This window comes from Seriola dumerili, unplaced genomic scaffold, assembly GCF_002260705.1.
Source record: "Seriola dumerili isolate Sdu_G_001 unplaced genomic scaffold, Sdu_1.0 BDQW01000191.1, whole genome shotgun sequence".
NCBI lineage: Eukaryota > Metazoa > Chordata > Actinopteri > Carangiformes > Carangidae > Seriola > Seriola dumerili.
The window spans coordinates 4,093,058-4,237,236 of NW_019174446.1; the positions used below are offsets into that span (position 1 = coordinate 4,093,058).

Below are 144,179 nucleotides of genomic sequence, written 5' to 3' on the forward strand. Positions count from 1 at the left end.
AGGATGCCACGCAATTCTCACGAAAAACAAAGTCACTTTTTCATGTAGGCTACCCTGTAAGGCTCATAAATCATGCATGAACCACTAGAATTCCACCGTATTTGCATATATCCATATACACACAGCCGAACACTGCATTCTGCAAGACACGTGCTAATGATTCTTATGCAGTGTCAGTCTGTTACCTTGGTTTCTTGTCCTTTCATTTCCCAGGGCTGTGTGACCCTATTTCAAAGCTTACATTCAAAACGACATGAGTCAGCCTGTCTTAATGAGATGCGTAGGCTGATTACTCTATGGTAAACAGCTCCAGGCAACACCGTTGCTGCGCTTTCATTCAGTTGCATTGCCTCCGTGTGTGTACTGTCACTGCATGTACATGTAGTGAGTGGCAGTCAGTCAGTGCACAGACAGATGAGCCAGGGTGTTTCAAGTGAAAAGACCGGATCGCTGGAGTCTGATAAGGTACTCATTCAAAAATCATTTGCTGCAGCAATGAACTAATGCACGTCTGAGTCACTACAGCTTTTCATTTTATCTGCTTGTGACCACAGAGCTGACAGGCATGTGTACATCCCTGAAAAACAACCATTACATTTCGAAATGGCAGTAAAATGCCAAATGAAGAGATTTCCAGGAAGGGTAATAAAAATTAATGATCCAAATGAGGCTATGTTGTGCTGTTCTCTTCACAGAAGCTGTAAATCCACAACCAGTATTACAGATGTGAAAGCCATATTTCATTTAGCGAGCTCTCCTGGTGTTGTTGGCTGTGGAAACATGGTGCGACGCCCAAGTTCATTTCTTCCCACTTCCTCTTTCTTTCCCTCTAACCAATATACTCATGTAAAATTAAACTCCAGGGCAACCAACAACAATAGTGCCAATGCCAAAAATTATGAATGATAATATTGAACAGTAAATTCAAACTTCAGCAATGCAGTGGCTACATTACACATGCAGTCTGTCAGTACTTTGCCTTCATTGTCAAAGTCATATTCAGAGGTGGCATCATCTATGAGAATGTCAGTCTTGCAATACACAGAGGAGGATCATGAATGCCGGAGGGAAGCCATTAACATTGCAGACTTCAAACAGACTCATCCACAGCATGTAATGTACTACTACGCTGTAGGTTTTTAGACATATACAATTCCTCCCCCTCTCCTTCTCCTATTCCTTCTTTATCCTCCCCCCTTCTTCTTTCTGTCCTCCTCCATGGTTGGCACCGTGCCTCATAGCCAACACCAGGCTTCCCCTCATACAGCCAACTAAACGTGTTTTGGGGATTTAATCAGGGATTTGCTTGAAGCGACAGCATTTTACACGCCAAGCTCAAGTGTATTTCCAGAGGTTTCATGCATAAGCTCTTTATCCTTGAGCAGTGCACAGCTAAATCACCCCTTATTGATATTTGGTTGGCTGCTCCGTAAGTCGATCCCTTCAGGTAAGGCCTAGGAGCAGCTGAGCTGCTGCCATCAGCTAATTTCCCAAAGGTGTTATTACACTCCCCAACTTGTCAATGCTAATACTCCATGTGTGTGCGTGAGTATGTGTATATTCACATGTCTTTGCTCAGGTGTTGTGTATCACCTTAGATTAAAAAGCTGCTGACCTAAAAATTCCTTTTCAAACTGTTTGTGTGGAGACATTTCATGTCCAACGATGGTCTAAATAAGACTTTCCACCCTGGGAAGAATAGAGGTCTCTGGAAAATGCAACCAGACAGAGTAAGAGGGGAACAAATGTGGAAATACTATATATGGAGTGGATTTAAAGGAAGAGTTCAACATTATACATTATGTAATTATGTACTTTTTTGACAAGGGTTAGACCAAAAGATTGACACTCCCATTCCTGTATGCTGAATGTGAAGCTACAGCCATCATCTTAGGTTAGATTAGCTTAACTCAAAGACCAACAACAGCTAGCCTAGCTCTGTGCGACGGTAACAAAATCCACCTGCCGGTACCTCTAAAGCTGAGGAATCATGAACTGCTGGTTCCAGAACTTAAAGTCTCATTCATTTTTCTCCTGGACAATGTTATGTGATTAAAAGTCGGAGCAGTTCAATGGCTGGGATCAGCATGAAGCATCTGGTTACGTCATCAGCACAAAAAGTTAAAAGCTTGATGTAAATGTTAAATAAGAATCCCAAAGTTCATTTCAGCAAGGAACATCCATCACCAAACCAAAGTCCTGGTGTGTGCGTTGCTAATGGCAGGTGTAAGCTACAGTGCTGAGAAATCTGAAAACACGATTTGTATCTTAAATCAATTTCATTTTGAAATTCTTGATCAGTTTTGGTTGGATTCAGCAACTTTGGCATTTGGTGCATTTTCAGCAGCACAAGTATTGTAGTACTAAGGCCCGTCCGCCATGACAAGATGACAGATAAAACATAATTTCCCAGAAAATATCTTGAAAATTATTGAAACAGGTGACCATAACATAAACGTTATGTTATCATCCGGGATAGTCGCATGATTCTGTGTTAAGTAATGTTGAGGATATGGTTTAAAAAAAAAAGTGAAATGGGAATACAGAAGAGGGAAAAACACTTCTGGAACCAGTGGCAACCCTTTTCATAGTTTGACTTTTTTTTTACAAGGGGTTATGTGTAGGACTAACTGTTGGCTGGTGCAGTGGGGTCCTGTAATGTAATGTAATGCCTGGAAATCTAACGGTGACAACAAGACTCCTGGGGGGTCACTATGTCTGCCCACGAGATTGTTCCGCACATAAAACTGCAACTAATCAAGATAGAACATGTTACTTATTGAGCTTTGGAGGTGCTAGTAAACAGATTTTGTTACCTTTGGACAGAGCCAGGGTAGCTGTTTCCTTGTTTCCAGTCTTTTTGCTGAGCTAACCTATTTGGCTAAGCAGATTTCCCAAACTGTCATAATATATGTGCAGAGTGTATGCGCCTATGTGGTGTGTGCACTCATGCTTTAAGACAAAAGTAAAAAGAACAGCCTTTCTTTTGTCATACATATTCGATATATTCATATCTGCGGTGAGCTTGCCCTCCATCTATCAGTGGATAGTGAAGCCAAAAAAAAAAAAAAAGTTTCCACTCAGATTGATTGCTTTGGAGGGGAAGACTAAAGCCAAACTCCTCAGGGAAATGATTTCATTCTTGGTTGCTCCCACCATCGCCTTACTCAGACAGGATATTTTTAGTCAATGTGGATTTTTGGAAAGCTCATTGTATTGTAAATGTAGTCCACAAAGCTCATTGCTCAGGATGCACTTAGATAGGCTGTTTTACATTTAGCCTGCAAGAACATCCTTGTTTAGTCTCATCCAAGCCCTTTCCTGTGGTTTCATTTTTACATGGCATTAAAGCTCATGAAAAACAAGTTTATTCTGCCTGTGTGTGTGTTCTCTTTAAGTCAGTTTATTATTAGATACCCCCTCCTCATCGGTACTTGTCCTGTCCTTTTTTCTTGTGTCATATTATTTTGCAACCCTCAACGACTCAGCAGTTTCCTACATATGCTGCAAAGTAAGATTGAACAAAACCCTATTCTTACAAGAAAAGACCACAACTAGTGCTCCGTGTCAAATCGATTTATGTCTCTGGTCGACACTAAAACTGTCCTCAGAAGCGCTTTGTCACCCACTCGCTGGTCAACCTCACTGATGCTTCTTTAGCTGCCTCATCCCGCAGCCGGCAATCAGGCCTGCCATAACCCCATATGAGAACGACTGCAGAGCCATTTCCTGTGTTGTACTTGGCACCTTAAAATCACTTTCTCAGACGGATAAACCATCAGCGCTTTGGCTGCTATGGTAGATCAGAGAGGAAATGAGGTGACCGGTTGGATCAATCTTACAGTAAAACCACTCAACTGCTCCAGGGCGGCAATACAGGTTACATCTCTCTGACTCTCTCAGCCTCCCTGATCATCCACTACAGCGAAATTTAAATGGGTCTTTTGCAATGGCAATGATGTGGTTACAGTGGATGCTTTAACAATAACATTACCATTATATTTTCAATGAGCTAAATGCTTCCTCGGCTTAGCAGATACGGTTAATGTAGACATATTGCTCAAACAAATCACAAGCTCAGTTCACCTCTTGATCACCTCGCTGTTAAGCTCCTTCTGTTGTAAATCACACAGCCGTGCTGGGCTGCATTGATTTAATTTGTATCAAATTGCTAATGCAGTTATTCGTCATGCATGGCCTCCCGTGTATGCATGTTTCCCCCATTATGCTTATGCATTTACCTCTAATTACAGCAAATAATGATTGCTTGCTAGTTTGCTGCAGTAAATACTGTAAGTGGGCTAGCGTGTGGCCTCTAGACCGACATGAGTGAGCCAAGAAAGCAGCTTGTTTATCTACATTTGAACAACAACACAATGGAAAGGCATGCTGCCCAATCTAACACATTTGTGCCTAAATATAAAGTGTCTTAGTGTTTTGCTTTCTACAGATGCTTCTTCTACCTTACAGGTTGAGTCAAATCTCAATGGAACCAAGACTTAATAAACATGACTAAGACTCTGCAGCAGTGGTTCCCAACCTTTTTCAACTCATGGCCCACATCCAACCCCATAACAATACGGGGGCCATATAATGCATTCTCAGCGCACTTTCTATTTGAATGGTAACGATCGAACATTCAGGATTTAACTGAAAGCAGTGGAAGCTTGATTTTTTCAAGGGGGGGGGTCACTTGTCGATTCACCATCTTTCTCTTGACTCTCTTTCCTTTTAACTCTTCCTGTTACATTTTGATACTCCAGTTTTTGCCATGGATTTAATCCTTTGGCGCGCAATCAGACTGAGAAAGCAGACATAAAATAGACACACACACATACACACACATCTATATATATATATATATAAGTAGGTATAATGCTTAGCACAATCACCATCTTAATTTCTTATGTTAGCATGTTAACATTTGTTAAGTAGTACAAAACACAAAGTAGGCTACTTGTTTTGTAGGCAACTGAACTATTTTAGAACTTTTGACCTGATGATGGCGCTAGAGAAAAAGTTAATGGATCACCAAAAATGAATCAAGATAAACTGCATGAAAACCATGAATGTCTGTAAAATGTTATGCCAGTCCATCTAATAAATGTTGAGATATTTTACTGAAAAGTGAAAACATTTAACTGCTGGTAGTGCATCAAGTAAAGTCAGCTAATCAGCAAAGTCTATAAGATTTACCCTCTGGGGCCCATGAGCATCTGTACAAAGGATGATAGATCCAGTGGTTGTGGAGATATTTCAGTCTGGACCAAAGCTGTCACCAGGCTGACCAACAGACTGACACTGCTGTCCTAAAAGCCATGCTACTAGCATAGCTAAAAACAGCAAGAGGCTGACGTTCCAAGTTTGAATACTGGCCTAGCTGGTACTGACCTTTACACGCTCATGAATGCCATGGTCATAAAGGAATGGGAAAAATGCCTCTGTCATCATAATTTCATATATACCTCAACCAAAGTTGTTTGGCATTTAAGATTGCCATTTATCCAGCTTGTGTTCAGACAGAAACTGTGGCTTGTTGACCCCACCCTCAGAGGTTTAACTCAACCAATGAGATTATTTCTGCTCCCAAGACATGTATTTAGAACTACATGTCCAATCTGCTTGTGCACACTAACATATGTCTATTTGTGGCTACCAGCACCTCCAATGTGCTGTAGCCCTCAGCGTGAAGAGGAGAAATAGGCTCCACACAATCAGCTCTGTTTAGACTTCGAGACGGGCAGCAGATAGAGGAGAGGCAGCAGACCAAAAGCAGGTGCTGCAGAGCTGGTTGTCTGCGCTGCATTTCATTTGCCTCCAGTGTTGTGTTACCAGAGAGCATCGGACTGCTGAGAAATGATACAGGCTGGTGGAGAGAGCCAGCAGGATGTGGAGACGGAGGACGCTGACATCGTGAACACACACATGTTGGGAACGCACACTTACACACACTTTCACACATGCATATACACACACACACACACACACACACAGACATCTGTGTGTGGACTTTGACATACTACCTTTCAGTTACACTCTGCTATGGAGAGGCCAAGACAAGATACGAGTCATTTCATTGATCACTATGAAAAAAAACAGTGTTATATTACTGTATTACCAGATTAATACCTATACTATATTTCAGTGAAGTAGAAGTACAAGAAAATTGCATTTAAGTATATTACATTTAATATTGCATAAGCACTATATGATAGGTGGTGAAACACAAACAATGAGTGTAGAATAAAAAAGACATGCAGTTATGTAGGAAAGATAATGATAATTTAAACTGTCAAAATGTTATAATACATTTAAAAAGAGGGGATGATAACATATTATCAAAAGTAAAAGAAAGTGGGATACATAAGATCATAGAATAAAATTAATTTTAAATAGAAAAGAAAAAACATAGTGATTCCAGAAAAAGCAACAGTTATGATCATCATAATCATGCCCACCAACATCAGCTAAATAATCATAGTCCTCTAAGATTGAACAGTAGTGTGCAGAGTCATAAAATAGCAGGAGAATCGTAATAACAGGTTTTAGGTAGCAGTAAGATTAAAAAGTTGAACTGTTTATTAAAAGCCTTGATCACTGTCCTGAGATTAAGACACTGAAAGAATTTTAACGGTTTGGGTCCAGAAACAGAAAGCAGCTTCGCTGTAGGTCATGGGCATACAGTATCTTTGCAGTAGTTACTGTAAATGGTCATGTATAAGTCCAAAAATAGCAAATCTTAAAATGTAGAGACTTCAGAAACAGGAGTGACGTCTTTTAGTAGTGGCCTTCGGATTGTGCTGTAATGACACCTGTGAACACTAAAACCTTGTCTGACCTGTAAGAATACACTACTCTGTTCCTCTTAGTGAATAGATTAATCTGCATATGATGGAGAAATAATTGCAGTCATTTAACAATACTCGTCAGTGTACTTGTTGTAGATGATGATGAGAGATGGCAAGAGCCAGCTGTAGCAGAAAGAACATTCATCTTCACGAATAATCACTTTTATTCATTTTATTCATTTGTACCAGCAACTGCATGCCTCACAGTCCTCAGAGCAATATCAGTTACATATGCAGTGGTACTAATCTCTGGACTTGGATTACAATCACCCATACACAGCACTTTTGCTGTCGTCTGCACTGTGTTATTCCATCTTAATGGCTGAAGGCAACCTGAAGATGGCAGCATTGGACCTCACAATGCAACCTGCAGTCTGAACCCAAAGCGTTGCACTTACTGCCCTGTCAGCATCGAGAGTCTGATGCTCTGAGAATAGGCTGTGTGAAATCCCTGGATTACAGCGCTGAGCTCTGTAAATCACTGTGGTTCTGTAAAAATGTACACGGTTAAAAAAAAAAGAAAAAGAAAAAGAAAAAGAAATGACGTGAAAGTTTCAAGCAAGCCACTCTACCCTCTCTCGTCAATGTATTCATTCCATGAGTACATTTATAAATGCAGGCACACAACTTCCTCTGGAGGTTTCCTCTCAGAACCCTTCCTTCCCCAGTGTGGTATTGTGCAACATCTGGCTACGACTGTGTATTGATCTTGGCTGAGGTCAAGAAGGGGGTTGGGATGGGGTTGGGTGGGGGTGTAGACTGAGTTAAGTGCACAGGTCTTTTTTAAGGACCTCTTGTTTGTCCCAGTGAGCATTTACCGTCAAGTGGTGCTCTAACATTGGAGGAGAGCGAGCGTCGGTCCCAGAGGAGATCAAACAGCCAGAAACTGAATAATTCATCTGAGCCTGTGGTGCCTCCTCACAGCACCAGGAGTCTGGGATGATGAGAGGTTATAAAACACTCCTTTACCTCCAAAGATCTTCCATTTTCGTCTTGACTTTCTCTTCTTCTAACTTGTGTCTTCTTGCTGTTACTTTTCAATCACCGTGACCCTTTTTCTTCCTGCATGTCCACAGTTTTATCCATCGCTTTTCTCCTTTGTCTCTCATTTATCAATCTCACAGTTTGTCGTCTACCTTTCTGTGTTGGCACTGAAAGTGTTATGCAATTGATATACAGATGATGATGCCCTGGATCTGATGTCTTAATGCAATAATACCTCCACCCTGCTAACCTCCCTCCCCCGCCTCCCTCCGATGCTCCGCCGTGAGGGGGGCTCTTTGCGGGAAACTCTAGCACACAATCGTATCTGCTCACATCTCAAGTTTCCCAGTGGCACAGCGCACCGACGCAAGGCAGTGCTTTCTCATCATCCTAACCTTCAAATTTGCTTTCCACCACCACTACCTCATCCTCCCCCTCTTTCTGCAACTCTTCTCTCCCTTTCTCTCATATTTCCCTCTCCTATACTGACCCACCTCATGCTCCACCTTGCAATGATGCAGGGGAAAATCAGGTACGGAAAGTCCCAGCATGGAATTGAAATAACGTACGCGTGCGTAATTACTTGACCTATAGGGCCTCCATGTGGCCACTAAATCTGTCAGACATGTCAAGCATGTAATTGTAGGGATGTCTCTGTTCTGCTAATGATTTTGGAATTTTGCTTTGATAAAACTTTCCTCCTCTGCTAATTGATGCTATATCCTCCTCCTTCCCCTCTGACAATGCAAAACATGTGGGTCTGCTCAGCAACAGCTGTTAGGCTTCTTTTACAGAAAAGACAATGTCTCACTGCCAAGGTTTCATACTGAATGTCTAAACATCCAAATGTTACAGTTCATTTTAGATGCAGCGACAAGAAGCAATGTCATTATGTCTTAGTTTACTAACATTATATTAATGGTGCTAAAATGAAATTTTGCTAATCGCCATGAACAGTTACTTACACATTATACATATAACATTACTTACACAACAGTGGAAATAATGGGTGTGGAAAAAAGATAGTGTGGCCTCCAACAACTCTGAATCCTCCACATATCACCACCAGATAATATTTTAATAGAGGAGGCCTAAAATTTGGAAGTATTTCACAACATTCAACGGCTAGTTTAGCCCTGGATACTGCTAGCAGCATTCTAAAAGTCCTTCCCTTTAACTTGAAGCTGTGGGTTCACACACTTTCCCAACTCTGATCTAAATCCAGGTGATTCCTGAGTGTACCACTGACTAGCTTGCAACACAAAACATACATAACGTTAGTCACTTTAAGTCGTATTCCTCCTCTTTTGACTAAGGCTAGCTGCCTCCTCCTCCCGCCTCCTGGCCCTGCACCATGCCAAAGGCTGGGGTGTGCTTGAAACAAACTAATTCATACAAAGTGTGCATTCTCCTCCTGCTGTTACCTTAGTCATAGTGGAGAGGCTTGTGTGTCTCAAAGACCCTGAAAGCTATGCCGGAGGACGTTTTAGGTCCCAGCAGGTTCAGCCAATTAGGACTGGAGTCAGGCGAGGTTCCTGACGAAAGACAGCACGCTGGCCCTCCAGGTTTTGGGGATGGGTGTAGCACAATTCCATCCAAGCCGATCCCTAAAATGTCGACTAACAGAGCATTACAGGGATGAACTGAATTCCCAGTTATCATCCACTACGATTATTCTTGGGGAAAACATTATTTACAGACGCTGCTTTACAGTGTTGATTCATTAATACACTGATCACCTTCAGTCAGTGTAAACTTCAATCCCAAATTCTGCAAAGTAAGCCTGCTGTAACCCCGTCTGCAGACAAAAAAGTTTTTTGTTTTATTACTTTTATGCTAAAGACAGACTGTAGATGATGTAATGAAGTCTTTGGAGTCAACAATGCACTGACTGGCCAATATGGATTAAAAGTCTAAATTCAGTGGCTCAACATAGTGCCGATACATTACGTCACCCCTTGTGTGCTGTTATTCATTTCTTGCAGCGTAATTGAAGCAGTCACAGATGATGTCATCTAAACACAGGACTTCCATTCAGAAGTTGTTTTGTTGCTTCCGTACATGACCAGGCGGACCGGCCCCATCACCATAACTCTAATAAATGGACTGGATATGGCGAGCTGAGAGCATACTTGGCCTCCGCCGAGGAGATTGGCAGGTGTTTGATATTCACTGAAGGCTACCCCCCTTGGGTCTCTGTTCCCCAGTCCCCCAAAAAGGCACGTCTGAGTCTAAATTATAGACTACGAGACTTGGAACCTGTTGGGAACAACGGATGAGTCATCTTGGACAGACAGTGACGGAGGTGACTACCTCTAACCCATCCGCTCATGAGATTAATGACCTATCAGCCTGTTTATTGACACAAACAAAATGACTCCTCTTTACTTATGCCAAGGGTCCCTCTCGCTTTCTCTTTTCATCTCTGTGTAATGTCTTTCGCTCTGTCACTCTGTCCCCCTCTCTCTCTGGTGTGGTGGCCAAGGTTAGAGAGGCGCAACGAGAAAGGGCGGGGAGTCGGAAAAGAGAGGGAGAGGGGGGTCTAAACAAATCTCTGTCCTGCCAGGACGTCCTCCTGCCAAGGTTTGTCTAGGGCTGGAAGGGATGGAAGGAAGGCGGGGCTGCCGGGTGGGGAGGGTGGTGTGGAGGTGGGAGGTGATGGGGAATGACGTGATCCCCTTTATCCTGGCCAATAAAACAGAGTGGCCGGTGAGATCCGGATCCGTACGTGCCGTCAAATTCAATAAGGTAGTGCTTTAATGTTTTCTTTTAATCAACCAAATTGCATTACACACTGCCTCCCCCATGAGGCTCCACGGTGTAGAGGAAGGGGGGACAGGAGAGTCGGAACTGCAGGGATGGCGTTGGGGGAAGCTGAAAGCACCGAGGGGGGCATTTCCCAATATCGAGAGGAATTTTGGACAGAACCTTAAGTTGCATGTATGTTAAGGAATTTCTACTGTAAGGGCCCACTCCAAATTTCTCCTCTCTCGGCTCCCCCTCAGTGAGAGGAAGCATGGGCCAGTGTGAATTCAGGGTCAAACTGGGGATAGACAAGGTGTACAGACAGACTACGTCATTCCGGTAATGAATGCCAGCTCAACTTTGAGAGCGTCGGCCACTTTAAAGGCAGAGCACTCTCCCGCCTGGACGATGGTGTCTCCTATCATGAGCAATGCCCTCGGCAGCGCTTTTCCTCCACTCCTCCTCCTCTTCCTCCTTTCCTTCCTCCAGCAACTTCCTCCTCATCATTCTCTCCTCCTCACCCTCACTGACCTCACTCCTCCCTCCCTCCCTCCCTCCCTCGTCTCTCCCCAACCGATATGACTCACCCGTTAGTGAAGGTACATCAGGAATGCTCCTCTAAACACTTCATCATCAAAACCCCCTTTTCTTCTCCAAGGCTGGAGGGGAGAACGCAGCACCCAGCCGAACGGAGAGGAATTGTATATCTGCGTCATGTACCATAGTAATCACCAGCCGCCGGATCAGCTTGCTGCCCCAGTCCACCAGAGTTACTGGGATTTTAATTCTGATTGGGGTTTTACAGTTGGATGTTTCATTCCACCTTGGATCAGGCACTGCTGTTGTGGCCTGAAGGATTACAGCCTGCTGCCGCTGTCGGCCATTCATCCGTGGACAGATGAAACTTCACAGAGAGCAGTAATCCACCGAAGAAGGGTGGCTTTGCTACTCAGCTGCCTCAGCCACAACTTTAAAGCCAGCTGACATTTAGCATAATGATCAGTCAGAGTGGCCGAGCGTTTACACACAGGAAAGGTTTCCCGGACACAATTAGACCACAGTCCTCGCATGGGCTAAAAATGAATCACAATACACAATACCATAGTGTAGTCCCTCTATCCATCTAATGGTAAACTGTGAGTGGAGTGACTGGAAGAAAAGCCTCAGTCTCAGCTGTGATATTACGGTGGTTTATCCGCAAAGCTAGAAAAGATGACCACAGTTACAATCTACTGCACAGTGTATAGTCTAGGATACAGGCTGCCTTTTGCTTTTAGCAATCCATCCTAGTATGAGTCATTTACGGTATGCTATTAGACAAAGGGGTTACCCAAGTTTTCCAATGCTGAAACAACACAGTGATTGCAAGAATGTGATTCCTCACTCCATCTTATCAACATTCAAAAAAACTGTTTTAACATTTTATGGTATTTTTTGTTTTATACTCAGCGTCCATCACTAAAACTGAAATACAAATGTAGGTATTCACTAATATGCTCAATATGCCCCTAACACGTAATTTTCAACAATGACTTACAGCTGACTTGAACATCAAGTTGGATGCAGTCTACTTCCTGTAGGGCGAGCGAGCTCAATACATCTGTGTCACAGAAGCCTGTTTGTTTACTCAGCCAAACATATATTGTCTTGTCTTTTAACACACATGAAATTAAATCTAAGTAATGTTTTATGAAAACAAAATTGTGCAGTGGGTTAAGATTTATGAGAGAAAGGTCACACATGAAATACCTGCTAGAGCAACACTTTTAGAGAGATAAGACTTTTTATTTGTTTCTGAGAACCATGGACTTGAGAATATTGTAAAAAAAAAAATAAAAAAATAAGGGGCGCCATGTTGACAGGAGGGTGAAATGAACATTGCTTTGCTTAAAATAACAAACTTCTGAACTAAACTGTTTTTACAGCTTTCTTGCTGGAAATGAAAATGACATACTTGGCCAGTCAGATCTCTCTCTCTCTCTCTCTCTCTCTCTCTCTCTCTCTCTCTCTCTGTCTCCCTTTAGTGTTGGTGCCCATATGTAAAAATTAGCTGCCAGGAGGAGATCAAATAAACTGTATCCCCTCTGGGAGAGATGACCATAAAAGAGATCTGCAATTCTTAGAATAAAGACATGAAGTGCCAGGACAAAGTGCTGTCGTCACTCAGGTGGCTCCCAGTCGCTGCAGCCGGGGGAGAGCACCTGCAGCTCCCGACTCGGAAAAATGCAGGTGACACGGTGATGCTGTGCAGCGCCGGCAACAGTCTCTCAAAATTTCTAACTAGCATGCATTATGCCAAGTCGGTGCTGCGCAGCGAAGCATAAATTTGAATGTACCTATTGGTGAATTAATTGCCTTTCCACAATGCTGTCATGCATGCCTTCTGGTCATTGATTGGCCAGGATGTGTGCTTGGTGTAAGGGTAGCCAATGGGTAAGCTCTGACAATCAGAGGGAGCAATCCATTTAAAAATATTTAACTGATGTACTGAACAGTCATGACTTGTAGGGTGGAGTTCAAAGACTGGAAAAATTCCCATGAACATTCACGTCACTGGTCATCTCAGGACAGTTTGGCTGTGTGAGAGTATTTACATTTTTTCATTTGGTAAATGCTTCTATCCAAAATGACTTACATGTGAGGGACAACACCAAAGCCTCAGTACAGTAGGAGACCTTAGTAGTACTAAGCACTAGAGAACATACTGTAGCTCTATGTACATAAAATTTGTGTTTTCATTAGGCATCAATGTTTCTTTGGTTTTCAAGCATGTCTGTATTATTAAGTTGAACATATTGAAGCTTTCGGGAATATGTGAGTTTCCTTGTTAAGATTGCAAATTGCATGATGTGTGCTCTTTACAAATCAGAAACTTGGAGTTCTACTAGAGTAGATGTATGAAAGATTTTGTGGAACGTTTTGATTCTATCAAACCTTGAATTTAGAAATTTCATTTCAGTTTTTATGTATGTAAATGAACTGTGAGTATGAAGTAGAAATAGATTTAAATAAAATTCAAATTACACTGTGTATGTAATCTACAATAAGCTTTAACAACCATGAAGCTATGCTCCAACTTTCACCATGATTGCATGCGATCAATGCAACTGGCAGATCTACATGTCAGGAATGCTGCTCAACAACGAAAAGACCAGAAGAATGCAAACTGAAACAACAACAACAACATGCTGCATGGTTCATGTTGAACTCGCCCCCGAGGTCCCTGATGGGTGGATGACTTCAGCTGCAAAGTCACTTTGACTCAGTGAATCAGGAATCAGGTAACGGGATCAGGCTTCATTAGGTGACTTCAGCCGAGCTGGCAGACGGCCAGGTGAGCTGGACGCACAAATGGACATTGATTTTTCAATAAGGGCCCTGAAGCTGTCAGCCAACCAGGCCATGGTGATATCTTCTCTCTTGGGGATGGCGTTCTCCCGATGATGGCCTGACTGGCACCCGACCACAGGCCACCACACTGGCATCCACTTCATCTCCAGCTCCAAACACCTCCCCACCCCTCCCCCCGGCCCTGCCCCATGCCCCCACTCTAGTGTTAATGGATATTATCCTAAAGTGCCACTAAAGCTATAAAGCTAAAACATGAGCATCAGAGGGACTGGCTGGTATGTTAATGTAAATGTTAGACTTGTCTGTATGTTGACAGGAGTGTGTACATGCTTTGCAGGTTGTTTTATCTGTATCTACATTGTTGTAATTGACTTGTATTCCACTGAAAAGGCAATGAGTTTACACAATGGCCTATGGTCTCAGTGGGGTGAAAGAGGTTACATCATGTTTTCCTGTCAGGTCATCCTTATTTATCTAGTTTGCTTCTCTGATGGCCCTCTTTGACCCAGGCCTGAAGGGGCCCTACACCCGTAATGGTTTCCATCCATCAGGCCTCCCTCTGGTTTGCCCTTGGCCTCAGCTATCAGTACCTCTACGAGTGCAACCATCACTTGGTTGCCCTCATTGTGAACCCCACAGCCAGCATGGTATCCTGCAGAGAAGGCCCAGGCTCCACCTACTGTATGACCCTCCAGAATGCAAATGTTAGATGTAAGCCAGCATTAATGCGAGGAGGCAGCAGGAATGAAGGGGAGAGCAGAGAGAAAATTAGAAAGTCACCGTCAGCAATAAAGATAGAAAGAGGAGCTCATTTTGAAACGATCATAACTCTTCTGCTAGAGAGTTACACATAAGGTTAGTGATTATATACAATGATGTGACATGGTTTCTTTACAAAGAAAAGCCAGAGTCATCAAACGATCAAATTATCCAACAAAGGTTTCTCTTTGTGCAAAGCACGACAAAGTCCTGTTTGGTCAGACCATGTAGTAGTTCCAGTCCCATTCTGGTATCCTCAGATTCACCCCGCTGAAGTGTCTTTGAGCTACCAGCTAAATCCCAAATAAAATACTGAACTGCTTGAACTTTGCAGAAAAAAAGGAAAGAAAAGCTATTCAGAAATGTTTGCAACTAACCACTTTGGATACATGAATCTAGAATAAGTAACTGTTTCAATTTCCTCAAAAGCACATGTCAGTGTCCATTGTTGGTATTCAGTATGTATGAATGACTCAGTCTCAAATAACAATATTGTGTCTGTTAAATTCATTATAAAATGCAGCCAAAAAAAAAACAGCCAAAAATATGACCCTGCTTGTTGGGCTCATTTTCCTCAAATTATCCATGTTTTAACAAAGAATACGGAGTTCTAATTAAATATCCAGCAGTTTGAAATGTTGAACCAGGAGAGTATAAATCTTCCTCTCTGACAGGCACATTCAGGTGAGCAGCACTTCATTTAGGAAATGAGCGTCCCTGTATCAACAATCGGCCGCTAATAAAACCTCCAGTTTGAATTGGATATCGTGCCTGTAAAAGAATCACCTGCAGGCTTTTGGAACTACTTCACCCTCACACATCAATCAAGTCACAGTTTAGTGCCCACCCTAGCCAGATTTTAATTTTTCTTTGAGCTTTATTGGAATTTGATTTGCCAAGATAAAGTTAAAGCCATTAATCTTGTTCTCCCAGCGCGTCCCTTCCAATAAACTCACTGAAATGGGCGTAAATGTCTCCTCGCTCCAAACCTCTCCAAAATGAATGAGTGTGTAGGTATTTGATGACACAATTTTGTGCTTTATTCAAATACTTTCTGTCCGAATCAAACACTGAATGAAACAGCTACAGACGATTGAAATGCAGACAGAAACCACAGCGGTAATCACTTTCACAGCTCTCAGCATAAGCCCAAACCATTGGGGCTGAAGCCGCTTTCTGCACAAATTCATAGGAAATACTAATTGCTACTGAATGAATAATTCTTCCAAGATCAACAATTTTCCAAATATTTTAAAATAAAACCAAACTCCAAGTATGCTACGCCGAGCTCTAAAAGAGTTACGTCGCACTTTTGCATATATAAAAGAAAAATAAATCATACTTCCGAGTGTTATTAGCAGGCCATGGTGTGTTGACTTCATGTCTTTGGGAGCTGGCTCTGCTCAGTCATCTTTCCTCAATTGTTTCCCTTTGCATCTTGGACACATAGACCCCTTCCACAACTGTCAACATCAATTACCCATGGCTTTCCCCTGCATCTACATAACCACCACCAACCCCATTGCTGCGACAAACACACGCTTATAATTGCTCTGATTCTCCACCGTTGTCCCAGCGTGGCCTGGGCCCAGCAGAACAGCCTCTGCCACACAAGTCGCAAGTGGAAGTGCAACAAATCCGAGTCCGCTGGATAACACTGCCACTTTTCACCTCGCCTCTGTCTTATTACCCGCACATTTCTCAACCAAATTTTCCCAAACTGTCTAGATTCTTGCAGCAATTAAAGCATTTCTCTCATTCCCTCTTCCTTTCTTCTCCATCCTTTTGGCAAGAGGCACGACCATGTTGGTCAGGTCGTCTCAGTGTTCCTGGGCCAAAGCTGACACAACCAATTGGAGGAGGCAACCATGATCTGACGAATAAAAGGAACAGAGGATTACAGCAAGGAGGACGTCTGGGGTTCGAGGAGCAGTGAGAATCACACAGGGCGTGCCATTGTTTCTCAACCACCGATGGTTTTTGGCAGCTGTTGGGCCTTTTCTTTCCTAAACCCAAAGAGCCGTCCTGCTCTGGCAAAACCCTCATAAAAGAGACATAGAGAGGTTGCAGTGAAAATAAGAAGCATTTGTGTGGCTTGAGGGCTGTTGGCGTATTGCACTGAACTGAAATATACACCCTCCTCTGGGGTGAAAGGGTGATGGTGAGGGGAGGAGAGCTCTGACGTGTGCTGGGGATGCTCCCTGTGAAAATGATGAGTCACTCATGTTCCCTGCAAATGTACTTGATAAAGAGAAAGTGTAACATTATCTGAAGATGATAGGTTAGTCAGTTGCCGTTTCGGCCTGTTTTATTTCGAGAAGTGCAGCAATATTGAGATCTCAGGGAGTCCGGAGTAGCACTTGTTTCCATTGGCTTCGTATTTTAAAAAACTGGCCAGACAGGAATGAGAAAATGATACCAAATGACAGCACATTTTCCACTGTGTCTCTGCTTTGTTTCTTTGTGTGACTCTGTGTTGTGTTAGAGTGGTCAGTGGAATGGTGTTTCTTTATTTCACCTTTTTAATTTTTTTCTCAAGTGTTGTTGCTTCTTCATGTCACCTCCCACTGATAATCTACTACTTCTTGTTTAACATGGCTCAGCCACATGTCTGAACCTCAGTGAGGAGTTTATTGTGCACCACAAAAGGCAACTAGAAGATGTATCAGAATTATTTGTTCATAATCTTATTAACCTCCGCTAATCCGCAGAGTGAGTGGGTGGGCCATAAAAATGGATGGATGGAATGATATAATGAGGAACATAGTGATCACATTCTCTATAATTTTTTTTTTTTCTATGTTTTGTTGGCATGCAAATTATATAGGCACTGGTAGTTTATTCAAGAACCAGATTTTATTTGACTACCTTTTCATCTGACTACTTGTAAGGTTATATTATGGGGATGACCATTGGGGCTTTCATAAAATATTTACACAATGAGACTTTTGATAAAAAATCATCAGTAATGTCTATATAATGACTAAGTGGGTAAAGGCAAATAATAGAACAGCTAGAGAAGTCTGAAAAGTTCAGAAAATGATATCACTTTACTGCAATGCAGCCAGAAACAAAAGACAACACTTATGACATATCACAATATTACCATATCCAAAATATCCCACACCCCATTTAGTCTCATATGATGATATCCCTATAATATCCATATATTGCCCAGCCCTAAGCTGACACTACTGGTTTTTATTTTAAGTATTTTAGTGCTGTGGAATACTGTTTACCGTTATGGTCAAAAATTCTAGAAAATATTGTGATATACATTTTTAAAAATATTTCTCACCACAACTTTAGTGACAACTAGTGACAACAACTTTTGATCATATAATAATTGTTATCTCTGCTCTCTCCCTGATGCTGGTGTTAGGTCCATTGCTGCAACTCAGTCCATCCAACCTGGCAAAACCCTTGATGTCTGCATACTGTAACATTTGCTGCTCCCTTGCTGCTCCCTGACGTCAACAGCTACAGGATGGGACAGGAGGAGGAAGCACCTTGGAAACATCTTGACTAATTAAGGACACTTTTACGCCAATGGACTTTTCAAAACCCTGGACTTCTTATCTTATAGTAAGCCAGGGTATACCTGGTAATTCTATTCAAGCACATTGTATAACCCAAACTGCCAGTTCAACTTCAGTAATCTTAACCATCAAGATGATCTGTAAGTATCGTACTGAGCACTCATGTATTTTTTTTTTTTTTAAACTTGTGTAATGTTCATGATCTTTTTGGTCATTAACAACTTTTGCCTTGTATGTATTTTTCATTGACATTTTTAGTAGTCTAAGATAGTGTTATATAACCAAGGTCTTTGAGTTTTTACCAAAACAGGCTAAGATACTGTCAATAAAATACAAGATAATATACAAGAAACCTATGTAAAAATGACATGTAAAAACTAATATGAAATATGAATTAATATACAAGTTATGTAAAATTATATCATAAAAACCAACTAACAGTAACTTTCTGCAATTGTGAGCCTTATTTGTATTATAACAATATTAATAGGTAATTTCACTGTTTTTACAAATGTAAATATTCTTTATTAAACATTAAAAGCAAAAAAAAGAGTAAAATCTCATATAAAATTAAAGCTATAAACTATATTTTAATTATGGAAATTTTTTTGTATTTTTATGAGATAGTTATCTTCCGTTTTTTTACAGTATTTTTTTTGCACCCCAGCTGCCAGAATAGTACCGTTTTGTTTGTTTTTTAAAGTTTTTAAAAAAATTTTTACAGTGTGTGCTAATGCAAGCTCTCGGTCTTTGTACTGGCAAGGTTTCGGTGACCAGTGAAAGAACAGTGTGTATCAAGATGGTTAGCATTAGAGGAAACATTGAGAGACTCAGCCACATGTTTGATCTGTTTTTTATGACACTGTCATTGGTTCACTGCAGTTCCAAGGTGGAAATACGATGTCATTGCATTGACTGCTTATTTTGCTCATGATATACAGTATATCTTGTATTATATTAAAAAAAACATCATATGGATGTTAACAAGATTAAAAACTTGATTTTCATCCGAGGGAGGTCCTTAAATATGATGGCAATGTATCATGTTGGTCATAAAAGTCACAATGGAAATCTTACTAGACTGGACCTGGTAATATTTCTTCCAACACACAAGTCTCAAATTAATGTTGAAACATGCAGAGAGGGAAATTAAAGACAGGTCATGTTTGTCTTATTAAGATCAGTCTATTAATTTAATCATTCAATTTCAATCTCCTTTAAAAAAAGAGAATTAAATCACTTTAAATTGATAGTTTGTAATTTTGGGAAATGCACATATTTGCTTTCTTGTCTAGAGTTAGATGAATAGTTGTATTAGTCAGATCTACACCAGTCTTATGTCTGTAGCCTACATCAGATGTGAAGCTACAGCTAGCAGCCAGTTAGCTTAGCACAATACTAAGTGATCCTTACAGTCACGGGGGGAAATGGCTCCTGGTCAAAAATAGTTCATTATGTAACCTGTAAAACCACACTGTAGTGTTAAACACTTTATTAATCAAATCAAAATGATATAATATGAGCATTAGAAGTGCTTGTACATGGATTTGAACAGATCCAGCCTAGCTGCTTCAATCTGTTTCTAGTGTTTGTGCTCAGTTCAGCTAACTGGCTGCTGGTGGTACAAGAAGATGATTCATGTTTAGCAAAATGTTGAACTATGCCCTTAATGAATCACAAAACACCATGAAAATGTAATTTCTATCCATCCCAACTCCCTGGTGGCATTTTCTGTAAAGGTCCCATGTCTGAATAAATACAATTCTTAGATCTACTATCTATTTCAACTCATCAAAATATATAAACGCATCACTTCCTGTGCAGCAGAGGATTTGTCTTAGAAAAAACAAACAGGACGTAAGTTGAATCACTGAATCACTCCTTTGCTACAGCAGCAAAACAGACATTTTTTTAAAGTGTCATATGTGCCTTCGACACTGATGAAAACAAATGATGGAACATGGACGAGGCTGTTCTCTGGCCTTTACAGTGAAAGCGGCGGTGTAATTGGTAAAACAACCCACTTTATCATTGAAACCAAGGGACAGGACAGAAGGAGACAGAGGTATAGGGGCAATGGAGACAGCCAGTGTTGGACTCCTTTTAATATCGTTAACTGCATGTCCATTTTCATTTGTTGCCAGGCTGGGACAGCACTCTGCGTGTGTGCATGTACTATGTGTAAGAGAGAAGAGGTAGAGGGAGGAGACAGAGGACAAACACAAATATATCTGACAGCTCTGGACAATGTCAGATCCATCCACACGAGAGAGAGCACATACTTTGGATGAGATCCACTCCTTATTTATTACTTTACTACTGCTTTCATGACCTATACCAAGCTTCCAAACATCATTAACAAACCAAGCACAAATCCTGTCTTGTTTATACAGCCAGGTGCACCAAAGGCACAGCAGGACAAATATAAAATATCCTGGCAATCAAGGGCTGAGAGGCTTTGATGATGTCCAGGTCGGAAAGTCCTAAAATATTCCCACCTCTGCTTCAGGTCAATAAAGTTAATCATTAAAAGTTATTTATTTTAGGGTTTCGATGTTTGGTTTCCATTTCTGTTTCTCATGGGAAAAGTTTATGCTCAAAAAATGAAAACACATTGCTTTCATTTGATACTCAAATGTAAATTGTGTAAATGATGTTGTTGAAGGGGCCTTTTAATGGACCTTCAGAGAATACTCAAACACACCTACATTAGGTCTGAGAGGGGTACGCGGTGGCTGGTGAGTCTTACGGCAGTGCGGGTCCTGAGAGGGATTTGTGCAAATCGACACTGAGAGAGTATGAGCTTATTGTGACTAATTAGGGAGAGATGAAATTGAATGCGATTCCTACAGCAGCACAGCATGCTGCGCTAATGTAACAGAGCACTCATCAACTCCACGCCACAAAGCCAATATGAAAAACATCTGTTTCAACATCTCCCACTTCCCATAGCAATGTGCTTGAGTGGATTGTGGCACTGTGACCTTGACGGTGTTCCGTTTTTATTCAACTTCAGTGGCTGCGTTCGTGCCAGAGCCTCTGTTGCCTTTGAGGCAGAGTTGTGACTGCGGAGGTTTGCTATTGTTCTTTTATGGCTGCTAACCATGACTGTTTTCACAGTCAGACAGTCAGAAATGTGGTAATTCCCATTATGTGATTACTTGGTGGGGGTTGAGGTCGATCTACTGTGTTGTGGTGTTTTGTAAAATCAGTGAAATCAGGACCATGTTTCGGGAATTGTTTTGCAATGAATAAGCAAGCGCTAATTGACAGAAAATTGATATGTAAAATTATTCTGGAGCTTCGTCTCCAGCAAAGGGTGCAACTGCTCTCCAGTGACTGGAGTTCAGTTTTACTGTAGTATTTAATATGAAGTTATTGAGAACTGGAATGATTTGCATAGTTCCATCGTTTTCTTGACAGTTTTAAACTTAATGGTTGGCATTTCTGTCACAAACTGAAATTACAGTGGAAGGGAAACAAGCGCGGACATCTGGTTCAGCTGTGGTGACAGGGTTGCTGACAGTCTACCAGTAGGGAACTGTGACTGGGCCATTTCCCCTGCAGTCATTTTGACTTAGCAGTAAAAACGCAGGTGTCACTGTGTCACTAACTAAAACAAAGGCTTCTTAACAGTAGGTTTAAGTGACAATGAGCCAGCATCAAAAGTGAACTGGATACAGTGACCACCATTATAAAAGAGATATCTGTTGACAGGTCACCCAACTGCAAATGAGATCAATTACTACTCTTTGTATTAAGGATTTATATATTTGCAAAACGTTGCCAGAGCCTAGAAGAGTGAAGGAGAAACACTAATGCACACATGGCCAGCATGAACAACACCCAGACCCTCAAACTGAAGCAGCTAAATGGAATTCCGCCATCATCAATTTATTATTTACACCTTTTCTGTGACAAGTCAAAATGTTTTCTATGAAAGAGCTTAGCTCTACAATACTGATAATGGCTCGAGTGATGTCTGAAATCACTCACTACTCACCATATAGTAAGTTCGCCATTTTGTAGTGCTGTCCAAATGTAGAGTGACAATGATTATACCCTATATAGTGGACTCATAGTATCCCATAATGCAACAACCAATGGTCACTAACCAAGCAATGCATACCATCATGCTTTCCACTCATGGTAAAAGAAAGAAAAACAACGGACACAAGAGAGAGAGAGAGCAGCATCACAACCATGGATGTATTATAAGAACTGGATACGATGCCACTGCTCTGCCTTGCAGCCAATTTTTCCCAGTGGCCATTCGTGGTATTGCAGCGAAATAGATCACAATAGTAAAAGAGACACCTGTAAAACTGTTGACAGGGAACCTGTAAACACAATCAATTATTAATCGTTATATTGTATATTTTTAAGCCATGGACTTTTAATCTTTGTAAAAAAATTTTCCAAATCCAACAAAAAGCCCAGAAAAGTGTTTTTTTCTGGATGACGTCACCCCTGTGTATGTGCACTCTCTGCGCGGTCGAGCTGTGTCTCAGGAACGAGGATGCTTGCTAGGTTGATGCAAACGCCAAACGGCTGTATAAAAGTTAGTTGGAAAACTGAATTAATGACATAAAGTTGAGTCTTTGTTTTCACACATCAAGAGATTTTGTGATTTTGTGTGGCAGTTATTGGTCACTTGTCAGCCTTTGTTCTCGAATGTAATTGTTTTTTAAATCTATGTATTAGCCGATATATTAGCTGCGTGATGACTGGATTCACTGATATGACACTGTAAGTGATTTTTCACAACTACCCCGTAACACTTTTCTTCAGTGAAAGTCATTTACCTGATAGATGATAGTGTCTGTGATCCGTGTGCCAGCAGTGTCTCATCCTGACTGAAGTTCACCAGCCTGTCTTCCGCTCACAACAACCACATTCATTTAGTTAATGGCTTAAACCGTCTCAGTGTGTTCAAATTATAACTCTGACTTCACGTCGACTGGCTTGGCGGTGGTGGCCTGAGATGGTACAACCTGCTCCCCTTCTCCCACCGGTCCCTGAGGGGAAGAACCGCCCTGGACGTCCTCATCGTCGTCTCTCTTACTCCTCACGTCGTCATTGTGTGCTCAGAATACAGTATGCTAAATGTTCAATGGCATTCATTATCATTTAAATTAAATCTTTAAAAAAAAAAATCCTTTTGATTTATTTTATATTTTTCAAATCAAATATCTGGGATAGTAATGTACTTAATGAAAATACCTCTGTTCTGTGACAGCTACATTTGTTGACAATGAAATTGTAATTAAGCAAGTAAGTAATGTAAGTATATAAGTGATTTTGCCTTATGTTATTTGTACAAATGTGACTCCTGGAACTTGCGTTTAAACAGCAAGATAACATCAAATTGAAGCAGATTAGAAAACAGATAGGCCTCTCACAGGGTGAATTAGGTAAGTCCTCAGTCCAGCCTAAGGCCTGGTTCCTTTGGGTCAAATAAAGCCTGGTCTCTTGTTTGAGAATTTACTATACTGCCTCAACTGAAGATTACTTCAGCAGCAGCATCAACAACTTGACATTTCTCTCAAGATTTGTGCATGGGAATTTAAAAAAAAAATGTTTTAGGGCCAATCTTTCTGCTCTCAGCTGCTGAAGTGACTACAAGTTACTGAAGAGTGACCCTGGGGTGTGCTCTGTAGTTTCTTGGAAGCTAAAAAGGTAGAGAGGCACACACACTCCAGACAACATGTCCCTCATCCTTCCTCCATCCAATAAGTGTGGAGAAGCTGTAAGGCGAGATGTGAATTGCCGGATCACATCTGTAACAGACTTACAGCAGAGCACCTCTTCCATTACGCCTCGGCCTCAGAGGAAGACTCCTCATAGCCTCCTCATCGCCTTTATTGCCTTGCTTACACTTTCTCTCCTCATAAACAATTCTTAAAGGAAGGAGGACAAGAGGCTTACACAATAGTAGTCGCACTGCCAAAATGTAGATCACACGTACAGACATATGTTGTTCCCAAGCAACTTCTTATGAAAGTAATTTATAATTTTCTGGCATGGTTTATTTCACTAAGAGAAAACAAAGAATTATTTTCTGACTGTCACTTCAGAACCAATTTCAGATAAAACAAACTGTCAGGCTGCAAAAGAAACACAGCGGATGAAATAGAAGGAAACACAAGTTTAGCCTCTGGGTATTGTTACACATTCTCTTTGGTTTTGAGGGGCTATCTTTAATATTTTCACATGCTTCTCCTGGGTTTTGGGGCCAAGCAAACAGTCTGGACCAAATGCTGGGCAGGAGGAGTCACTGGGAAACCCAAATATTATTTCACAGAAATCCAATATGTGGGTACAAGTATGACAGCTAATAAGTTGGCCCCCGTCCTCGCTGTGCACCACCCACCAAGCGACGGCCGCTAGCGTGTAAAAATCCCACCCTCTGTCTGGATGACCTCACAGCTCGGACCTCTGCTGAGGCCAAGGTCTCCAACCAGAGTCCAATAAGCCACCCCATAACTCGCTAACACTCTTTTCATTTGTCCTCCTTGCTCTTTCAGTATACGAGCACCGCATAGTTGCAGTAATTCGGAGTAGGGTGCTGAGCGTCAGTTGAACGCTGCACTAGGTGTGTCCAGATTAGCGTGGGCTGCGGCCTGGCGCCTCCATTGTTCTTCCTTGTTATTTCAGAACCTAAAAAAAAACACACACACACACACACATACACGCAGGATGGTTTTCACTGGCCGAGCCATCAGCGAGGGTCGTGTGAGCTCTGGTACAGAGGTCTTTCTTGCAGCCATGTGGCCCCAGACTTCCAGGAGAAGTTTTTACACAGGCCGCATGAAGATAGCCACACCGCTTTTTGCTGTGTCATAGCCCTTTGCCAGACATAATTACAAAGTCAGTCTGTTTAAAAAAGCAGTCTTACGGGAATGTGAGGGCCCCATTACTGCATCGAGACCGTGCGCTAGGGGCCATGGGGCCATAAAACACTCATCTGTGACCAGCAGTAAAAGAAGCAGCAGAGCAAAAAAAATGGCACTAGGACAACATAGTATTTAGTGCAATAATAATCGCACCCCCCTTTTTTGCTTTTATTGCATGTAAGCTTGATTGATTCATTGCCTCGAGTGCAGAACACATGGAAATGTTCTTGTCACAGTGTGTGTGACCATGGCAACACAGTTTCCAAGGACTAACCTAACTCATTTAGTGCCAATTGTGTGTCTAAAGTTTGGAAACATGGAAGATAAGAGGTGGTTTTGCAGTATCAGCCATATACATAGACTCATGTTGTTTGTATTCTGCTCACTTTGGATAAGATGCAACTTATTTCAATGCAGTTAATACTGACTGAGCACGTAGGTGTACAATGTGTCTCTAGGGGACATTCATAACATGGCAGTGGACACCTGTGTGAATAAATCTTGCAGCTTTCCAATTACAGCAGGATCAGCTCTGACCAGGCACCCTGCCACTTGTCTTTCATTGTGATTTGTCTTCATTTCACTGTGATATTCTGTTTAATATCTGACATTATTAATACAAAAAGCCCATGGGTACAGTATAAATGTTCTTTTCTGTTCCAGCAGTCTTTGTAAAGGCCAAAAAAGACTGACGCCGAAGCAAATGAAAAGAAAAAGGTGTTTTAATGACATGAGCCTGAATGCACTGAAGTCATGTGAACTGATACTGAACAACTAGCATCATTAGAGAAAGGTTGATTCAGGTAACTAATTACACATCATGCTGCACTTCACCGGGTTGAAAGGGTTCATTTATCCTCTCTGCATTAGAAACAGGTAACATGGAAATAAATGGACATGAGCATTAGTTGAGACACATTTGCCATGAATAACAAAGAGAAGAAGTGAGGTGGCTCCACACGCATTCTCATCACAAAAAAATCACACATGGATCTATTTGGAGGAGAACCTGAGAGACTGGCCTTTTACAATATTGGCTGGTTTAATTAGCAACATGCACATTTGGTCAAATCAGCCACACAAATACATTAAGTTAGTTTGAATGAAATCAAACATGAAAAAAACTTTTAATATACCTGCATTTTTGTTTTACACAAAATGCTACAAACACAGCATAATATTGTTATCAACTTATAAAGCTGTGTGGTGAGAGTGTTAGCAAATTTACACACTGAGCAGAGACATGAACGGTAACATTATTTTGAGTCATGTTTGTAATCACCTGATGAATGTGAGTCCAACATTCATTGTCCTTCTATCTCTGTTTTGGTCTCCACCAAGTCCTGAGAGAAGCTGCTAAACGCTCCACTATGCGATTGTGATGCCCACCAATGTGTGATCACATTTGTGTGAATATAAGTATCTCAATTATTGAGAGTTATAATTTGTAATCTGTATCTTTCTTTTTGAAGAGGATTTCTCTTACTTTTCCTAAGGGTAATCTGGTTTGAAACCAAGATAATTAACATGCTAAAATGTTTTTTTTTCACAGTAGATGACAGTGTGAGACCATGGTTTAGAGACTGTAGCCAAGTTGGTTTGTCTTCCGCGAAGGCAAGCCACATCTTCTTGTCTCACCGATGTTTTCCTGTTATTCAGGACACATATAATTGTGCTTATGGGTGCTCCAGCCCATAACTTGTAACACTAGTTTGCCGTTGACTTTGTTTGGGTGCTCGGCAGGTTGTGCATAGTGGGTTAATTAGAGCTTTTTCACTGAAAACAGCTGCCTGCTGCTGCTGTAAGCAACGCTGATAAGAAGGGTTAGTCTGAACTGAAACAAGAAAGTTACAGGCCGTAAAACCAAAACAACATGTTAAAATATGCTAAAAAGCTCTGTAGTGCTCAAGGGAACTTTAGAGGTGATAATCCTCTCTGGGTACGTCACTACAGAGAGATTCCTTTCAAAGTAGACATAGTCATTTGATTGATTGTTTGTATGAAAATATTGATTATAGCAGCTTTAAGGTAAAATAATATCAGGCTTAGAAAACAAAAATTATATTAAGGATAAACATCTAATGATTTGGTAAAGGTTATGCAGCTAAAAATAGTTTTCAGCAGTTATGTAAAAAAAATTTTTTCTTTTAAATTACAAAAATTAATGACAATAACAACCACTTACAGTTGAACCCTCTTGTAATGAGTTGTGAATTGAACCTGGGTCACTGCCATTAAAGGCAGAAGTACATAGCCCTCCACCAACCCAACCACAACAGCCTTACTTTCCACTGTGCTATTTCTATGTCAAACCACTGCCTGTTTCTAGTCATGTAATCCTTTTGTGGTGGGAAAATGTATTTCTCACTTGTACAGTTTAAGATCTCTTTCCGCCAAATTTTAGGACACCACACTCACAGGATTGTCATAGGATTTATTGCTCATTGGAAATGATAACAGTGCGTTTGACGGTGTTGATGCCATTTGAAATGGACAGAAAGAGACTGGGATTCTCCCATGATATAAATAACTATAATGTTAAATTTATCATTTAACATTTGTTCACTCAGAGACAGGTATAGAATTGTTTGTCAATCATCCGAATGAGAGGAAAAGCACAAAGCGTATCTTCGTGAGTAACCACATGGAATTGCATTCAAAACACAGGCTCTTCGTTATGATTGAAATGGATGTGAATGGAGACACAGTGCTATTGTGTCTCCATTTGCTCCATTCATGTCATTTTCAATCATTGGGAAGAGCCAGAGCTGTGCAAAGATATGACTGTGTGGTTTCAGTGTAAGCATCAGAGTCTGTAGCAGTAAGGCAATAATAATGGGCAGAAGTAACAGTCAATAATGAAACTCATGCAGGACTTCAAATTGACAAGTTAAATATATAATTTCTATTGTCCAATCTGATAGAACATTGCATTTAAATTAAATAATGATAGCTAATGCAGAAGTTATTACTTACTGAAATATAATATTCTGAGAACTTTATAGAGTTCATTCTCCTGTTCAATGTTAAAATCATAAAACTGAGCGGGTTAGCCAAGATGGCTGTCAATATCCATATTCACCTCAGTCAGAATAACAACATACCTTCAATACAAGCGTACTGAACAAAGATTTCTATCAAAGACTAACACACATGGCAAACACCACATGGAGTGCTCTGAAATATCTGACCTCATGTGATCCTTGGTTCACACGAAAACTTGAAAGTTTGATGCTGTGATCAAGGCAAGAGCCCAAAGGGCCTGAACCAATAAAAGACAATGGAAGGTATCCAAATTTTCTGGACTGTTGTAGAATAAGAAGTGCTTGGCTCAGTTTGCTCCCTCCATCCAAGCAAAGGTTTGGGCTGGAGGCCTGTCTTCAGAGTCTTGACTGGATGCCAAGAGAGCAGGCCGCAGCAGAAAAACAGGTCAATACTGACTGTTAATGCCACGATTGGATGGTTTGTGGTCTGACCATTTGGAAGACTGAACAAAATAACATTTTACTGGGGTTCATAAACCTCTCGTGGATGTTAGAATGGCTCCTCCATAAATCCTAATGTGTTGAAGGCAGAACGTTAAAGTCAAAACTACAGGAACGACAAAATGTATAGAACGGCATAATGTCAGAAGAGTCTCCAGAACATGTCAGAGAATTAAACTATAGTGCTTCTGGTGTTATACAGGCAATATAAACAGCCAGTAAAGATCAATGAGTGGTAAATGATAATCACTCAGAGAGGATACAGTGTGCCACAGTCCAGCGTGGATGAATGTAAGACTCCTCTTTCAACAATATCTTTTACATGGAACCCCTTCAGCCATACAAAACAATCTCACCTTATTACTTGTAATAATTAAAGGCAAACTCAAATAAAAAAATTTCACTATGGAATCTGTGTATTTTGGTCAAAAATTGTACAAACAAAAAAGTACATTACCTTGGTCTTCTCCATGAAATGTGAATTTTTTTTTCTCCAACTGACAACTGTCTGGTATTTTGATTGGTGCAATATCTGTGTGGACGAGCACAAAAATTGTTTATAATATCACTTTAGTTCCAACAGACCAGCAGTTAACCAGCTGATATTGTTAGCCATTGGATTTGTACCATCTGTGATTTCAGCACCCCTCTCCATGTTGGTTCTTGATTTGACTCACAGAGAAGCGTTCAGCGTGCCATGGTAACAGGATTGTCTGTCGCAGGCAGTTTTGACCATCTGGTCATTTGCTGTCACCACAAATGGACCCATGAAATAGAGACAGCTACTAATGCTAGCTAGACGCCTCCTTTGTACAATAAGAAGTGAGCACAGGACTGAGCAAGTGCAGGAGCTGCCGATGACTCAGCAGGTGTAAAAACATGAACTTCCACAGTGGGAAACAAACATAACAGCACGGGGGGTCCTCTCCAGTGTTGAATGTTGTAAACAGGACAGGTGTAAATTGCTAACCGCAAATAACCAATAATACGTGTGCTTGAAAAAAAGTTGATATGGTCACTTTATACAGGACTATGATATACTCCAGTTAATAGTGCATCATGAAAGTTCAATCAGGACCGCCTAATAAGAGGAACAAAAGAGAATGAGAAATTTGATTAAAATGGAATTTATTGTGAACAGTAAGAATAGTCTTTGAGCTTAAGGAAGTGGATCACCATGGGAAGCGGTCCACAGGAGTAATGTGCTTCCTATTAGAGGAAACTTGACACTGGTGGTGGTGATGAGGGTTGGAGCTCGAGGATGGGAACATCTTCATGAGAGGGAAACTTCTGATCGGATGGTTTGATTGGAGATAGGCACACCTGAGTTGGTGAAGGGGTGGAGGTGGGTCACAAATTCTTTGCGGTGCTGAAATGAAAACTGAATGACAGCCGAGAGAGAAAATACTTTTAAAGTTTGACAGCTTTCAAGTCAGGTTGTGATTGGATGAAGACGAGATAGAGCTGACGGAGCTCAGAGACAGCGGGAAATGTGCTTGTGACTAGAAGGCACGATAGTCTTAGGACATTTTCACACCTAAAGTTGTTTTGCTCTGGTCCGATTCAGTTGATGAGTTTGTAAACTTGCAGCATTTTCCCCTTGGTTCGGTTTGCTTTCACACAGAGAAATTATCAAGCGAACCAAAGTACATCATTACAAACCACGTGAGAACGTTCACTCCGCTTACTGGTCAGGTCGTCTGGCTGGAGCAGGAAAGTCAACAAAGGAAGAACGTTGCGGGAACCTTCTAGCTCAAACTGGTGAGCTCACCTGCTGGTGGGGTCGGATCGAGTTCAGAACTCTTTCACACCTCAAAACGGACCGCTCCAGAGTACGTTTGGGACTGGACCGAGACCACCTCCTCGAAAGGGTCTGTTTTCACACCTGCCGAAATGAATCATACCAAGGGAGAAACGAACCAGTGTTAACCGAAGTAAAAAGCGTAGGTGTGAAAACACCCTTGGAGAATCGTAGTTTTCCTGACTGAACTTTCGCTAAGCTTCATTTGGCTGTATGCCTCCTGGCAACGCCGGACAAATGCCCAACAGCAGCAGGTATGATAAACTCCCCTCCAGAGGTTTAAATCTTCAATGCTCTTTCTTAAAACAGTTTTATCTCCCCTTTTGAAAAAAAATGGAAGAAATATGCACAATAGCTGCACTTTAAATGCTCATAAAAATGTGTTGGCATACTGATGCCAGTATGAAAATGAAGATGTCATTGATGTTATTGAAAAGTGACTCATCCGTTGAGTTGCACACTCATCTGATAGGGGAGCCAGCAGACTAAAACACATCTGTATTACATCCAGTAAGTGGTGTATCATCTGACTTGACGTGATTTAAACAAGCGCCTCCCCTTGAGAGGACAGAGATTATACTTATGTCTTGTATACTAACAATGAAGTAATGTGAGGTTGAACTCAAGAGTGGATGTTCTGAAGTCAGATTGATAATAAATTAAACCCAGGAGGATATTCTTCAGTTATAGTTATCATTATATGTACAAGGAGAATTAGGTTTGATATAGAAGCACCAAGGAAAACATAATAACAGCTATGAGTGTCCCCAGGGTTATTAAAGTTCACAGCATGCATCTATATAAAATCATCTTCTCTATCTCTGCGAGCACATGTACCAGCCCAGACTTGTTTATTTTCTAAGTTCTGCCCTGGTCAGTTCATTCTTTTTGCCCTAAACCATTTATCTGTCTCATGTTGTGAGGGAAAGGCATCTTCATTTTTAGGTAACAGATAACACCTGCCGGTCAATCTCCACTCTACCCCCTGCTTTAGGTAAAAGTAGCACAAGTTAACACGCACATGTGGAATGTAGCCCTATGGTGGTTGGAAAGACGATACTCTGAGAAGTGTGGCGAACTCCAGAACGGGAGCCCAGCTGTGACCAATATATAACCCAGCATGAGTCATCCTGCCAAGACCCCACAGATATGATGACCCCCCCACCCCCATTGTACTGTAGCTGCATCAGTTGGGCCCCTGACAAGGTTTGTATCTACCCTCTTTGTGATCCTCTTCAGATGTTCCTCCTCTCCCTTGGGTACAGCGAGAGGGAAGAGCAAGGGTGGAGTAGAGAAAAAGAAACTAGGAGAATCAGTCATCTCCCGAAGGCCCTGGGTGTTTCATTTTATACACTGCTTCCTGAACTAATGCCACTGATTTGATTTGTCCAAGTTAGAGAGACACTTCAGCACTGCTTTATTCACTCAGCAACTTTGAATTATTGTAAGAGTGTGTGTGTGTGTGTGCGTAAGCGGCGTGCGTGCAGGAATATGAGTAAATGGTTGGACTATCATCATGAGATGACAATGAACAATCAGGAAGACTGATGTAATGACAAAATCAATCAGGATGTGATACATGGCACCATCTCGCTGCTCACCGCAGCCATTATTCCTAAGATATCACCGTTTCAACGAGCCAGGAATTATACAGACCCACAGCCTGAATCCCCCCCCCAAGTGTGGCTAAAGTGAGCCACAGGGGTGATGAGGACAGTCTGGCTGACCCTTACCTCAAAGAAAACCCCTGGCAGGTGCCAGAAGCTCCCCAAGCACATTAAAAGGAAGGGAGCTGTTGAAAGTAAACAAATTAGCAGTTGGCTTTTTATGTTGCCCTTAGGTTTGTGGGATTTCATTATAGTTGGAAGTACATACAACCACAGGTAAAAAACCTCCTGGATGCAAAAAGCAGTGGTGTGTGTTTGAAATGGTAACCGCCGGGCCTCTCCAAGACGAGTTCAGAATCTGTCTAGACCCTCGGCTCATACACAGAAAGGACACGAGAAGGGGAAGGCCCACTGGTGTTAAGAGACTCCACAGTGTCAATGGGCCTTTAAGGTTCAAACATGCACTCTTGGAGTTCACACTTGGCAAGATGAAGTCGGGGGTCCAAACTCCTGAGAACGCAAGTACATCTTACACTCAATTTGCAAATGGGACGACAGCGTTCTTGCTGAACATGAACTTGTTTTTTTTGTTTTTTTCCAGTCATGTTGGCCATGTGACGTATATTTACAAAATGTAATATAAGTCACACTGCCTCTGCAGTTGTTCAGTTATGTAGTGAAGCCTTTGAGCTTGTTCAGGCAGTCAACTAGAGTCTGCTTCAACACTCATATAACAAACTCCTGTCACTGCAACATCCTGTACATCTAATGCACCCTTTCAATCATGGCGATGTGCTTCATTCTCATTCTTTTGCTGCATGCCTGCTGCCACACCACTCACCTGGAAGCTCTGCTGCCACTGCTGCTGCTGTTCATACAGCATTTCATGAAACCAAACATCCACCTGTCTGGCTCCCTGCTGCTTATGGGGGAGTGATGAGGCCAGAGCCTGCCAAATATCAACACTGTGCATATTCTACGTCCACATAATTTATTTTACAGGAGATAAATGTCTGAAGTATAATCTATTATCTGACTTAACATATTATCATTACCTTCCAGACATCAGTGCCACTAGTAACACCTTGCCAAGATTAGACTTAATGGATTTCCAGCCAGTTACATTGTTTTTTTCCGCTGCACACTTATAGTTTATGTGAAATTCTTGCAATAATACAACTTTAATTGGACTTTATTACATACTACTAAGATCAGAAAAAAACTCATGCAACTGTAACTGTAATAGAGTTTTAACTAATTGCCTCAGAACGAATAAAATTTCAAAGGCCACAGCACTGAGATGATAACAACTGGAAATGGTTCAGTTCTGAAATGAAATGTATTTTTGACTCTTTTTCCCAATGTTCAGCCAAAGTCGGTGGTCACAAGTTCACAAAGTCAGAGACTAAAAACAATGATGAAATACATTTTTCTGCTGACATTCAATAGCAGTCGAGCTATTTTCAGAAGAGGCTCTACAATGTTATAACACTCAGATCAACAGGAGATGATGGTGTCCTGACCTGTGTTCTGTGCTTGATGTATTCAGTGAATGACACAATTGTTCTCACATGTTCTGGATGATACACAATACATAGTGTACCTTCAGTATAAATCCCCCATTCTTATTTCTCCTCTACTCTAGGGAAAACATTTGAAGAGAAAGCAAAAAGGAGAGGATGAAATAACATTTGCATACTATGCAAAAACGATCCCCAGGTTATGCTTGTTCGGAGACTTCTGATGGAAGATAGATAGTGAGATTCAGTGTCTTCTGTGGTCTCTAAATGTGATGAATCCAAAATATCCACATATTTTCCCAGACACCCTATCTCTCCCGTACTCCAGTCCAGCCAGCAGGCCATGTGTATTGGGCTTCACGCTTCCCAAGCCCCTTGCCTGCCTTCTACAGACCACGACTTCCTACCACAGGACCCCTGCCGCTAAGTGAGGCCCTCAGGCCAGACCACTCGTCTACTCAACACTAATGGCTCTGTTTAGTAACTCGGAGCTTTTCGCAGTTGAGCCAAGCACTCTCCAGGAGTCAAATTTGACATGGAGAGCTGGAGCACATTCTCACAGATTCCACATAACTAGAACAGGTCGTATCACTCCAGCATCTCTGTCCACCACGGCCTGTTTATTCAACAGCTAGCTAATTGTTATGTTGGCTTTCAGGTTGAAGTGTGTCCTTAATCAAAGATTTTAGTTTAGTTTTGTGTGTTTTGACAGTGGAACTGAGGTTTAAAGGGTTGAGGGTTAAGTTACATTTAAACAAAACTAGGTCAAAACCTTGTATGTAGCTGGACTGCATCTAGTCAATTTGCAAAAGCTGTTCTCATTGACATCTTTTTCTGTTTCTGTTGTCAGACAACAGAAGAAGTATGAAATAGAGACTGAAATGTGGCCCATTTAAACTACATGTCAACTTCCAAGCAAGTTCCAAGCCGCTGCTAAAACCCTGATTTTACAAAACCACGACGACGTCTGACAAAATCACCAAACATACAAGTTAAAGACAATGATTTGGTGAGTCCAGGAGGGAGGGGCTTGGGGCATGGCTGAGAGCAGTGTCTGCTTTGTTGTGACATCAAAAATTACAAAAAGTAGGCTCAGTGTCTGAATACAGGCTGTGTGCATTTCTCTGTGGACTGAGCACTTTGATAATTTCACAGTAACAATATAGAACCTAGACCTGCTTTATAATCAAACAACACATGGACATCTACTTTTATACTATATGGGACCTTTAAAAACAAATGTGTTGAAATAATAAAAAGATGGGAGAGGGGATAAGAAGGGGTGACAGGGGTAAAGACGATAAAGGGGTGTAGGGAGGTGGGTGAGGGAGAGGGTTGAGGAAGAGGAAGGATGGGAGAGGGGATAGGGAGGGTGAGCGGGGTTAAGAGGATAGAGGGGTAAAGGGGGAGTGTTGGGAGGTGGGTGAGGGAGAGGGTTGGAGGGGTTAAAAGGGAAAAGAATGTCACATCTCTGCTCTCCTTACTTTCTTTCTCCTTTTCCTTCTTGTCTCTCTTCTTCCTCTCCATCCTCTCTTCTCCTTCATCTCCCTCTTCAGCCTCTTTTCATCATTCTTTCTCATCTTTGCCTTGCCTTCGTCAAGGAGCTCCTTGAGACACAGCACATGTTGCAGTATTTTCTCTTTCAAAGGCTAAATCTGGAAGAAACTTACAATCCAACAAGGTGGAATTCAAGTCAAAGTGTTGGGTTGATGATGCTTACCTGCAGCTCCACATTCTGCAAGATGAGGAGCTGAATCTCCTCCTCCATGCCGCTGGCCTTCTTCATCCAGTCCTCCTTCCTGGTGAGCCACCTCTCCTCTGTTTGTCTGTTCTGCTCCTGCAGCTGCTCCTCCTTTCTTGCCAGCTCACACCTGAGCTTCTCCTCCAGGGCCCTGATGTCATTCTGCCACTCAGTCTCTTTGACCTGGATCTCAGCCTCAGCGGTTTTGATGGTGGCCAGGTACTTCAGATTTTTATCTACCAGGACCATGTTTTCGGCCCTGGCACTGCCGATGGCCTCCTCTCGTTCCTCAGTAATGTGCGTCACCCTCTCTTCGCAGCTGTCCTGCAGCACTTTGAGCTCGGCGACTGCCCCATCCTCCCCAGCAGTCAGCCGGCTCTCCCACGCTGCAGTGAACTAGACAATGCTTTTGTCAAAGGTGGCCTCCATTTCCTTGACTCTAGCCCACTCTGCCATCCACTGGACTTTGATCTTCTCTGTCTCTGCCTGTTGTACACACAGGTGTTCCTTCAAGGAGTGGACTTCTAACCTCCCACTCTCTCTCTTGTGTTTGCCCATCTCTTTGAGCTCCTCATCCGACTTTTTCTTTGCCGTTCTTACAGACTCAGCAATCTTAATCAGGCTGACCATGTCATTTCTGGCCATGAGCGGGGTTGACTGTAAAGACTCCTTCTCATCCAGCAGCCTCTTCCTCTCTGCCTCCCAGCTGACGTCCTTGCTCGCTGCCTCATCTTTCAGAGCTGCGTTTTCTGCTGCCAGCTCTGTGTTTTGCCTCTTAGCATTGAGGAGGACCCGTCTGAGGGCCTGCAGCATTTTACTTGTAGGATGGGCTTCTTTTTGGGCAGCATCCCCAGGCTGCTCTTGTCCAGGTGACTGAAAGACACAAACTTTGGATACACACAAAAAGACAGGAGGTCTTTCATCTTTAAACTTATTAGCTGAATGAATTTTAGCCATTTACGTAGATCTGCTTTTAAAGACACTGTAAAACTATTTTTATTCAGTGGCTTTAACCAATAATAAATTACATAATTTGTATGAAATAAAATGAATCATCATTACATCTTCCCCCTGTTAAAAAATTCTCAAAACATTGAGTGTAATCACATAAATAATATTGTGCAACACAATAGTTCGTTTGACCTGCAAAAGGCCATATCTCACTGAAAACATTTAATACATGTGTCAAAATTAAAAGTTCATCAACCAGAACGTCACTACCAACAAAATTAACTTTCCCATTTACATTTAAATACTGTTTCAGTATTTGACTTAAATACAGTCTTAATAGTAAAGTGAAATATCCTCAATATCTTATCCAAGAAAACTATCTAACTACCGACCAAAAATGATCTATTGTCTACTGTTTTTCTACGTAGAAAGAAACATCTCGAAGCTTTAATTTAAAGGACCCTTGAGGGTACACCACTATGAGCAAGAGTCTTGCTTTCAGCACCTGACTGAAAATGGTTTAATACAGCTGATTGCACATCTTAAGGCTTTGTAGCCATGGTAGTAGTAGCATGACTGGCATGGCATGACTGAGAGATGGCAATGTCAGTCTGTAGTTCAGTCTTAATTGTCCGCTTTGGTCCAGACTAAAATCTTTAAACAACTATTGGATAGATCTGTGCAGACATTTGTGGTCCTCAGAACATGAAGCTTGACTTTGGGGATCCTGTGATTTTTCCTGTAGCGTCACCATGAGGTCACCTGACATTGTTAGTTTTTAGAGAAATATCCTGAAAACTTATGGATGGATTCCTGTGACATTTGAAAGAGGTATGACTTTGGAGACACCCTGACTTTTACTGTAGCATCACCAAAAAAATATTTCAACATTTAGAAGATGGATTGGCACATTTTTTGTTCAGACATTCATGACTCCCAGAGGATGAAGTGTGGTGCCTTTGGTGATCCCCTGAATTTTCCTCTACTACCACCATGATGATGACATTTAGGGTTTAAATTTCATCATCATTTTGGTACAGACAGCAGTGTTCCCCACAGGATGAACTGTAATGATTGTGGCTATCTTCTAGCTTTCCACCTAGCGCAATCATCGGGTCAAACTTTCAGATCAATTTAGTGGTAATTAGCAAATGTTAGCATGCTAACGTGCTAAACTACAATGGTGACGAAGGTCAGAATTTGTTTTTGTTTTCTGGAGTTATATTTTTGGGCTTTTTTGCCTTTATTTTTGATAGTACAATGAGAGAGAGACAGGAAAGTCTGACATGCAACACGAGGCCTTGAGTCTGGCTTGAACCCCTGGCCGCTGCAGTTGGGACTAAGTCCATGTGGTACGCGCTCTACCAGGTGAGCCACCAGAGCACCTGAGGTCACAATTGGTAATCAACTCACCACAAATAGAATCTGATTCTGTTTGAAACACTGCACCATTATAATAACAATCTGCCAAGGTGCAAGCACGCCTGGCTTTTAAAGGGAACAGGAGATGGCACTCTGATTGGTTTATTGCATGTTACGTCCAACACACACATGATTAATTAAGAGACTAAGTACAACCCGGGGCACCCTGGTGGCTCACCTGGTAGCGCATGTAACTTAAAGGCGTAGTCCTAACCCCTCCCACCTGTTCAAGTCTGACCTGCGGCCCTTTGCTGCATGTCATCCCCTCTACAATAAATAGTAAAAAAAATACTTTTAAAAAATCAACTAAGTACAACCCCTTTTAACCATGGATCTGGTGCAGCAACCTTTTTTTCTGCCGTTAAAATAGTAAAAGTGGATATAAAATGCATTTGCGTCATGTGCTTTAGACCAGGCGCTTCAGATTGTTAAAACAGAGCCCCAAGTCTTGTTGAATTGTAACCGAAATAAATAAACTTTCTTGCATAGCATAGTATGGTCATGAACATTTTATCTACTGCTAATCTTTGGTGCCAAGTAATAACACTCACACGGACACAAACACCAAATACCAGCCAATAGCAGACGGACAGCGCAACACCACATATTCACAGTTAGATGTCCTGCCTTACACAGATTTGGGTTTGGGATTTGTTTATTCTTAAAATCTGGATTCACATTTACACCATAACTGTCACATCTCACTTTATCCAGCTTGGATATTTCATTTCGAAGGACCACCATGATCAGACTGTGTTCAGTACATGTGTGACACGACTGCCAAGCCTCAGCAAAGAAAGCGTGACGAAAGTGTCTGGATCCAAGGGTGCATGAGTTTAATAGTGGACTATGGTTTTGTCAGCTCATCAGCTCATGGTCATTTATTCTAAGTAAAAGGAAAAACAAACTACAGGAATAACACTGTGCTCATATGGTCCAAAAAGTGACTCCAGTTGTTGATTCTCAGAAATGTTATTCAGAGAATCTATGAATACAGTGTCCTCCGGTTAGACTGGTGTTGACTCAAAGTGTTAAGACCGGGTCAACAGATCAGCAGAAAAATCTCGTTGGATCCTCAGACAGCACTTTGACACTTCCTGTATTGAGCCATTGGATTTATTGAAGGAGCCATGACGGCTGTTGAATTGATTTCTCTGTGCGGTCAGGAACGTACACACAGTTCCAGGAAACCAAAATCCCAATAGCTTCTCACTAATTCTGCGTCTGACATGACAGTTTTTATTTATTTTGATGATAAACACAATTTAGATATTTATTTTCTGAAAGCAGTGAGCTCCACCAGCCAGCAAAAGCTCCACAGGATGATGGCACAGTTGTACAAGCATGTGTTGAAATGTGCTGTTTATTTGAGTCTTGTAAAATCTGCCAATGAGCAGTACTGTTGGGCTTATGCTTGATTTCAGTGTGTGAAAATACAAACATGGTGTGAAATATGCTACTGCCGGCACACTGGCTCTGATATGGGCAGACTTTATTTATACTGTTAATGACAAAGAAATCCTCACAAGCAAAATATGGATAACTAATGTATAAGAGATTATTTTATTTATAGAAAACTGTAAATACCTTCCTTTTTAACTAATAAAAGAAATGATATGAGATTAGCTAAATTTGCCAGAATCAAAATACACCAGCAAAAAGGATTATTATTAGTAGAGGTAGCAGTTGCAGTATCTGTTACTCAAACATCATTGCTGCCGCTGCCACCACCACCACCACCACCACCACTACTACTGCTGTGCACTTTTTGCTACAACTAAAAATAACAGTACCAGCAGCTGGGGATTCGCAGCCGCTGGCTTGTTGTCATTCTAACCCTCTCCACTTCGGCATCCATATAAAGCTCTGGCTTCCCACTTGACTGGCCGACGATGAGTGACAGCATCCCTGATTCCCAGACTCCAGAGCCAGCCAGCAAGGAGAGAGGAGCGTGGGCTGAGATGCCAGTGAGCTGGATCAGGGCATCTGTTCTGGATGATTTGGTACAGGCTGGACTGGACAGCCATGAGCAAATCACTGCTTTTCTGCCTCCTGATGATGGACCATTTGCTTTCCTTATTTTACTGTTAACAGACAAGGAACATTCGATCCAACCCTAAAAAAAGAGTCTTGGTAATATTTAACCCTTATAGCTCTTATTGTGGCTGCAGGAGTGGGTGATGGCGGCTATGACGTCTGTAGCAGCAGTGAGGAAAAGTAATGAGATGGAATGTCTCACCAGGGAGAGTTATTTATTCCAGTGAAATATACCTAAGTGCCAACCCTTGATCTGTCAGTTTGAATTATGGTGGTGTCTGTGGGAGAGTGTCTGTAGGATTGAGCCTGTATCATTAATCTCCAGGGACTAGCTCCCAGCCAAAAGGGACCAGCACGGGTCCTTCTACCCTTCAGATGTGTAGCATATGAGTTCAGCTGATCTGTGGGAGGAAGAGGTCAACCCTGCTCTTACTCATTTCCCCCGTACCAATTAAGTTCAACCCATTCCCCCATTTTTTACAAACACAACAAGTCAAATTCAGCTTTTCAGATGTAGATATACCACAACCCAAGTTTATGTTACCATCTGTTCTAATTGTGATTTAGAGAGAGAAAAGGCATTTTGTCTTTCCTGCTTCAAGTGTGCCCACCAAGCATTCAGGTAGACTTGCAGACTCTACTCCTTTAAGGGCTTGATAACACTCCAACAATGTATCAAAAGAAAATAAGAACCATAAGAGTGTTGACGCACGAGGGCAAAACAGTAATGCTCTCAGTCAAGGAACTTAATAGTTTTGGTTTTTTAATCCCACTCGCTGAGACCTCTCGGAGGAAAAATAGCCCAATTTGGGCTGCAAGGAAACCGGACCGGTCTCGATCTTGGACTGAATCATAGCCTCCACAACAAAACAAATTTGCATCAATGATTATTTTCCAAGGAGGGAGAAAATTCTTGCAGAAAGTTTCCAGAGGTATAAACAGTGTAATTATTGACAAACAGTCACCACAAAGGTAACCCTACCCTTCTGACGAGTATGCATCATTCAGCATATGATATGCATTACTTACCCAGATCTTTACAAGTGTTGCACTAGTGTATGATGCAGCGGTCTTAATGTGAGCAGGCAGTGGCAATTGAGATTATTGAGCTCTGCTAAAGTGTCTCAGTCGCCAAAGAGAAGGTAAACTTCATTGGACCTTGCAGAATTTGATCACTTTAAGTAGAACCTGATCTCTTCTTTCTGTTCGCTGTGGTGTTGTTGATGCTCCTCTGGATGTGCTGATACGTAGCTGAGATATCCAGACTGGTGTCATGTAAGTGATTCTGCCTAAAGCCTGTGTGATAATATTACTTGAAAGGACATACTAAGAAATACCAACACAGTGATGTAAGAATACTCCACTACAAGTAAAAGTCCTGCATTGATAATCCTAAAAATCCTACTTAAATAAAAGCACAGAAGTATTATCAGCAAAGTGTAATAAATGCATCAAAAATAAAAGTACTCATTCTGTACAAACATTGATATATTATTATATTTTACATTATTTGATTGTTAATGCAGAGGCATTAATGCATTAGCAGCATTTTAATGTAGCCAGTCAAGGTAGCAGTAATTCATCTACTTTCTATACAGTTAGGTGCTTTAATCCAGTGGGTGCCAACATAGGGGTCGGACCCCCTCTAAAGGGTCACGAGACAAATCTGAGGAGCCATGAGCTCATCAATGGGGGAGGAAAGAAGAAAGTTCTGGTTCTCAAATCTTATTGGACTTTTCCCTATTTTTATCTTTTTTCTGAGAAATAATGGATAATTTGGGATTTTTTATTTTTCAGCCTCAAACAGTCATTCAAATTAATAATCTGACACAACAATATCTGGCTCTTTTCACATGAACAAATGAGCGCAACACTACAAATGTCTGTCTAGAAGTGTGAGCCATTGCCCTCATATTAGATGATTATCACATCTCGCCCTGCTCTGTTCCCCTCACCCTCACGTCTGGCGATCCAGAGCTATTATGAACACTTTTGCCAGACATGGTGAAACAACACGTCATATAAACACGTTATTTTCCAACATAACGGAAATGTGTCAAGGTGCCCCAACTAGCCCCCTGCAATTTTGTTAGGGGTCACAAGCCAATAAGGGAGCCGCTGGTTTAATCTTTATCAATGTATTGTGTTAATTACGGTTAGTCAGATAAATGTAGATGAAAAGTACTACTTGCATTTGCAGAACAGTACTATTTGATATACTTAGTCCTTTTAATGGCCACGTAACCTATCGAAGCATTCGTGATCATCGTGAACAACCGTGTGAGGTGTTGTCTGTCTCCATGGCGTCTATATTTATTCCTTCTGTGAGCTGCTTTTGATGCATAACTGATGAATAATTAAGAACGGACAAAGTGGATCACTGCCAATATTGATCGTAATGCTTTATGCTTTTTGCAAAGTGCAATACATCTGCGATGTTGAACACGTTCTAATCAACTGCAACAAGACAAGGCTGTGAAATCCTCCATGCTGCACCTTCATAATGTGTTTTCATGTGAAAGATCCCACTTTGACCTAAGAGGAGTGTGTGGTGAAATTAGACTCTATGGTTTGGCTCTCGCAGAAAGCGAAGTAAAACCTGCAAACTTCAGCCAATACTAATACTGGGGGAAGGTCACGGGGGCAACTGCAATTTAGCTGATCAACTGTGTCCTTTAATATAGGAAATGTAATGATTTATATTGGAGAATTTACACCTACTGTATATTAGATTGAAGAAACATGATGTTGGATAAATGCCTGTAACTTTAATGTGATCAGATTTAACAAGTATCATTAGTGGCTCTATGAATATCTGGATGTTTTAGTGTTCCTGAAATAGAGAAGTGCATAATTAAGAGTGTTTGTTGTCTACAGGCCAGATGAACAAAGTGTCCATTAAAATGCTGCCATAGGTAATGGATTTGTAGCCTAGGCTTTATATACTCTGGCAGGGATTCTAACTATTCATTTTGTTGAGGACCCAGCTCATAAACCAAGTTCTTTTATTTTGTTTTTCTGTTTTTCTATTAGTCTGTTGGCTATACCTCGTAGTTTCAAGCTTTCTCTCTGTGTTTCTGTTCCTTACTTTATGTGTCTCCAAGAGCAAAGAATCCTCCACAAGCAGAACTCTCCCCCAATTAGCATTTATTAAAAAATCCCTACCTGGAAGTGTTGTGCGGAAACTGGCTCCAAGATTTACATGGGTAAGAACTGTATGAATAAGAGATTCTGTTTGGTTTACAAAAACTACGTAAACGTCTGAGAAATGTTACAGTAGCTGCCAGCGAACTGGAGAAGCACTTTGTCGTTGTGCCGTGGCCCATGTTGTACAAAGTCCAAACGCTGCGGAATGAGGAGTCTACTGCTGTCTGGGAGATAGAGACTGAGTGGAACCCATCACTATTACCTTGGCTGTTTGTGGTCGCCCGCCTGCCATATCCCTCTCCCCACAAGCAGATGGTAGCATCGCTAGCCTGCCAAGTTTACACTGACGAGAATGTGCGTGTGTGACACAAGTATCCGCTGGTGCATATGTGTGTGCGTGACCGCACATAAAATTGTACGTGGCAATAACACGGTAGAGTTCATTCCCATCCATCGCGAAAGGCTACTTGAAAATTTCCCCTTATCTTCCACAACAGAGGGTGCACTGTATGTTTTTGTGTCTATTACAGATCATGTCACGGGGGAAAGGAGTGATGAGTCTTGACTGGATATATGTGAGAAAGGATGTAATATGGTAGCCTTATTATGCTGCAAAATGAGATGGCAAGTGAACAGTGGGGAAGTGAATACAGTCAAAGCAAGTCAGCAGACCACATTGCATGTCAGTATGTCCTGCAGATGGAGGCTTGAATCTCTCACTGATGCCATAATTTACACTTATCAAACAACACCAGGCTGAGTCAGGTCTTTTCACTTGGGGATCTGTGTGTTTTTTAAACGCTCTGTGTTTGCCAGTTATCATAGTTGGGGAAATTAATAGTCACCCTAGAGACACTGGAGAAGACAAATGACTACCATGAGGACAGAAGAACCAGCCAACTGATAAATTAAACCATGTGTGGCCACAGCTCTTATGAGCACATATGGATGTAATTAATAACAATATTGTTGTCGATAACTGAAAAGGAAAACATGCTGTTGGAGATAGAGCTCAATGCTTTGGAGGATCTGTGCCTAGTACCTCGTGACAGGTACTACAGGGATGCTGAGTCAGGAGCTAAAAGCATACAGTTGTGTGTGAAGAATTCAGATTTGTTATTTAAAGGAATAGTTTTTACATTTTGGTAAATAGGCTACAGGTAACTCGTTTTCTGGCAGAGAGGTAGATGAGAAGATTTATACCACTCTCATATCTGTCAAATATAAGGCCTTTTCTAGAAACATCAGACGTTAAACATCCTTCTAAGTGTTCTTGGACCTCTAAATCTGTGTGGCTTCTCTACATATTTAGGGCAGGTGGGAAATTTATGGCCTGTCAGATCGGCCAAGGTGAATGCAAAAAGCTGTTTAAATGAATAGTTGGCCATTTTGGGAAATACTGTTATTCACTTTCTTGTCAAGAGTTAGATGAGAGTGATTCCACTCCTGTGTCTAAATATGTAGCCAGGGCCAGCAGCAGGTTAGCTTAGCTTAGCACAGAGATGGGAAACAGAGGAACAGCTGACCTGGCTCTGTCCTAGACTAACAACATCCAAATACCAGCACATTTGAAGCTTGCTGACAAGCACAGTTTAATTCACTTTCTTGCCATGAGTTATTTGAGAAGATTTTACCACTGTCACATCTGTAAACTAAATATAAAGCTACAACTAGCAGTTAGCTTAGTTTAGCATAAAGACTGGAAACGGAGAAACAGCTGACCTGGCTCTGTCCTAACCTAACAAAATCCACCTACCAGCACCTTTGAAACTCACTGACAAGCACACTATGGCACACAGGCTAGCTGTTTCACTGTTTCCAGTTTTTATGCTAAGCTAGACTGACCAGCTGCTGACTGTAGCTTCATATAATGTAACTTTACTATTGCTGTCACATGAATGCAGCAATATAAAATTATAATATTTGTCTATCAAATTTTCACGTACTGTAGAAATATGCAGCATAAAATGGTAATAGTCAAGTGAAGTTCTTGAGTGTATTTATATTTCACCCCTGACACCATGGTATGTGGGTAATCAAAATCCAAAGAAGAAAGTGTTCACACACCATCAAAGCCCTAATGTGCAGGAATGTGTGTCCCATTGTTCCCAGTTGTGATAATGCCGTACTCCTTTGACTACACTGTAGTACAATAGTGTTTACCATTCCTGGATGGTATTATCAGTAGGCCTATAGACACAGATGAGGTGTCACACAGTGCGTATGGAATAAAATAACATGTTATAGCTTGTTTGTATTCATAAGCCCATGTGCCTCGTCTGTACAACCCCAAGCCTCCACTACTTCCACATACTCCAAGTCTCTACTGCATCCCTCTCAGGGTATAAAATATCCCTCTGTGGTTGCCATTAACATTCACCCAGGAAGCTCAATCAGTAGCCAATTCTGGTTTTCCCTCCTTTTTGTAATTAGGCCCCAGGCCTTGTGTGGGGTAAGCCTGTGCATTCTGGCTGAGAAGACGCTCTGAGAGGGGATTTGCGGTTTGGGAAGCCTGGGCTGGAAAGAACAACTGTCTTTTGGAGCCAGCAACTTGCCCCTCTCTGATTTGACACATGCGCTACACTGTGACAGAGTCTGCAGACAGGATACAGCCTCGACATGTGCATGGGTCGAGGCCTCTGCCAGAGAGCCTAGAGCAGAGAAGCCGGAGCAACAACCAGAAAGGCCTGTGGAGGCCACAGAATATCCTCTGGAAGAAGATCGCAGCAGTCTGGAGCCTCCTGGTCAAGAGGCTTAGGAGTACAAGCACCGCCTGAAGCCAATAGTTTTAATTCCACGGGCAAAAGCTCTTCATATTGCTGAAATTACCACATAGTCTCACACACACTCTCATGCACACACAAACTCAAGCTGACACAAAGGCATGCCTGCACATTGTCTGAACATTTTATAATCACACTTTCATAACCACATATTCTCTCCCTCTTTCTCTCTCTCTCTCTTACATACACACACACACACACACACACACACACACACACACACACACACACACACAACAATCTTTTCTTGGGGATGTTCTCTTGCCTTGAGAGGAAATTATTTCCCAGCATCGATGCCCTTGGAGAAAAAATTAAGTTCGCATTCATGCTGGTGCAATTGTGTAGGGGAAAAATAAGACAGAATAAACAAGGAATCATTTTGCAATGACCAGAAAGAAAAGCATCACTTTGCCAGGTGACCCTACTGCTTCATGGTGCTTGCATTTCATTATGCAACACAAATCTCCCCCTTTCCACTTAAACATCCCACCTCCTTATCAGTATGTAGTAAAGCAGTTTAGATGCTTTGAATGGATGAATGAAATGTGGTCAACTCTAAGCACTGTATCCAAGGCAAAAAAAAAGAAAAAAAAACCCTCCTTTGATGAATGCATGCTTGTCAAACAGTATTTTCCACAAAATGTATTCCATCATGAAAACCAAGTTAATGCGACATGACAAGCCAAGCGAGTCTATGCAAATACACCAAAGTAATGAATGTGCATTTATTGCGGTGTACATGTGTTAATATTCAAAGCTAATTGAAATGGATCAAAAGCTTTGAAGTGCTCATACTTGCAGATTATTGTGAATTTGTTAAGCGAGTTCTGGATGGCCAGTGGCATGGCGAATGGAGCAGTTGCGTATCTCTTCACAGCTCTCCTCTACATGTCAGGTGTTATTTGACTGATCCATCCTCACTGATCCAACTCTCTGATTCTCCTGCATCTCCATTCCCAGAAAAGAGGGAGTGGGTCAGGCTGTCCCTGCTCGTAGCCAAAACACTATTTCATCACCAGGCGAGTTTGTGTGACTGGACAGGGCAGGATTTAGCACTGCATGCCTCATCCATCTTTAGCACTCTCAGCATCTTCCCCCTAAAACAGACAGAGACGGATGAGCTAGCTGGAGCAATGCTCTCCTTTTCCATTCACTCCCTCACCTTGGGAAACTTACCCAGCTCCAGTCCTGAGCATCAAGAACAGCTTGCTCCTTCCTCTGTCTTGCAGCCCTTCACTTTCTTGTTCCTTCACCATTTCATTGACCTCGACTCACACCGAATCATCTCATCTTCTACCTTCACTTTGAACTTCCTTATTCCTCCTACCTCTGTAGCATACTCTCTGGCTTTTCCACAAGCCAGCACCCTCCTCGTCTACAAATAACAAGGCTAAGAGTCAGCAATGCAAACAAGTCTGTAGGTTGGTGGCTCTGTAACTTACTTAGCAGATTTGCGGTTTGAGCACCAGCTCTTCCTGTCCACGTTTGCATGTCCTGTAAAGCGTCCTGGTGCAAAACAATAAACCTCAGGTAATGGGCAAATTGCAGATTGCTTTGGATTAAAACACTATAAAAAAAATGCAGTCCCCTCACTTATTGCAGGGAAAGCCAGGGGATCACCAAAGTCATTAGGATTCATCTTCTGAGGACTGTGAATGTCTGTACATTATGTGTCAATCCATCAATAGATGTTGAGATATTTCATGGGATAAGTGAGAATGTTCACCTGCTGGAGGCACTACAGGAAAAGTCAGGTGATAATTAAAGTCACTATGGGTCATCCAAAATGGCAGTTCTTCCAGTAGTTAGTGAGGACATTTTGCTAAGAACCAAACCGCCTGGTGGCCCTGTAGTAAGAGTCAGGTGATCAGAAAAATCAGTAGGAATGTCTGTGCAAAATTTCAAGGCAATCCATCCGATAATTGCGGTAATATTTCAGTCTGGACCAAAGTGGTGGACTAACAGACCAACATTGCCATCCACAGAGCCTGAAATATGCACAGCAGCCTTCCAGGAGCATCTATTCATGTGTGCAAATCATCCTTATTTGACAGTCGTGTGGTTTAACAGGAAAATTTACTTATTGCAAAAGCCAAGTTGAAAACTACTTGCCTCTTGCTTTAACATTTGTCAGTCATCTTGATGGGCTGTCTAGTGAATGGTAAATATAGACGACCTGCAACGGAAAATCATTAGTTATTTGACATGTCTTTTTATTATTTGAATAATAAAAGATAAATATTTCCAAAGAGGACAGACCTTAATAGAAGGAATCTTTGTACTACTGGAAGAATATTTTCATGTGTTATGTCAATTCAGGGCTTGGACAGCTGTAAATCAGCATCATCACCCTTGCTTTTGATGAATAGGCTGATCAGGCACAGCCCTATCCGGCTGTAAGCCTATCATCCAGGGGCTCATCCTGTTCAGCTAACCTGGCCACTGTGGAGCAGCCGAGGACAAGCAAACCCTCTCCAGGGGCTAATCTCCCAGGGAATCCAGGATTATGGGCAGCGCTAATAGCGACTCCCCGACACACATTAAACTGAGCCAACGGCTTAGTGGGGTTAGAAGGTTCTTTCCTCTCCTTGCTGTCTTTTGCTCCGGCTCTGCTGTCCAGGTATGGACTTACTGGGACAAAGGTTGAAAAGGAGCTGGAGGTGTTGTAAACAGCGAGGTGAGAAGTGATGCTAAGGTTCCCTCAGACTCTACAGTACACACAGGGGCCAAGATGCTATTTTCCTTGACTCTACAAGGATATGTTTGGAAAGCACAGCTGAACGCAAGGAAAAGATTTATCAGATTCATGACTGATAAATGGTGCGTAACCCACTTTTTTTCTTGTTCAGCAAATCAGAGCTGCAGACAGGCAAGAAATAACATTACATATAGGTTAAGTTTAGTACATGACAGTTGTCACCCACTTCCAGGTGCATGCTGTCAGTCATTGCTGCATACAGTCAAATGTTTCTCCCAAATACATGTTCTTCATCCAGACTACAGATGGCACTATTGCCTCAGTAAGGTTGACACTGGAGAGCAATATCTCATGATGACGACCCACCAAACTGATTGACAACCTTTATTCTTCCTTTGCAAGTTCATAAGTGACCTTTGCGAGTACAGCAATATTTACACGGGAGTTACAGCAAAAAAGGAATCACTCCGCTTCAAATCAAACAGCCTTCAGCCTGCAACTCTTCAAACTTCAACTCTTCATTTAGCCTCAGCCTTTTCCTGTAAAAATAACTCTTCAGTTTATGCTCAAAAGTCCCCTGGCTTTCATTGGTTCTGCCAGATTGGTGAGGCAAATCAAATGCAGACACATTCATCCACTGACCAAGGCCAGAGAGTATTAAAAACTTGAGAAAATGGCTTTCCACACTCCGGGCTTTTGAGCCGGTGACCTCTTTCAATTTAAAGGCTGTCCAAAAAAGACCATAAACTCAACGCTCAAGTTTTCCATCAGCCGAAGAGTGAAATTATGAGACAATTGCCATGACTTAATAAACAAAAGAAATGGAAGTAACAGCTGACCCTGCACGGGTGAGCGACAACTTAGGATGATCATTTGGATCGATTCAGATTCAACAATTACAGGACCAAGTGAACTGAGTGTCCTGCTCTGACAGCAGAGGAAACCAGGGCTGCCTCTCGCAGCACTAAGATGTCTTTCTTCCTCCGCCTGTCATGCATGTTCCCAGATTCATGAATAGAATTTTTTTTTTCTTTCCAACTTGTGGCGTGTTAATTACTGGCAGCATTCTCCGGGGCTCTTTAAACTGAAATGACAGAGGTGTTCTTCAGTGTGCTGAAGTTGGTTCAGCTGCTGTCCGGGGTAATTGAAAGGCAGGATTTCCCAGCTGGAATCACTGGGAACGGAGAGGCCCCTGTTGTTGCCACTGCTGCCTTCATAATGACAAATGTCTCTTATCCTTTTCCAGGGTAGTTATAGCAGGTTCAAATGTGTCAATAAATGCCACTGCTGAGGACAACTTGACTGTTACGATACATGGAAATCCAAATAAACAACCCACTAACTCTGCTCCTACATGGCTACAAACACTCATGAAGAAAATGCATTTTCAACTCAGCAATCAGTCCTACTTTTATTAAGACATTTTGATAAATTTGACAAAAGAAAAAAGCATTTTTATTAAAGATGTTTCATTTACAGATAGTACGGAAACAGTAAAGGACCTCAGTGCAGACAGGTGGGATCTCCATACTGTCTTTATAAATAGCAGTTACTGTACAGCTTGTTATCTTTCATGGTTATAGCCTTGATGTGGATGCGGTAGTTAGTGACATCAGTTCAAGGTTAAACTAAAAGACAGTATGGGATGGGGAGGAATAGTATAGACCAGTCTGAGGGAAATCACAGCTGGGTTAATACTATGCAGAACTTGTTTCAATAAGTTGGAGTACTTGGATTTTGCTGCTGTATGTACCAGATGGGTGGGCAAACCTTTGTACTTGAGGGGAAGACATGGCTTCCATTGTCCATGTCAAGTTCACTCAATTACAGAACCGAACTTGAAGGGATAAAGAAAAAGAAAATTAGTTTAAGATATGGCTCTGGTCACATTGTGAGGCTATTTGAGCTGCCATGTTGCTCCAAGTGACGGCGTGTGAACAGAGGGGAGGGAGAAAGGTGTGGACGAGGGAACCTAGGACATGGTGATCTGCATGGACTCCAGCATCTCCTCCACTGCCTTCATGGAGCATTTGTTCTCCTTGGTCCCACGACCGGCCAGCTGCATGTCAGAGAAGCACGGTGAAAGACAGAGAGACAGGGAGAGGGAGCAGGGGAGAGGAAAAGAGAACATCAGCTCACTAGGTCTCTCCGCCAACTCAAGTTATGGGGAGCCAAACTCACTTGAACACAGCCTCACTGAGGCATTGATAACCTCATCCTCCCTGTACCCTAAGCATCGCTGTCCCAGAAGCAACAATGATCCGAGACACAACAATGGTCATTAGATAAAATTGATAAAGAAGTCATGCATAGTAAAATAAAACCTCTAATTTGAGGAGTTTTCCTAAACTGTTTCATAAGCGCCATTTTTCTGTCTGTGTGTGTGTGTTTGTGTGTGTGTGTGTGTGTGTGTGTGTGTGTGTGTGTGTGTGTGTGTGTGTGTGTGCGTGTGTGTGTGCGTGTGTGTGTGCGTGTGTGTGTGTGTGAATCCCACATTAGTCTACTTCCATAGCCTCTAGTACAGGAGTACATAACACTGCACTCTAATTTTAACACTGTCCACAGGGTTTCACAGGAAGTGCCGCAAATTATAATCCACAAACACATACAGGATTACTCATGCATGCACATACAGGCGCACACTTTTTCTACCCAATTAAACTTTTTGCAACAGACATGGCGTCCCCTCAAAACACACCAAAGAGAAACACAACTTCCTTCACCTTGGGCAGGAGACCAGGGAGATAATAAAGGGTCAGTCAAACTCATCTCACCCACATTTGCGACCAACATACATTTTTATGAAATAATTTAATATATACTATAAAGCAACTGCTACGTTCATCATGATGAGACAATATGGCCTGTAGTTCCATCATATGCCAGTGTTGCTCATTTGCAACACATTTCCTGCAAGCTTTAGTCTGTACAGTGAGACGGAAGTTAAAGTTACCTTAAGAGTAAATAAACAGGGCTTTGAGTCTGCAGCCATGCTAGCAGCTCTGCAAAGGCTGTACTTGTGCAGTGCTTTAAACGGAATGCTAACGTCAGCAGGTTGACATGCTCACAACGCCAGCTATACAGCATGTCTATCATCTTCACCATCTACCTTTAGCTTGTTAGCATGTTAACATTTGCTAATTAGCACTAAACACAAATGTAATATAATCTATGAGACAAACAATGGTGTTCAAAAATTTCAATTTAAACTTTGGAGTCTACTTCTGAGTGGTTGTATCAAAAAAAGACACTGTGGCAGATAGCAGGAGACAGTGATACATCACTTACAATTCAAAACCTGTGTAAGTAGAATCCCAGGAAGTATTTGCTGTTAAGGCTGACAGAAAGCTGCAGCGAATCAGTCAGCATTTCACAATCCAGGCACACAACATAGAAAAATATCTGCTGCTCTGTAGAGGCAGATGTGTCAACAGCTACATCTCAGCTGAACAGCAAAAGACAAGCAGGAGGCAACAGCATTACAGGGTCCTTTCAATTAAATCATTATGAAAACACCATTACCCCGAGTCAAACACAGGCGGGGGATACCGTTTCAACCACATGGCAATACTGCCTCTGGACAACAGAGCACATTCCTCATGTCCAAGGTGAGAGATGAGCCCCTAGAGAGGGTGTGCACACTTGATCAGACAGAGGCAAAGGCTCACACACATTGTAAACACAATAATTTCAATACTTCAACACACATAGTCGACTGAAGAAACTTAAGTCTTGTGCTTTCACCAACGGTGGCTTCTTGGGCTTTTCTTCTGCAACCACATACAGTCCGTCCTAAAAACAAGACAAAGCTCAATCCTACATTCATCATCAGGTGCTGATTTTAATGCCGTGACACATTTATTCATTCAACCTTCAGTCCGCCGCAGGATTCTACAAACAGGAACTTACTGCAGCCTAAAACTAGCCAATACTCTATTTCCATGGCCAAACTTTCTTCCTTTTTCTTTTGCCGAACTCATAGAGGGCAGCTGGCTAAGGTGTGCAATTGGCTACGTAATTTCCAGTGGTGACTCATTCTTCTAGATTTAGGGTGTGTGTGCGTGGTGGGGTAGCTATAATGATCAGTGCATTTCATTGCCTTGCTGCCTAATGCGCCATTACCCCGGGCCCAGTAGTCAATTATCTCCTCAGCCTGAGGTGAGACCACCACATTAACTCTTGCCCTGTTCTACAACAGTAGGAGCAGACCAGACAGCTCCACATCTATTTAGAGCATCTGATAATAGAGTCATGACGCAGTGGGAGCCTGTGGTCCGTGACAGAGGAGCTAATCAGAGAATCTGTTTAGAGAGTTAGGGCAGGAGGGCAAGCCATGTAGGGCTGCTTTACAGACCCCTGCACCTACAACCCACACATCTCCAGGTCTTTCACATGTCAGCCGACCCCACCGAGGTAATTACATTTTTTTTGTTGTTTTTTTTAAATGCGCCCCAGTCAGTCGTGACCTCTCGCTGACGTCTGCTCCCACTTGCACTCACCTGCCCACCTTTTTCTCACACTGAGGTATGACAATCACCAGGTACTGGGGCCTAATAAATGTGGACGACTGACACGAGTAACACTTTAAAGGGGCCATCAATCAGCCAGCACAAGCCCACAGCAGCCTGCAGCTGTCTGACTGAGGCCCACACCGCCGCTCCCTTTAAAGATCTCTGAAGTCATTTAACTGGAGGTGGGGAGCAAAAAAATACAGGAGGCAACCGAACACCTTTTCATTTAACTTGTCTCACACAGCAACCAAAAAAAAAAAAAAATAAACATTGTACAAGTGCACATGTGCGTGGTGCCAGGCTTGCATACACATACCCTACATATACACACACTCACAGCTGAGTTGAAATCCCAACTACCTCACTATTACTAGGCAACTTAAACAAATACAAGAGGTTGTAGACCAGGGGAGAAAAAGAGGGGAGGGGACGCAGCTTACATCATGCTCCCTTGAGGACAAAGGTGTGACTGTCTGAAGTATCTCATTATCATCACCAGGGGGTCACAACCACATAGACTCTAACTGTTTAACTCTTCAGCTTTGTCCACTGGTCTCTAACAGTAGCTGAACTATTTCAGTCTGTCATCATAACAACTCAGCCAAAACTATTTTCCTCTGGGCCACTAGAGCATTGACAACTGAAATCTATGCCCTTTCATCTGTTAGTAACAAGCGCTGTTAAAGACATGCGAGGCAGTATCTGGGTAGCGAATAGCTATATATTTGATTCATTACAAACTCAGATGTTTGCTCCCTGTCTTTGGGTAAACCCTCTCCCACACCTCCCTGGCAATGAAGAATATATTTAAGAAAGGAAAACGTGTGCTACACTACTGGTTATGCTACTGTATAATCCCTGTAATACGTTTCAAATAACATCCCAAAGTAAAATGTTGTAACAGGTCTGTTTCCAAGCTTGTCTGATTTACTTTAATGTATCCTAGCAACTGGCAATAATCAGAATTATGAATTATATATGAATTATTATAATTAATTCATAATAAATTTGAAATGAAAATAGAATCTGGTGTATTTGGTGTAATATGTCCACAGGAAATAGGGTTAGGGTGTTATCTGGCTGGCAGCCCTTTCACTTGCCCTTCTACTCAACTTCAGCTGTCCTGTCAAAGCCTGATTCCTCTGACCCTTCATTTCTGTCCTCTAGTTATTTGGTCACTACCAAGTTTCCTCCAAATATGAATTTCATTTCTAACACTTTGTCCCTCCCCTTCTTCTGGGCCCCTGACTTGGGATTTAAAGTTTGCACTTTGAGATATCCATCTTGTCCCCTGCTGGGATCAAAGACTTCCTAGGACAGCGAGGTAAGGGTCAGAAGGCATACTGATCAAAGTGAGGAGTATTGTAGGAACGGAGACATTTGATTGGCTAATCTTGTTGACCAAAACCACCTCTAAATTTTTCTATTCATTAAACGCAAACCTAAAGGAACAAGCAGAAGCTTAGAGCTCTTCCATGACACTTCTGCATGAGCTCCAAAAGAGACCAAACACTCGCTGTGACGTTACTTACATGCACACTTCTTGCAACTGCGCGCTCGACATGTGAAATGTGTCTATAAGGCAAGGAGAGCCGAGTGTGGTGAGACGAGGTCTTTAGAGGCTCAGCGGGGAACCTCTCTCTCGACAGGACCCACACATGCTGAGCAAGGAACCACTTATTACACATTTAACTGTCGATGCCCAAATAAGCAACACATATGGCCCGTATGGGAAATAAGTTTTCTCTTAAATATGCTTTAATACCTAGGTTGCCATGACAACGGCATAAACCATTTTAGTGATACCATCTGAGCCGCTCCTCACTTTTTCCCCTCTTTACTTTGCATGCATGTGCAGATACTAATATGCGGGCACACGTACATTTTCATCATTCATCTCTCTTTTCTGCCCACGTTCTTACTCTCTCTTTGGCAACAGGTCAGAGACAAAACAGACACCTCAAGGGTCTTAAACTTTTTCTTCTCAAGCATCCTCAAATGGGTTCACTGGCCAGTGGTAATAAAGTTTAATTTCAGGGATGCCTATCTGGGAAGAAATTTGAAACTATTGATTTAATATTGTACGTAAACTCATAAACACTGCAACACTGAAGTCTATAATAAGGCTCATAGGGACCTCCTAATCTCAATTCAACTCGAAGGTGACTGAACCCCACTTTGAGAACCCATGAACTAGACAACTCTGTGCTTCAGTCTGGTGCGATTGTTGTCCTCGGAGAATCAGATTGTGGCTTTGCGAGAAGCTCATCTGTGAAGACAGGGTGTGGGATAAAGTCTTAGCAGACATTGTGGCCTTAAGTCAACACATTAACAGTAAATGTACCCAGACAAACTGAAAGACACCAGGGCTGTTATTCCAACATTGCAAGTCAAAGGCATCCTTCAGGATTGCTTTGCATTCAGGGGTCATTTGGTGGTGGTGAATACTTTTTGCATACTATGCAAATGAAGGGGAATTCTGGACGTCTGGATGTTGTGTGCAAATACTCCATGAAAGCTAAAACACAACAGAAGAGTCATATGATTGGTGGTTTTCAGTGTCTGGCGAAATGAAGGGTGATGTGGGAAAAAGTAAAAAGATGTTTCTCAGTGGAAGGCAGAGGCACAAAAGATATGGAGGCAAGGATAAAATACATAATAAAGCTAGATGCTCTTATATCAAGCATTATGAACATCTATATGTGACTCACCTTATAGGCTCTATTTATTTGAGTGGCAGCCCAAGCAGCGTACTTCATATTGTCCTTCTTCACCTTGGCACTAACTTTAGGACTGGCAGCGATGTGACTTGCAGACTAGAGGAAAAAATGGGAGGAAGAAACAGAATGAGAGAACAGGGGAAGGGGTGTTCTTATATCAAAACTTGGTGAAACAGCAATAAAAGCATAATTGAGATGAATGTGCAACCACTCTTACCATCCACCACTCCACTAGTCATTGTGGCAGAATGGAGAGAAAAAACAGACCTAGGCCTGATGACACAGGAGAAATCATTTATGGGGGGAAAAAGTGAGTGTTTTAATGCTTCATACGTAAATTGTCACTTAACGGGGCCTAATTTCTCCAACACCATCGATTCCTGGTGATGAAAGGACCTTGTATGTCTTCGAAAAAAGGAAAACCCGGCGCGCAGTGAGAGGAGAGCCGTGTGAATCACGGTCTCTGCCTGCCCCGACAGCTCCCCTCCGAACCACAAATCCCATGTCTTTCCCATGTTCCTGCCATCATCTCCACACAGCAAACCCCAGAGGGCTTACCCTGCCTGCACTTCAAAGCCCTCCCTACCAGTGTGCTGAAACTTTAACTACACACCAATCAACCTGGCCCTGCTTTTCTATAAAATGGTTTGGCTTCTGTATTTTTTAGTAAGCATTTTCATTATTTCTATTTTTTTTTTTAACTTGAGAGAAACCTCAGTTTAGATGATGTCAACCCAGACAGGCTATCCCCGAATAACAGCGTGGACCATTATGGAGGGGAATCCCCACGCAAATGTTGTGAGTAACTAACCCACAACCCAACTGTGGTCAGTGCTACCAGGTCTTCTGTGGAACTGACTCAGATGGTCTGAGATGGTGAAAGTTTGATGCCCTTTCACTGAACTTCTTGCACCTGTCAGGAGCCGGGCCACAGAGACAAGTTGACAATCCGCAAAACACACACACACACACACACACACACACACACACACACACACACACACACACACACACGCACACGCACACGCGCGCACACACACACACACACACAAACGCCTCAGACAGATCTGTGCCTGATTAAGAATAAACTCCCACCTGAAGTATCCACTAAAGAGCCGAGTGTCAGTAGATGCCTTGTCAGGAAGCCGTACAGGGCCTGCTCTGTCTCCAGACGAATGTGAGATTTAACAGAAGCGAATGTCTTGGTTTGACCCTGCCCTGTTTCTCCTGTACTCTGCCTAAAACCTCTGAGCGGTTTCAGAGGGGAGGGGCTGCTGTGAGGTGTTTGGAGTACCTGAAGAATCCCAGTGCAGCATGAAGGAAAACACTGGGGCTCTCTGTGTTCGACCTGCTTCCCCTCTCCACCTTTTATTCCCTGCACCGCGTTGTTTGTGTTTTTATGTCAGGTCTCACTTACATATGATGCATTGGCGCTAGCAGACAACATCCTGTTTAAACAAATACGTAGATGAAAGCGCTGGTCGGCCAAGACTACAATCAAACTGGCACCTGGTTGGATAATTTGCCAGTGACAAAATGCTTACAACAGTTGTTCTGCTCTCGCTCTCTCTCTCTCTCTCTCTCTCTCTCTCTCTCTCTGTCTCGTGTGCTTCTCTCTTTTTTACCCCGTGCCTACTTTATTTATTTAAGTCATAAACATAAAGATGGTCTCACCAAAGGGGTATTATTACTAAAATAAAGAGCTCCAGAGGGGCAGACTTTTCCGATGCTGGAGTTCACCGTCTGAGTCAGCAATGAGCTGACCTGTCTGAGAGCCCCTTCTTCGCTCCCCCCCAAAAACACGCTTACACACACACACACACTACAGTCTTGCTTGACACACTCAGTGGGCAGCTTCAACCTTGACAAACCACAGGGTTACAAAAAAGGTTCTACTGTTTTTTTGGGTTTTTTTTTTTTTTTCTTTCTCTTCCCACTTTCTCTCCATGCAAAGCAGTACTCACCATGTACAGACCAAACAATGCCCTCATGTTTCGGTTGTTCAGCCTCAGCGCCTGGGCAAAATACTTTCTGGACAGCTCCAAGTTTTCCAGGCCCCCCTGAGTGTACTTCACCTGTGTTAGGAGGCATTAAACACGGCCAATAAGCTGTGCTAAAGGGCAGTTCACGCAATGACAGCATGACATCTGAATAAGCAACACATGACAACCCCGTGTAAACACATCTTCTTTCATGAGCCTGTATTCCCAATGACGTTAAGTGTGTGTCGCTGACTCTCTGTGTTGCAGAGAGAGGCACCATTCACATTTATTCCACAGTTTGCCCCCATGCTTGATGACGGACATGCAACCTACCTCAGCGTACTGCTCACAGTACAAGTGATTGTGAGGATTGGTCATCATTAGCTCCTCCAGACAAAACGCGGCTTTTCCATAGCTGTGGAAATGACAAGGGAAACAGTAAGGCGATTGATACAGCTGTGGATGTGTCATCCTTTAGCTTGCTCAACTGTGAAGCACAACATCTATGCCCAATAAATTTACAGGTATAAATTTGAATTGAAAACTACATGGGGTACAGGTCAGTTTACATGCGACAGACTTATAGCCAATGTTGCAGAGATCTGTAAAGATCCGCCACATGACATAAAGTTTATTTAAAGGTTTACAGTAAAGGTTATGCCGTCCAGACAGCTGGCAAAGGTAAAAGCCTATCTAGTGTGGTGATTCTCCCTCCTTTGGGGACACTGAGGATCAATCTTGTCCGTCTGTGTGTTTTTTCAGCCTTTAATGTGTAGTTAACTACCTTCCTGAGGTCAGCACTACAGTAAAAGCTGGCACACTGTGCCTATACTCAGATGAGATCACTTCTCAGCAGCAGACTGCTGAGCTGTTGACCTCACACTAATCTGCTGCCACTCCACTTCTAATACACAGTTTCCCCTTCACGGTACCAGGCCAAGATGAGCTAAGATACAGTATATCATTGGAACACAAAGCCATAAAATGTGTATACACCTAACAAAATAGAAGCCAACACACAGACCAAGGCAGAAGCAGACTTACCAGCTGAAAATGGGGCTACACTGGCTGTCTATCAACACTTTTAAACTAATTGAAAGTTAAGATTCATTTCTTCTATCTGAGCTTTTGTGCTTCTTGAGCAGTCACTTTTTCACTCTGCAAGACTTTACATATTTCTGAAGAAACCTTACGACCAAGAGACCGCTGTTTGTGTCAAGAGGCGCCTAAAGAAAGGGACTTTTTTCACTGCTTGTGAGAAATGAGGGAAATGCTAAGATGTAGAGTTTTTTGTGGGAACCAAATGATCAAAATGCTGCCTGCCACAACATGAAGAACCTATCAGTCTGTTTAAAGTCTGCCATGGTAACTAGCTGAAAGATTAACAGCATAGGAGGGGAAAGGAAGGTGCGGACAGAGAAAGAAAGAAATAAACAGGGGGAAGGGGTTGAGTGGAGGGGGAGATCAGAGGGCTTGGATGGTTGGGGGCTGCTTACAATTACCACTTCCTCTCCATAAAGACTTTCAGATGTGCTCGTGCAGTGGCCGTGGCCTGCAACAGAGCCCGCTCCATCAGCCATCAACCAGAATCTTGTACCAGAGCCAGACCCTTACCTCTTCTGCTCTTCCTCCGAGCCATCTAACCCCACCATCACCGAGCTACTCTTTACGGCTGCTCCTAAGCTCACTCTTTACCACAGCGCTTGAGTAAGGTTGTAGCCACCATCATGTGCGAGACTGTAAGAATCGTATTTGTTTCTTTTGGAGGTTAGTAAAACCATCAGCAGTGGCTTTCCCCCATTTCAATACCGCATTCTGACTGCATATAAGACAAAAATGGATTCAGACTGTCTAAAGTATGTTTGAAAAAATTATTACTATTTATCCTGTAATTTCGGATGACCAGTCCAATTTTGTTGAACAGTCTCATAAGATGGGTCAGAGTGAGAGCCAACAGCAGATTCCAACAGTGGCTCTGCGCAGTACTTGCAAACAGACGAAATAATCTCCAGTCTAAACACTGTTGGCATGAGGATTGTTTTAACAGTGTCAACTCAGAGGCTATTAATTACATTTTTAATGTGTTAACACCGATGCCTGCTGCAACCCTAACAATGGCAGTGCAGACACACACTGCTTTATTTATTTTTAGCTCCCAGGGTGTTGTGCAGTGAGGGGAGGAGAGTTTATTTCTCTTGCTCGCCTCTCCATCAGCCTCTGTTTTCTCTGGCTGGGGGGTGGGGGTGGGGGGGGTGGGGGGGTGCCACACCTTCTCCTGGGAATTTCACAGCAAGTGTTCTCTCTCTCTGCCTCCTGCTCTATCCCTTTGGAAAAGAGTGGCGATAATGCCGGGCTATCCGGAAGAGGAGGAGGAGGGGAAACAGGGAGTTTGTAACCCAAAATAAAGAAAACAAAGAAAAGAAATTGACACGCCTGTAGATAAGGGGCTGTGGGAGTGAATGGTGTGATATTAGAAGTGTTGGGATAAGCTGGGAGATAATCCGCTCACCCCTGGATTTCCTCTGACTACTACAGCAATAAAGCCTCCCAGACAAAAGCATGAAATATCCAATAAGTAGCCTTCTCACCGTGCTACACATTCCTTCTGCCGCTGCCTTCGTACCGGAGCAACCAAGCAGCCAGAGTCAGCGTGCCCACACACACACATGTACACATACAAAACCAAAGTACCAACTACAGACAACGCTTCAGCAACTTCTGAGCCCTAGACAATTAAGGAGGGATAAAAGGTGACACAAACAAAATTATTTTTTTTTTCTTACAATGCTCTTGTCTGTCTGGCAACTCTCCTTAGCAACTGAGATATCAGTGGGAGGCCATGGAGTCTTTCTGCTCTCATATGCAGGAGGGGAGACTTAAGACTGAAATCCTATTAAACTACTCTTATGTGACAAACATGGACAGGGCTCCATTCAGACCCCTGGCTGAGTTAGGCATCTCACCGCCTTCTATTGTGGACATCCAATGGCCCTCCAGAGATCAAGCCATCAGTCTGAAGTGAGGCACCGTTAAACTGACAGATACACCCCGAACATATGGCGACTTTACTGAAAACAGATTACTTTTTGTAGGGCACTTTTTCATGGCAAACATTTGTCATTAAAAGGAATAGTTCTTGACTCACAGAAACACACAGCAGATTCACCTCAAACATCCTCTAGAGTATGAATTGTGCTACGCAGCGTGTTTGGACCTGTTCCCTGTTCATTTTTGTAATCTTTTTGCCTCTATGATGAAAAAATGCAATTCATATCAGTTGTTCTGGTGAAGACCAGCATGATGATGCCATGCCAATTTGTTTAAATGGAAATGAGGAAAAGTACTTCTGGTGCTTCTTTGTCTTAACTATTGAAAAAAAAAAAGGGTGTGTTGAGATTAAACAGACAATTGCATTGGATTAAAATATTGCTAATTTCCTAAACGTTTCGCATATCCTTTTCTGGTGCTTTTCCCCCACTAACAATTTATTAGGTAATCCTTGCAATGAAAGAAAGGTCTTATTTTATGATGTAATAACAAAGATGGGTCAGAGCATTACCAGAAAGAGTCTGAGCTATTGGCTCAAATCTGTATTATGAGCAGGCAAAGAGAAAAGTAGATAATGGAGGTAATTTGGCCTTTCACATCAGATTGTGCAGTGATGCTGAATGCATCCATTAATACAAATAGATGACTCAACTTTTCTCAGCATTTTAATGCAACTTTAAATATTATACATGCGCTGTTTATGGTGATGAATAATTTTTTTCTAACTTCAAATTTGTCACAGTTGTGTTGTTTGCCATTAGGAAATGAAAAGAACATCATCCTTGGGGGTTTAGCCTAACTGATTTTAAGATATGTTATGCTGTATAAAGAAATGTGCTTACTCATGTTCGTTGATGTAGAGCTCTGACAACTCATGCCACGCCTCTTGGTCGCCAACAAATCTGTTAACACAAAATAAATTCTCTTCCTCGATCATCATACCATACATCAAGTCATTCCAGTAATGTCAAAACAGAAAATGCATTTGTAACACAGTACAGTAAAAATGCAAGTGTATTATTACTTATTACAATACCAATAATGACAGTCATCCAACTTTTGAGGCAGGGGAAATAGGTTTCTAGCATTCATGCACAAGTTGTGCCAGCTCAATTGAAAGCAGACTCAGTTTTTAATTAAAATAAAGCCAGGGGAGGTTGAGAGGAGAGGGCACCTGACCCTCTCCCCATCTTATAGAAAAACTCACTGCTCCAGATACTCGTTGAGCTCCCGGATGGCTTCAGCGCTCTTCCCCTGGGCCTTTAGTATGGAGATCTTACGCTTCCTTGCTGCCTGTAGAGCAGAGAGTAAACAGGATTAGGAACTCAGTTCCTCAAGTGTTTGTCTGAAGGGGGTTAGAGGATGAGTGAGTGCAAGAGTTGTGAGTTTAAGTGTCCACATTAGTATATTTTCAGTGTACCACAATCCTGCTCTAAACTCTGCTATGACTCATCTTATGATAATCTATAAGATGAATCAGCACTTTAGTGCATTACAACAACAGCTGTGAAAATAAGGACAAAAGGCACAGATACTTTGTCAATTTCATTTGTATTATTACTGGGAAATTTAAAAGAATCGAAGCCTGCCAAGACTTAAATGGAGATAGTTAGTGGCCATGTCCAACAGGAGATGGACACACACATTATGAGTCAATGTTTGGGAGTTGGAATGAGCTCAGTGGCTGAGATAAAGTGGTGAGTCATCCCCTAACCAAGTGGGGAAAAAGGCACACTCCCCCAAAACCCCAACGCCTGTCTTCCTGCCGGCAAGGCACGCATCTAACGCTGCACCAGCCCAACTTACATCAGCTGAAAATTGCTTTCCACTTCGTTTTGATGTTGAAGTGACCTTAAGGTGGATTAGATTCTCATCAATCTGAATTAGAAAGTATTAGTCCTGCTGCTCTGACTTTTCCAAATGTTTTACTCCCCTCAATCCTCCCCCCTCTTTTGGTAGTAAGTGAAAACCTTAACAGGAGGCTGCAACTCCATTAGAAGTGCACTACGCTGTCACAGCTTATTTTATTTATGGACTGGCACTTGATTGAGTGGGGCTTCCTCTTCTATACTCATAACCAAAGCTATTGAGAGCTGGGTATGAGTCATGTCTCGGGGGCTGTAAATTTGGGCCCCTTCTGACACTTCCATCATAAGAAATCCACTTATCCATCAAGCTGGGACAGGGACCTGCATTGGCACTGCAGCCTCCACTGACAAGCAATATATCCACCTCTTGGTGAAAAAACAGGACAAAATAAACAACAGTTCCAACATCAACAGCAATGATTTCTACCTACAGGACAATGTGTCTTATTCCCAAACACACAGTACACATCTGAAGAAGTGTGTGTTTTCAGTATCATGGTGGCCTGAAGGCAGCTTGATAAAAAATGCCTAAAATATGTTATGAAGTTATCGAGCAACAAGGAGCAATGAAAGGTCAACCCATTATTTCCTCTCTTATGTTTTCTGACTATAAAACAAAGATCACACCACTCTATATCCAGCGCATTTCACCAGAACTTGATGCTATGTGAGATTCAGGAATTTATACTCACTTCAGACTAAATTACAAGCATGTGGGATCGTTCCTCATCCAATACCAAAAAAGGGAAAGCAGAAAAAAAAAATAAAACAAACACTATAGTGATGTTGAATGTGGATTTTTGCACTTGTGCGCTCCCGCCATCACCACACCCACCACTCTTCTCTCCCAGCTTTTTTTTTTTTTTTTCTTTCCCAGATAAAGAACGACTTGGGGCTCAAAGGAACATATGGAAGTTGGTAGCCCAGAGAGTCACACAACACTTTATTAAACGAGAAGCAATTCCAAACCACTCCTCTCTCTCCTCCTTTCTCTAACTAATGATCCAGAAAAACCTGGCAGTGGGTCTGATCCGTCTGTTGTCATGATTCTTTTTTAATTAGCGCTCTGAGGAGACCTTAGGAGTGAGGACTGGATTATTTACATCACCCCTGGCTCTTTGCTGCGACCTACCGCAACCTTCCTTTATAATAAGAAACATTGCAAACAAGGGTGGCACACCTAGCACACGCTAAATACCTGTATTATATATAAATAAGAAGGGAAGGGAAAGAGCCAGTCTAGTCCACACAAATATGTTTTATGATGCTGTTGAAGGTTTGTTTACATCTGTACACTGCAGCAATGAAGGCATAAATTTTCAGTTATTATGATTAATTATGATTTTTATCTCTTGAATATACTTTACATTTATGCAGTCAAAAAAATTTTAAATTGATGCATTAAATTTCAAATTACGTGACCCACACAAATCTAATCTTGTCCTACACTGAATCTGTAATTGCATATGATTGTGGGTCAACCTCAGGAGTCGTCTATGTGACCTCGGTGGCTTATTTGAGAAATAATAGCTTTTTATAGTGAACAATTTAGGGTGAAATGAGAGCATTGGAATTCAATATTAACACAATCACTTGAGTCCATTTGATGTTAAATAAATAATAAATTGGTGCATCCTTGTATGCAAATGTTGTGGGCGCTGCATGATCTAAAATACTCACAAGAAGTAATGAAAAGGTGGAAAAAATGCATTTACGCACGCAGACAAGAATTTTGCCAGATCATTGCTGTAGGTATTGGAACATAGCAAGCAATGGAAGGGCTAAGAGTTTGAAACATTTTTTGGACACCGCCATGGCAAAAAAACCTTGAGCAATTTTTGTTGATTCAACAATTTTGGTTAATGGGTACCACATCTATTCCACAGCCTGTAATTACAACAGCTCAGTTTCCAATCTCTGCTTCGCATGCTGGGATGCCTCGCAAGTCTTCCTTGTGGTCGCCAATTTTCCGCCATTTCTCAGGCCCATCCCTTGCCCAATTCTTAAGAGCATGTTGGAGAACATGCAGGGAGGAGATAGCCCTCGCTGCAAAACAGGTGACCTAAACGATGTCATCATATCATCGCTCCGCCCTCCATCACCACTACACCCAAGTCATTCAGGACGAGGATTGTGGGAAAAAGGTTTAAGGTTAAAGTCCCAGGGACAGAGAAGCTATTTGTCTGTTTTGTTCCATTCCCGGCCCCAGGTTTGACTGACAAGCCTGCGCTCGCTCGGGCTGCAGTATCCAGCATTCAGAGACCAGGAAATCAACCATTCCCTTTCCGAGGATGTCCCTGCAATTCCCAGAAGATCTGTGCCGTGTCGGGGCGGGGCCCTGGGATTCACTACAATTACAACTCCCATTGTCAAAACAGCAGATGAATGCAAACAATTTGCTGCAGATTATGCCAATTATTTATACATAAATTTGCTGGAGTGACTGCCATTTTGTGTATGGAAATGACAGTGTTACAAGAAAATAATGTGATTTATGGCTTTTACTTAAATCTTATCATGAACAACAAGAGTGGTAGAAAATATTTGCATATTATTCACTTCAGCCATCCAAATGTTACTTTCCTGTCAGACATGGCATGGAACAAGCCTCCAGCAAAATTTAGGAGAGAAGACTATCACTAAACACAAATGTTCTTGAAAGTCATTGCTGTTTTTAGTTCCTCCAGAGACGTGTGCAAATTCTGCTGTTGCATGACATTTGTTTTAGGTGGCATCCTCATCAACGGCATTTGTTTTTGGCAGCATCAATGGAAATCTATGTACTTGCTGAATGAAATCAAAAATAATATAAAGTCATTTCAATTTTACTGATGCACAGTTTTATTGTGAAATTCAGCCTATTGCTAGCCTAAAAAGAGGTGTGTCCTGTGACCTGAGCACTCTTTTAAATTGAAATATAACTGAGGGGACTAGACCATGTAAACAGTCCTATCCTATGTTTTAAAGGCTGACTTGCCAATCCGACTTGCAAACTTCCAAAAGCAACAAAAGCATAAAATAAACAATGATGGTCTTGACAAAGTGAAGTGGGAGTGAGACTGAGCGTGGTGGGAGGCAGCAGCTGTGGCTATTCACAGAGCAACATAAAGATGAGGAGGCTATTTCTCTATGCTAAAGTGAAAGCAAGTGGAGAGGGTGTGGGGTGCATCAGAGTGAGGTATGGATTATTAGTTTTTTTCACTAAGGCTTCTATTTGTTTAAAGCAGACAGCTGTCGATATGAAGGGGAGAGGTGAGGGCGGGTGGGTACAGCCAAAATAAATAGGGCCATGGTTTCTTTTGAAAACCCTTTAAAAGATGTATTTTCTTGCATGGCCACATATCCTTATGGAAACAATTTACAGCAGGTACATTATGTTTTGAGTTGGTGGTGTGGGATTGGCAGAACACTGGCTAGACATGCTTCTGCAAGTCATTTCACAGCGATGAATAGTAAATTGAGAGGAGAAGATAGCACGGCGAGAGCTTCAGAGAAGATAGTGTTATTCAGGGCTTTAACCCCTCAGTCCAACTCACATCAGACTTTGCACCTGAAGCCAGTAGACGAAATGGAGAAGGTGGGACAGGAGCTCAGTCCTGTTCGCCCAGGGTGGCGGTCTTAAAGGTCCAGTAAATCACCATCTTCAAAGGCCAGAACCTTATTTACGCTTTGCTTCCACCAAACATGTCTGCCACTGACTAGGATCATGAATCACCCCCCACCCCTCCCCTAAACACTTTTCAGTTGTGTGGGTGCTAGGCTGATCAGCACTGTGGTTGAGGTCAGAGAGGCCAAGGGGAGTTTAACTTAGCAAACTCACACCGCTAACACCAAAGTGCTTCAGCAGATTTAAAGCCGTCCAAAAAAGCAGAGACCACAAAGTGAAGTAAAGTAGAACGCTAAGCAGAGGGATTTTTCCCTTTCTTCCCCTTCTTCTCAGCCTTACCGTGTTGGTGGGGTCGTCTTGAAGAATGGTATCGTAGTGCTTGTTGGCCTCATCGTACCTTCAGAGAGAGAAAAGAACATGAAGTTGTTTCTTTGACCGATCCCAGTCCCCAGTCGGGTAAAATTAGGTGGTAGGGAAATCAAACAGAGTTCAAGGTAATCGAGTTTCTATATACATCGTGGCAGGTTCCTATGATTACAGTGAGGCTGCACAGAAATCAGTGGTGATCTAAAGGAAGAAATAAACACTCATTTAAGTTTAGGTTGCTGGCCACACAGCCAACATAGTGAGGAGCTTATATCACTTCACAATGACTCATGAAATCAATACAAACAACGCGCACCGTTTTGAAGACTGTATTTTCATTTGATTGGATCCAGTTTGATTCACCTTTAAACAAAACCAAATTGCTGCTTTTACATCTGTCCAGATCCGCAGCTACGTTGTTGGTTCAGTCGCCTGTCTCTCTGCGCATACATAATACCACAATACACACATATGAACCTGATAAGCAACAATGTCCAACGCAGCCTCGCTCAAACTGTTGGACTGAGCACACATGACTTTGTTTAAAGGGGAAATTTATGAGCTGTAAATATCAAATCATACGGTAAAGAAATCTGGGAATACGAGGCATGTGCACTTCACTTGTCATGTCAAATCAGGGGCTGAAGGATGATTTTTCAACTTTTTTCTTGTTAGGGGTAATCTGCAACGCTGACGTTTCAGCAGCCAAAGGCGGGGCTCAGTGATCACAAAGAGTCCCGCCCACAGCCTGCAACAGACAGAAGCAACTCTGGTTTCCATTAGCACTGAGCAGCCCCACTTCCAGCGCTGCTGCTTCCCTCACATTCACTTTATTACTCAGCCACACTTTGGGAGATTTCAGATGGCACCAGGCAACCACTCACGAGCCACTTTGATTTGCTTTATTTATTTAGGAACCAAGTGTATGCGCATGTGTGTATGTGTGTGTGTGTGTGTGTGTGTGTGTGTGTGTGTGTGTGTGTGTGTGAAGGGGAAGGGCCTTGCTGTTTGAAGCTGTGTCATTCAAGTGTTGCTCTGTCTGCTGCCAATTAGATCCTAGTGTGCCGTTTATTTAATCTGACAGTGCCGAAGCAATCACTCTCAATTATCACATAAACTCCAACATAACCGATAAACCAGCAATTGTGATCCGGGTGGGGAATGTGAGCGAGGTAGTAAACAGATTGAATTACCCCTACTTCAGCTCAGTACAGACTAAAATACCCCCCTGTTTATCTTTCCTGCTCACACTCTCTATTCTGCTTACTTTTTTTAATAAACTGCAGATTCAAAAATAAAACACATCGTTGAGGGAGGAGGAGGAGGTGGAGGGCAAAATTGAGATTATGGTGACATGTCAATATTTACAGGGCCAAGACATACTCGCTGCACAGAGACCAAAACAGGACGGAGAAAAAAAGCATGAAAATAAAGAGGGGAAAGAGAGAAAAAAAATACAGCGAGATGAGGAATAACAAAATAAGGAAACAACGAAGGAACAGAAACCAGAGAAGACTGAGGGACCCCCAGAATAACACTGGGATCTGACCACTTCCTTCCCGGGAATCCCTAACTCAGGCTAGAGGGCCACAGGACTACCCAGGGTTGAACCTTTCTTCTCTCCATTCCCCTCTTCTCCAAAGGAATGCTGGGTGATCCAACATAAACACACCCTACCCCACACACACACTGTACTCACACACACCCAGACCATTGTACCACTTAGGATCTGCTAACAGTTTTTCGCCCCCAAGCCTCCCAAAGTAACATACATAACATCAGGGCTGTGCTTTTTTTGCCTCCTTTCTCTCCCTCTCTCTCTCTGGAGCTTTTAGTACCCGATGCTTACCTTTCCAAAGCTTCCAGCCTCATGCCCGATAATCGCTTCACTCTGTGGCTATCTGGAAACTGCTTCCTCAGTTCCTGTAGACAGGTCTGTAAGGATGTGGGCAGAGGAGAGAGAGCAATTATAGTTGGCTGTAACTAAACTTTATGTTAAACTCTTGCTCTCACACATTTACTTCTACAGATACTTGTGATTTTCCAACACAAACCACCTGTCTTGAAAATGTCAGATTTTGTTTATGTTTCAGCTAAACAAACCTAACACAGTGATATAAAAACAGACTGTCAGTGAAAATCTGCTGTTTCTATGTTACTCATTTAGGCAACCATGACTGCTCCTCCTCTATACAGGGCTGGAATTTGTTTGATCACACAGTGGTGGAAGAGGTTAGGAATGGTTGTACTCACATGCAGCATTATTCTGAATGAGATGCTAAAGTCTGCAGCGTGATCTGAATAGTTTGCGCCATCCATCAGCTGATGTCTGGTCCCTCTGCTTTTTTTAAAGTCTGGCAGCAGGGCAGAAAGGATAGCCAACAGACAACTAATTCTAATGACTGAGTCCTGCATCCTCTGTACTCAATGAGTCATTCTTTTAGCCAAAGGAGTCGTCACTTCCATACTGATTAGAGATGAACTGTTTCAATTATATTGACCTCTAGTCTTTTTTTATCCCCATGCAGATTTGATCATTTTCAGAGCTTTGAACATTTCAGAACATGAACTCAGAAGCATCACATTAAGCTTAAAAATGGCAAATAAATGATGAAGGAAAAAAAGCAGTTGAACTCCATAAATGATGGCCAAGTTCAGCTAACACTTGAAGCATGCTTCTCCTCTCATTTGCTACACCCTCTAATTCCAACTCTCAGCAAATTGTTTTTCCAAAGTACAGACAGAGTAATACCATTTGGCCAAATAAAAATCAGATTTTCACATTTGGCAGAGCGGGTGCTGCAAAACAGGAATGGCTGTGAGAGAATGACCGATTGCTTTTGAAGCTCCTGGGTGTGTGAGGAAGCGCGGTAAAAACTTACCAGAGCCAAGTCATCCCGACTGCAGTCCAGCGCTGCGATCATCACCTGCTCATAAATAATCCATACTAGGCAGAAGAGACACAGACAAAAAAGACTGTGTTAACGCCCTTTCCATTCCACTGTCTGGTGTAGCATGAAAAGATGATATATTGAACTGTACACTTGACGTACAAACTTAGTCTGTCCTCAACAGCTGCACATCGTGTTTTTTTACGCACACAAACAGGCTTCCATGATGTGAAGCAACAGCTTAAGAGTTCATTCAAAGAACTTTCCCATTTCATTTAACATGTAATTCTACATTTACTGGCATTAAGTGAAGATAATGTTACTTGTTAAAAAAACATACATTCATTTAAAACTTGGACAGCACTGCAATAATAACAATCATAAAATCCAAGAACAGTGTGGAACATGCAAAGCCCTTGTGTAAACCTTTACAGTCCTGTCATTTATTTGCCCACAGTGAGGTGGTAATAAATAACTAATTAAGTTTCAGTAAAAATGTTAAAGGAAAATGAAGTGTAACGAAATTAAAGAAAATAAGTTGTTACATTTGTTATGATCACCTCCCAATTTCAAATTGAGGTTCAACCATCTGAAAATTACCCTCCACCCTCCTCTCCACTAGTATGGATGAGACACTAAAAAGGGGCTCTTCAGTGGTACCAGGGGAAAAAGGGACATAAGTTGGGAGGTTAAATGAGACCTTGGCTACTTTTCTTGAGTCAAAACCATTTCTAACATTGTTAAAAACACTGGTGATGTTTTGTGAAACCAAAGTAGCTGAACTAACGTTTCTCTCTCTGCCCCAACTCTCATCACCCACTGTCTTTACAGTGACTCTGTTACTGTAGTTCAAATACCAGAGCAAGTTTTAACAGCTAAGTGTGACTGGGTTTGTAACACAATGTGTGTGTTTTCACTAAAAACAAAAAATATGTATGGAACAGTTTCAACATAAAGACAATATAAAAATTATGTGATCAGTGAGTGATGTTAAAGCACTGGCGATATGTTTACATAAAGGTTAAATATGACTTTTACACCTATCACCACCATGAAACTTTAAAATGAATGTTTACATTATAGTCTCTTAGAGTTTACGAAGGTTAATAGACTCAAGCTAATTCAGTTGCCTTCATAAAGCTCTAAGAGATACCATGACCTTAATGCCTTGAATGAATCTTCACAGGCATGTTACATTACAGTGAACTACTTTTGAATTAAATGGATTTTAATATGAATAGGCCAGATAAAGTCATTGTCTTGCTGTGTTGGCATAGTGCAGCAATATTGATGTGTTCATTTTGTTAGGTTGCAGTTTGTCATATCATCAGCTCTACACCTCTCTTTATCCACTTTCTACTCCATGATGCTTATTGAGATTCCTTTTGTGTAGACACGTTATGAATAACGTCATACATGTTTGTTTTTTTTAAACCAAATAAAACCAATCTCAAATAGGTCTGAACATTTCATCATTGTTATATAATTCTAGAGCAAGGCATTTTGGGTGCCATCATCAACAACATGACCATTTCTTTAACATCTTTCTCTAGTGGTTAGCCACAAAAAATGAAATGTTTATTGAAATGCTTTTTCATTTAGTCAACTGTAACATTATAACATGCTGACTAATAGTTTGGCTGCAGAAGCCAATTAATAGAATTAATAAAACATGTTAGACAGACAGCTCTGACTGAAACTGGACATGTTTAGCCAAATGAACGCCCCCTGTTAATTGAGAAGAAAAATAAAACCAAACTCCACCCAAAAACTGGCAGGTTGTGCCAAAACAAACAAATGCCTGAAGTTTGTCTTGACTTTAATGATGCCAACTCTTGTTCTGATAATTGCCATCTCATTTCACAGCCAATTTAAGAGCTGGTTTCAATAAAACCATGGCATGTTAAGTGTTTATCCGCCTCTTTTAAGGACTGTATGAATCATAACAGCTGGGGAAAAGGGAGAGTTTTATGGGGTAATGCAGCAGGACAGCACTGTTATAGAGGAAACCATGACCTTTGATATGTTTACGGTAGGTAAAACTCACTGTTGCTTCAAAAATAAAATCTGAAAACAACAGTATACTGTACTCAGTGAATTACAAGGCAACAGACTATGTCTACAATATGCCTTTCACACCATTGCACTTGTCTTGCCTTTTCAACTTTATCCCTGCTGAACTCCTGGCCCTATTCTGCTGTTCTCGTTAAACTGATGCTCTTTATATTTTCTCTTCGTGCCTTCCCGTTGTCCTCTTCTCTTCCCGTTGTCCTCTTCTTCTACTTCAGGAAACAACATCGTGTTGCATTACTGCCACCAACTGGAATGGAGTGTGGATCGGGAAATGTGTGGAATGCCAGATTGACGCGGACCCCAACTGCAGTACGAAAGGAACGACGTGCACATTTGCATGACCAGAGAAAGGTCTGCAACTGTCCATGGATGAGGAGAGTATGTCCAAGTTTTAAGAATAAGTATAAGTGGACTTTCTCCTATCTCCAACAGGATCTCTGGACTTCAGCCAGGGTGAAAATCAGTTTCTTGGTCACCTTTCTTACCAAGGCCCTTCTCCCCTGATTACTCAGTTTGGCTTGGTGGCCAGCTCTAGGAAGAGTCCTCATTGTTCAAAACTCCTTACATTTAAGAATTATGGAGGCCATTGTGCTCTTGGGACCATTCCATGTAGCAGAAATGTTTTTGTAGCCTTTCCCAGATCTGTGCCTCAACACAACCCTGCCTCTGAGCTCTGCAAGCTCCTTCCTTCACCTCATTGCTTGGTTTTTGCTCTGATATTCATTGTCAGCTGTGAGACCTTATATAGACAGGTGGGTGCCTTTCCAAATCATGTCCAATCAATTGAATTTACCTCAGATGGAGTGAAGGTGATCAAGAGAAATGGGAGGCACCTGAGCTAATTATCAAGTGTCACATCGAAGGGTCTGAATACTTCTGTCAATGTGATATTTCAGTGTTTCCTTTTCAATGTATATGCATAAAAATCGGTTTTCACTTTGTCCTCACAGGGTATTGAATGTAGATTGAAGAGGGAATTTTTTATTTTTTTTTATTTCAGCATAATGCTGCAACCACGAAAAAACTGAAGGGGTCTGAACACTTTCCAAATGCACTGTAAGCCTATAGGCTGTGGCTGTAGCTTTATTATTGATTTTAATCAGCTGTGTCAGGTTCATTCAAACAGGCTCACCCAGATTCCCTTTCATACATTTTCAAATATACAGTATTATTTATACTATAGCTTGGCTAAATACTTGGTTATTATTTACTGAAAGATGAGTATCCATATTGCCCAGCCCTGCTAATCAACATTTTAAATTCAATAATATTTATTGTGATAGTCAATGTCAATCCATTGCTTTCCATTTTGCATTTGTCCAGAAATAACCTTGACTGAAAGACTATCGAATCATTGTCTTGTTTTAAAATTGTGTACACCATATATTGTCTGGACTGGTCCCTTCAAGGGTTTGTCCTTGAAAGCGTGAGTTTCATTTGGTGCACAAGCATAGGAACGCTTGTTCATGCACAATGTGGTTATGCTTTCCAAAATATAGTTTATAAGCACTGATGCCTATTGCATTTATGAAATGTAATAAATAATTGTATTTCACTCTCACTTTTGTCAGGCACAAAGCCACAAAACAGCCCTGGAAGCAGCTGGTAAGCAAGACGCAGAGAGACCAAGCTAGGTTGATGAGACAGACAGACTAGCGAGAGATGCACATCAACTACACCTCTGTGGTGTCTGGAGTTGTCTGTTTACACATCTACAAGCAAATATAACTGAGGCCTTAGATTCTTTTCAGACAATGATGGAAAAAGAAAAAATATGTACCTGTTTTTCTTTAAAGATTGACATTTAGTAGTTTTGGACTCTACAAAGCAAAAGATCCTCATTCAAATGTAGTTTTTAAATTTTGAAAACAACAGGGGGCTGTACTTATCTCCCACTCTGATAATGTGACACGTGAGTTGTGTTTTTACCAAAACAGTGGTGTTTTCCCTGCTAACGCGAGTTTGTCATAACAGCCACAATTTCCTCTACTACACTAAGTACTACCTGTTTTAAAGTTATAAAACAAACTAAAGACTGGTGTATATGGAGGCATTCTCAACTGTGGATTAATGTACTTTCTAATAGTCCCTGTGAAAATAACAATACACCTCATAGTCTATGTTAACCAAGTCGTCAGTGTGTATAATTGCAAAAAAATCTCTGAAATGATGTAGAATTATGTACAAACATATAAATACATATAGATAGAACAGATATATACTATTTTTATCCCCTAGGGGAAATTCAGGTGTCCTGCAGCTCATTAGTAATAATAATAACAACAACAACAATAATAGGTCATAATAAATAGTAAACAATAATAATTAAATTAGTCCAGTTCAGAAGCCACTTCCTTTGGCTGAGGTGTTATACAGCCTGATGCAAGTGGGGACAAAGGATCTCCTAAAATGGATGTGTTGATTTGTTTGGTCTAGACACACTTACTGTCATCTCCCAGTTTTGATGCATGATCGCTGATGAGCTCTTCACCAACATCCACTATTTGTTCACTATTTCTGCAGTTATCCTCTCTCCATTTACGCAGCTTGTCTCTCATTTCTGTGAACAAAAATTTTAATTTTAATTTCAAGCAATAAGTTGAAATCTGTGTCAATACAATGTATCAAGCATGATGCTCTGGGACTTTGCAAAGCACGATTTGGGATGAGCATGTGAAAAGCAAGACATATGAAGCTTCACTATAATATGCAGTAACGTTTACACTGATTTATCGTCATCTGAACTGATGTGGTTGATGGGACTAAAATTACTGGGACTATTCAGAAACCCTGGAAGTGTGAATTATTAAATGAAAGTCACATTTTTGTATTATCAGAAAAATATGTACAATTTGTAAGCAATACGATTATGTTTGTGCTACTACTACACTCGCAAGTGCACAAGAAGTCGCTCTAACATGTTCAGTATTATTATTATTACTATTGCTACTGTGTTATACTGTATTTCTTAGGCAGACCCAGAAGTCCATTGAGACGCAGATATAGCTAACTTTAGCCGATGCATCATGACTAACTAACATGCTACAGACATTAGGGGGTTATCTGAAGACGGACAGACATAGCTTCCTGCTAAACATTAAACGCTACTTTAACACCATCAACAACTACATTGAAATGACGGCTATTGAGCTGATACTGATCTACTATATGGATGAACACGATGAGTTAGCTGACAATGCTAACTAGCGTTAGCTAAGCACTTCACGTTGACTTGTGAGCTTGTATTTTCAGGCTCGGACCGCGACGATTCTCCCACATAGTCTTACGCGGAGAAGACGTCAAATGCCATGAGGAACAGAAATACATGTCTCATTGACAACTGAAAATAATCTACTTTATCTTTAGTCTTACCTTCCCAACCCACATCATACATTTCTGATACCGACGCCATCTTTTTCCTTTTGACAACAGACGCTGTGCGCCTACGTCACGGACTTGCCAGCGGTGGGCGTGGCCTGAAGACATGATATTTTGAACGGGCACTGCAGTTAAACAGTTGGACTACTTTAAAAAAATAAATAAATAAATACATAAATAGAAGAAGAAGAAGAAGAAGAAGAAGAAGAAGACGAAGAAGAAGAAGAAGATATTCTGCACTTATCAATTATTTATTATTATCATTATTAGACCTATTAATTTGTGAACATGTGGGAAGCGATATGGTTCATTTAAAAATTATTAAATATTTATATCAACAGTATAACTTAATGTTGGTCCATGATTTGCATTTGTAGGTTTATATAAAGCTTGTAATTTTGACTTTGAAGACCAAATTGCACATGCACTGGTTTAGACACATAATTCCAGTACACTGTAAACCTACACTACCATTGTAATGTCGAGCAGTCAGCAACATGGAGCACGAGTCGCTACAGCAGATCAAGATGATGTTGTTCTCATGCTCCATTTCCATTTTTATATAATTCCCCTCCTAAGTATTGGGTAGGAAAATCAGCTGAGCCTAGAATCAGTTTTCTTCTGAAAATATGGAATGGGCTTTCCAAGCACATCTACCATTTTATCCTGATTTCCCTCAGGAGCCTCTGTGAATCCCATCCTCACGCTGTGTCTGCTTGCTCACACACTTCTCTCTTACCACATTACACACTTGTTGATGTGGACTCTGCATAAACTTGCTTACAGAGACATTTCAGAGATCTGATGTCATATCCAGTGCTGCTCACTGCACATAGCCTACTGTTATGCACGCTTTGTCAATGTTCTGCTGTGAAAAGGCAACAAGAGATGTTTTCTTTCTATAAGACACTGATAGTGTAAAACCGCCTAGCATCATCAGTGCAAGTGCAAGTGCACAAGAGAATGATGAAATGTCATCATGTCTTTCAGGAATACAAATAATAACAGTGTGTACAGTTTAAGTTACGCTCAGTTTTGGCGATCTGTGCACTTGTAATTTTCAAGTCTGCACATGGCAGTCAGTTGATATGTGGTTGGGTTTTTGCTGGAACACAAAATACCAAAGAAACCACATTAAAACAATCATACACTGTCCTCTGGGGTAGAGGGCTTCCCCTGTCTGCCAAGGTGCCACTGAAGGCCAGGGCCCTAATTGTGACCTGCAATAAACACTATGCAGTGGGTGTGACTCTTGGGATTTCAGGACATGATGGTAAAAGCGCTCTGTGAACAAGCTGTCTATAACTTTGAGATGCAGCTGGATGTGGTGGGGGTGGTGAAAAAAGCCTCTTGACATAAGGCGCCTGTTTAACTTGGAGCAGCTCTCTTTTACAGAAATGTCACAATATGGGAGATCAATTGCAGCCATCTGAAAACCCAAATTGTACTACTTGACTGGTGCTTACGTAGGTTTCCATGCTCTGGAAGCCCCCACATATGGCACACGGGACAAGCATATATATATTTTCCTTTTCAGTCTCCATGTATGAAGAAAAAAAAGAAATATTCCAGTAGAAACACTTCACAGGCATTATATTTTGATTTCTGACAGAAGCAATCAGAGTTGGCAATCTCTAAAATGAACAGTTGTGCACTAAAAATTGAGGTAAGGTTGAGGTGCTCTCTGTGGTTTTGAAATAGTTCCTGTTCCATCTAGATTTCTTTTTCGTTGGTGTTGTACAGTGAGTTGCGGAAAATGAAGACAGATGCAATTAGCAACAATGTTTGGACTCAGCCCTCTGGAGCCGGCGGCACTGTGTTTACTTTGAAATCTGATTAGGTCCACTGTCTGACCAAGTTGCTTTCACCTCACCGCGAATAACTCTGTACAGATGACTTCAGCACGCTTTGCTTCTGATGGACTCCCTCTATTGCACCTTTGACCTCGCCCATATCCTGAGCGAGAGGCCCTGAGCGGGAAATTATGACACATCAGAATTAGGCTTCCTCACTCTCTTGCTCTTCTCTCGCTTGGCTTCAGTGTCAAGAATAATATTCAGCCCCTTGTCAGAGCGGCACCATACTAGGAATTGACATTACATACACAGTACGAAGCCGAGGATGTATTGCTCCCCTGCTACCTCGTGTAGTAGCATGATTGCTTATTGTGGATTGGAGTATTACCACATGTAGTATATTATGTGTTGTTAGATTGGTTTTAATGGCCAATTGTCCCATCTCATTCGATTTGAACAAGGATTTAACATACCATGCATGAGATTACCTCCAACAGACTTCTGCACAGACTGGTGATGTGCCTCATTCATCATAAGAAATTATGGTAATTTGGAATTAGAAATACTGACACCATAAATTGATTTCCACTCGAACAGACTCCTGTGCTCCTGGAAATTATTACAGTAAAAAAAAAAAGTGATATTGGAGGACTTTACATTTGAACCTAATCTTACATAACCCTCATAGAGTCTTATTAAAGTGAAAATTTGATATCTTTGAAGGGAGGATTTGGCTTTAACGTAACAATTTTGACACCTCCAAGCCAAATATTGAAATTTTTTTCTGTGTTGTATCCAAGAATCACATCATCTTCATTCTAAGTTGCGGCAGCTGGTGAAGTTCGGTAATTCCAGCGGCATTTTTTCGTATCAGTCCAACTTGAAATTATAATAATATAAAGCACTTCTACAGCCTCTCAGGGGGTCTAAGTTGAGGTTTGACATTCATAGAAGTCGTGGCTATTGTTCACTGGTCTTACTTTCTTTCCACTATTTCAAGAGCGGTTTTATTCAGAGGCCCCCACTTAGCTACATAAATACACACAATAGCAATTATTACAGAAATTTTCAATCCACAGGAAGAAGAATATTCAAATCCCATCCCCTGTGCAGTGGAAGCCTGTAACTAAACAGCATAATCTGGAGTTATCAGATTTCACTTTTCTTTTCTGGTAAGAATACTCATGACCGCAAATTTGGAGATAGCGCCATGTTCTCTGTAATGTCATGTTTTCAAAGAAAATTGCAGAGGAAAAGTGAAGTTATGCATGACGAGAGGAGAGAGGCTGGGAGCAGAGCTTGTTGAGTGAGGATTAGAGGGGTCAAATATTGATCGACTTCCCTGTGTGCCTTTTGTGTGATATTGCTGATGTGTGAGAGTACAAGTCACTCCTTGTTTGTGCAGTGGACATGTGTTGTGCAGATGTTCTGCCACCCTCCGTGCCATTGGGTATACTCGCTGTAAGTTTATATTGTTTTCTGGCCCATAGGCCTGGTCGATAACCTTCATCCCATTGCCATCGAGTGTGACACTGCTGAAGTCAGCACTGGGTTCTGAATCAGGAGTGTGGGCCGCTGATTTATAACCTGACACGCACTTGGAGTGAGGTGATGCATATCTAAAAAGTTTACAAAAGAATAATTTAAATTCGTATGAGATGCTGGAATCCGGATTCAGGGCTGGGATGCTTGGCTTTGCAACATCCAGCACCGAGTCATTTGTCTTAAGATCTTATTGATTTATATTTTGACAGATATTAGTATGAGGCCAGTGGTGGGTGTCTTTGGCAGTGTCATCTCCTCTCCCTCTCTTCGACTCATTTGTTGACCAAGAAAGCTTTCAGGGAACTAGAGAGTTGAGGTTTTTCATGGAATATTTGGCCCATCACTCCAGCACCCCTTTCAGTTTATCCCATTAAGGCAGAGGAGTATTTTCTGCAAGACAGACACGTAGAATGATGGATAACTGTTTTGGATGCTGACATGTGTTGGTGTTCCTGACAGCATCCCAGTATTGAACCTGGATATCATGTGTGGTCAAAGCCATCACTGCCTGCAACTGCTTGATCCAACAAAAACACACACATGCTTTGATTTACAGAGACAGAAATGGTGGATGACTGTTTATGTTTACTCTGCTATTATGGACTTTGTTTAAAGTTTTGATAAGCCTTTAGCCCAAACCTATTCATTCACTGGCTAGGTAGTGTGAGTGCTGTTGGGAACAAATCATTAGCTACAGTCACTCTGTTGGAAGGAGGATATTACAGCGTTGCAGAAACATTGCCAACACGCAGTTATGTTAGAGAGCAGATCAGCGTAAACTGTATCCACACAGACGTTGAATTTGACAAACAACAGTCAAAGCAAAATAAGATTAAGTTCATCTTTCACAATAACTGTGTACAATAGTATACTTTGCCTGAGAATTGCTTGGCATTTTGGGAAATTTGCTTATTTGATTTCTTGTCAAAAGTGAGAGGAGAAGATTGATACCACTCTCATAGCTGCATGCTACATATGAAACTACAGCCAGCGGCAGGTTATCTTAGTTTAGCATACAGATTAGAAACTGGGGGAAACATCTGGCTGGTTCTATCTGCCTACCAGCACCTCTAAAGACTAAAAACCAACAAAGCATATCTTGTTTGTTTAATTCGTACAATACAAAAATGTAAAGTTGCAGACTGTTTCTTGGCCAGGACTTCCTGGTAACTTGATGTTGTCAACAAGACTTTGGGAAGTTGTTGGTCATGGCCAAGAAATATTTGGATACATAGTTCTTTGTAAAACTGCAACTTGTTGATTGTACAGCTGAGGAAAGATTAGTTTGTATGGACGTGCAAAAATTTAAAAAGTGCCAATAAATAATTAAGCAAGCTGTTTCACCCTGTTTCCAGTGTTTATTGCTAAGTTACAATAACTGTCTGCTGGCTCCGGCTTCATATTGAAAGGACAGATATGAGTGGTATCAATCTTATCTTTTAACTCTCTGCAATTTCCCAAACTGTTAAATGATTTCTTTAAGCAGTTGTAACTTTAAGTTTGTTTGCTCTAACCATATCTCTAAACTGCTGCCCTAATTTTCAATACAAACTTATTTAGTAAGTAAAGTAAAATCTACAGTATTGTCCTAAATATTTTAAGGTTTAAACTGTTTTCATTTCCCTTGCGCCAAATGCTCCCTCTTGCAGTTTATTTATCATATGTTTAATATTTAATACTCAAGATATTACTAGAAAGTGTCCAGCGGGAAACCGCCTGGATCCGTCCACCGTATTTGCTTTATTGTTAGTTTCAATCTTCCCGTGCCCATTTTCCCAACTCTCTGCAATTCATGGGTTTGGCTTTGCTTTTCTCTAAGGAGATGGATGAGCAAGCTGGCACCGCATCTTTTAAAAAACATTGGTTAGTTTCAGGCCCTAATGGTGTTCAGTGGCTAGGATTGTTTGGTTTGCAAATTTCAATATGGACTCTATCTGAGACATTTTTTTTTCAGCGAACTGATCAAGGGTTAGTGTTGAACAGAAAACTGATTCCAAGAGTCTGAACTCTGGATGAGATGAACTGATTGAACATATTTTTGTGAGATCAACATGTTAGCAGCAAAATAACATTAGAATGGCATCAGCAAAGAACTGAACAAAATCAGAAGGAAGGAAAGAGAATTCCCCTGCACATTTCTCCAAAAGACCACCTCCCAAGCACCTTTTTTTTTGTAAAGATTGGCTGGTTGAAACAAGAGAAACCAAATGCAATTTGGCCCTCATATCAGTGTTTAAAATACATGATTTCTTGTCATTTTGGATTTAGCTTGTGGTATTTAACTTATCGGAGAATGCTTATTAGCTCTGCCTGCACCAGTTAAGATTGTTCCCACTGTTTCCTAATTCAGTATTGTGTAATAACAAGTATTATTGCCTGCACTTAAAATGCCTGCACACAACTCACATTACACTGAGAATGGACAATATAATGCGCGTGCTTGTTTCATAGAGGAACAATTACTGGGTTTTGATCATTTTGCTCTAAAGTAAGGTTGGAGGGACACATAGGTTTTCCTGCTCAGTAAGGTACTGTACAAAAATTATTGCTTGGTTTTTCAACTTGTTTGTTACAAATACAAATACAAATACAGAATACAAATACAAAATACAAATACAAAAGAAGCAAAAACAATTTGTCTTAATGACATTTGTGTATTAATTAAACAACCATAGGTTACTTGTCCCTACCCTTGGACACAACTCAGAGGAGCATACAAGCGGCAGACGGACCTTCGTCACCACGGTGACAATAATAAACATGCGTAATTCTATTCTAGAACGGTCACAGTTTTTTCAGGTTAAGGCACAAAAACCACTTGGTTAGGTTTAGGCAAAGATCATGGTTTGGGTTAAAATAATTACACACACTAAACCGTGTCATGGATAAAAGAAACAATGCCGGCTATTGTTTTCACACAGAAAACAAAGCGTATTCTGCTGTCTGAAAGTCCCGTGTTCTGTCGACCCCATCCATCTACCCCAACCTCCTTATCTCACAGACTTTGTTGCTTTATACTACCTAACCTGATTTAGTAATTACAACAGCTGCTAGAAGTCGCCTAACAATAAAACGTAACAATGTGTTGTAACAAACTACTTGCACACACGACCTATTCATGGGCTCATTTTTAAAATGAAAAATTACAATGCCCTCACCCTTTTTTGACCCCTTTTCCCACCCTCATACTTTTTGTACAGTCCCTAACTTGTTAAGAAAAGTAATGTAGAATTGAAAGAATGAAAATATACAAACAGCCTACACCAAGAAAATATGAGTGTGAAGGAATGGATATAAGCACTAGCTATACTCACATCAGTGAAAATGTGTAAAAAAAAAAACCTTAACACAGACAGTGTTTCATTGTGACCTTATGAAGCCAACTTAGCAAAACTGGCTGGAGCTTTTAATTTTTTTAATTAAATCCATGAATGATTTAATAAACTAAATTGCCCGATGATACTTGCCAAAATTGATCAAATGATTGTATGGGTGACTCTTTGTACTGCAAAACCTTTCCTGAAACGAGGAAGACGACACAAAGGAGACTTCAGTGGAGTAAAAGCTGTGTTTTCTCATTTTTTTTTTCTTTTTCATTTTAAAGCAAGCTGCCACTGAGCCCAAGCTGACTATGTCAGAAACACCCAGTAAAACAGCAACTGGCCATGGTGAGTGGTGTCTGTTTATGACTCATTTCTACCTGCTGTCAGGCAGCAGGGAGAAGTGAGAGTGGAAGAGAGAGAGCCCAGTGGTAACAAGGGCAGAATTGTGTGAGGACACAAGACAGCACCGTGTGGTTGTCAAGAAAACAAGGTAGTAGTGAAACCTATTAGAGATGGGTCATTTAGTAGCTGATATTGGCTGTTGTTGGCCGTGTATGGTTGACACATGGGCACCTTTATGAGGCAGCTGCTGAAATGACGGGGGAGGAAAGAGGATGGTTCAGATGCACAGTGAACACATTCTAACCTTGTGGAAAAGTCAAATGATTGGAAATGATCTGGTTGTTTTCATTAAAATTTAGCAGGCTGGTAGTGGGGGTTCATCATGACTATATTTACCCTCAAATGGTTTTAGTCTCATAAAGAAGTCACACACAGGCTTTTAGGAGAAATATTGGTGGTGTCTGGAGGAAAGCCGATGTTTTCACATTCAACAAAAACCTTCACTTGGATCCCTCTTTATAAATGAAATGTTTCACTGTATCAACACCACAAGGAAATTATGGGAAGTTTGAAAGGTTTACAAGTCACAGTCATGCATCCTTTTCAGAAACCAAAAAAAGTTTTTTGGGCACTTAGTGTTTAGGGTTTTTATCCATCAAGCACAAGTAATGCCATCAAGAAGGAGTCTGATCAGTCAGTCCTAAATTCATTCTGCAGCATGACAACAACCCCAAACATACAGCCAGAGGTATAAAGAATCTTCAGCAACAAGAAAAGGCAGATTCTATTTTCATATAGGCTACATATATTATAGCCTATATAGCATGGTAGAGACAAGCACCCAGGTGTCTGTAGCCAACAATGCTATTTGCACCTGGGGTGCCAATGTGGCTATTTATACCTGTGTTTTAGACACTCCAGGATCACTTCAATGAGTCACATGGGAAAAGGCTTTCTAACACATGATTAAGGTTCTGAAAGAGTCTATTTTAACACAAACCATGATCTTTTCCTAAATCTAACCAAGTAGTTTTGGTGCATAAACCATAAACTGCGACTGAAAACTGAATATAATAAAAATAAAAAAACAAGATGAGTCAACTAAGTCCTAAATAAAATACGTAAATACCATCTTTTGATACAACCCAGTCTCCTGGAGGAGTCATGGGCTTAACCCATTCATTCACCAGGACCTCTATATGTGGACTCGTCGATCTTTAAATCTCGCCCGACTTCCTAAGGCCTTTCTGCTATAGCAGTTTATTAATTAAAACACCTAGTGTATGGCGCTCATTATATGGATCACTGCAACAATGTACACTGTTTTTCAACAGCGCAAAAAACAAGACGGAGCCATTGGGTGTAAATAGCTGAATAGCTGTTGTGTGACTATTTTCACAGGGTGCAAAGAGACACTTGGTTTAGAAAAGCACCCCCCCCCCCCCCCCCAACCCCCTCCAGAGCCCTGATCTCAGGAAGTTGTCTGGATATTACATGAAGAGACAAAAGACAATGAAACGGCCTAAACCCACAGAACAACTGTGGCAAGTTCTCCAAGATGCTTGGCACAGCCTACTTGCCAAGTTTCTTAAAAAGAACTTTCTTTTTTAAATGCCAATTGTTCAGGAGGTTTTCACCTGGAGCCAAATTATCCAGAGCTCTCCTCCTCTCCAAAACAAACAGACCAGGTGATTTAAACCAGTAAAAATACTAAATAAAGTAGTTGTTAAAAATTGTTCCAGACGGGCTGTGAGCTGAGCTGCTGCTAATGTTTGCTCAGCTTGTTTCTCTGATAACTTATGATCCAGACAGGAGCCGAGTGATCTGAGTTGAATTATTTTTCTCTCTAAAAAAAATACACCTGGTGATTAAATCTGCAAAAAACACTTAATAAAGCAGTTTCACAGTTTCACCACTTGTGACAGATAAACACAATACTGACAAATGTGGATATGACGCCATACAAATGGCTGAACAAATGAAAAGGACTGTTGCCTTGATTAAAATGATTTCTCTAGGTTTGAAAATTGCAGGAAACATTTGGGTAAGTACACAACTCAACAAAATAGATCACATAGTATAGTAAATATATCACATTTTTATGTGGAATAATTACATTATACCTTTAAAATTTAATTCAATTTATTCATTTTAGTTCCTGCACACTGCAAAAACATGAAGGGAAGCAGAAAGTCATTTGAAACTATGGAATTAGCCATCATATATATAAAAAACTCAACAGTGTTAATATACCTGCATCTATCTATCTATCTATAAATCTGCATATCTATGTATCATATAATAACTGCGTACAAACTTCATAAAAGCACTATACACATATATATATATATATCTTTTTTCTTTTTTTTTTTTTTTGTTGAGGATGCTGACAATGTCGCTGATTGGTCGGCCCCTCTCTACACAACTGCATCATACATCCACTTCCCTTTCCCCGGAGCAAAGATGGCGGAGTACGACCTCACCACCAAGATTGCTCACTTTTTAGACCGTCATCTCGTTTTTCCTCTGCTGGAGTTCCTGTCTGTCAAAGAGGTACGGAATATATCAAGATATAAACACTTCGCTGCCATTTTTGGCTAATTTTGATAACTATTTATGGCTTTGAAACAGTTTTAAAAGCCATGTACGCCGACGAGTTGGTCACATTTTCTGCAGCTGTGTAAAGAAACCACGTTTAACCGTAGCGGAGCCGGAAATGTAGCTCTCTACGTTCAAAATAAAAGAGGAAAAACACATTACTTTTGACAGGTCATGGGGAACAGAACAAAAGAAATTGCTATAAACACTTAAGCGATTAGATCGATGTATGCAGCGAAACCACAGTTTAACATTACGAAAACATTACGCTGAGACATTTTGCGCACAATATCGATATCGAAAGGTGACAATTGTTTTTTACATTTGAAAATACAGTACCGGAAGTCGTGCGTTTCATAGTGATTAGATTTACACTGGTTAAACGAGCCACGCGCTGTTTCAGATTCAGATGTTTGTAGGAGTGCGCGTTTCCTACACAAGAGCATTAAGTTTTTCACAGTTGTTGGGCGGTGCTCCTTTATACGTTACCACACTGCAGGTCAACGATGTTGCCGCCCAATAGGGAGGTACTGGGCAATGAAGCACTCGAAACAGAGCTCCCAGGCAATGCTAATCCATAGAAGGTGAAAACGTGGTTGATTTGAAAGAATAACTCCAAATGAACGGCAATGTACACTTAGGCAACGGTTTGGGAGGTATCGAGGATATGTTGGAAAATATTTATTAACACTGATAAGAACATTTAACTACTACGGCCCGTAGACATCGCTGAAACTAACGTTAGCGTTAGCTAACCGTGGAAAGCTAACATGAACGTCAATTCATTTGCTAGCATTGCCTGCTATGTTCGGCAAGTTAAGCTGAACGTTGTAATATTACCACGAAGCATAGCCAGCATACCATACTGGTTTGTTCAGTACAAATTTTATGTTCATAATATAACACCATAATGTTATATATATATATATATGTCTATATACAGATGGGTGATATATTAAAGGAAAAACCCCAAAGATGAGTGGAAAAAATAGGACAATACCCCCATCCATATGGCACGTGGGCTCACTATATGGTTTGAGTATGGAAATAATGTGAATCATTTAACACACCTATGGGAGTTTTTGGACTGACAGGGAAGTAGAAACCTCCAGTAGAGTTTAGAGACTTATAGAATCAATGGCAAGTATCTCTGAAGCCATTCTGGAGGCACATGGTGGCCCAATATCTTGTTATGGCACTATATGCTGGTATATCCTTTAATTTGTCACCCATCTGTATATATTGGCGTATGAAGGCTGATTCAATTCACTGGATCAAAAGCTATGAATGGAGAAAATGTGCTAAAGCCATTATCCACTAAATACTGTATTTTATTAAACTAAATACTTTAACTATTTATTTGGAAACTCAATGTATCAGTCTTTGTAACTTAGTCAGAGCCTACTGGTCAGATAATAGGCCTTTTGTTTAAAGCCTTCCCCCTCACCTCTGGTTTCTTTCATTGACTCTATTTCTTAGATCTACAATGAGCAGGAGCTGCTTCATGGAAAACTGGACCTCCTCAGTGACACAAACATGGTGGACTTCGCCATGGATGTGTACAGGAGCCTTTTTCCTGACAAGGAAATCCCCCATAGTAAGTGTTGACGCGTGGTGCATATACAGTACTCACCCCCATTTCTCTAGCGCTAACTCACACAAAACCAAGAAAGATATTAATATTGCTTGATAGACATCATAAAGGGCAGCTCCGCTACACCGCTTACTCCATTCAGAATTGATTTAGCAGTAAACTTTGTTTTACAGCATTTTCAGTGCTGGGGTGCAGCCCATGCACATCTAGGTTTATGTTGTTGCTGTAGCTAATGACTTTCTTTATCTTCCCTGTGTCAGCTCTGAGGGAGAAGAGGACGGAGGTTGTGGCCCAGCTTAAGCAGCTGCAATCAGAGACAGAACCCATTGTGAAGATGTTCGAGGACCCTGAGACAACAAGGCAGATGCAGTCTACCAGGTAAAGCCTGTAATTATTTTTATTCAAGAGTAGTATGAAATTTATTGCTGGGCTTAGTTGCGATGATTCTAGTATTAGTAAAAACCTGTTATTTGAAACAGTAGACTGCATGGCAGTATTGCAAAGGGATTTTGTAGAGTCCATGGAACTGTATCTTGAATGAATAATGTTTTTAGCTTTTTCAGTGCTCTCACTGAGCGAAGTCAGCAAAGACAGAAGTAAAAAGAGACAGACGCAAGATGTTGTGGTTAACTTTATTAAGACTGTTTTGTCATCTACAGTGATTAAAATATTTTGGTCATATTCAGTCTTTATCCTTTCCTTTGTTTCTTGGCGAGAGCATGTATAGTTAATCAAAAGCATTTTCCATTTTCATCTCATCTCAGTTTGTACTCCTTTATTATATTGTTTCAGCTGGGCTGTAGACATATGTTTATTTAAGCCACAGATTTGTAGGAACTGTTATGTGAGATTTAAAGCCTGATAATAGCAATATTGACTTAGCACATGTCTATGTGATTGTTAGTTTGCTGTCAGTATGAAGTAAGGAGGAAATCTACCTTTTGGATGAGGAATCATGTGTCTGTCTTTAGTTATACATTATTCTTTCTTCATACCATTGGATTTGTAAAACAATAGGAAACGCATCTGGGGTCAATGAAGAATTCTCTCTAAGGCCAACGGACATGAACAGTTTTATTCCACTATTATGGCCTAAATTATTCTTGATACAGTTGTTTGTTTTTAACATTGTGTCTGGATTAGAGGATCATCCAGTGCTGAAAATGTGAAATGGGTTGATATTTGAACCCTGATGCCCTGTCTATTGAGGTTAATATGTACAGATCCACAAAGCATTTTACAGGGTAATAGAACCTATTGGTCTTGGTACATTTTATTGAATGGTTACCAGGCTTTATTTGGACTACTATTTAAGCCAGAAAATAAGCCCGGCGATCATAGTAAATCACGTTATTGTCATATTTATAAACAGTGTCATTATCAGATAGACAGTCTGTGGATTATGTTGAACATTAGGTAAATGTATGATTTCTTTTCTCATTTGTTTGGACTTGTTAAAATATGGAACTACCTTTGGGTTTTCCAGTCAACATGCTACTGATGGCTCCTTGACGATTTCAGTGCAGAAGGTGGCAGTAATGCTGTGCAGACTTTTTCATGAACAGTTGCCACTTGTAAATCTCAGTAGCTGGCTCTCATCTAAATCTCTTTTAACAAGTGAAGAGTAAAATGTAATATGTTTTGTATCACTGTTAAGACATGGTGCAGATATTGTTCTTGTTCTTTCTGTGTCTATGCAGGAGGATATATCTGCAGTGTCGTTTGATATAGGGTTTAAAAAGTAAAAAAAAAATAGGTATTGACATTAATGGGAAGTGAGTGGCTCATACATATTATTGGGGTCAGTGTTTCAATAATACACAGGAGACATACCACACTACAAGGGAGGCACCTAGGAGCTTATAGAGTCTGTCCTCTATTAGCTTCCAAGCAGGAGACAGCCCCTTCCTAAAGCAGTGGAGAATCCCACCTCAGACTAAATGAAAATCTCTTCACACACATCACACATGCCAGCAAATGCACATTCTAAAAGTACGCATGCCCGAGATGGACATGTAGGTTTAGTGTGGTGTCTACAGAAATTCCAAGATTTTAGGTCACAGGCAAAGTTGTAAAATGCAGTTGGGATAAGACAGCTAAGAAGAGCCAGTGCATTCCTCTATTTTGACAAAGCCATAGAGACTCAGAGGCTGTGCTGAGAAATCAGGATTCACTTTATTCACCAGACATAATTTGTTAGACATGGCTAGCATAGATTTGTAGTAGCCAAACCAAATGTAATAAACAGCCCATCACACTGTTTTAAATATGAAATGGTCTTCATTTATGTACGGCTCTTGATTTAGACCAGAAGTGGAAAAATATACCTGAATGGGGCTCCAAACACCAGGATGTCAGCCAAACGGCGACTCAAGTTAAATGGCCTCTAACTACAGGAACTGTCTTGATTTTTTTTTTTTTTTTCTTTTTTTGTTGCAGGGATGGACGAATGCTCTTTGACTATTTGGCAGAAAAACATAACGTAAGTTGGCCTGATTTGCTGACATCTCACTTCTTCACTGCATTTCCCATGGCTCTTGTGTGAACCCATGGTTGTTTTAGGGGCGAAGTGGGAGGGGCAGGCTGAGCAGGGAAATGCAGAATTACTTCCCAAAACCCTTAACTCATTTTCAGGGTTTGTATGGCTTGCACAAATTCTGCGGACATTTACATTCTGTGGTGAATTGTTAAGAATAAACGGAGTAGCTCGGGACTCGTGGATAGAGCCGCAAGAATGCCGGAGGTTCTATATTTACCGTGATGTTTGGCTTCCTACCCTCCCCTCCATCGGTCCCCTCCCACTCCGGTATCCCGCTGACCTGCATGCTGTCCTCAGTGCACCTCCATACAGCCCAGGCTCAGGGTCCCACAGCCTGCTGTGGGAAAGGCTTGGGCGGCCCGGAGCACCCACTGCCTGTCACAGTTTAACTGAACCTTAGTGAAGGCCTGACGTCAGCGCACACTACTCTGAGATACTGGACAGCAGGAAGGACAGTTAAATATAGGAAAACAAGTAGGCTTGAAATGATAGCCCTATATATACATATACATCGCTAATTTAGTTCACATGACCACTTCTTGGCAGATTTGTTCCAAAAGTTAAATATTCTCTTGCCATGGCCAAATACCACTGATATGATATAGCAGTGTTTACTCTATATTCATTTAGCAGTGGTGTGCCACCACAGTGGAAACTATGTTGCTGCTACAAGTAAATATGAAATTAAAATTGGATTTGCAATTTAGTTACAGTGATCTAAAATATATTTGGTGTAGCTAAGACATTTGAGAATTGATTTTTTTAAATAATGATTTAAAAAAAAAAAATACAACACCCTAACTCTGATGAAACACCAACACAAAACTGGAATTTCCTTAGGCACCAGAGCGGCATAAAATAACAGAGGAAGCACGATGTTTCAATTGAAAATATGCTCAAGTATTGTTTTACTTGGTCTGTCAACGATTCACATGTTCTCTGTTTGTGATATTGATACACTCGTATTTCTCTTGAAGTTTCGTCAGGAGTACTTGGACACGCTATACAGATATGCCAAGTTCCAGTACGAGTGTGGAAACTACTCCGGTGCTGCAGAGTACCTCTACTTCTTCCGTGTCTTGGTAAGTTTTCAGATTTTTATCGCACTCATTCAACACCATTTAACATTAATAGTGATGTTTGCTGATAACTGTACACATAACTGTGTCTGCAGTGTTTTACTGTCCTCATTTATGTACTGCTTAAGGCATTCCTCTGACATATTAAAATTGAACATCACATTACGTCTGCCAGATTGCTTTAATTCCTCAAAAGGCCAATGCTCGCACAGGATAGGAAAAGAACACTTAGAAGTAATTGAATGTGAAAAGCTTACGTCATTGCCTATTCAATTCACTGCACGTCTTCTGTATTAGGAGGAGACTGCTGCTCTAGGACTTGAGTAGGATCTTTTACTGGGCCAAGTGATCAGTGGCGGAATGCATAATCTGTCTGTAGTCTTCTCAAGGGGCGGGCCTCAGTAGACAGTTTATTGATTTGAGTGCTGTGGCCAAGAGTCCCTTGTCACGACTTCTGAGCTTATGGTGTGCTTAGTTATGCAAGGCATCTGTTAGTTAGCACGAAGAGGGTTCCACACATTTTGCAAGGTGTTTCTGGAAGGGTGTGTGCCTGTGATGGGAGGGGTGCTGCTCTTCCTTTCCTCTATTTAAAATGATAAGTTGGAAAGAAATGACAATTGTATACGTTTATATTTATACGTATATGTTTGATTAAATGATATTCAAGTTAACTCTTTTTAAAAATCAGATAATGCCAAAGTTTGCTTTACAGAGGAAGATAATTACAGTTCACAGAGAGCACTGGCAGAATTCTTGTTAGTGCACATGCACACTCCCTATTTCCTCTATAAACAAAGAGATTTGTTGCCTGGGTTCTGGAGTTTGTGGTTTTCTCCCTTTGCCCTCATGAGTGAAGGATGAACGAGGCTGTGAATGTGCTAGGTGCAGCTCGACTACAAGACTCGACTGCTGCTTCTCGGTGTTCTTAGTCAAAAGCTTTTTATTCTGTGAAAGGTACCACCTCACCTCGTCTTTTTAGAGGCATCTTTTGTATATTTGTGAACAAGTGGTTTAGGGTTTGACTGTTAAGCTTTATCGTCTGTGCTATGCTAGTCTTTAGTCTTTAGACGTAGACTAGCAGAGGTAGCTGCATCTCTGCAGTAATTGGTACTTTTAGAGAGGCGGAAATCTCCAGAGTAGTGGACATGTTGAGAAACGAACACTGGTTTGCAAGATGTATATATCAGGTGCTGATGTGCTGTTGACTAGATTCTGTGGCATTTTTCCAGTCAGTTCGAAGTATTGTGCATCCCTGCAAAAGACAACGAAATGAGGACTCAAGTCAGTGACTCAGATATTCAGAATTGTTGGCTCCTTAACATTTTTCAAGCTTGTTTAATATCCTATCACAAGTCACTGTGAATCTTGACAGAGTGAATTGAAGAAAACACAAAAGCAGGAACAGCACCAGCCATAACTACCAAAAGAAGTGGGAACTTGGGAGAGAAATAAACTTTTCACACATTGACTGTGGAAGTTCTTCACCGTGAATGAAGACGACCCAAAGGTTGCAATTTGTAATACTTGTAAGGACAAAGAAAAAGATGGAGGAACCGCCACAAAAACATTTGGAACAGCAAACTTAAAATTAGACACTTAAAACACCGTCACCCTGCTGAGCATGTCCAATTTCAAGAAGCTAACATCTCTATTGCCTACTGTAATGCTTCCTTCAAGATCACATGCAGAGTTTCTTCAAGCTTGTGTCGACCTCCTTGTTGACTTAGATTATTGCTCCATTTGGAATAAAACCAAATTTCCAGCAGAAATGTAGCAACTTTTGACTCCTGATATGATCCTGTATGAAGTGTGAGTAAGTTCAACTCAACTGAATGTCCTATAATGACCAGTGGAACCAGCCTGCATAGTCAGTGGTTTCCAAGTGTCATTCACTTGTCCTCTTGCTTTTGTTTGTCTTTGGTTCAACATTTAGCTTTGCGGTAAAGCCAGGACTCATGCCAAAACCAGCCCTGAAAGAATGGGCAAGAATCAGATCAACATTTTGTCTATTCATTAGAGTGAAAAACATTAAGACCATCTTTTGTTCCTATTCTAATTGGCATTTGATACTGCACTGTGTTGCCTCTTGTCTTTCGGATGTCAGTGACTCTGGCTAGTCATGCACATTCACTATGCCGGAGTGTCCCCTCCTGAAAAACTTGGCAGTGGCTCTGTGCAATGATGAACCGTCTTCGCTATAAACAACCCTCTTAACGCAAAGCAGTTGGGTACTTCATTTGATGGGTTTTTCACTGATCTGCCCAAATCTGTAGAAGGAAGAGTTGCATCTGAGACAAAATGACAAGTAATTCACCCAAGCTTTCCACTTCCACTCCCTTGCCTAAAAAAAAAAAAAAAGCATTAAAGAAAAGTTTTCAAAAGCTTGCAACGGATATGTCTCACTGCTCCAGCAACAGTTGTTTATGGCTTTGCAACTCAGTCTAAATAAACCAAAATTGCTCTAATTGAGGTATGTTGTTCGAAGTCCAGCAGAGAGGGTTTTTTTGTGTTTTGTTTTTTGTTTTTACCCCTCAAATTGTGAGACCCCACATTTTAAGTTCCAGCCAGATCGGGCTCTGTAACTAGATATCTGTTGCTTACTCTTGACAATGCAAGAGGCTTTTTAGATGGGGGGGAAAGGTAGAAATGGATTTCATTAGTGGGATTCTGTGTACTGCTCTCCCCCTCCCCTCTTCTTGGTGTTTTGTGGACCTCCCATCCTCACAGGCCCCTTGTCTGTCTCCCCCTCCCCCGTATGGGAGAGGTGAGGCTCCATAAAGTCATTTAACGTGGGAAACCCAGTCAATTAAACGAAGGAAGCCAGCCTTGCAAAATCCATGCCTCAGGTCTTGTTACAGTGTGGCCTAGCCCGAAAAGAGCAACTTATTCATATCCATCACTTAATGCAGGGATTGAATGTTAAGAATAAAGATTGAGTATCCCGTCGGATCCCCAGCACAGTAAATTTATTGTTGCTGGTCAGTCAGTGAAATGTGCCCATTTCACAAACCAATGGAAACTTAAGGTAACTGCTGGAAAAACCCAGGTATTGAAACTTTTCTAGCGTGGCCACTAGTGAAAGCCAGACTGTGTGTGTGTGTGTGTGTGTGTGTGTGTGTGTGTGTGTGTGTGTGCGTGTGTGTGTGCGTGCGTGCGTGCGTGCGTGCGTGCGTGCGTGCGTGCGTGCGTGCGTGCGTGCGTGCGTGCGTGTGTAGAAAGCTGCCATAATGACCTGGAGGTTAGCCAAACATAGCAGGCAGGGACTTCCAAGAGAGGGAAAAAACTAACAAACAAAACAAAACACTTCAACAGATGAAACACTGACCTTTTATCCAAGCAGTGTAGCTGTTTTTTTTTTTTCTCTAAGTGTTACAATACTGATCTCTCTTTTGACTTCTGAAAAAGATCATTCATAATGGACCCGAGTTGTACTCCGTGATCAAAGAAACTCTGCCGCTCTGACTGGATGGATGAACACACCGTCTTACTGTGTTCTCCTTTGGGGGAATACCACAGGAGATTTTCCAAACATTTTCCTGTTACCTGCCATCGTCTCATATTATAGCAGTTTGTTGAAATGTTATCAGAGTGTATCTGGTCTTAGCCACGTTAAAAAGAAAAACCTTTTATATCTGAATAATTCGACCAATTTGTGGGGTTCCAGCGGAAACTTGCTCTTTTTTTAGTGTTTCCTCCGCTCGTACATCTGTCGTGTCTCACAGTCCACTTCAGCGGCTGTCCGCCGGTGTACGGGGGTGTGTGGTTAGCATCTAGGTTTCTCTGGCCGCTCAGCAGACACCCACCCTGACTTCCTGCTTGACTCATGTCACTGCGTCTGGTGTTTGGTGTTATCGTGAACTACTGTGGCGCAGAGTTTCCCATGAGCCCTAGGGTGTAGTCTAATGTCCACTACAGTGATTGCACTGCCGAGGTTCAGAGGCATTCTCAACCTGTGTTTCATTACCTGATTCTTTTTTGTTTGTTTTAGTCTGTTCTGGAAATCAGAAACAGTAGCCTGTGACATTTTTCAGGTGATTATCTTCACAAAGATGTGTCTCGTTAATGTCAGTTCATATTTCAGCCTAATTACCTTGTGATAACGACCGAGTTGTCTGCAGTAACTGAAGGTAAAGTCAAGTCACTTCATATGTTAGGGGAAGGAGATTAATGCAATTATCATTCTCTGTCCTGAAATGCAGTTGAGTTTTCAAAAACAAATGTCAGTGGCAGCAGCAAACTGGCATTTAATCACATATTAGGCATTGTTATTTGGCTAGTTAGCAGATGTCATGTTTAAGTGCTTGACAACCAGCACAGAACATTTCTACATGATCTTTTTTTTTTTTTTTTTCTCACAGTTTTTTTTTTTTTTTACTGAACAAAAAAACAATCACAGATCAAACTAACGCACTAGGTCGCACTAAACAAAGTAAATAACAAATTTCTTACTAATTATCAATCAGGCTTGCCAACCTAAATAAGCAACAGGATATTAAATGGTAAAATAAATAAATAAGAAATCATAGCGATTCTTTTTTTTGTGGTTCTTCAGCCTCATAAGGAATGTTTTGAATATTTAATACTTATTATTATTTGACCAATAAAATAAACAAAGTATATAATGACAAATGCCCATCCCAAGATACCAGATAATTTGTTTGATCAACACTCCAAAAACTCACAGGTTTACAATAAAATGAAAATAACTATTAAATCGTCCAGTAGCAATGTCACACTTCAGTATACAGTAGATCCAAAAACATTTCTCACAAGAGATACGGTCGCAGGTCAGTGCAGAGTCGGACAATGTTTCCTGCCACTTCCTAATGGATGCGAGGTGTGCTTGCCCCACTCTTTAGATTAATTGATCATTTTTCATTTAATTGCAATCAGTGACACAATCTTTGGCTTTTCAAGTGCAGGGTGTGGGTGGAACCAAATATCTGGTTTAGAATTTTATGTTTGTGATATAACTACACTTTTAATACTTTTATATATATGTATTTATATATACTTTTAATACTAATGAGGGTGGATTTGACCACTGAATGGTATGGCAATTTCAAAGATAGACTTTGGCTTCATGATCCTGTCTTCTGATTCATACTGTGGAATGAAAGTCAGGATATGTGGACCTCTGCTGCACGAATTTTGGGACCATGATACTAAATCACAGGATCATTCTTAACTGCAGACAAGTTAAATGACATTTGAAATGTTTGCTGTAACTAGGCCCAAATTATAATTGGCATTGATTATAAGTCTATCATTGCTGATATGCAATTAGATTTGAGGACGTTCAACATTACACAATCAAGTCAAGCTCCACTGCTATTAAAATGATTTAGTTCTTGCAAATTGTTCAGACAGCGTAGTGGCACACATGCTCCAAACATGCCTTCACTTGATGTGGTAATTTTCAAACTGTATGGTCAACTGCAATGCAGTGGCTGTTGTATCTAAAAGTGCAGCAAATTCACTTTTATAAAAAGCTAAACAGTCTTTCATGATCCATTTCTCTCTTTCTGTCAAGCTCCATTCCCTTAGGATGACATAATTTAATCAGTTTATCCAGTATAAATAAGAAAAGTGACTGCGCCGTGCAGCAGTGCCACTGAAGCCAAGCAAGTAGTGGCAAGTCTGGTCTCACTGTGTATGGAGGCAGATGTTGCTGAGCAGTCCGCCAACCTGTATAAGGAGACGCTTAATCAGCATTTTGTCTGTCAAATAACGTGGAAAAAGTTGCTGTTTCATATGTTGTAATGTTGTGAGGTTTTAGCAAGTGTCCCGTGTTGTCTCTCCACAAGGTCCCATCGACAGACAGGAATGCCCTGAACTCTCTGTGGGGCAAGCTGGCCTCTGAGATCCTGATGCAGAACTGGGAGGCAGCCATGGAGGACCTCACCCGCCTGAGGGAGACTATCGATAACAACGTAAATGCTCCACTTCTCAGAATTTGATACCTCATCTAGATTCCCTTACATAGACTTCCAAATTGACATTTCACTTTCAGTACAGCTCTACTATGGCATTTTATTCCTAACCCACACACACTCATCTGACTACTTAGGAACTTAGAGTTGAGAATGAAGTGGTTGTCTGTGTTTGATTGATGGCCATTTAGGAGGCAACTGCGCTTAATGTCTTTTTTCCTTGTACCTTGTTGGAGAAAAGGATTGCTTCTACTTACAGTGACTGTCTTCAAATGAATTTACAATCCAAATTTTTTTCTTTGTTGCATGTCTGTCTCTTCTTGGCTTCTCTGTCACCTCTCTTCCCCTTTGCCTGCCTGGATTTCTGTCTTTGCCCCGTCCAGTCTGTCAGCTCCCCTCTCCAGTCTCTGCAGCAGAGGACATGGCTCATTCACTGGTCTCTCTTCGTCTTCTTCAACCACCCCAAGGGCAGGGACAATATTATTGAGCTCTTCCTGTATCAGCCGCAGTAAGTATATTTATAATACAAAATTATTCTTCAGTTTCTTAATTTCACTTGTTCTTTTGCACCCAGGAAACTGAAAACTCATGAGAGAATACCTGAAAGTAGTTTTAAGATGAGATTGATTTCCCCTAAACAAGGGCAACAGCAGCGTTCTGAAGCTTAGTTGATCCTTAAAATACTAAAATGGGTATATAGTAGTTCATTATGGTAAATATTTTGAATGTATAACATCTCTCTTTACTTATTTTGATAACAGTTGTTTTTTTGTCTCCAGCTGTGTTGTTGTATTGTGACAATTTGTGTGTATGTGGGTATTCCTCTGATGTGTTGTGTGATAGGTACTGTGTGTATATGTGTGGTTAAAGTAATTGGATTGAGTATTACATTGCATCTCCAAAATAACTCTTGATCCTAAAAGCATTTGGAGAAAAGGTTGGCCGTTTTATATCATGAACTTGATTTAGAGAAAACCATTTGCTTTAATAACACATTTTTGGGTGGTGGGCTTCTTCGTGAACCCTGCTGGTATTTTTAAAGTGGTTTCAGAAGTGTGTGTTTTTCGTGTGGTCTGTTTACTCTCCAAGTCGAGAACGAGGCCATGTGTATTGCAGATCGGAAACTTTATACACTGTGTTAAAATTTGCACACCACCTATTTTGATGTCTTTGCTCCCTCCGCCTGTTCTGATTGCAGGCTTGTATAATTGTACAGATGATTGGGCTCCACAGACAGTATGACAGGCGACCACAACACAGCACTCTCAAATGTCTGGTTCCCTGAATTTTACTCAGTTTTTAATTTTATTGTGGATGATTAAGGAGGCCAGCCCAATAATTACTCATGAAAAGCTCACCCAACCATCTGTGTGGATAAACTGAGGTAGTTTTGTGTGCTTTGCAGTTTCACAGTCTAGAAACCTCATGTTTTCCCCACTGAGGCTTGGCTTGGCTCTTGTTTCCCATCTCTTGACCAGTACTTCCTTTGGCTGAAGTCGGTGACCAGTGGCTGGCCTTCGGCTCCACATTTGACCTCCGTTACCCCTGCAGTCAGCAGATGTTGGTCCAGAGCCTTGTTTGTGTACTACTGACAGACTGCACTGACCTCAGAGAAAAATAATGCCCCCTAACTAAGAATGATACAGGTGCAAACTGGTGGAATATGACTGCAGTAGCACGTGCTGTCACGTCTTTGTCTTTATTACTTAGTCAGTTGTTTAACATCATTTTGGTTTCCAGATGAGCTGTGAAACGGGACCTTGTTTCTCTGTCCCCCGTCTGTGTTCTCCCACAGCCCCCCCTTCAGCAGAGGAAATTTGAACTCATACTTGATTTCTTGGCTGCATGCCTCAGTAGCATCTTCAGCAAACCAGTGCAGCGATGCTTGTTGCCTCAAAACTTCTCTAAGTGGAGTAGGGTGAATGCCCCCTAGATATGGTACAGTGACTCATGCAAGATTGCTTGCTATTGGACCCCCCCTTGAGAGTGAGTAGGTGTAAGTTAATCAGGAACACAGCACAGAGCGTTGCGGTCTTCCACGGGAGTCAAGCAACTACAAAGGGAGGGAGAGAGGGAGGGAGGGAGCTCTCCTAAAACCAGGCTGACGATGGCTTTGCCAAAGAGCCCACTTCTGTTTTTAGACTGAACATCACAACTGCCACAGGTCCCCTGTCCCTTTAATTGTTTCAGCTAATTAGTTGCCGGCACTCTTTCTCTGAATGCCATGTGTTCTTCTGGACTCAGCCATAGGAGACCTGAAGGGGCCCAATCCACTTCCTCTTTTCTGATTTAATTTGGTCAGTGGGGGTTTGAGTGCAGGGTGAAGTTCAAAGATAGACATTTAGAAACCAATAAGGAGCTTTGGTGATACAGTTAATGTTGACTGATTGCCATCTTGACAAGGAAAGGGGCGTGTACTTCTGTGTGTGTGTGTGTCTGTGTGTGTGTGTGTGTGTGTGTGTGTGTGTGTGTGTGCGCAGACCTTACACGTTGTTTTCACAGAACACTGTCTCCAGAGTTGGTGTGGGATTATAATCAGCCTGTAACGGCGTCCTGTCTCTTGTGTTCAGCCCTTAGCCGGTTGACCTGTGGTTGAAACATCAGTCCCTGATGGATTGGGTTTCAGCTACTGGGCAGGTCCCTGCTCACTGATCTATATCCTCTTGTCAGGGTTTCCTTTTCCTCCTCCCTCTCACAGGACACTAATGAAAGAGACAGCTTAAATCTGGGACCCATGTCCAGCAGTGAGAGTCCTGTTAGGACATTATCTGTTCAGCTGCAAAGGCTTTTTCTCTGCTCTAAATGCCAGGAGCCCCATAAGCAGCCAAAATGTTATATTATGTGTCCTTGTAAAGACCATGTCTTTGCTCTGATAAGTGATTACTTTTATCCTCCCTCATCCCAGATACCTCAATGCGATCCAGACTATGTGCCCCCACATCTTGCGTTACCTGACCACAGCGGTCATCACCAACAAGGATGTCCGTAAGCGCCGGCAGGTTCTGAAGGATTTGGTGAAGGTCATACAGCAGGTAACAGACTTTTCCTCTTCACACAGTTATCAGGTCATTGCTTATAGGCCATACAGGCTTCGAAGGATGAGTAACTGACCATGTAACCCAAGAGCAATGCTATCACTTCTTTTAAGAGCTGGAAGTGTATAGTAGGGTTTGGGTCCAAGCTGTAGAAGCTTTATACCCATTACTTCTTATAAATGGTAGTGAACTGACTGAATTGCAATGTACCAATGCCTTCTCTACCAGTAACAGAAGCTACTTATGAACTAAGCACAGTGCTCTCTGGTCTCTGGCCTCAGCTCAGGTTGGGACTCTGAGTGTAAGCATGATTTGCAGCTGTTTAGATTTCAGAATGTGTTTTTGCTCAAGTCCTTGTAAATTGTTATGTTTATTTAGCTGTTGTGCCCAGCAGGTGGTCACTTTAACTACATAGTCACTGAACAGCTGTAGGATTTGTATATTTTCTTAAGTGAATATACACATGATGATTCCAAAATCTGTCTGGATCTTATTTTACTAATTGTGTAAATCATGTATCACATTACATTTTGCTATATATATATGTATGTAACTGTATGTCTGGTTTATTTACATCTTAGCATAGCTAAACCATGGTTTTATAAAAGATATGTATGTGGTGGTGATATTTGATTTGATTATGTTTAATTTTTTTTCAGGAATCTTACACCTACAAAGATCCAATCACTGAATTTGTGGAGTGCCTGTACGTGAACTTTGACTTTGACAGTGCTCAGAAGAAACTCAGGGAGTGTGAGTCGGTGAGTAACCACTTCAGTAATCTCAACAACACTCATTTCACCTTTTGTTCCCAAACTATTAGGAGGAGCTAGTCTTGGTTTATTGTGCCTCTCCATGACAATACAGAGGTCTTCTGAGGACCTCTGATTTGTGGGTCAGACTCCTGAACTTTCACATACAGCCCTGCAGTAAACATGGTTAGTAATCATGTGATCTCTTGTCTGACCTTCTGCCCGTTCACACAGCGTTTCTATTTGCTGGAGGTCTGCATGGGTCCAGTGCAGACAGAACAGTGATAGTCTGTCCCTTGTATCATACTGTCAGATACTGTCCAAGCTCCTTGGACACTGTATGACTCAGGCTGCAGTCAGATTTTACTATGGCCTGTAATTGACCCATCAGGCTAGTAGTTAACAGTAAAAGCTTTATAAGCAGAAGTCTCCGCAGAGGCGTTCAGACACTCGTTTTCAGTGGGAGATCTGTCATAGCTCCGCCATTTAGAGCCTTAATTTGAATTTTGGTTTGTAATGGCTAAATGTAGCTGTAGTCCTTGATGTGAGAAAGGAACATGGGTAATATACTATAAGAGTCCTCTTTTTATGTTGAATACAAAGCTAAACACACAAAGAATGCTGTGTTATGACATACACGTTGCAATTTTATTTAATCATTTTGTTTATCTTAATATCAACAAATTCCTGTGATTTTGTCAGATTCCCCTCTTCTGTAGGTCTGTGTCCAGTCTGTTCTAAAGAAGAGTTGTTAGATATTGATCACCATCTCCATATAAATTCAGTCAGAGAGCATCCACTGACTGTTTAGTAATAATTTGTGTTAGAAATAAGGCTGAACATTTAAATCGAACTCGCACTATCACCAAGTGCAATCTCCAAATCACAGAAGCTGCAATTTCTGATAAAGGTCAAATATGTCTCAACATACCCTAAACGAAGCATTGTGGGGCTACAGAGATGCCCCGGCCAACAAATCATATTCACCAGACATAAGGGAACATCATTTTTTGGTACAAACAAACCCTTTTTGTTATCAAAAGGGGTGGACACAGCTGAATAATATTACACAATATTGACTGTGATATTATATTGGTTCTACCTAGGTGAAGCTGCCAACTGAACTGCCAAGTGAATATGCAAAAATGTTAGAAACAACTTATAATGCAAAATAACACTGCAACAATATAACAATGCAGTAAAACACAAACTACAGCCTCAATAATGACAATGGTCTTGAATCAACATCTCTCTGATATAGTATTTTAAAAAACATGAAATTACCTTCTGTCAATAAGTATCATTTTGCATTATAAGGTCAACTTCATGTGGTTTTTGTGGGCCCTGGTGTCAGTGTAACAAACAATTTTGAGGCTTTGATGTTTGACTTTCTACAAATTCCTCAGTGTTTTAATTCTTTCTAGATGAGCCTGCTGATCTCAAATGCTACCACCGCTGTTTGCGTATTTTAAGACATTTAAGACATACATGCAGCTGGATAAACAGGGTGGACACAATAACAGGAATACCTTTACAACACAATAATAATGATTTAATGGCAACAAATTATGTGTTGCATTGATGGCATAATCTCAGGATGGCTTATTATGACAGTCTGGTCAGATCCTGTGGACACAATCAGTGGACAGTAATCAGATTTAGAGAGAGAGCAGGTGTCCTAGCTGGTGTTGTGATATATGTATATTTTCTGTAACTTGATCTACTAGGGCATTCTTTGCATATACACGCTGTAATTTGGTTTTCCCAGATGACACGATAATTTGGACCTACAGAGGAATAAAAGGCTAGAGGGTTATTTGGCCCCTTTTTCATCTTTTGCCTCTCGACGATAAACCTTCGAAATGAAAAACATCTGGCCTGATCAAATGGTTCTTTCCCAGGAGTAAATGTTTATAAATCATGTCAGCGGTTTAGTGAAGGTTCCGTTTCATTTTAGCCCATTTTCAAGCTAATACAAAGAGTCTTCAGCTTCAGCACTATTTAACAAATGAGGAAGTTATAACCAAACTCATCTGGGCAGATTTGTTTTTACTTAGTTATACCCTCAAAAAAAAATGTGTGCGTGGTCAGAAAAAAATCCACAGCATGTTCCAAGAGAAAATGAGATTTTTCCTGTGCAAAGGCCTCCAGGGGCCATCTCCAAATGATGACATGTACTATCAACAATATTAGAGCTGTATCCTATTTCAACTAAGACATGACACACGCCCTCAATCACAGACCTTGTTAAACACTTGCATGCACTTCTTAGGAGCTGTCTGGACTGGTCTTGACCTTGCCTCTTGGGGCTCTTTTTACAGAGACCTTTCTGTGCTTGAAACATATTCTCAATCCTTGCTAACTCTGAGGTCACAGCCCAAGTTATTCCAGGTGCTTTAAACACTGGACTACCTGTCAGTCTTATCAGTGCATGTCCAGTACGCACAAAAGCCCTCTATTGACCCTGTTAAGTTCACAAGCAGGTCTAGCGAGGTGGGTGGTTCCAAAAATGTTTAACAGCACCTTTTAATGCATTGCCTGTGATGGTCTGCAAACATTTCCCAAAATGGTCCTGTTTGAAGTCAGTAGTGCAGTTTTTTTTTTCCTGCAGAAATTCACACGCAAACCTTTAAAAAGCGCATTATTTCAGAGGTAAAGGGATGTTTCAGTGATTGAGGTAAGCGGATACCCCATTGGGATGGGCTGTTGTCTTGATGAGCATTTGTAATGCATCAATTTTGAGTCATTGAGAAGAGTGGCACCCATCTATTTACTGATTGCTGTAATAGCAAGATATGGGTATTGTTTTCAGCTCCCCTGTGTTCAGTTCACTGTACCCTGTACAATAGTTTGAGCTAAGTGCTTTCAGAGGGGGAGTTTAGCTTGGTTTAAATTGTCCTGTTCAGGCTGCCGAATTTTTTTTTTTTTTTTTTTGTTTCTTTCCCACTCCACCTGAATCTGGAATCACTGTCAGATGTTTGAATCTTGCATGTCAAAGAATGAAAAGTATAGGCCTACCTATAGTCAGGCCCTCAGATTGCACATAAAAGGGCTCTTTAAGCCCCTTTCAGAATTTGTTTAAGCTTTTGTGGCCTGAATCCCAGATGACAGTAATTAGGGCACTTAACTCCTCAAAGTTTATCAGCCTTAGATAAGCGTTGTCATAGCTGAAATGCGCATTGCCTGATAGCGCCATGTAGTTGGGATTTATTCAAGCAGAACTCAGGGCAGATAGCGGCTTTCTAAGCTTTAGCAAACCAAGCGCTGGTAATTCTTGAAGAACTTTTGAAGATGGAGGTCTGTGATGTGATATAGCACTCGATGGAGAGTTGGAATGCAGCAAGCACTGAGAAATGGGACCATTTCACACAGTGGTACCTCTGGGGCCATAGCTGGGTCATGAACATTTACAGTAGATGAAGTAGATGAATTGGCCATATGCAGCGGTGTCAAAGAGTCCAAGCAAGGCCGTATTTCTTACTGGTAACAAGGCACAGGTGATACTGTATATAGACGGTTGAAAAGACTTGCTCTCATCTGTGAGTTTATTTGGACTGGTGGTGGTGCTGCCGTTGGTGGATGACTGTAGCTGTGAAATTTGGTGATCCTGCACAGGAGAGTCGACACTGAACCACCAGACCAGATGACTGATGACGAGTCACAGACAATATGGTCCTCTCTGTGGTTGGCTCTGGTCTTACTGTATTGTCTCATGTGGTGGCCAGTGAAGTCAAATATTTGTGGTTGATTTGAAGCACCTTGCATGGCCTCGGGTCATTGACTGACTGACTGACTGACTTACTGACTGAAAGAATTTTCATTTTTAAAACTTTTGCCAAAACAGACCTTTTGGTGATGTAACATTTGGTTCTGTTTACTATGAATATATCTAAAATGGATTGGACCTTGGTTTTCACTGAATAGATTTTTTGCTTAATTGAATAAGACATGGATTATAAGAGCAGACGGATTGAAACTTGTAATGCTGCTCTCATGACTCAGTCTAAAGGTCTCAGCTTGATTCTCCTAATGAGTCTAAGAAAAGCTCAGACTTGTGTGCGTATTTAACTGTTTCTCCTAACTAAAACCTTAAACTGTGAGAGAACCTTTTGAAGTGGCCCAGTAAACAGACAGAAATAACTCTTTGTGTAATATTTACACAGCTTTTAAATAACATGCTTTTTGTCTCTTAGGTTCTTGTGAATGACTTCTTCCTGGTTGCTTGCCTGGAGGACTTTATTGAGAACGCCCGCCTCTTCATCTTCGAGACCTTCTGCAGAATTCACCAGTGCATTAGCATCAGGTAAGTCACTGAATACAAACCAGACTAAGTGAAACTAAACTTTGGAAGTCAGTAGTGAGTAGGAGCAGTCACATTGGTGATTTTGTATGGGGATACTATGGTTATTGCACAGCAGAGTTCTGGCAGACATCCCTAAAGACTAACAGGAAGTCATATTTGCTATCTCCAGACTTTGTAGGCATTTAGTAAGCAGGAAGTAAGAACATGGGCTTTGTGATCTGTGGAATTTTCCTCAGATAAGTGTTTATTGCCCCGTCCACACACAGCCATGCTGACCGCACACATCTTGAGGATTAAGCATTGTGGCATTTAACTGCTTCCAGGTCTCTACAGGTTGCTGTGCTCACTAAACTTTTAAGACCACCTGTCCGAGAGCAATTCATGGACAGGTTTCTCCCAGGAAGAGGTCAGGATTCAGATAGCTTTAGATGTTCCCAGTTACTCTAATGCACAGGAACATTTCAGCTCCTTTTCTTCAGGGCGATGCAGGTCAGAGGGTTCTTTAGGTTTCTGTTAACTCCTATTTCAAAATTTAGTTAAGTTACATTAAATAGAATAAAATTGACCTTGGATGCCTTCCCCGAAAAGCAAGAAATCTCATCAATCCTAATTATAGCGAGCATTAGCGGAGAGGGGAAAAAAAGGTTATAGTAATTGTTACAATTAAGAGAGATTACAGGATTTGGCTGCTGAGTGACAAAGATAAAGACAGAAGCATTCACCCCTGTCAGCCATTAATCCTCATCTTTGTAAGGGTGGATTTGTGCTTGTTGCTGTATCTAATCTCCGATGTTAGATAATGCATATGTTATTTTATTGTTCATTTTGTCCCTCACTAATTGATAGTACAAATTTCTCACTGCTATATTCATAGTATGCTGTCCCTCAGGCATATCATGAATACTGAAGGTTTGAAGCAAAGTCTGGATTTCAAATACAGTCCACGAACACATGATGTTCAGTGGAAAGAGGGAATGAATTACTTCTGTTGACACGAAAATGATTGCATTGACTGTTATATAGAGCCGTGGAGGTCTGTAGTCAAGGTTGAACCGTGGAACATGATCAGGCCCTGTCGAAATCTCCAGTTGCAGATTGTCTGGAATTGATTAGGAGTCCTGGTTCTTTTTGGCAGACTTACTGCAATTGGATCCATTTACTTGTTAAGGACCACAAAGGTTAGTGGTAACGCTGAAAGAGGAAGTTGAACGGTGATTTTTCTACTTTTCACCTTTTTCCTGCATCCTCGGCTCTCTGTTCGTTGAGGTTTCCAAAGCAGGAACACTTATCAGGGTCAGTTTCTGGGATTTCCATGTTTATTTTTGGTGGTGTTATGACGATGGACAGAACATGTCTATTTTTGACAGACACCCAAATTCCATGTCATTAGTACTTTGCCCAGAAGCCCTCTGTACCCAAGTGTGGATTCAAATGAATTTGATGGCTGTTTTTAATGAGGACATTTTTACAGCTGTTGGCCATGATGGTTTCACAGATATTTAGCTCGCCTTTTGCCCACAGCCTGGAACACAAAAGTGGACCCGAAGTCGGCATAATTGAGTTATTTTATGCAATAAAGTCTTATGTAAAACGTACTGTAGGGAGTGAAAATGTGATTCAGACTGCACTCATAATTGCATACACACACATCCTTTTGTCTAGACTGTTCAGTGTCCTGAGTGTGTGTGTTTCCAATTTAGCTTTGTTTTCCCGGTTTGATTTACAGGGTTTATTTCCGTAGTCCTTCCATGAATGTTTCAGTGGCAAGACCCTGCGTTGACCTCAAATGCACACTTGTCCTTTGACATTTTGAGTAAATGCTTGAGACGTGATCATTTGGGCAGTTTTTTTCCCCCTCATCACTAGATTGTATTTGTACACAACAGCTCACTGGTAGTTGGAAGGAGTGTCTTGTGTATTTGGATGTAACACTGAGGATCTTTCCACCTCACAATTGAGTCATTAAAAAGACCACACGATCATTTCGGTTTCCCCGAAAAATCAATTTTACCCCAAGCCGAAAGCGAGGTTGCTCCAAATGGCTTCAAGTCTCCCAAACGCTATCATATGTTAGTGTTTAACAATGCATTCATTTTAGACCAGCCATGTTAAGAAGGGGGCTACTTTTGAGAAGCATCCCCCATCCTACTTTCTCCTCTAAAAGCGTTAGACCCCAATCCCTGACCCCTCTCTTCAAGTGTGAGGTAGGTATTGAGACCCACAGGAGTCCCCTAGCCTGAAGTCGAAAGCTCAGGAGCCAGAATGAGTAAAGGGTCGAAATGAAAGTGATCCCCTCTCCCCCAAGGAACGGGATCATGGTTGTGTAAAATAAAACCAGTCATGGAGGCTGTCTGCTTGGCTTAAGGGCCAAAGGATGTCAATAGTGTAGGTTGTTTGAGTCCGACCCATTCCCTGCTCCCTCTCACATCTCCCTTCTTTTCTCTTTTTTTCCTTCCCCTCTTTCTTACTTTCACTCGGGGTGGCTGCTGTAGAGCTCTCTGAGACAATGAGATAAAGTAACCCTGCTCTGATATACAAATGTCCTTCCTGGGAGGAAAACATTGCCAGACTTTCTTTTATAAATTAGATTAGAGGACTTTGACTGGTACAGGCCAAGGCCCTGGGCCTTTTGGGGCATGCTCTGTTCCTGTGTTATGCTGCACAGATCACGTTTAGAGGGGTTAGGGGTTAGCTTAACTCCCCGGTGAGGAAACCAGATCATGTTTATTTTGATCATCATATCTGACCTGGACTTGACTGACTTGTGCCCCCACTTTACTGAATTGCCAAACAAAACACCCAGTACTGCTGTGCAGCAATCACTTAATCACATGGGTAAAATCGGAACCAATAACAAATTTCATTCAAATTTGCCTTAGATTACTTGATTGTTAGATAAATAAGTGAAGGGTGTTTCTGAATGTCGGTGAGCATGACCGGGCGTTGCTCTTAACAGTTGTTGACAATTGTTCTTGTAGTTTTTATACTGTTGTACAAAAAGATACAGGGTTAAACATAATGCACACAGCTATACGTTGTTATGCAATCCATAATGAAGGCCCTGCTATGTCAGATGGGTAACCTTGCATAGCAGCGAGATTTCTCGTAAGTGTGAATCGGTCTTGCCAGGCGCCAAGTGATTCGCTTGTGGCTGAACCACAAGGGTTTGGACCAATCAGCGTTCTATAAGGGAGAAACTATTACCAGCTACAGAAAGGCGACTGGGTGCCTTTTATGCACAAGTTTTCCCTATAAAGATGGCAAGAATCGTCTACAAGCATGCTAAGTAGCTTTCAAAGCTCCTCAGATTGCGGCTTGTCGCGTTTCCTCTTAGGCACTCAACTTCTGCTTCTATGTCATTTGATAGACAGATGATTCATCCAATCACCTGACAAGTATTTTTTTGAAAGTTTCTTCCCTTTTCCAACAAAGTCTTCCCAAATGGTTCTGTATAACAAACCATCCGTCACTTTATCAGACAGATGCTAATTCAACTTTATGGTCATTTTTGATGCAGCAGTTTGAGTCATGTTTGATTTCATTAATTTGGAAGGTGTTGTTGTTTGTTCAAATAACACCAAGTCAAGTCAAGTCAAATCAATCATTATGAGGTGCAACTATTAACAATACACCACTTGCTCTAACAACATTTAGACCCACAGACTAAAAACCTTGGTGTTAAAAGTGTCACTCTGTGATTGCTGACATGTGGTATCCATCACTGGCCAAACTTGCGTCATTAGACAGCTGACACTTTTCCGAACTTGTTAGGTTCCCATAATAATCCATAGGAGTAATTTTGTTGTCATGCGTCGTTTTCCCCAGGTTTTTTCGTGACCTGAAGTGTAATCATCTGTCCACCAGAGCTAGTGTTACTAGTTTGTTGATGTGAGTGACAGGTTAATCAGTCTCTCTATACTCTTTCCTCTCCTCTGAGCTGCTGTGATGCTCATGAATCAGCTCACAACTGGTGTTTTTCTTACTCGTTATCCACCTCCTCCATCACTTCACTGTGGTGAAAGTGTTGAGAGATATGCACTGTCACTTGGAGACCAAACCCTATTTTGCTCATTATGCTGAGGTAATGCTCTTTATTTGTTGTTTATGCTTTTAATGCCCCATCCAGACACTGACATCATTTCACTTCCCTTCTTTATGTGGTTTTGCCACCATTTGGCCAACATTCATTGGTTAGAAAGTGGTTGTCTTTTTTTCTGTTTGAGCCTTGAGGTAAGACAGACATTATCACAAATCCCAAATAAGATTACTTTCCACCAAAAGAATGTCTTAAAGAAGTCAGACTGAGAGCGACAGTTGCAATCAGAAATGGCGGTGGTGGTGGGATCTCTTTGCAGAGCCGTGGCGTGAGAAGTGGTTTGGTCTGGTCTGAGCAGATTCTAGCTTACTCACTGAAGGAGTCTCACAAAATGTGATTAATGGACCAGGAAGTGATAATTAGTTGAGTAAATTGTTTTTATATAGGCCTTATAACCCCTATTATTTTGTGCAAACAAACGGTGACTATACACAATGACAAATTTGTCCCTACAGTATTTGTGTTGGGTTTTTCAGGAGTGGGAGGGGTCAGTGTCTTGCTTTTGAGGTAGAATTGCTGTAGTAATTGTGGGCAGTGTACAGGGGGTTGAGGATATTTATTGGGGCCCTTATATGAAATGTGGTAGGCGTAGAGGGTGGTGGGGGTCAGACAGGAGGGAGGGGGCAGGAAATGTGGGGCGGGAAGGGGGACTAGATGGGGATATCGAGGGGGTCTAGTTATTTTGAAAGCCACAAGGGAAGCCAGCTGCACTGGGTAAAGCTTTGGATCAAAGAATGCCAGCCACCCTCATACCTCCCCTCCCCATGCTGTGACACATCCACGTCTAGCTGTATCAAAGAGCAGCCCAGTCTCCAACCTGGCTTTTATTTTAAGGGACAGTCACTGGTTGGACCAGTGTGTCATGACGAGCTTAAGTGGCCAGGTGTCCTGGACAGAGGTTCAAAAAATAAAAGGTTAAGTAACCACAGAGGCTCACAACATGGGGCAGTCCTAGCACTTCTAATTGAGTTATTCATACAAGTCTGTAAATCAAGCTCCCATTAGCAGAAGACCATTAGAAGTGTTTTGGAACGTGCTTCATATTATACACCTTTGCCTGAAGCGCAATATGTTAGCCATCTATTAAAACTGTCAAATGAAAATAGTGACTAGTCATTTGGCAACTAATGTACAACATCCATCATAATGTAGTGTAGTGTTAACTAAGAGTTATTTGGTGCTATTACATATTTTAAGTATACATCATGTTCAGAGAGCAGCACAGTTTAATTGAAGTCACTGTTGTCAGAAGATCTATCTTACCTCCAACCTGCACCCACATGTTGTGTTGAAGACAGAGACACTAATATCAACAGTAGTTATTTTTGATTGGTTTGATTATATTGTGAAATATCTTCTCTGTATTTTTCTGTTATGAACAAGCCAGTGCTAGCAGCTCTGTGAGGTTGTACTTTTGCACAGCAATGCTTTCAGCTAAATGCTAATGACTGTGTGCTAAAATGCTTACAAGAGAAGGTGCTGGTGTTTAGAGCGTACAATGTTTACGATGTTCACCACCTTTGTTTAGCGTGTTAACAAGCTAACATTTTACTAATTAGCACTAAACACCAAGGTGCAGCTGAGGTAGACTGGAAAGTCATTCCTTTTTCAGGTATTTGATCATAAACCAAAGTCATTCTGATGCATCCTCTGGGAACCATAAATAACTGTACAAAAAATCGTGCCTGTCCATCTTGTAGAGGGTAAGATGTTTCACTGAATAAAGGAAGACTTTGACCTCGTGGTGGTGCTAGAGGAAACGTTAGGGAATCAAGTCAAGTCAGTAGGAGTCAACCTCTTGGCACCATGAATGTCTGCACAAAATTTCGTGGCAGGCCATCTGAGACCAAAGTAGTGGACCGACGGACGGGCCAACATTGCCATCCAAAACCTCAGGCCCTGTGGTGGAATCTATAGAGGAAAGTTTTAATGCATTGACAAACACCAGAGGTTTTTATTTTTATTTTGTCATTCCTCAAAATGTAATTTAGTAGATTCATGAATTATATGAGGGCCTTGCATACAGTAATATTAGTCTCATGTCAGCAGCGTTATAGACTGAGCCCTTAGGCATTATATACATCCCAGGGTGTTCCCTTTCATTTTCCGGAGAATCTGCACACCACTGAGACGGACGACCCTTTCTTTTCCCTCATACCCAGACCCAGGTTTGAGCTCCATGTCTCTCTGTTTTCTCAACAGCATGCTAGCAGACAAACTGAACATGACGCCTGAGGAAGCTGAGAGATGGATCGTGAACCTTATCCGCAACGCCAGGCTGGATGCCAAGATAGACTCCAAACTGGTGAGACCTTGTGTCTTCTTCCTAAATCTATCGGCTCAGTGCTTAAGTGTTAAATCAAAGCTTTTCAAACAGACCTTTTCAATTTGACAGTGGTTGTGATGTGTGACATCGCCCCTTACAGAAGCTCCTCCTGCTCGTCCTCAGGAGGATAAAGAGGCATTATTTGTGTCCTGATTTTGTAATTGAAGGGTAAAGACTACTGTAAGGACATCACAACCACAATATCTCACCCTTATTAGGTCCCCTGCATGTTTTGACATAGACATCACAACAGTTCTCTGTAATCAGCAAATCATAGCCCAGTCTTTCAGAATGACATGGAATTATCTGGATGTGCTTGCAGTAGATGTGAATGTGACTTGTGCAACTTGTGGTTGGTGTTTGTAGGATGGTGTGTCTGCAAGACCAAATTTGATTGGCTTATTGGCGTTATTGTGAATCTGTTGTCTATTTTTGTCTGTATTGTCCAGGGCCATGTGGTCATGGGGAACAACGCCATCTCTCCATACCAGCAGGTGATTGAGAAGACTAAGAGCCTTTCATTCCGCAGCCAAATGCTGGCAATGAACATTGAGAAAAAGCAGGCTCACAGCACCAGGAACGAGGTGAGTAACGCACATACTGTACATACAAAATGCACACAAACCACCTCTCCCAGCTGGAGGGGACCATCCCTCCCTTTACCGATCAGATCGCTAGAAGGTCAACATGAGCTCAGGGCAGTTCAAAGCTTCTCAAATGATCAGCTCAGAAGAACAACGCTGAAGAATGTTGATGAACAACCATCAACAAAAGCTCTCTTTACACGAAATAAGCCAGTAAGAGCAAGTTTAACAGAGTGAAGGCTTTCATCCCTCCATTGCTCTTCAAAGGCCTAATGACAAGGTAGATTCCAAACAACCATAAAACGAGTCCTGAGCTCAGTGACTCAGCTCAGCAACGTAAATAAGGTGGACCCTCACTGGCTTTTGGTGAACATTACTCAAGCCTAGAGTTCCCTGCACTTAGGACCTGTTGCAGATGTCTGGCTCAGGGTCCAGTCATCCCATTTAAGTATGTTTTTGATGTTGACCTTGTGCATTTTAGTGGTATGTAGACTGCTCAAGTACTACAACTACACAGAATGTCATAATCACACACATACTCTGAACTGAAGCTGGGAGCTGTTGCTTCACACAGCTCTCCACTGCATGAAGACATGCGTGTCTGTGAAAGCAGATTGATGGGCCGGTTCCCCCACCTGACACCTGACAGCACCAAGGCCACAAGAGTTACAACAGACATGTTAAATGTTCACTTTTTAACTGTGTAGCTCTTGAGTGGCTATCTTTTGATGTGCTCAATTACCCTCCTTCCTATTGTTCTAATATCTGCAGCAGGAGTGCTGCCATAACCCTGTCCTGTAAAAAAAAGCATAGACCCCCCTCATTAAGGAGTTTTTGTAATTAGACAAAAGAGGCTGCAAACAACTCACAGAGCACCACTACATCCTGCTGTCCTCAAGGCTACAAATCACTTACATATAGAGAACATTTACTGCCTGCCATCTGGACTGGCTGCTTAGGGTCCCTGTCAGCTCTCACAACCACCCAGCGCTCACCAACAGAGCACACACATTACACACTCCCGACAGGGAAAACATCAGCACTTAACTGCTTGCACATGTATGATACTTTTTCACATTGCCTACAATCAACAGTAAAATTTTGTTGTGATCGGTTTCAGTAATCCACAAATGGTCTAATATGACTTTTTCTTCATGCTTTTCTTCCAGACACCAAACTGGGCAGGTCAGGAAGGTGGATTTTAGTGACACAGTGAAGATGGATCCATCTGACTGATTGTTTTACATCCTTTTTCCACACTTGTCTCTCCAGGAGCACAGTACTGTTTTGCACTTGGTTCAAGTCATCACCAATTCAATAAAAGTGACCAACAAAACCATTTTCACCCATGATTGCCTTATTTCTGGACATTACAAATGGCGGTTGAGGTTTGAGTGGTCAGTGTTTTTTGTATCGGTAATACTTGATGAAGTTTTAATGTGTGCATTGAGTCACTGAGTGGGACAGTTAAGACTGCTGTGTGTGATGCAGCTCATGTGTGCGCAGTAATGATGAATGGCTGTTTAGTCTGTTGGTTTTATGGTGTTTTAGTGGTTCGCTTCACCGTGGCAGGCAGTCTCACTGAGTGGGACGTCAGCTGAAGGGGGCAAACAGAGGTGATGTACAGTTACCAGTGGTCACACTCTCTGCCAGTCATCCTGCCCATCTGAGGACATGAGGGAGCCATAAAGAACCATTAGCCAGACGGACACAATCTTTTTAATGTCCCACCCCACCCCCGCTTTTCTCTGCTTTCGACCTTCTCATAACTCAGTCCTCTGACTCTACCTCCCTCCCTCCTTTATCGCAGTTGCTCACAAACAGGCCTTCATTCCTTCACCTCTTTAATTTTCTCCTTCTTACATGTACTTGTACACCAAACAAGGGTTTTATGTAAAAAATACACCTGCTTTATTAGGTTAATAGTGCAAAGAGTGTCTCATCACTTGAATGTGTGCTTCACCCACAAACCCTCTCAACAGAGGTATGACAGTGTTCTGTGCAGAGAAGAAGTAGGACAGACTGATGATAGGTGTTTTCCTTCTCTTATTTTTTCACATAATGCATCAGTCCTAAGTGCACTGTGTAATATGGAGGTGAAAATGTGCTTCTTCTTTTAGTGCGGTGGTTTTTGAAAGTATTCATTACTGTAAATCCCAGTGTATTTTTTTCAATATACTTTCAAATAAGGCCATAAAAGTTTTTAGCCCCTAAATTACTGACTCAATGTGACGTATCAGGACATTGTGACCGGAGGAAATAGACAAAACTATAGCACTATATGTCTCCTTCAGTACACAGAGTCTGACACTCCATTTTAGAAGAAGGATGTTCCAGTCGTTCAGCACTACAGTTTTTGTTTCCATTTGTTTTGTTAGTACCTGCAGTAAGTCGGTCCAGGCTGCCTGGCAGTACAGCTTTAAGGTACGTGTGAATGGTGGAGCTCACTAAATGTATATTTGTGTACATCAGGTAAAAACAAAAAAAAAAAACGTATTGACTAAAAGCCCCTGAGAACTTGGTTTCAGATCTTAAGATTTTCTTTAACAGTAAACATCCCATGGTCATATTTATTAAAAATTGAACAGTCAAAAACATATAATCTTGGTTGATCAGAACCCATGTTCAGATACTTGTAAATCCTGATTGGTGCAGCAAATCGTGTGACATCACTTTGTCCAGCTGAGCTCCGCCCCCACCAATTCAAATTAGTGAGAACAAACAAAACAGAAAACCCTCAATGAAACAACCAAAACTGTTCCAACTTTGTCAAAATATGCTGACACTTTTCTCCACTTTGAAAACTTAGAATCTGACCTGAGTACAGCCTCTGTTCAGTAAACAAATTTTTTTTTTTTAAGTCACATTTTAAGCATTGAGAGTTTCATATTGAAAAGACAGATTTTGGATGGAGTTTAATACATTAAAATGAATTATTAGATTTATGGTGGCAGTTCAAAGATCATTCTGGACCTTGTAAACAGCATTTGACAACGATCTCACCTCCAGGTCCATTAAATAACTTCTGGAGCTTGCAATCATGTCCCATGATCCTCATCACCAGATGGAATATACAGAGTTGTAGGTGTTTAAATTTCCTTTTTATTTTTCAGTTCATTTTTTAATTCAAGCTCCAGAACGGCGGCCAAATGCACCTTGAGGTGAGAGTTTTGTCGACTAGACTTAGTCTGACTGTAAAATTGTGTTTGTACACGTGGCCCATAATGTATCAGCTTTGTTTGTGAATGTCATGTTAGATTATTTCTGGACGCTCAAGTTTGCCTCTTTTCCATTTGGAGCCACAAACATGGAAAGTTGCTAAGTATAACATGAACTTTCTCATTTTGCCTCACTGTCATCCTGCCCCTGACATTTTGGAGATTCTGACTTTTAAATGACCAGTCTGGGCTGGATCTTTATTTTATTATTTTTTTCTTATAGTAAACTGTGACAGCAGCCCACGCTGAAGACCATCCAGTCTGGAGCTCTGATGAACAGAGTGTATAGCAGCTCCCCTCATTGCTGTTATGGCACTGAGGGCTCTGAGCCAGACCATCCAAATGCTGACGTCACCCCCCACTTCTGTGCACTGCAACGAGTGGGAGGGAGGGATGGAGAGAATAAAGTGATTGGTTTACCGGCCCCCTTCTCCATGACACATCATGAAAATAAAAGTGCCTGAGGCCTAAATTATCACATTCACCTTAACCGTGCACTTTGAGATGTTGTTTTAGAGAGGAATCCAAACCAGCGGCACTGCCTGTGGCTAACAGCCCTCCTCACCACAACCTCTGTCACTGCTCTCTGGATAAATAAATAAACAAAGTCAGGACAAAGGTCACTATAGGTTTTGGCAAGGAAACAACCATCAACCATGATTCCTCCTCATCTTTTTTTTTTTTTTTTCATATAGGTTTTTCCCCCCCACACACTTTTTTCAATCAGTTCCAGTTATGAGATGGAAACTTTAGTTGTGTGTGTTTTACTGTCTAAGGGTAAAAATCTCTCTCATTGGTTTCTTTGGTGTAAAACCACCTTCTAAATGAACCTCTGTCATGTTTAACATGGGAGGTCTGTGTGATCTTATATGAGGGCAACCAGTCTGAAGTTAGATTTTTTTTTTTTTTTTAGAAAGAAATAGTTCAATCTCTGGAATAATGGACATTATAGTATTATTTATATATATATATATATATATATATGTATATATATATTTGTCTTATGAACGGCTTTGCACTCATCCTGACTTTCCTCTGCTTTGCAGTGATACTGACATGGACCAAACAGCTCTCACATGAAAATAATTTCCTGAAATAAATAAAAGATTAAGTGCCACACCTAGTGGCTGAAGGGGGTAGAGCATTCACAACTCGACTTCTAATCAGGCTGTGGAGCAGTAGCTGAAGGTGATAAAGTGGCAGCAGAAATCCTCCGTACAGTTTGGTCGCCCGCCTTGCATGTGCGAACTGAACTCCGGGAACACCTCTGTCACTAACTTCCCTGACGCCGCTGTCTCGCACTTCAGCTCTGATTTGTAATTATTCTCTGCACCTATCTGCAGAGTTGACGAGCTGCCAGACTCTGAATGTCACAGAGGAGTGGACGGCTGCCAGCTCCTCATGTCCCCCTCCCCACACACACACACACGCACGCACGCACGCACGCACGCACACACACACACACGAAGGTAAGTTGTTTCTGAGTGAGGGAGAAACTCTGCCTCCACGCTGACCAGATCACGTCTGCGCTGATGAGGTCGCGCGGGTCAGTGTGAAAGGCCCGGGCCTGGAAAAGCCTGGACTTATTGAATGATTTATTCCATGTTCTACAATTACAGCCCCTCCAACGGTTATCACTAATTCTAAGAAGAGGGAGGAGGAGGAGGAGGAGGAGGAGGAGTGTGGGGGGGGGGGGGAAAGAGGCGTGCCGAGATGGCTGCCTTGCGGGCCCTCCTCATTACGCACGTTATGCAGATAATTGCTTTTTTTTTGGCGAACCTCTAATTATTCAATAGGGCTATCATCAGTGGAAGAAAGCTGAACCCAGATAGTAACTGGACTGACTGTGCAGCAATTACTCAATTTTTTTCTAAACTTTAATTTGAAACGTGTATGAAGACATCCAGGAGAAATTAAGTAGAAGCTTAATTATGTAATGAATTCCCCAAAGAATTTGGATCTGCATTGGGATCTTAAAGGAATATTCTGGATGTTGAAATAACTTCAGTTACAGACAAGTTGTGATCTCCTTTTTTAAAAAAAAAAAAAAAATCATGAACTTTCTTTCCTGAAGGATGTTTCCAGCTTTTTCCGCTCACTAGGACCCAGAGGCAGCCTCGTACCGGCCAGTGTGGGTGAGTGCAGCGGGGGTGGGGGGAGACTACACGAAATGTCATCTTCAACATCTCAAATAAGAAGAAACACAAAACTCGAAAATCTCCACACGTGACAGTCGCGCGGCGCTATATGAGGAAAAAGGCAGCAAGCATCAGGACCAGTGGAAGAGTCAGTCACCGCTCAACCTCAGCAGCGCGCAAAACGCAGAATCACTCACTCAACACTCGCCGGCTCTCGTTTTCTGCTTTAAAAAAAAAAAAAAACTGAAGCAACACATGTGAGTTTGTTTCTGCTGCGCTGCAGGACACGGACAGGACGAGCTGGTGGGAGGAAACGCAGGTAAACGGAATCTAAAGCTTTTCCAGAGAGGAAGAAAAGGACCCCCCCCCCCTACACAACACACACACACACACACACACACACACACACACACCCACACACACACACACACACTCCATTCACAGCTACCACCTTTTTCCTCCTCCTCGGACCTCTTGCTCTCTTCTGGGGGACACAAGTTTCTCACACAAAAAGGGATGCTGCATGTTCCCGAGCCACACTTGCACTCAGAGGGAACCTAAAGTGGACCGGAGCGGAATTACACTTCATCTGGTGCAAGGTATACGCTCGACCGACACGTTATCTCACGGAGCGTTTTGGCTACTATTACGCACGGCTGCGCTCATTTTTGGAGGGGGCGTTTGAGCAGTACGCATTGCCTTTGCATCTGCGATTGTTCCAACACATTAACACACAGAAGAAGCTTTTCTTTTTTTCTTTTTTTTTTTCTTTTTTTTGTTTTTGTTTTGTTATAATCCCCACCTCTCTCTATCAGCTCCACGCATCATTATTTTGGGAAGGTGTTGATTTCGTTCCTCTGTTATCACAGTAACCTCCTTTGTCATTCTCCCCGCAGCGCACCAAAAAACGGACACTTTTACTGACTGGAGGATCAGCGCGCTCCATAAAATGATCCCAGTCGGCGACGTGATACCATGTCGCATCTCGTCTGATGTTTGACACATTTGAGGAGCGACTAAAGGAACTGGAGGAGGACATTGCAAAGTCAGAGAATTCATCCCAAGCCCCGCTGGCACCTTTTTACTGGAGTCCGAACAACAGATCGCCGTCCAGATGCAGTTTCGACTCTTCTCATTTGCCCTGATCGTATTGAACTGTATGGAGTACAGCAACTGTCAGGCGCCGTCGCACCGCTGGAGGAGAAGCAAAAGAGGTAACGCGGGGTTATAACCTACAGGTCTCACAGCAGCATCCAGGCAGTGACTTTAACAGATGGTTAGAGAGTTTGTGTGGGTCACGGGAGGCAACGGTCCTAAGTCCTAAACAAGGTTTCTCTCACGGTCCTCTGAAAGTCTCCTTCTCTTCGTGTGTATGTGCACGTTCTCTGCAGGTTCTCACGGAGCACGGTGCGCAGGGAAAGTCGGAAAAAAAAACACATCAGATATCGAAAACTATCAGTGTTTGACTTTGAAATCGCACAGGTGAGAGTGTCCGACGCAGATTGTAATTCAGGAAAATTCCAGAAAATTTCAAACTAAGCCACAATTCAACTCTGCAGCATCTGGTGTAACTTATTTACCTAGTGAAAGAACATTTTCCGTATTATGTAACAGTTTCAGAGCCGGTAGCTAATGCGTAAAATGTGCGCAAAATTGGCCGCGCGTGTGGCTGTCCAAAATTAATATTAAAACGCGTTGCGTCAGTGGATTGGCTAATCGTATTTAAAGCACGTTGTCAGACGCGCTGCTAACGCCACTTCTCGATGGTGTGGCCCCAAACAAAAGGCGCCCTATATTATTTACATGTGGAACTGCTAAGAAAAAAAAAAAAAGCTGCCGCTGCGGGTCGATCTATAGAGAGCAGCGGCTTATAGGAGGGGAGGGAGGCGGGGGTCGTATTGTTGGGAGTTATTTAGTGAAAGGATACGGAATCCCTTTCCTCTGACTTATGAATTGCACATCTCCACTCCAGCCCCCCTAAGCTGCTTTTAATTGATCTCATAACCACTTTGAACAATTGGTAGGAAACCCGCATGACAATCGCTCAGCGGAGGCGCGCGGAGTTGAGGAGGAGATCAGCCCCTTTGTAAATACTACTCTATCCTCTGAATGAATGAGGAGACAGTGGGATTAGGAAAGTGGCCCCCGCCGAGACCTCCTCAGACCTGTGACATAACGCATCGCCGAGATCCTCAGGGTGACCATGAGAGGAGACCGTGTAGCGGACCTTGTGGTGGTACAGTAGAAAAACTCATTTAAAGTCAGGGGAGAGAGAGGGAGGGGTGTGGGGGGGGTCTTGTAAATTGTAAGGCAATCACAGATTTAATCATATGCGCTGCGTGCCAAGGGGGAACCTCCACACTCTGCAAGCCCTCCACTGCCCATCTGCAAATAATCAGGCAAACACTGCGGGGTACTGGCACACACACGTTTTTCAGCCCCTCTGTGTGTGTCTCTCTCTCTCTCTGTGGACTGTGTGATCTTAGATAGTGTGTAGGTGATAGAGTGCAGTTTTCTTTGTGTGATCACTCTTTTATGAGAACTGTGGCTGGTATTCTGGATGGTCAAGCGGCAAATCCAAGTCTTTCCATTTGTCTTTAGGGGCCTGTTTATCTATGTAGTGTGCATGCCTGCTGTGGTACTGTGTGTTGTGTGTGTGTGTGTGTGTGTTGTGTGTGTGTAGAGCTAGTAAGAGAAGAGAAGGGAGAAAAGGGAGACGATGAGAGAGAGAGAGAGAGAGAGAGAGAGGGGTGGTGGGGTGGGCGAACCAGTGGGGATGAGATCAAGAGGTTAACTTACACATTTGACCTCAAGAACAGCTTTAGGCTGAGCACTATAAACTACACATTGTTACCGCCAGCTCTCAGAGCGGATGTTACACTTGTCAAACTAATCCCATTCAAATATGTACAGGTTTCGGCCTTACAGTAATGCTGAAAGTGTATGTGTGTGTGTGTGTGTGTGTGTTTGGAGGGGGGTTGAACAGCACTTTGGGCCAAAAGTGCCATTCTAGCAAGCAGTGGCAGCCGGCCAAGTTTTCGGTATTTGCTTCCTTCCTTTATTTATCACGGTTATATTGAAAGAAGCATGTGTAAGAGATCATTGTCCAATAGGCCCAGAAATGCTTGAATATTTTTCTAGCCCTCAAGGTCCCTGTGACAGCTTTATATACAGCCTGTCTGGCATGCACGGGGAACTATCCAAACCTATCAGGAGTGTTGAGACCCAGACATGTTCGAAACTCAGTTTGGCCACACTCCGCTCCCCAGGCGTGACAATTTTAATGCGTAACAAGACACATCCTGCGTGATTTCACAAATTTCTTTTTCCTTTTTACACGCATAAAAGTTTTGCCCTTGACATACTGCGCGCACGCAGCCACATGACTTGAGTGAGGTGTAAGGGGATGGAGCCGCCGTTATAATTAGGGGATGTCAAGAAGAAAAACAGCCATCGCCTGTGACTCGGAGCGCTGCTATAATGTACGGGCACGGTCGAGATTGGGATCTTTGTGTGGTTTTCTGGGCTGATCTTGTCTTGCTCTCACACTGCATGGCATGACCCAATCTCCCACTTAGCTGTGGTAATTGTACATATACATTTTTTTTTTCATGTAAAACAGATGACAAAACATATTAAATTTACACCTCCTTACCCCCTATCCTGCCCACCAGAAACAGGGAAATGATGCCAATGAGCCCTGCTATGATATCATAGTTAGACACAAGGGTATTGCATTTCATTTTTATTCTCTGGCTAATGATGCCACCTGCTGACTACATAAAATCAGGCTGGAGTACCAGTGCTGCCTGAAGGAACAGAGACACACAGTGGGGCCCTAAGACGTTTAAACAGGTAATGAATAGCTAATGGCAGTGGAGAGTGGTGAAAAGTTGCCATGTGATACTGTTAACCCTTCCACATCTACCCAGAAATCCCCAAATTTAAATTCCCAGCAGGCCTCAGCATGTTTCAGATCACATTCGACTGTGTAATCTGTTACTCAACTCCATTCCCAGATGTTTTTGAAGGACAAAAAGTGATTAGATGAAACCAGTGCAGCCTTGCAGGGCGGAGGGTGTGAGGTCAGAGATGCATGACATTTTGTACTGCTGGTGACAGTCAGCAACAAGGGTGTGTGTGTGTGTGTGTGTGCGGTGAGTTTTTTATGCAAAAGTACATAGAAAATAATCCTGATTTGTGGCTGAATGTGCCATTTTTTCAACAAAGACTCACATAGAGTGTGTAGAAACATGAAACTCTCAAGTATTACACTCTTGTAAATTGAGTCTGTGTTTGTTGATAATGGGGCTAAAAAAAAACAGTGATTTGGAGCTATTTTCAAGTCAGATGGCTGCACAAATCAAAAAAAATGATAGCATCTCTGGACACATAGCGACCTCTCTCTTTCTAAGCGTTGGAAATCAAGCCTGTGTGTGCTGAAGGCTCATACAAAGTCCCAGGTTTGTGGGAGTAAGTGTTAATGTTGGAACCCGGCACTTCAGCGCAATATAATATGTTGATTAAGTGCCTGACGGGGAGGAGAGGGAGCGCTCCAAGAGGCTGCTTTTAAACCAGCCTTGCCACTCTCGCCTTTGGAAAAAGTGAAAAAGCTCTTTAAGATGGCACGACTGCTAACAAGGTCTTCTCACATGATGCCACTGCTCTAATCCAGGTGGTGTTAACCCCCGCATCCTGACCTTTTCTGACTCCATGAAACTGAAGGAGTCGGTTTGTTCGATTCACGTGAGGCACCAGATTGATCGGCTAACAGAAATGCTGAAGTTTGACAGTATGGAATAGTAGCAGCCCTCTCTCCTCTCCTCTCCTCTCCTCTCCTCTCCTCTCTTTGGAGGTTGTGCTAGTTGAAGAGAGGTGGGGGGCTTTTTAGGGGATGAGGAAGGCATATTTAAGCAGATCAGCTGGAAAGGGCTGAATGTGAACAGCATCACCTGAGAGGGATTACAGCGAGCTGAGTCTTGACCTGAGCCCGAGCTCTGGCGTCAAGGAACAGAGCTCTGTCTTTTCTCTCCCAGGCCCCATCAGCCAGGCCTCGATAAGTGTAAATCTGTGTGTGTGTGTGTGTGTGTGTGAGAGAGAGAGCGAGAGAGAAGAAGAGAAGCGAGAGATACACGGGCAGCCTGCAGGTGCGTGTTCCCGATGCTCTAATCAAGACATCAAGTCTAGAACGACGTATACACCCCCCTATCAGCTACGCCCCCCCCCCCAGTTCTTCGACCAATCATATCCACCGTCTGTCTCAGGGATTATCATGCCCATTAAGTACAATGATTCACTTATGTGCCGTATTGATAAATCACATTAGTCTGACCCAGCCTCCGAACTCTGTCGAAAGACTACCTCCTTGTTTGACCTACTAACCCATGCATGTCGATCCTGGCCTGTAGCACAGCTCCTGCTCCGAGTCACAGCGGTATCAGATGAAGCCGGTGAAAGGCTCCTCAGTGCGCTCATGCCATGCTACACTGCCGAAAACCCCAGCAGAGGAAAAAACATGCAGTGGCATGAACTTTCTACCGGAGAGAAAGACACTGAGAGAGATTCTTTCAGGCACCACGTGACAAAGTAGGGATGATCTGTTTCACTTTTTCTTTGTTTTTCCTCAGGTTAAAAAAAACAAAAAACAAACTACTCTTCCCCTTGTAATAATCCTAAAAACGGATGAATTTGATTGGACAAATGATCCTTTCTCTCACTTTTCTGCAGTTGGTTTGAGAATTGAGCAAGGCGGGGAGGTGGGAGACAGGATTCATAATCATCTGTCAACTCTTTGCGTGTTGCAGGATCCTTTTCCCATGGATGAGAAAAAGCTTGTTTTGTAACACTTCTGCACAGTTCCATTTATCACATCACAGGGTAAAAAATATTCATTGTGCGTAGATTCGGTCCCTCCTTTTCCTTTTTTTTTCGAGGGGAATACACAAGAGTATCTTCTCTTCCACCCTCAATCACTGTCAGCAGAGGATCCCATGTGCTGGCAGAGCTAAATGCCAAACAGATGGTTTTATTTCAGGCTACATTTTACCACACTGTAAATGTTCATTTTTTCGGAAATGTGAAATAAAACGAACTTATTATATAAAATCTCATAATACACTCCATGTTTCCTCGTGGTGATTGGAAACTCCCGAGCAGCAGACAAATAGTGCAGTGTCCCTCCAGAGCGTGAGGGCGATTTTGTAACCCTCACCTATGCCCGTTCCCTCAATTGCACACTCCCCTGAAGCAATTACACCTTAATATGTTTCCTTATAAAGCTACTAAATATGACCAGCCAATTTGGTCCGATGCTCTCAAGTTTATTGGGCTGTAAAAATTCTAATGTGGGAATCATTTCTAAGTGCCACACATAAAACAACAACACAAAAGGAGCATTTTTTGAAAAAATGACTCATGCAAGGGCTTCATAGGTAGGAGAGCTGCCCAGAGCCGGAGATGGAGCCCCTCAGGCGTACACTGAAATGCACTTCCAGACTACTTACCTCTCACATTACTAACACACACCTCTAAAAGAATTCAGTGAAGAGCTGTTTAGAGGTAATGACATGGACACAATAGGCATCCATTGTGTTTTTCCCCCCAATGAACGTGACCGTGGGGATTGTTAAAAATGACCAATTTCCCTTTTGTTATTTACAAAAATAAAGCAACTAAATCGCACTTAACTGAGTTAAATAGGCCCAGTTACCAAGGTGAACGCTAAACAGTTGTTTAAAGCAATAATCCTTCCTTTTTATTCAAAGAGTTAAATGAGAAGATTGATACCACTCTCACATATGAAGCTATGGCCAGCAGCTGTTAGCTTAGCTTAGTATAAAGACTGGGAACAGTTAAATTGGCTCTGTCCAAACGTAGCAAAAGCCTACTAAAGCTCACTAATGAACACAATATATCAGTAATCTGTACAAAACACAGCATCTCCATGACAATTCATTGCTTTACTTATAATTGTTGATTTTACTCTTTGGTATATGTACAGAATAAACAGGATTTAATGTGTTAATTCATTAGCTTTAGAGGTGCTCAGGCCGAACCAGGCTGGCTGTACCTCCATGTCCAGTCTTCATGCTAAGCTAAGCTAAGCATATTGGCTACAGGCCCCAGCAACATATTTACTGTACAGCTGTGAGAGCCTGTCTTCATCTAATTAATAGCATTTCCACAAATGTCAACAACTTCATGGCATGCATCTTGCTAACTTTGGAAAAGCCGATCTGACACACCGTGAATGTGATTGCACACCTTCACTAAATGTGTTGAAGAGCTGTAAGGATTTACTGATCCAAGAGCCCTTCGGAAGGAACCTTAATGTCTAATGTTTCTAGAAAAGGCAACACTCTGTATCTGCTCTTGTTTGCCATGTCAGTGTGTTTCTCTCTGTGCGTGCCGACCACTACCTACTTTGCATCGATCTGCAAGGCCTCGAAATCTGAAACTCAAGGAGGCCCCTTGAGAAAATACACCGACGTGTGCAGAAACAAACACACACACAACACACGCACACACACACATACACACACACACACACACACACACACACAATGACTGGTTTGGCGCTAAAGCCTGTTTGCATCAGTGCCTCCTTGACTGGCTGCTGCTCGACAGAACAGGGAGGTGTGGGGCTCTGATTGCTACCCCGGTGCCCACCCCTTAACACTCGACAGATGGACAGGAGTCCTTTTTTCCCCCTCTCCCTGCTTTTATGGGACCTCTAATTATGCTTACATGCCACATCAAAATAAAGCTCAGCATGCAATGCCTTTGGTATGGGGAGGAAGTGAGCTGGTCAGATGCAATAAAGGGTCTCTCTTCGGAGCCCGCCTGTAATTTGGCCATGGAGAGGTAAAGGTAAAGGTGCTGCAGCCACCACTGTCACTTACTGACTGTCTGAGGCTCTGTGTGGAATTACTGCACATCTGTTGCGTTGATACACTTGAATACTTATTAAAACAAAGAGCGCTTGACTTGTTTCACAATTTGATCATGACGTTGTTAGAAAGATAAATCCAGCAAAACAAAAAACAAAAAAATAACATGCAAATATGTGACAGGATATTTTAGCCACACCCTTGATGTATCCGAGCCAGGGACTGTATGCAGCCTCTGTTATGGCTTTGTTATGGTTTTGGCTGAGGTTGGGGTTACTCTTGGTAATTGGGCACCCTTAGACTAAATGAAGACTTGCCTGTGGTATTAGGCTCGGACTAGTTGGGACAAGAGCTTTGAATACTACAGGCTTACACTGGATCTTTTTGTTTTCCTGGGCATGGAGCTGTGTTGAGGCTGGCTTGTGCTTCTATCTCTGAGCTCTCAGGCCTTGTGGTGTGATGAGGGGAAGGCCTCATGGCTGCCTGCGGAGTGCAGAAGCACCCGGCGTGTTTTTAATCAGGAACAAGGCTGGGAGTCATTACTGGGCCCTCGATGCTGAGCTCATTGTCTCCCTGACTCCCTCTGTGGAGAGAGAGGAAGACACAGCGAGGGGAGGGGATAGTGTGTGAGTGAGGGGGTGTGGGGGGCAACATAGCGTGCATTTCACATGTAAAGAGGTCTTAGGGGGTCATTCCCTGTAGATTTATGTGGTCAGAAGAGAATGACCAAGGAGGAGGACAGCAATATGAAGCGAGGATGCACACAGCAGTAGAGGAGTGATTGAACGAGACATGCATCTGTCTGTTATCAGACCATAGCAATAAGATTGTAGATCAATCATGTAATGGAAGCTACAGTACGTAATATTTTGCCTTGAGGCAGCAGAGTGTATTGCTTCAGGCTCACACCCTAATTATGAGCTGTGCGATCAGACAGCACCTCTGTCTTTACACCACTTTTAGCCAACACCGCCTCGCATCCTAGTCGTCGAGCTGTAAGCACATTAGCCCGTCTGCTCTTCCCTGTCCTTGAGCTTGAACAAACCGCACAGATGTTCACTGTTTTTCAACATGCATTATGTGGCGTACATTAAGCTGTTTTGCTGCCTTTCTTTACCGTTGCTGCCGTGACTCTCCTAATAGCCTTACCTCACTAGGGACAACCATGCCCAAAAAGGGCCTTGAATTCTCTCTGAGTCTCCCAGGAAACAATGCTTTAGGTTATTGATGTTCAAACCTGCTTTTTTGTCCACTTGGGGGCAGCCCAACAAGCTGTAAAGACAATATATTTCCACATTTTAAAGTTGATATGGGGAAACAGTTGCTTACTTACACATCCAGCAGATAGGGAGTAACAGTAGCCTTTATTTAGAGTTGACTAATGTAAGTGTAGTATTAATTCTGCCTTTAGCTGTGGTCTGGTCTGCTGATGCTAATGCTAATGCTCCACTATGTTCACCAGCTAACCAAAACAGGGAAGCTGCATGTTCATAAAACCAAAACAATGAGCGGAAAGACTGTAAAAACAAAAAAAGAACGCTGTTGGTTCATTATTTCAGGCGATTCATTTGATCCATTTATTGCTAATATATAAGTATTTATTACTGCTGTTTTAAGGTTTAGGTCGTTGGTGTTAGTCTTCATTGACAGAAGCAGGGACTTTTTCTCAGTGTGCGTACACCCAGACTGAATGGCGGCCTTGCTGACGCCTCTCACAATCAGCCTTTTGTGGGTGGATCCAACATCTTGTCAATCCAATTACAGCTCACAGTTAGCTTCCATGGTTGTTGCAGTTGGGTTTTATAAGTGAAACAGCCCACAGACAGGTGACAAATTAAAGGAAAGGACGTGGATAAATGAGTGGACAAAAACAAACGCAGATGCAGTGGGGTGGGGTGGGGGTGGTGTGTGTCACTGAATAGTTTGATGACTGTGAAAATAATGTGAATCAAGACTCTTTATGTTCCTTTAATGTGTCACATATGTAGGTTGGCGAAGGATCTTTGTCTCAGCGGAGGCTTATTTCAAGCAGTAAAATCTTAGGCTAGGATTTTAATGTATTAACAAGAAATGACAAAAAATATTGGTTTTAATTGGTTACCATGACACCGGTTTCACTTATCTGAACTGTTGCCACCTGTCAGTCCTGCACACTGGATCATGCCTCTGTTCACCTGTCGCTGAATACATACGAGCTGTCGTGTGTTTCTCCACCGCCGGGCCCTCTCTGCACCAGAGTGGGCCCGGCCCTGTTCAGTGTAATACAATGCATGACTGACCCAGCTAGTCGTGTGGTTGTGGTCTTCGTTGTTGTTTGTCTTGTTGTTGCCTGTGTTGACTTAAGCTCATGCATGATTTCTGTGCTTTGCTCTGGCTAAAAAGAGAAAGAATGGGCCAAATTTGTAAAAGCGTGTTATGATTTTAAAGCAGAACATTTTTTTATGTTGCGCTTTGTCAAAGAGAACATCAATTGTGGTGACTTTTCTCTCCCCATCCGGGTTTCTCACTAATCTTGTTTTAGTATCCAGACAATGAAACAAGACTGTGGTAGAGACAAATGCTAGACAGAAAAGAATAAAGCTTAAAAAGAAAAAGAAGTCCATTTACATTTCTCACATTCCTTTACTCTTTTTTCCTTTCTTGTTATGCACTTGTATTACATCTTGGCTGACTTCTCCTTAACTGGATATTATTTTATTTGGACTGGGGCCAGGTCTCAGGAGCAGCGGCCTTAGCTGTGTAAACAGCTGTCACCAGCAGGAGTCATAACTAATAGATATGTGTAGGCAGGGGTCACATGTAGTTTACATGTTTACCAGCTAATGGCTTCAGAGATGGTACTGCCCTGGTGCGGTAATGGACAGTAGTGAAGTTTAATGGTACAACGTATGGCTGGTTATCATCATCATCAACGACCGTGAACACTCACATGCATATTCATAAGCGTAGCTAAACAGTGTCTTCTTAAAAAAAAAAAAAAGAAAGAAAAGAGTTTACATAACTGATGAGATTAAAGGTTATTTTTGGAGAAGAGGAGAATATATCTAAGCTGTTTAGAGAAGTAGAGACAACTCCTGTGGTTGAGTTACTGCACAGCCCTTTGGCGCATCCAGCACCTTAGAACATTGTTGGAACAGCAGCCAATACATGACAACCCAATTTGCTGCTCATTTGTAGCAGTAAACACTGTGGCATGTAGACACAAGACAGGTACAGCTCCGTGCATCTGACTCTGCTGCCTCCATGAAATAATACACTGAGTGACCTCATGCCACCCAGAGATTTTGGATGCAAGTCTCTGTTTCTTCATCCAAAAGTTCTTTTTATCGCAACATCTAACACCTTCGTTAGACTCTAGCTCACCTGCATACCAAAGCTCTTTTTTTTCTTTTCTTTTTGTGGCAACAGATTACGTTTCAACACCCACGAGCGCGTGTAGTGCTTTTACTGAGAGGAAATTAACTTTGCGCCACAGAAATAGTTGTTCATTTTACCTTATGTGCTCTACTCTGGCCTGTGGAATATACTCATCCTTCATACTTTATGAAAGGGTTTGTTCCAAGTTTCCCTCACAGGGCGCTGTAGAAAAGAAATGTGTACTCCTGAGGGCTGAGCGCGGCCTTTTAGAGCCAACACGAGCCGGTTCCTGTTAAGAAGCTCACGCAGTGCCAGCCATTCAGGTGCAGCTCTGTGGTTGTGTTTGAGAACATGAGGCCAGATGTGACCCAGACACCTGCTAGAGGAGGAGGTGGCGTCTCTCATCTGGATGCAGAATACCCGTCTAAACAAACTGTATATCACAGGCCCGTGAAACGCCTCAGATGAACTTCTCTTTAAAGCTCTTTTGTGTGTTTGTGTGCGTGCCTGTAATAACCTTCACGTTTTTGATCAAGACATGGCAACATTTAAAGACAGCTGAAACAACATAATGGCTTCAGTAGAAAAATATCAGTATTCTTCTAATATTTAACCCTCTAACCAGCACAGTTATCAAATCATGGTGTGGCCCTTTATCTAGCATGAAACAGACTTCAGTTAGGTGAGAAAACAAGCAAGGTTGTCTCCTTTTCCCATGAAAGACATCATGTAGATATTGGATCTTGCCTGTTTTTTTTGGGGAGAAAAATAAGGCTTTGATGTTTAGGAGTTTTCTTTTGTGGCAGGCACCATGTGTGAAAGTGAGACCAGGTCTTTACCATCTGTCCCCTGTGGTGCACTCCACTTTTGACCCGGGCGATCACCTCAGATCTCCCTGCTGGCCTCTGCGGACGAGGAGTGTGAAGTTGTATCTTGTTAAAGGGTTAATGAGGTCGAAACTTTGCGGCAGACATTCACGTCATGCTTACTTGAGAAGAGAGGAAAATATCCCAACAATAATAAAACTCTAAACGGAACCATTCTGCTGCATAATAAGTACTTTCACTTTTGATACTCTTGGTATATTTTGCTGATACTGTACTTTTACTTTCATAAACTGTCACGAGAGTCAATCTTTTCATCTAACTGTTGGAGAAAATGCATATTTCCCCAAATATAAATATAAATATGAATTATTTCTTAAAGTATTTAGTATTTAAATATTTAGTATTATTTTTAACTTCTCCGACACATTTCTTTACTTTTTTCACAATAAGAGTCTGCATATTAAACGTAACAAAAGTCCATATATTAAGATTCTTTATGAAAGGTTTAAGGAAAGAGGGAAAACAAAAGTGTTGGTAGAAAAAGAAATTAAGCAAAAACACAAACACTAGACCACCCACAAAGGTTCATTACTTCACTGAGCATGAAAGTGTAAAGTTGATCTTGGAGAAGCAGTTAAACAACCTCAGCGACAACAACAAAAACAAGAAAACAAACAAAAAAAACTTTAACTCAAGGGCCACTTACTAGTTTTTTTCCACCAACCTTTAAACTGCATCCCATGGTCATCAGCAGATACACAATAGCAAAGCTTTTAGGTACTAGTAGCAAACCCCATCTACTGATGAAGGCCTAAAGATGGTGATGAAAGCTCTGGAGAAAGCAAATGAATGGACCTCCTGATTTTTATGTGAAATGAATAATTTCACTCTTAATTCTGCAGTGCATTTCATTTCCTGTTACTTTAATTCTCTTGTTTAACCATTTTCATGCATATCTTCACTTGCACTGTCTTAATGATGCATTCAGTTTTTCTCTCTAATTCTAATTAAGTGAAGAATTTGACGACTTGTTCTGTAACAGGAACTAATATTATTTGCCTGAACATTTCACATTTTTTTTAGTTTACACTCTGTTTTTGCGTGACACCTCTGCAAGAGATGAGTATCTCCCATCTGGATCTGCATATATGTTGTGCTTTCTGGCAAGTCGGAAAAATCCCCGTCCAACTCCTTTGTTTTTCAGATGTGTGAGCTGGAAGTCGGGATGAGTTTAGTCAAGGTGATGACAAATGGGGAAGGGAGAGCGAGCACGGGTTAGGGTGGGAGAGGTGGAGCAATCCTACATGGGGTGCAAATATGCCAAGCATGCCCGCCGACTTCACTGATCCTCGCCTGTGATGTCCTCGTTCTCCTTCCGCGCCGAGGGGAAATCCGCGGCCAAGTCCCTCTCAGCAGCGTGTGCGTGTGTGTGTGGCAGGCGTTGTGGGTGTGTGTGTGAGTGAGTGAATTACTAGACTTCCAGCACGTTGAGCTACAGGTGTGAAAATTAGGTGTGAGGTTTATGTGTGATAAATTACCAACATGTGGGCTAATGGGAGCCACTCCACCTTTTCCTCCACCCACCTTTTTCTCTTTTCCCTTTTCTTCTTTTCTGCTCTGAGGGGAAAACACATTTCTCCCACAGCTTGACTGGATTTGAGGGAGTGTAAATATTGAAAAATTCAAACTTCCAAAGCCTTTCCCCTTCTTTTGGGGCTCATGTCTTACTTTGCACTGCTTGTACTTCATCTTTAGGCTGTAGTTTGATTGGTTACTGTCCTAAGACTTTTTTAGATTTATATGAGATATAACACAAAATAATCACAACAGTTACATCCACCTGTGTTGATGAAATCATACATTTCCCTGCGGTTTACGGGATTTCTTGGAAGGAAAAACTTTGAAAAGTTCTGAAAAGTTTCAGCTGAATTTCATGGAGCACCATTTACACTGCCACCATAGTTCGTTTGCATGTCTTTCGTCTTTTTTAATTTATTGGCTTTATGTAATTGATGTGGGTGGTCTCTACATTTTGAGCCAGTATGAAAAAAATAACTAAGCCTAACTCTAATACAGTAAAAATACAGTTTCCTCTTTTTCTTCTGCAAGTATCTAAATCTTAAAAACCATAAGAGCCACAGCAAACAAGCTCCCCACATGAGTTACTGGTTGTCATTATAAAAACGTCTTCTTTCTCTAGATATTTGGACACCAGCTCCATCAGCTACATGTACAGTAGGTCCATTATATTTTGTCATGTTGGAGATTTCTCCAACAATATGAATCTCATGACAAAAAAACAACAAAAAAAAAAAAAAAAACACCAAAAAAAAAAAACCTTACTGTATTTTGCAAACACCTCCTAGAGAGTTGAACTAATAATTTCCAAATGTGGCGTGCATCATCCTTGGACCCTCATGACTAAAAGCTATAAAGGGATTTATTATACTCCATATAGTTTTGCAGCTTAAGTCCAATGTGTTTTGGCACAAATTTACATAGAGAGCCATGATGTATCCAGTTCAATCTTCAGAAATCGTATGTACGTCATCTCATCATCTCACTTCCTTCGACAAAGATTTTCAACTTTTATATTAATCTGAAAAATGCTCAGTTGATCTGTAGTTGCCATTTTAATGCTAAAATACAGATACAGATCATGTATTGAGTTGCTGAGAGATGATAAAAAATGATGGAAATTTACGCAGGTGTTTCACAAGAACGTCAACATAATTCTCTGAAAGAGTGAATAAAGATGGTTGAGAAGAAGAAGAAGAAGAAGAAGAAGACGACAAGTTGGCAAGAAACATAATCCACACGCTCGTCTTCTGTTGCCTACCCAGAGACTGATAAAGCCCATCCTCGTGAGTGCTTCCATTCTTGAGTGTCATAAAGTCCTTTCTGCACCTGCGCTGACAACCGGGGCGTAGGGAGTATAAAGTGAGTATCGCCATCAAGAGAATCAAAGACAGATGCTGAGTGATGACCTGTGCCACTCAGCAGGACGTGCCAGGTTGAATTAAAAAAAGACAGACAGACAGAAAAAAAAAAGAGAAAAAAAACAAAGATGAGAGAGAACATATGTCAGATTTAGTTTTATCGTATGTGCGTCTCACATAAAAGAAAATCCCACTCCTCATAGCTGAGCCATAAAAACATAAAATACAACACCAAAAATAAAATGCACCCATAAATGGAGCCTCACTCACAGCTATTTTTAAATGTGTCAAAACTCTTTTAGGATTTTTCCCTCCACTGGAACAACAGTTGAAGCGATTAGACGTTTGTAATGTTTTAGTGCATTGCTAAAATAATGTTGACACCGACTGTGAACAGATAGTTCGTTGTTTTCAAGGTCAGGCTGGACCGTAAAACATTTTATGGGACCGCAAGCCACAGTGAAGAGGCGATGCTATTACTTGACCACCACATCAAGGTCATTGTCTCAGTTTTTTCCCCCTCTTACGTGACCGTAGAGCTTTTCCATGCTGGTCAGATGTCTGTTATGGTCAAGGGTTTTACGTGTCCATCAATGGGGGCAGAGAGTGTGAAAAGACTGCAGAGCATACCGTGAGTTTAGGTCAGCTAGGTCGCCTTTTTATTTCTAATTTTCCTCAAACAGGAATTACGAGGTCTCTTTCACATCAGGGAATCCAGATGTGGGATTTGACCCAGGACATGGGATTTAAGTTATAATCCATCATAAAGATATTAATAAGGAAGTGAACTAACCTGGGGTCCTTACATAGACTTGGAAAGAGTGCAGGAGCGAGAGCCATGATGCGTTCAGCTGGACAGATGGATGAAAGGTGCAGAGAGTCAGACTGACTACATATTCAGAAGAGAAAAATGATCTGTACAGGTTAGGTTTTCTGGGAAGTGTAGGAAGAGTGGTCTCAATGATCGTTTCATTTACCTCCCAGAAAGACAACAAACGAGCGTCTAGCTACTCCACTGCTAACATTTTCTTTGCCGGATGGTAAATACGGTCATCCGGTGAGTCAAAAGCAGTTTTCTCACCTGCATGAGTCTGTGGCTCAACCTTTTGAATCACACCAAAGTAAATTACCCCGAGCTCGTGTTTTATTGTGCACTAAAAAAAGTGTAGCTTTAAATTGGCCCCCATTTTCCAGTTGCCTGTTTGAACCGAGGTCTGCCTGTTTTACCCATTCAGTGCTTTCGAAACCACCGTCCTTTCAAGTGAGGGTTCAAATCTCCACGCTGCCCGCCTCGCCCAGTGGATCTGTGTCACAGGAACACACTCTGGCCGAGCTAATATGTCTGACAGCAAATGTGTTTGCTCAGTCTCATGCTGCAAAATCATTATAAGCAGCAGGACTGTCCTAAATTATAAACATGTGCTTACAGTATGATCTGTTAAAGTAAACTGGGGAAAAAAAAAAAAAAAAATGTAGATCCTAAAACCTGACTATTTCCAGCTGGAAAAGAGTCGGAGGCAAGTCCAACATATTTTCTGCTAAATTGGAACAGAAATGTGCCTTCAGCGCGCAGGCCCGATGTACCCCCCTCTTACCCCTTCTGTTTTTTCTCCACACTTTTTGAGCTAAGTGCGACTTCCAGATCCATGACAAATAAAGTCACGGGCCTGAGAAAGGTTTGATGTCATTTTCCATGTACCGCCTTTTAACGAGCTTGAACAATGTTGAGACGTTACAACAGCTGGTGAACTCTGCCTTTCACAGCCATGGAGTGTGAACCTGGGATGGTTAGGTTGGGTCGAACAGAGATCCAGAAAAAGCGGCTGCTGCTTCTTCTTAACGGTTCAGTCCGCCACCAGTCGGCCGCTGGCTGCAACGCTCCCCTGTCCCGTATCTGCCCTTTTCTCTCTCTCAAGCTTTCTCTTTCTCCTCAAAAGTGGAGCAGCAGTAAGCTTATACCATCATTTAGGGGGAACAAGGGAGGTGGACAATAAACAATAATTGTCTCAGTGCCACGAGGAAAGCGTATAATTCTGTTGGTGACTGTGATGCTTTCCACATGAGAGCACAAATCTTCTTGACCTGCTGCTGCTATGCAGCTCCAGAACCTGAGGTTTGTCATCGCTGCCTCTTCACTGTATGACATTTATGGATAAGAATATATGTAGTGAATAAAGTGAATCCCTTTTTTTTTTTGTCAAGTAACTTGATGATGCCAAACTTTCTTATGTGTGCGGTACTGTAAGAGCGTTTTTCCTAACAATGGACAGTGCGGCTGCTGGTTAGTTGCATTCAGTCTGTATTATTAGATTTACATACCAGGGGCCCTCGGAGAAATGGAGGAGAGCTGCGAGAATAGAAACTGTTGTGTTATAATATAAGCTGTTGTCTTCAGTTTGCTGCGTTATGATTCTTCCTCAGGTCTGCTGCATTTCCAGATCGCCCCAGTAGTCTCACTACTATCCTGTGCTGTCATTTGAGCTGTTAAAATAATACATGACGAGATAAACTTTACTCTAATCAAAACAACAACGTCACAAGCCTCAAAAGAAAAAGTCATTAATCCTTATAAAAGTCGTGGTAGCAGGTCAGGGAGGTGATGATGGAGGGAGTTTCTTCTTAGAGAAAGTATCGTCTGTGTTCGCTGAAACAAACTCTGTGATTGAAGTGAGCAGCTGAGAGGTGAGAAAGAGCCGTGCAACCGCTTTAAAAAAAACTTTTTCACATATGCCAGACCACAAAAAATTCCACATCTGATAAAAATATATACATGAATATGAATGTTTTGGCATCACTTCTTCCCATTTTGTCCATAAAACATGAAACAGAAGGAAGTGCCACTAAAACTGTAAAGATTTGTTTTAACTTTTATTAAAAATCCAACACAGTTTGTGTTGTCCACTTCTTATATGTCGGCCATAATAAAGTTTGTTTGATATATTTTTAATACTATAATGTATTTTCTTTGTGTTATTTTTTTTTTTTTTAGAATTATAATAAAATAGTCACATTTAAAGACCTGAAAATGGTTGCAAAGTATCAGTTTTCAGCAGCACTGGCTTTAAAATGTTTTTATTGAAGTCAGCCTGCAAGAGCCCAACCTCAGTGAAACCCTACGTAAGAATGTCTTCTTGTTCTCGATGTTAAGTTCGGGGCTCTAAAAGAAACACAAAAATTATGTGCAATTTGCCTTGTTAGGGTTTCGGGTTGCAGAGAGTTGGAATGGGTCAATGTGAATGATTTCATGGGTAACGGTAGGTGAATGGGAGGCAGGAAGTTAGCCGGCCGTGGGTGGAACCCCCTGTATATGTGGAGGCTTTTGGCAGCCCTGAGCGCAGTCTGTCACGCTTGCTTTGGACTCATAAAAACGTACCTGAGACAGAGTTTGGGTTTCTGCTGGATCTCTCCGCAGCCCCTAATTGCTCTTGAGCTGCGTTCAGAGCAAACCTCCCAGCAAGGGCTATACGGCTGCAGAAAGTGCTGCGCTCCAAACATGCTGTTACTCCTCATGTTCCAAGTGACTGATCGTTACACGTGAACAAAACTTCACCTGAACGGCTTTGATGCTTATCAGTGAATAACCGCAAGGCCATTTCACCGTGTAATGTTGATTTCACGGCTTGAATTTATGATTTTTGGAACTGTCACATGCACTGGTTTCCAAAAATGATGATGATAAAAAATAAAAAAATGTGATCAAAGGAATAGTTTATTGACATATTGGGAAGAACACAATTTAGCTTTCTTGCTGAGAGTTAAATGAGTAGATGAGTAGGGGTGCCACTCTTACATCTGTACTGGGAGTAAAGGGAAACATCTGCCTGGCTCAGTCCAAAGTTAACAAAACCTCTCTAATTAACATGTGACATCTTTTTTTCTGCTAAGCTAAGCTAACTGACATATTTATGCAGGGTCATATGAATGGTATAAATCTCCTCATTTAATTCTTGGCAAGACAAGCGAATGAGCAACTGTTGAAATATTCTTTTAAAACACAGGCCTACGCATGAGGTACGTTTTCTACTGTACATACAAATGAACAAAGGGACTGAAATGTATTTTCCTCTATTTGTTGAACAAGAATCATTCTCAGCCTGGGTGTCACGATATATTGTTGATGAGTGGGGAAGGATATGTGAAGCGTTATTCATGTGGTCCCTTTACAAGAGCAGCAGCTCCATACAAGCCCTCTGCCTTGTACACATGACACACTGAGGCGCTTATTAAGCCTTTGTGTTAAAAAGTCCTTGTAGAGGCTTCTTCACTGATGTTCATATGGATGGCTTTTGTAAATACAATACTTGAGGCTCAGAGGGATCTTCAGTTAGCTGTCAGAAGTGGGAACTGCGGATTTGTTTTGTTTCACGTAATATGTATTCTGTGGTTGAAACTGTAAACGACATTGGTTTATCGTGTGCAGGGAGTGGCACGTCGAATGACGTGTGCGCCGTTCTCCTGTCTTGAGAAACATGTATGGTGAACCTGATATCCATAATCTCACAATGCACTTTCTGTGCGGCTTTTCTATATGTCCGGGTCACTTCAGTTTCCATGTGATTGACAGAGGAAACACTAGAAGAGCTGAGGCATTATATGATTTGTGGGGGGAAAGAAGAGGCTGTAGAGGGCAGTCGAGCATGTGTCAAAACACAGTTAGCATTCGGATAGACGGGGTTTGAAAATATCCGCTGGTTGAGAACAGGAGAAAGATATAATATTCAAAACAAAAACCACATCTAGAGCTGAGAACACAGCCCCCAGCACACTAAAATTACAGCTTCATGTTCCTGCCATATTAGGTTAATCTGCAGTGATCTATAGAGACTTCAGATTGTCATACACTAAACCCATTTCCCTTTGATTTTCTCGTCTTTGGTGCCACTTGAAATCACGGCTGCTACATGCATTATAAACTGCTTTCAATTTCCATGAAAATAAAGCATGCTGAGGTAAAAATTTACTTCACTTACAAGTACTTTTTTTTTTTTTTACAATGTCAGTTCTCATGTTGTAAAGGAGCTGCTCTTTTATTTCGTCTAGTCTCAAAAATCAGATTCATATGAATGAGTGTTTTCTGTAAGAACGGCTGAAACCTCCTGGCAGTCGACAGATTGATGTAAAGTGCGTGAGACATTATGCCGGTAGTGTTGGACGTGAGTTGGACAGCGCTGCTCCAGACACTGTGAATTGTGGCCTCCTTCCTGACATACCTGTGGCCTGAAACCTCCAAACCTTTCCACAGACGCACACACACACACACACACACACACACACACACACACACACACACACACACACACATCTCCTTAGATCAGGCTTTCTCTCCACCATGCACAGCCGTCCCCTTCTTTTCCCCCAGTTGTCTGCTGATTCCAGGATGTGGGATCTGCTGCATTCAAACGGCGTGTGATTATGTTCTCCTCAATCAGTGCGCACTGCGAGATTAGCAACCGGCAAAACAAATGTTTAACAACAACAGAGTTGAGCGTCATCTTTGAGCCAGTCATGAAGAGGCTTTTCAGCGACTGTAATTTCTCTGCTGATTGACCGGCCAGTGATCTAAGATGACCACAATTCCCAGATTTTATTTTTCTATTATTGTTTGGATAGTATTGTTAGCACACTGTTAATAGTTATGTCGAGGCTGCCCCGCTCGAAATGAGCTGGAGATATAAGCTTCCCAGCCTCTCGGCTCTTTACTTTTGCCAAGTTGGCTTTCCTCTTCTGTCAGTGTTGTGTTCAAGTTTGGCGAGGGCAGAGGGAGTAAATATGACCAAATTAATGTGAATGTCAGTTTGCTGTAAACACATCCAGACAGTATATTCTACAGAAACATATGGTTAAGTATTGAGGTTTGGTCTGAGTTTAGTTTTACTGAATGGAAGGACTGACAGAATGCGATTTGAGATATATTAGAGAAAATTCAAAGTTTGTGGTGTTACCTGACGGGAAAAGAAACACCTTTTTTCTACACTTTAAAAAAAAAGAAAAGAAGGCATTTATTATGTTTTTTTGTGTGTTTTAACATTTTATACATGTTAAAATAAAAAAATATGAAAGATTTTAGAAATTTCTGTACGGGACATGATTTAAAAACTGTATCAGAAAGTCAAAACAGCACCTGTGTCTCCCGAGTCGAGCCAAACGACTCAGAAGATGCTGTATTGAATTGAGAGACAACCTGCATTGTCACAACTGAATGAAGAAATAATATTTTACACGCTGGATTGACAGTTGTACATATGACAGTTTTCCATGTGAGAATTGGAAGAGCCAGAACTAGTCATAATTTGGGGGTTTTCATTCCTCCTTCATGTCGTACCGAGCGAGTGTCGACTGGAGATGAACTATCACCAGTGTGTGTGATGAATAGGCTCGGCGTGCACGTCCCGGCGCTGCTGTGATCAATGGGGTGTCACTGTAAAAACCTCATCCCTAAAGACCATCGGAGACACATTTTGATTAGCACTTAATCTTACTTCCATCCACCCCAGCTTCAGGAGAATGAGCGCAGTTTGGCAGAGCTGGCGCGCCGCTCTGAAGACTGTCTCCGAGCGCTCCAGCAAAAAGAAATGAAAAAAGATGAGTCCAAGGCAGCCACTGACATCTGCTGACTGATTTTCACATGATTACAAACTGATGCTTGCACTGGGCCCACTTAGCGCTCACTTTCGTCTGGGTGAATCTGTTCAGAGAAATCTAATATGCGGATCCACGGCCAGTAATGCCGGCATGCTCTGCTCTGTCTCTCAGGGTTTGTCCAGTTTGCTGCACAGTGTTTTATTAAGCGTTGTGGTAGGTCGCTCAGTTTGAGCAGCGCTCTTACCCGGTCCCTGCTTGTGATATTTAAGACTTGGCTAAGATCAATTGAAGTGTTACTCTCATTTGGAGAGATTGGATTCGCCCAAGGACATTTTCCTGTAAACGGGACGCTAAGGAGTTTACACTGAAAGTCACTTATTGTGGAATGGACCGTCTCTTTACTGGGTCCTTTGTCTTCCGCAGGCAACTCGAGCTGAGGCCACAGCCACTGCGGTTTTTGGGGGCTTTCATCGGCTGTCTCAACACAATCGTTCCGGAGGCCAGCTCTGACCAGAATTAATGCAATATTCACATTCATAACCAATCAGCATTCGAGCGCCGAAAGGGGAACCAGAGTTTGCATGAATGACAAATTGTTGAATTGGACACATTTACTATGAATTAGAGAATATCCTGCTGATATATCTATTATGGTTGTTTTGGTTTCATCCTTGTACTCGGCTTGTTTTCTACCGGTCAGCCCTCCCACAGTCGACTCCATCGTCTCAAGTTCACTCTGTTCTTGTCATCGGGTGAAGTCGGGGTCGTCCACACATGAGTGATGGTCGACAAGAGTTCTGCTCTTCTGTTTGCTCGCACAGAATAAACAGCCTTCTGAACCGCCATGCTAGATGCACTTTCCAATGCGTAGCAAAAACTAACAGCGCCACTGACCTACATTTAAAATTGCTACATTCTCTCAGGCCCAGTATGAGCTACGCTCCCTGTAGCATAACGCTAACCCGCACCACAGTTGGGTCTGCACCGCCATCGTGCACCAGGTAGGAAATTTGAAAAAACAAAAGGAGCCTTGCGAGAACTGTCAGTGAATTATGTGATTAAATTAAACACAAAAGAAGGGGCTGGTATTAATCCTCAAGAGACAAAGATGGGTATGAATCCAATGATCAGTAAGGTTGGTTGCATTAAAACTTTCTCTCTTGGTGATGACCATCATGGATCTTGTCTGTGTGTGTCAATGACGTCATTGACACACACAGACAAGATCAGTGTTGAAACTGACTGAATAAGGAGCAATGCCCAAGATACCAATGCAAATAGGTTTGCCAACTACGAAAACAAAGGCTCACATAGTACAAAGCATTTTTTTGACAGATTCCTGGTTAATTTGGAGGCCAGGTGGCAAGTGTACTGTAGTTATTAGATCTGAATCTGCATGTACGCATAAATCATCCCCACATTTTCCATGATTTAGAGATCTCCACCCGATCACACATTTTTTCCCAGTGTGATATTACAAGTGCTGATTCTGTAACAGATCACACTGAAGTACCCTGGTTTTTAAATAAGCAAACATTTATTTAAAGTAAAGGTTCTTCTGTTTTGGTAAAAATGAAAATGGCAACAGCTATTTTCACATTAGCCTGAACACAGTGTGACATTTTTACAACTAAAATTCTGGATGTCACGGCTACCTCCTCAACAACAGTTTAAAAGCTCATAATAACTTCTGGCCGCTGCCCAAAGTAAATAATAAAATATAACGAGTTCAGCGGTCCAAACACGATCTAATTTGTCCCTGATGAAAATGAAGCTTAAAATATGTTCACGGAGAGAATATGATTACTTTCCTCATACATTATATGTTTTTTCACCCACCTGCTGTTAATCAGAATGTTAATTTTTATAGACATAGATATGGATATAGCTGCGATCTGTGCAACACTTGTAGTAATAGGGCAAATTGTTTGTTTTGTTAAAACTCAATTTTAAGGCTTCGAAGTTCGTACAGCAGGTCGTCTGGACCAGGGTTGGGGCAAAAGTGTGTGAAGCGACCACATTCAAACAGGTGTCAAGCCTGCTGTCATAGAGACGGGTAATCATTCAAGCGGAGATAACTGTACTTTTTTTACAACCTTTCCTCAGTGGCATTCATGATGTTGCACTCGTTGGTACATATGAAAGCGGTGAAAAAAGAGGGCTTGAGAGATGTTCAGCCTCTTCCTGCTTTCTCACCTCCACACACCCGGTCAGTCAGTGCATCAAGTGGGTAACTGCTGGATTGTTGATGTCAGAAAAGTATGTGCGGAGGAGTTGCAGATACTGTTTGAATCATACTGATACCTTTATGCAATGTCAATTTAATTCCATCTTATTAATCACCTGTTCCGTTTCCTCCTCTGTGTTTGTCCTGCAGCTAGCTATGGAGCGTACCCCATCTGTAAAGGCTGCTCGGTGTGCTCCAGGGACAACGGCTGTGTAAACTGCCAGCCCAAACTCTTCCTGTTCCTGCGGAGGGAGAGGATGAGGCAGTACGGGGAGTGTCTTCACGACTGTCCAGCCGGATACTACGGCATGCGCAGCCCCGAACTCAACATGTGCTCCAGTGAGTCCTCCCGAGTCTCTTTCACCCGGCCTCCCTCACGCTGCACCTCTACCCCTCAGTCTCCCGCACCTCCCCGACTTTCCCCCCTCCTTTCCCCAACACTCCCACCACCCCATCTTCCCCAGATGCACATATACACACTCCCTCAACTTCCCCTCTCCCACTACGAATGATTTATCGTCAATTATCCAGAGAAGACACACATACCTCGCAATTTGAACGGCTCATCTGTTCATACAGGTGGATGCAGGCGGTGAAGTCTCGTCTTAGCAGTGTCTCCCTCAGGATTTTTCCAGTCAACTAGGATGAGCGCTGTTTCTCATTTCTCTTTAACACTCCCTTTACATCTGCATTACCTAACACCCTATAGTCAGGAGGATGTTTCAAGGCATGGAATCCAGGTGCCAATGCAACCAACATGTGCTGAAGATACACTGAACATACTCCAGAGGCGTCGTCACATTAAGAGCAACACGTAAAAACCAGTCCTTTTGGCCTTAACGCTCAATATTATATTAAACTACAGAGGTGATTATATATTAGCATTAGGGCATGAAATTAGCTTCTTTTGTCGACTGTCTGCAGGGGCTTGTGGATTGAGACTCTCACCAGACAGTGTAATTTCTTGGCAGTACTTTTTGGCTTTTAACAGAAAGCCAGTTACAAACGTGCGTCCAGATCCTCCACCATCAACTGTACATTGATCGGAGTTAGATAAGAGAAAACAAAGCATTAATCCTAAGGATTAGTAGTGTGTTCATGATTGAATTCTAATTTTATTTATTGTTACAGTGGTAAAACCATTTTAGATATTTTGCTAATAGTGGTCTTGTTGTTCCACATATTACGCTTGTGGACTGCAGTAGGTAGTAAATGTTTTTTTTTTTTTTTTTTTTCATTATCCCTTTCCGTAGAAAACATTGTTTTGGTTTCATAACCTGAAACAGACTACGCCTTCAGTCTGAATTATGTTTTACTATTTAAAAAAAAAAAAAAAAAATTAACTGCAAACAGTAACATTTAGAAATTGAAATGTTCCTATGAGTCTTGTTAAGGAATAACTTTAAAATTCAATTAATGAAATTTCTCCCTCTCCTCCCCATGTAGCACCCGGGTCTCATATCATAACCTTATTTTAACATGGAATATGTTCTGATAAATACAGGGAGAGAGAGAGAGAGAGAGAGAGTTATAGGTTTACACTCAGCCTGAGGTGTTGGCTGAGTGTTTCATATGAAAACAGAGAGGAACTTGAACCCATTTGGTTCCCTGAGCCAAACTCCTGACACATGCACTAAAATGAAGCCCCAGAGGAGGGTGTCCAGACCTTAGGCCTGATAATATGAACATGTAGCGCAGGAAGAAAGAAAAAAAACAAACAAAAAAAAACCCATTCTGCTTACCCAATCACTGCCGACCTTTATGCAAATACATCCGCTGACTCCATTTGATTATGAACATTAAAAGCATGGTAAAGCTGCTCCGGCCAGTTTTGGATGTTGGACTGAAACGTCACCACCCAGACATCTGGTAAAGTGGTGTCAGAGCATGTTCATGTTCAAGCTTCATCAGTGTGGGAAAGTAATGTGTTCATTAGTAACATGTTACAGTGATGACTTTTTTCCATTTGGAATTCAGTTCAGTAATTACGTAACAGCTAATGATTCCTCTAATGCTCAGGACTCGGCTTGAAGGGTTTGAATAATTTAATATAATTTTCCTCCCTGTGCGTTCAGTTAACACACTGGTCTGTCACATATTAGCTTGGTGCAGGTGTGAGGATGTAGTTACCCATATAGCAGAATAAGATTGAAGCAACATTAAAATGTTGTCAGACAGGAGTATGAATCTGCACTGATGCCTGACATTGACACCTAATTGTTCGTTATGATGGATGTTGAATAAACATTGGGTTTTCAACCATAATTGATACTGAATCAGTGTTGATTCAGCCTTCATCTAGAAGGCAGTCTAAATCTACTTTTTGATTCAAGATTGAAACAATGTTAAAATATTCAATTCTGTGCTTTTATAATAACAATACTAAGGCCAGACCTTTGCAAGAAGTCTGCTAACTCCAGAGTTGTCTTATTTACATTTTTTCAAGTAAAATTCAAGTAACTTTGTCAACACTGTTCTTCATTCAAAGGTGGACAAATACATGAGACCGTGAAAAGTTGCCGTTATCTGAATCTAACATTGTCAGAATTTGATTTGAGTCAGTCGATGACATTTGCTGTGATGGGATGTTGCTCTCTGTTAAATCATCTCTGTCATTTAATGAGATCACAGACGTTTTGCAGGAAGTTCTTTTCACCTGCAGTTTTAACCAGTAGAAGTCTTGTTTAGCTGGTATTGATTGGATACCACCAAACAAAACACTTAATCACTCCATGCTCATACACTCCCACATATGTAAGTCCGAAAGGCCCCACAGTCATTTCACCCTATTTTCGTAACTCAGAGAAAATTGGAGGAGAAAGACATCTTGTTCTCTGGTAGAAAGGATTTTTTTTTTTTTTTTTTTACTTTAACCCTGCTATCCTAACCACCACTATATCCCCATGCTGGGTGAATCTTGACTTAAACTGATCCTGATGTGTGGCAAGTTAATCTGAATCCTTCTCCCAAACTGCTCATAGAGCAACATCTTGTATTGTCACGTAGCATCAGATCTCAGAGCGAGACCTACTTTGATGTGATCACTGCTTCAGTCATGGCTCTCTAATCCACTTCCCTATTTGACCCTCACTCTCAGCTGCGCTCCGCATGTCATTTTCACTAAACAGTTCATGTCCAACTTCCATAAAGGGATATTTTATTGGGTTGGAAGCTAATTGTCAGGTCGGCGAATATTTGTGAGTTGACACGGGCAACTGGTACACAAGGTCTCAAAGGCACAGTGGGCAGATAGCGGTGAGGGGTTCTCCACCGACGCGAGTCGGAGCTGCTGTGTGCTCCTGGTTTCCAAAGAGGCCTGGAACGTGGCATTACATCTATGTTATCATGAGCTTTTTAAACACAGGCTCTGAAATCACTCGGGGAGCAGCTGCTTATTATTACACCAGAGTTTGTCTGTGTGATCTTATCTCATTCAAGAATTTTTCATGGACTGCCTGGGTAAAGGAAAACATGGGCTAGACAAGCAAAAGGCTTTTACACTCAGCCACTCGCTGGCTGGAGCCTCATTTTCAGTTTTTCTGAAGGGGCTCCTGAGGATTCACGGGCATGTGACAGAGAGAGCTATGGGTGGAGAGATGAACGCACTTTTATACAACGTGTACTGATAATGTGATGCAATTTGACGCAAGGAAAAGTCACCAGACAACTATAGATTGAGCAATGAGGACTTTAGGACCAGAGCAATACTGCTAAATACCAACTGAAAAAATCAGTTTGTGAGATATGCTTATATGTATTATAATATGCATATGAGCATAGAAATATATTCTTATGTGTATAGAATAAATTATTTTTAATGGTGGGAAAAATATTACATTAAAATAAAAATCTTCACTATTCCTTTCCAGCATGTGTGAGTTGCAGGCTATCCCAGCATGCACTGGGTGAACAGAAGGGAAAAACTCTTGGCAGTTGTTGATCTGAAATATCACAGACTGTAAATTAGGTATCATCCACTTTTCTTTTTTTTTTTTTTTAGCCATTATGTGTCAACTTCCTGCTCATAAATATTGGGAATTTATAACTTCTAAGACCAGAAGCAGCCCAGTGCACCCTAACTCAGCATCCTAATCTATCGGCCTTACCATACATAACCTACTCATTTCTCAGAAGTATTTAAGAAACCGTTCCTCACATGATGACGGTTAAATTTAAGGCTCACTGTTCTGGGGTGGGGGGTTTCCCTTTCACTGCAGAGAAAATAACACCATAATTAGAGCCAAAAACAATGGGAACTATACTTTCCGCAACAGAACTGGAAGCCCATTTACAGCTACACTTCAGCTGGATTTCAACGAGGCCCGAGATGTGGGAGCCGCAGCACCATTATCGAGATGTTGCCGCTTTGTTAGCAATGCCTCTTTATTTTTTATTTTTT

The 144,179-nt window shown here is 41.7% G+C and overlaps 3 protein-coding genes across 3 annotated transcripts in view; 2 read left to right on the forward strand and 1 right to left on the reverse strand.

The window, feature by feature from the left end:
* Positions 1-49,698: 49,698 nt before the first annotated feature.
* Positions 49,699-74,808, reverse strand: emc2 (ER membrane protein complex subunit 2). The gene is made up of 11 exons (XM_022753406.1): positions 74,753-74,808; positions 73,827-73,940; positions 69,299-69,363; positions 68,266-68,351; positions 66,390-66,447; positions 61,783-61,868; positions 61,418-61,477; positions 57,861-57,942; positions 57,510-57,620; positions 55,537-55,641; positions 49,699-50,373 (listed from the first exon to the last, which is right to left on the reverse strand). The coding sequence occupies exons 1-11, from the start codon at positions 74,790-74,792 to the stop codon at positions 50,287-50,289; spliced, it is 894 nt and encodes a 297-aa protein (XP_022609127.1). The 5' UTR covers positions 74,793-74,808; the 3' UTR covers positions 49,699-50,286.
* Positions 74,809-84,214: 9,406 nt separating this feature from the next.
* Positions 84,215-111,948, forward strand: LOC111227790 (eukaryotic translation initiation factor 3 subunit E-A). Its single transcript, XM_022753501.1, has 13 exons — positions 84,215-84,317; positions 85,842-85,959; positions 86,217-86,334; positions 88,396-88,438; positions 89,473-89,577; positions 95,382-95,507; positions 95,891-96,015; positions 98,413-98,539; positions 99,202-99,303; positions 103,488-103,597; positions 109,896-109,998; positions 110,469-110,603; positions 111,773-111,948. Exons 1-13 carry the CDS (start codon positions 84,228-84,230, stop codon positions 111,806-111,808), a joined length of 1,338 nt encoding a protein of 445 aa, XP_022609222.1. The 5' UTR covers positions 84,215-84,227; the 3' UTR covers positions 111,809-111,948.
* A 4,933-nt stretch (positions 111,949-116,881) lies between these two features.
* The window catches only part of rspo2 (R-spondin 2), a 76,097-nt gene continuing 48,799 nt past the window's right edge, over positions 116,882-144,179 (forward strand). The window contains exons 1-2 of the mRNA XM_022753546.1: positions 116,882-117,173; positions 139,931-140,119. Coding sequence (XP_022609267.1) covers positions 117,074-117,173; positions 139,931-140,119 — 289 coding nt within the window. The 5' untranslated portion in view covers positions 116,882-117,073. The remainder of the gene's footprint in view (positions 117,174-139,930; positions 140,120-144,179) is intronic.

What these genes read in the sequence shown, in the direction of transcription:
- LOC111227790 (XM_022753501.1), top strand. Translation starts at nt 84,228, where the DNA reads ATGGCGGAGTACGACCTCACCACCAAGATTGCTCACTTTTTAGACCGT. An exon ending in AGTTCCTGTCTGTCAAAGAG is followed by an intron (nt 84,318 to 85,841) that starts GTACGGAATATA and finishes TCTATTTCTTAG; the next exon opens with ATCTACAATGAGCAGGAGCT. An exon ending in AGGCAGATGCAGTCTACCAG is followed by an intron (nt 86,335 to 88,395) that starts GTAAAGCCTGTA and finishes TTTTTGTTGCAG; the next exon opens with GGATGGACGAATGCTCTTTG.
- emc2 (XM_022753406.1), bottom strand. Translation starts at nt 74,792, where the DNA reads ATGGCGTCGGTATCAGAAATGTATGATGTGGGTTGGGAAG. An exon ending in GTATGATGTGGGTTGGGAAG is followed by an intron (nt 73,941 to 74,752) that starts GTAAGACTAAAG and finishes TTTTGTTCACAG; the next exon opens with AAATGAGAGACAAGCTGCGT. An exon ending in AAATAAATAGAGCCTATAAG is followed by an intron (nt 50,374 to 55,536) that starts GTGAGTCACATA and finishes TCTGACATGCAG; the next exon opens with CTGGCCGGTCGTGGGACCAA.